This window comes from Microtus oregoni, unplaced genomic scaffold (genome assembly GCF_018167655.1).
Source record: "Microtus oregoni isolate MIOR12 unplaced genomic scaffold, Mior012 000025F_ref0000491, whole genome shotgun sequence".
Classification (NCBI taxonomy): Eukaryota; Metazoa; Chordata; class Mammalia; order Rodentia; family Cricetidae; genus Microtus; species Microtus oregoni.
Genome location: NW_024543084.1, coordinates 18,696,874 through 18,839,333, shown reverse-complemented (window position 1 = coordinate 18,839,333; position 142,460 = coordinate 18,696,874). Strand labels below are relative to the sequence as shown.

Below are 142,460 nucleotides of genomic sequence, written 5' to 3'. Positions count from 1 at the left end.
ATGTGTTCTACATTGTTCTGATTTGTATCCCCTGCCTTATTCCCATGCCTATTGTATCTTTTTTTTTAAGATTTATGTATTTATTATGCATACAACATTCCTTCCGTGTATGCTTGCATGCCAGAAGAGGGCACCAGATCTCATTACAGATGGTTGTGAGCCACCATGTGTTTGCTGGGAATTGAACTCAGGACCTCTGGAAGAGCAGTCAGTGCTCTTAACCTCTGAGCCATCTCTCTAGCCCTCACCTGTTGTATCTTTAATAAAGACCTCTGACATTTTGATATGGCTCCCTCCCTCATGAGACTGAGAGACAAGCTCAGAAACTTGAGAGATTATGTCATGTCAAGGGCTGTGGGCGGGTAGCCCGAACTAGACATGTAGCATGCATAAGGCCCTGGATCTGAACCCTATCACTGGGGGAAACTGGATATAGTAGCTGCAGTTGCGGTACTGAGAAGATTTAAGCAGGAGGATTGCCTAGAGCAGGACATCAGCCTGGGCTACTAGAGATCTTGTTTCTAAACAAGGATTATTATCCCATGTGTGGTGATTTTGATTCACATTCAGCCTCAAAGGCTTGGTGGGAGTTTGTTGTTGTCGTTGTTCCTTCCCAGTTTTGGGGATCCAAACCGGGGCCTGGGCAAGTGCTCTCCCATGAGCTCCTCCACAGTCGGAGAAGTATTTGTAAGGGCTACGGGACTTGTGTGTGGGGGAAGATGCCTGAACTCTGCCTTCTCTCTTCTGCGTAGGGCATCATGAAGCAGCTGCCCGTCTTGGAGCCTGGAGACAAGCCCAGGAAAGCCACATGGTCTGTAAGGAAAGTTCAGACATACACAAGAACTCGAGTTTTTGTTTCATTTATTACTAACATATTTGCACATCACCAAGGGGGTAGCAATGAAACTGGGGTAATTGGACTCAAACTGTCTGAGGTCTTCAGAGGAAAGACGGGGGGCAATCATTATCACAGAACAGCTGCTAATTTTATTAAAACCTGTTTACCAGGAGGAATAATGCTGTGGCCATCTGGCATTCTCAGCTGCAACTCCGAGGTCCTCCCCTGAGCTGTGACTCATTCTTAAGGTTGCAGGGAGTTGAATGTGGGTTAGACTGGCTCCCGTGTGCGTTGGCTGTTTGTTAAACCTTCATTCATCACCTCCTACTGGCTAATATTGACGGCTGCTGTATAGGCTCCAGAGTCCGAAGACAAACAGTCCCTCTGTAGTGAAGTTAGAGACAGAGCAGGTGATGGAGTCTGAGGGGCTCCCAGGAAGTTGCAGAGAGGTGCAGTGTTCCCACAGGGCTCCAGGTGAGCCTCCACGCCCACTTCCGTGACCCACCTTCCTCCAGAGCCATCATACATGTGCTGAAGATGTGCTTTAGGGTAAAGCCCTCTAGAGAACTGGGAATGTAGCTTGATGGTAGGCTCTGGCTAGCACATGTAATACCCCTAGTAAGATCCCAGCACTGAACGGTAGGAGGAAGCGGGTACCATAAGGGAGGCCCGCACAACCAGCCTGTTCCTGCCTGTCTGTTCAACCGCAAATATCTTTACTTATTCTTTCACTGTTTTATTTGCCTCATGTAGCCCAGGTTGGCTTGTAACTTTCAGCAATCCTTTCTCAGCCTCCCAAGTGCAGGATTGCAGACATAGTCACCAAGATTGACCTTGTTTTGTTCAAGGCTAGCCTGGGCTAGCCTCGGCAGTGAAGTAAAATAAAATGCTATCAAGAAAAAGAAGACAAAGAACTTTTATGTTAAAACTTTACCTTGCCTATGAAAACAATGGAAAAGATCTTCATGAAGCTTTTACCCTGTGGGCCTTCAGGGCTGAAAAGACAGCAATTCTCTGTCTCATTGGCATTTTTCTAGATGTTTCCTTATTTTTTGTTTTGTTTTGTTTTGTTTTTTATGGTTAGTTTTTCTTTTTTTTCTCTTTTTATTATTGATATTTATTGAGCTCTACATTTTTCTCTGCTCCCCTCTCTGCCTCTCCCCTCCCCACTTCAATCTTCCCCCAAGGCCCCCATGCTCCCAATTTACTCGGGAGATCTTGTCTTTTTCTACTTTCTACTTCCCATGTAGATTATATCTATGTAAGTTTCTCAGTGTCCGCATTGTTGTCTAAGTTCTCTGGGATTGTGGTTTGTAGGCTGGCTTTTTTTGCTTTATGTTAAAAAAAAAACACCTATGAGCCGGGCAATGGTGGTGCATGCCTTTAATCCCAGCACTCGGGAGGCAGAGGCAGGCGGATCTCTGTGAGTTCGAGACCAGCCTGGTCTACAGAGCTAGTTCCAGGACAGGCTCCAAAGCCACAGAGAAACCCTGTCTTGAAAAACCAAAAAAAAAAAAAAAAAAAAACCACCTATGAGTGAGTACATGTGATAATTGTCTTTCTGTGTCTGGGTTACCTCACTCAAAATGATGTTTTCTAGCTCCATCCATTTTCCCACAAAACTCAAGCTGTTGTTATAATACTCCAAATGGTACCACTCTTTCCTTATCCATTCTTCGGTCGAGGGGCATTTAGGTTGCTTCTAGGTTCTGGCTATGACAAACAAAGCTGCTATGAACATAGTTGAGCACATGTCCTTGTGGCACAATTGAGCATCCTTTGGATATATACCCAAAAGTGGTATTACTGGGTCTTGAGGAAGGTTGTTTCCTAATTTTCTGAGAAATCACCACACTAACATCCAAAGGGATTGTACCAACTTGCATTCCCATCAGCAATGCAGAAGTTGTCATCAGTGTTTTTGATCTTGGCCATTCTTACAGGTGTAAGATGGAATCTCAGAGTTGTTTTGATTTGCATTTCTCTGATGACTAAGGATGTTGAACATTTTCCTTAAGTGTCTTTCAGCCATTTTTAGATTCCTCTGTTGAGAGTTCTCTGCAACTGTTTAGGCCTGTACTCTATTTTTTTTTTTTTTTTTTTTTTTTTTTTTTTTTTTGGTTTTTCGAGACAGGGTTTCTCTGTGGTTTTGGAGCCTGTCCTGGAACTAGGTCTTGTAGACCAGGCTGGTCTGGAACTCACAGAGATCCACCTGCCTCTGCCTCCCAAGTGCTGGGATTAAAGGCGTGCGCCACCACCTCCCGGCTGTACTCCATTTTTTTTTATTGGACTTTGTGATCTTTTAGAGTCCAATTTCTTGAATTCTTTGTACATTTTAGAGCTCAGACCTCTGTCTGATGTGGGGTTAGTGAAGATCTTTTCCCATTCTGTAGGCTGTCGTTTTGTCTTATTGACCATGCCCTTTGCTTTACAGAAGCTTTTCAGTTTCAGGAGGTCCCATTTATTAATTTTTTCTCTCAGTGTCTGTGCTGCTGGGGTTATATTTAGGAAGTGGTCTCCTGTGCCAATGTGTTCAAGTGTATTTCCCACTTTCTCTTCTATAAGGTTCAGTGTGACTGGCTTTATGTTGAGGTCTGTGATCCATTTGGACTTGAGTTTTGTGCATGGTGATAGATATGGGTCTATTTTCATTCTTCTACATGTTGATATCCAGCTATGCCAGCACCACTTGTTAAATATGCTTTCTTTTTTCCATTTAATATTTTTTGCTTTTTTTGTCAAAAATCAGGTGTTCGAAGATGTGTGGATTAATATCCGGGTCTTCTATTCAGTTCCATTGGTCCTCCTGTCTGTTCTTATGCCAATACCAGGCTGTTTTCAGTGCTGTAGCTCTGTAGTAGAGTTTGAAGTCAAGGATTGTGATGCCTCCATAAGTTCTTTTATTGTACAGGATTGTTTCCTCTATCCTGGGTTTTTTGCTTTTCCATATGAAGTTGAGTACTGTTCTTTAGAGGTCTTTGAAGAATTTTGCTGGGATTTTAATGGGCATTGCGTTGAATCTGTGGTTTTTGTTTTTTGAGACAAGGTTTCTCTGGGTGGCTTTGGCTGTCCTGGAATGCACTCTGTAGACCAGGCTGCATTTGAACTCACTGAGATCCGCCTACTTCTACATCCCAAGTGCTGGGATTAAAGGTGTGCACTGCCACCACCTGACTAGTATTCTTGAATATAATGCTCATACGCTTAATTTTTTTACACCTCTGTTCCTCCATTGTTAAACTCAAACTACACTAATAGTACTTATGGTGAGGGAGCACCCATGCTCTGTGAGCCGAGTGAGAGCACTGTTAGCAATCCTGCCACTGATGGGATACACAAGTCTGAAAGTCAAGACAGATCTGAGCAAGGAGGAAAGACCCCAGAACCACTGATAATGACAGAGATGGACGTCCACAGAAACCACCAGGACTGATAAAATCAGTCAGAAGAGCAAGCACAGACTGAGGGGAAGGGACGCTAGGACACTGAGAGTTCCAAGGGGCTGCTGGGAGAGGGATCAGAGAGAAAGGGTTAGTGTCTGCCAGAAGGTGAGCAGACACCAAGAGGAAGAGCTGTGGAGAATCCAGGTTCTGGGAAAGCTGCCGGGGAAGTGGGAGGGGTTAGGAGTCCCAAAATCAAAGAGCTCAAATAAGCGGACTCGTAAATAGCCAGGAACTATTCTTATTTACTGTATGCCTCGGCACACACCTGTAATCCCACATCGGGAACGTAAGGTCATCCTGGGCTAGCTGGAGTCCTAAGGCCAGCCTAGACCACGTGAGACCCTGTCTCAAACTAAATTTTGGTTCATTTGTTTCCAACCTGGAAGCTTGAGTTATATTTTTTTTCTGTTAAAAATCAAAATAAATGTATCGGGGAATGCTTGATCCTATATTTCAGCTTGTGACTGCTAGGTTTAGGTTCCATTTGGTTGAGATTTTCAAGCCTGGAAAGTCTTTTAATAGGTTTCATATAATCCTTATGGAGTTTAACCCATGAGTTGTGGAGAATTTTCTCCACAGGGCTATATCATTGGCTGTTAGCCAGGGCTTTGGCATTGTAGGTATCCCTATGAAGATGATAATGCCCTGGCCATTGTTTACTGTGTCCTTGCAAGATGTTTGAGTCTTTTTTTTTGTTGTTGTTGTTGTTGTTTTTTGTTTTTCGAGACAGGGTTTCTCTGTGGCTTTGGAGCCTGTCCTGGAACTAGCTCTGTAGACCAGGCTGGTCTCGAACTCACAGAGATCCGCCTGCCTCTGCCTCCCGAGTGCTGAGATTAAAGGCATGCGCCACCATCACCTTGCAAGATGTTTGGGTCTTCATAACCCCCTTTGGAGGTAAAAACCATCACACTTCCTTGAGTTTTTTTGTTTTGATTGTTTGTATTTTGAGACAGGGTTTCTCTGTGTAGCCTTGGCTGTCCTGGAACTCTCTCTGTAGACCAGGCTGGCCTCAAACTCAGAGATCCACCTACCTCTTCCTCCCAAGTGCTAGGACTTAAAGGCTTGTGCTCCCTCACTTCCCACCACAGCAATCCTTGTTTTTTTTTTTTTTTTTTTTGGTTTTTTTTTTTTTTGGTTTTTCGAGACAGGGTTTCTCTGTGGTTTTGGAGCCTGTCCTGGAACTAGCTCTTGTAGACCAGGCTGGTCTCGAACTCACAGAGATCCGCCTGCCTCTGCCTCCCGAGTGCTGGGATTAAAGGCGTGCGCCACCATCGCCCGGCCAATCCTTGTTTTATAGTAGAGAAAACTGAGGTTTGGAAAGGTTAAGTGGCTCCCCAAATGCCACACATCTAAAAAGCACCGAAGCTTATACTTGAACCAGGTCTGCCTAAACCCACAGACCACGATAATACCATCCTGATGGTGCCAAGGCACACCGGTGGACATCTCTCATGTCAGTTCCCCTGTCCACCACAGAACCCATGGGAGTCAAACGTCCAGCCTAAGTTGAAAAGCCAGAGACTGAGCAAAGGGGAGGTACTGTAGTTGGTCAGATATGACTTTGCTGGATACATACAACTGAGAGATCAGTGTGAAGCCAGGGAGACAGCTCCCAGGTGAAAGCACTTGCCCAGCAAGTCTGGCAACTTGGGTTCAGTCTCAGGGACCCACATAAAGGTAGAAGGAGAGAACCTGCTCTATGGAGTTTGCGTGTTATCGCAACACCTGCACCATGGCACTTCCGCACACGGCACGTGCGTGCTCACCTACAATAGCAATAGTTAAGATCTAAGGCGTCAGCGTGTGTACCTTTCATCCTGGTGACCGTTTTGTGGGGCATGGAAGAGTATCCTCACACAGGCCTCCTGAATTTATCTTCCCTTCGGCAGGTACACCCTGACTCTCCCTGGAGACAAGCCCTGCCCTCGTGTTGGTCACAGCTGCTCATATTTACCCCCAGTTGGTGATGCCAAGAGAGGGAAGGTCTTCATTGTAGGGGGAGCAAATCCAAACCAAAGCTTCTCAGATGTGTACACCATGGATTTGGGTAAGATCAACGCTGCAGAGTATTCCTAGAAATACTGGTTCTGCTGGATGTGGTGGCACACGGCTTCAAAGCCAGAACCGGAGAGGCAGAGGCAAGACAACCCCGGGAGTTCGAAGCCAGCCTGGTCTGTGTAGCAAGTTCCAGGCCAGGAAAACATAGACTCTGTCTCAAAATAATAATGATAATTGTAATAATAATAATACCAACTCATACCAGACACAGGGTTTTCCTCTTAGAGAGAGAAATATCTTCCCTGGCCCCTAACTAAGGTCTCAGCTGACCTCTAACTCACACCAGACACAGGGTTTTCCTCTTAGAGAGAGAAATATCTCCCCTGGCCCCTAACTAAGGTCTCAGCTGACCTCTAACTCATACCCACCTGCTCAGTACATCCGTGTTTGGGAAGAGTCTGTTGAGCCCCAGCAATCTAGAAATTGGCTATTTATTAACTGTTCTAGGAGGCACCAATGACCCTCATTTCTCCTTCTGTCTCTTGTCCGCTCTCTGATTCGTCCTGACTTTCTCTGTCTTCCTCTGTGTTTGTCCCTTTCTGTAATCCACACCACTGCTGTCTCCTAGCTAGGCTGGGAATCGTTTTCACTCCGGTCTCCTTGCTTCCATGGTGACTCACTGTGCAGAGCATATTCCACACCTACCCAGAAAATGTTGTTCTTTGGTTTGGGGGAGTGTTACTTTGTTTTGAAGCAGTCTTGTATAGCTCAGGCTGGACTTGAACTTACTGTGTAGCTGAGAATGACCTTGAACTTCTGATTCTCTTCCTTCACCTCTCAAGTGGCTACTATCATATCTCTGCGCCACTTTACCAGGTCTGTGTAAGCTGATGCTCAAACCCTGGCCTCTGTGCACACGCTCCCATCTCCCCTTCACGGGTCTTAGCGCACAAGAGTTTAAGGTCCTTGGAGGCAGAGAGTGAGACTTTACTCATAAGTGTATCCCCAGCCAATTCTAAATTGCCATGGTTGGCCTTCTCATAGTAATTTTAGGAGGTCTGACACCTAGACTCCTGCATGGCTACGTGGCAAGAGTTGTTTAGACCTGGAATGTCACCTCTTGACAAGGCTGCCACCCATGGAGCCTCTGTTACTACTGTTCAGGCACTTGAGTCTCTACTCCCAGCACTAGGCACGGGTACCTTGAATCCCTTTCAGCCCTCAAGGAGCTTATCTTCTACCTCAGTTACTTTGTGACTGCCTGTCTGTTCATGACAGCATCTTCCTATGCAGTCCATTCTAGCCTAGGAGTCTCTGGGTAGCCCAGGAAGACCGCAAACTCACAACCCTTCTGCCTCCGCTTCCAAGTACTGGGGTCCTGAACCACCATACCAGCTTCAGTTATATCTTTATCACAAGTTGTCAGTGCCATGGTGACCTGTTACATAGAGATTACCCCCAGCTTCCTGTGCAGTTGTGGTTAACACTAACAACAGCATGGTACTTGTAAGGTCCTAGTTTAGTGTTTTGCTAGCTAAAAGAATGGGTTGATTTAAACGTCATTTCTCTGTTTGCCCAAAGACTACTTAGTCGGGCCACTTAAAATGGGGACTTTAGGAGATTGAGATCTATAGAGATATCAGGAGTGTTTCTCAGACTCTAAGGACGAAAACTAGCAGCCCAGGCTGCTGAGAGAGTGGAAACTGACTCTAAGTGGACCATTTGAGTCAGGCAGCTCCCTCTGGCCCCGTTAGTGACAACTAGAAAGTTGTGTTAAATGTATGTCGCCTGGACTCTGGGAGCAAGAGCGGAGACAGTTTCCATCACAGAGCGTTCATGGCCAGGCAGGCAGCCTGCCAGCGTGTACTGGAGAGCATTTTAGTTTGGTCAAGTTCCCTTTAAGGACTTGTCGACTGGTCACTTGTGATTTCACCTGCTTTCACTACCCTCCCGAAGTTTGTCAGCCAGCATTACCAGTTACAGCCCCAGCCTAAGAACCGGTCAACGTTTTCCAGAGACCCAGCAGTGGGACACGGCCACCAGGGAAGGTCTCTTGCCTCGGTATGAGCATGCCAGCTTCATTCCCTCCTGCACACCTCACAGCATCTGGGTGTTTGGGGGTGCGGACCAGTCAGGAAATCGAAATTGTCTGCAAGTCTTGAATCCTGGTGAGTAGGCAGAGGTTGTTTTCTTTTTTATCATGCACATGTAGGTGCATTTGAATTGTTCTAATTAACCGATTTTACTTTGCTGACCTTATAGAAACAGGAATTTATAGGTTTTTTGTTACATTTTAAAATTTGTATGTGTGTGTGCACATGCATGCATGAGAGAAAGATCATACACACTGAGTAGTGTACATGTGGACATCAGTGCCTCCTTTCACTGTGTTGATCCCAGGGAGCAAACCACCCTGTTAGCCCAGGACACGTGACCTGCTTTCAAGTGATGGAATTCTAGAGATGAGCCCTGACAGGACTGAGTTTTCTTTTGTGTCAAGTATTGAAATTTCTTTGTAGTATTTAAAAACCATCTTCTTAGATGTCTGTTTGATTGGTTTGAGTGTTTGTTATCCTTCCTGCCCTCCCTCTCTAGAATGTAAATGCTTTTTTTAAAAAATACATTTTATTTTGTTTTTCAGACAGAGTTTCTCTGTGTAGCCCTGTCTGGCTATCCTGGAACTACACTCTATAGACTAGGTTGGCCTTAAATTTAGAGATCCACCTGCCTCTGCCTCCTGACTGCTGAGATTAAAGATGTGTAACATCACCACTGGCTAAAATATTTTTTTTAATTTTATGTGTATGCAGAACTTCCTTCCTTCTTTCCTCCTTCCCTCTCTCCCTCCACCTTTCTTCCTTCTTCCTTCCTTCTCTTTCTTCCTTCTCTTTCTTCCTCTCTCTCTCTCTCTCTCTCTCTCTCTTTCTTTCTTTTTATGACATGGTCTCACTCTGTAGCCCTGGCTGATCTGGAACTCTTTATATAGACCACACTGGCTTGAATCAGAGATGCACCTGCCTCTGCCTTGCAAGTACCGGAATTAAAGGTGAGCATCACCACCATGGCTGAAATGTAGATGCTTTGAAAATAAGGGTTCGGTCATTGTTCCAGGGTCCAGAACACAGTCGGATATAGAGTAGACGGCCCCCCAGCCTCCTGGTCTGTCTGGAACACCACCATATAGTATAATGGGTAAGCTGGGTCTGGGAGAACAGTCCCGATAGCCCAGCTGCTTAGGAGGCTGAGGCAGAAGGATCATTAGTTCAGGGCATTCTGGGCTAGAGTCTGATGGTTGACGGTTCAGATCGCCAGAGTGTAGGCAGTAGTAGAGTGCTTTGCCTGGCGTGTATGGATTTCTTGGTTTGATTCTCAAAACTTGGGGAAGTAGTAGTCACGGTGTGTGTGCGCGTGTGTGCGTGTGTGCGCATGTGTGTGTGTGCTTATATATGCCTGCGTGCATATGTGCACGTGTGTGTGTGCATGTGCATGCATATGTGCGTGTGTGTGCGTGCATATGTGTGCATGCGTGCATGTGTGCGGTATGTGCACATGCATGTGTGAGTGTGTGGGTGTGTGCGCGCGTGCGTGTGTGTGCTTATATATGCCTATGTGCATATGTGTGCGTGCATATGTGCGTGTGTACGGTGTGTGCACATGCGTGTGTGCATGTGCTCTACAGCTTTATAGCCCAGGCCTTCCTCCTCAGCTTCACAAGTGCTGAGTTCACAAGTCATTTGCTAGGACCCTGTCTTTTTGACTCTAGGTAATAGCATTTATTTAAAAACAAAACAAAAACCCACAGTGGTAATGTAATCCCAGCATTCTGAAGGCAGAGGCAAGCAGATCTCTACAAACTTGAGGCCAACTAGGCCTATGTAGTAATTCCAGGCTGTCTCAATACAAAACAATAAAAACAAAACAGTAGAACTTTGGAAGCTTCTGTCGGAGAAATTGATTTTATTTTTTGTGAATAGTCCTTTACACTGTATGAATACATGTCATTGTGATTGGTTTAATAAAGAAGCTGCCCACAGCTAGGCAGGACAAGGTTAGGCAGGAGAGCCAGACTTAAGAGAACGCTGGGAAGAAGGAGGAGGAATCGAGGAGTTGCCAGCCAGACTTGGAAGAATCAACATGGACAGTGCACAGATGAGGGAGATGAGCCTCAGGGCAGCACACAGATGAATAGAAATGGGTGAATTCAATTTACAAGAGCTTGTTAAACACAAGTTTGAGCTATCAGCTGAGCATGTATAATTAATAATAAGTCTCTGTGTGGTTATTTGGAACTGACAGGACAGAAAAGTCCACCTACATTTTGTATTTGCTTTGTTTGTTTTTGCTGATAGAGTCTTGCTAAGGAGTGCAGGCTCTTAGTCCTCCTGCCTTGTTCTCCTGAGTGCTGCAGTTACAAGCTTGAGCCACCACACCCAAGAGTCAGTTTCTGTGATTCAAACCCTGCCCAAGATCTGCAGCTCTAGAGAGGGCTCACTTCGCTCTGATGTAGGCTATGCCTTCTAGTTTGGCTTCCACATGTATTGTATATGCCTGGTGTAGTTTTTGGTATGTTGAATGCAGATCTTTTGCAAGAGAGGCACTGAGGTTTTGTAACAGGAAATCCTGTGGGACTAGTGTAGGAGTCTGACAGACCGGGTTCAAGGCTGTTTCCTCTCTGGTCTTCTGGCGTCTCCTCGCACCCATCTCCTTCTTCCTGCCTAGCTACTGGCCTTTCAGCTCTTTACTAAACCAATCACAGTAATACATCTTCACACAGTGCACAAATACCCCACACCAGCTTGAGCCCACCACCTGCCTGAGGAGGTGCTGAATTAGTGCATCTGTTCCTATGACATCCATGGTTTCTTTTCTTCCTTTCTTTCTTCCTTTCTTTTTTAAATTTATTTATCATGTATACAATATTCTGCCTGCCTGTATGCCTGCAGCCAAGAAGAGGACACCAGATCTTTTTTTTTTATTTATTATTTATTATGTATACAATAGTCTATCTATGTGTATGCCGAAGGCCAGAAGAGGGCACCAGACCTTATTAGAGATGGTTGTGAGCCACCATGTGGTTGCTGGGAATTGAACTCAGGACCTTTGGAAGAGCAGGCAATGCTCTTAACCACTGAGCCATCTCTCCAGCCCCGGGACACCAGATCTTAATACAGACGGTTGTGAGCCACCATGTGGTTGCTGGGAATTGAACCTAGGGCCTCTGGAAGAGCAGCTTGTGCTTTTAACCTCTGAGCCATCTCTCCAGCCCCATTTACATTTTATTTTCAAAGGAAAGAAACTCTATGCATTCCCCATGTGGTGACATACATTTTTTGTTTTCAAGACAGAATGGTACAAAAAGCACAGACCATGGTGTTATTAAAACTGTTCATACAGGCCGGGCGGTGGTGGCGCATGCCTTTAATCCCAGCACTCGGGAGGCAGAGGCAGGCGGATCTCTGTGAGTTCGAGGCCAGCCTGGTCTACGAGAGCTAGTTCCAGGACAGGCACCAAAAACTACAGAGAAACCCTGTCTCGAAAATCAAAAAAAAAAAAAAAAAAAACAACTGTTAATACAGGGGCTGGAAAGATGGCTCAGTGGTTAAGAGCACTGGCTGTTCTTCCAGAAGACTTGGGCTCAATTCCCAGCAACCACATGGTGGTTCATAATTATCTGTGGTGGGATCTGATGCCCTCTCCTGGCATAAAGGTGTACATGCAGACAGAGCACTCATATACATGAAATAAATTTTTAAAAAACAAAACGGTTCAAACTGGGGCTGGAGAGATAACTCAGCAATTAAGCGCACTGGCTGTTCTGACAGGGGACCCGGGTTTGATTCTCAGCGCCCACATTGAGGCTCACAACTGCCTGTAACTTTAGTCCAGGAGATCTGATGCCCTCTGGCCTTCCTGAGCACTAGGCATGGTGTACACATGTAGATCCAGGGAAAACAGCCATGCACGTAAAAATAAAATAAATATAAAAAGTGTATCTAAAGCCTAACAGCCATTTGCTGGCCGGGCCACCTCAACAAGGAACAGTGTAGCTTGGCTTCAGCTTCCGTCTGAGAAGGGAGAAACTGACATTTATTTGCCATTTTTATTCAGTAGGATTATTGTTAGTGCCTCTGAAATTGCAGAGATATTGTCTACTTTCTTTAGTGTATTTTATGTAATGAGTACTCTGTACCTACCTGTGTGCTTGCCGCCAGAACGGGGCATGAAATTCATTGTAGGTGGCTGTGAGCTGCCATGTGAATGTCGGGAATTGAACTCAGGACCTCTGAGCCATCTCTCCAGCCAGTCTTTCTTAAGCCATATATTTTGGGAAACTTGGCATGTCTGTGCTGTCATAGTGGGGATGGGTTTTGGCAGACGCAGGGCTCCTGGAAGCGGAAGCAGAGCTGTCAGCAGAGCAGAAGGGCTCAGATATGGCACTGACCTCACTCCTCAGGTTTGGGGCATTTGGTCTGTCTGAACAACCTCTGATATCTTCCTGTTCTTCCTTAGCATTGGGGAGTATGAGCTCTCTGCCTAAAGTTGTGCTGTTCTGTGCTATGCTGTGCCATACTGTGTTCCTTAGAGACTAGGGTACCAAGGTGCCCCTGCTAGGCGCAACCAGAGTCGCAGTCAGGTCTGCAGATGTCCATCAGTGGTAGAAGGCAAACCCAGCGGGTCTTGGGTACAGATCCCTAGCACCTCAGAAAATTAACAGTAAATCAGAAGCCCCTCAGCCTAGATCTTGTTTCTTTTCTCTCTGGACTAGATACCAGGACTTGGACTACACCAGAAGTGAGCAGCCCCCCACCGTCCCCAAGAACATTCCACACATCAGCAGCAGCTATTGGAAACCAGCTGTATGTCTTTGGAGGAGGAGAGAGAGGTGCCCAGCCCGTGCAGGATGTGACGCTGCATGTATTTGACGCAAGTATGGACTGGGGATGTGGGGGTCGTGGGGCTGCTTAACTCCATTATCTCTCCTACAGGAAACAGGGTCTTGAGAAAAGATTTTGAGCTAAGTAGATTACTTGCCTAGCATGCACCAATCCCCACCCACATTTCATCCCTAGCACCAGACAAACCAAGCATGATGACAGATGTGTGTCTGTAATCCCAGTAGGTGAGATCAGGCCTAGCTGAGGATACAAGAAACCTGTCTCAAAATAAATAAATAAATCTTGGTGGATTGGTGCACACCTTTAATCCCAGCACTACCAGGCAGAAGCAGGCAGATCTGTGTGAGTTCGAGGTCAGCTTGATGTCCATGGTTCCAGGCCAGCCACAGCTACATAGTGAGAACCTGTCTCAGAAAACAAGCAATGGCTAAAAGATGCTGACTCTGGGCTGGATGCAGCTCAGTGTGTGCACGGCCCTGCACTTGATTTCCTGTACCTGTCAAAAACAAACAACGAGGGCTGGAGAGATGGCTAAGAGGTTAAGAGCATTGCCTGCTCTTCCAAAGGTCCTGAGTTCAATTCCCAGCAACCACATGGTGGCTCACAACCATCTGTAATGAGGTCTGGTGCCCTTTTCTAGCCAGCAGGCACACACACAGACAGAATATTGTATACATAATAAATAAATAAATAAATAAATAAATATTTAAAAAAAAAAACGAAAGAAAGAGAGCGAAAGAGAAAAACAAAACAACTCCAAAGACTTTTCTCAGAAGAAGCACACACCTTTATTTTAACTTTGAGGTAGTTCTGGGTTAAAGCTTAAGGGATATATTTTTTCTTTTTTGGTTTTTCGAGACAGGGTTTCTCTGTGGCTTTGGAGCCTGTCCTGGAACTCTCTCTGTAGACCAGGCTGGCCTCGAACTCACAGAGCTCCTCCTGCCTCCTGAGTGCTGGGATTAAAGACGTGCACCACCACTGCCCAGTTAAGGGACATATTTTTCTAATCCAAAGCAAAAAATGACTTCCTAATACCCAGACTGTAGACAGGCCTGCTAGATTATTGGCTTTGTAGCCTCCATCCCTGAAAGTGTTTAAGTACAGGTTGGATAGCAGGGTTGAGATCTACTTGGCTGATAAGTCAGAGGGAGGATTTCTTTTTCTTTCTTTCTTTTAACATTTTTTCTTTTTTGATTGTTTTTATTGTGCTATACATTTTCTCCACTCCTTTCCCTTCCTCCCATTTACCGTTCTACCCTCTGCTATGACCCCCATGCTCCCAATATACTCAGGAAATCTTGTCTTTTTTTCTTTCCTACCTATTTAGATCCAGTAAGTCTCTCTTAGGGTCAGATGAAGGATTTCAAGGTCACTTCCTTCCTGTAGCATCTTTGCACTGAGAGGTGCTGAAGAGGCTTGCCACATAGTATCAATGCATTTACTTTTGTAGGCACTTTGACCTGGTCTCAACCAGAGACACATGGAAGTCCTCCATCTCCCCGGCATGGCCATGTGATGGTTGCAGCAGGGACAAAACTCTTCATCCACGGAGGCTTGGCGGGGGACAAGTTCTTTGATGATCTCCATTGCATTGATACAAGTAAGTATGTTAGAGGACCAGGGAATTTATGTGTTCAAAATTCTTTAAAATGTGTTGGAAAGAATTCAGCTTTGCTCTGATAACTTGAGCAGCTGTTAGAGTCTTTCCTAGATCCCATGAAGCATAGCTTGGGTCATAAGGAATACAAAGCTGGAGAGCTAGCTCAGCCGGGAAACACTGGCTGCACTTTCCAGAGGACCTGAGCGGGGTTGCCACTACCCGCACAGCAGTATCTGCAGCTCCACAGTCTGTCACCCTTTCTGTCCTCCACAGGCAGAGAGAACACTGTCTACACTAAATAAATGAATCAGAAAGGCAGATAGATAGACCGATAGACAAACAGAGCTGAAGAAGAGGAGGAAAAAGGAAAACAATTTGGACTAGAGAAATGGCTCATCTGGGTGGTGGCACACGCCTTAAATCCTAGCATTTGGGCGGCAGAGGCAGGAGGATCTCTGTGAGTTTGAGGCCAGCCTGGTCTACAGAGCTAGTTCTAGGAGTGATGTGGGAAGTCCTTTTGTATATGTGTGACTTTTATTAGTTTAGTTAATGAATAAAGCTGTTTTGGCCTATAGCTTAGCAGAGTAAAGCCAGGTGGGGAAATCTGAACAGAGAGTAGGCAGAGTCAGTGTAGCTGCTGAAGGAGGCAAACGCCATGGAGCTGCCCAAGAAGCAAGAGGTAACAAACCATGAGCCTGTGGTAAAATATAAAATAATAAAAATGGGTTAATTTAAGATATAAAAGCTAGCTGAAAATATACATGAGCCGTTGGCCAAACGGTGTTGTAATTAATACAGTGATTATTTGGGTCAGGGTGGCCGGGAAATAAACGAATAGTCTCCGCTTACATAGGACAGCTAGGGCTGTTCCAGGGTTTCAAGAAACCCTGTCTCAAAACAAAAAAAAAAAAAAACAGAGAGAGATGGGGCTGGTGAGATGGCTCAGCGGTTAAGAGCACTGACTGCTCTTCCAGAGGACCCGGGTTCGATTCCCAGCACCCACATGGCAGCTCACAACTGTCTGAAAATGTAGTTCCACGAGATCTGACACCTTCACACCAATGAACATAATAAAGTTAAATAAATAAATAAAAAATAAAATGTTAAAAAAAAAAACAGAGAGAGAGAGGGAAATGGCTCAGTAGTTAAATACTGCTCTTACAGAATACCCAAATTCAATTCTCAGCACTCACTGGCAGCCCCAGATGATTCAGCTGGTCTCAGCTGACCTCTGCACATCTCCACACATACATACACATGTACATAATTAAAAATAAAAAATTTTAGCTGGGCGGTGGTGGTGCACACCTTTAATCAAAATACTTGGGAGGCTGAGGCAGGTAGATCTCTGCAAGTTAAACACAAGCCTGGACTACAGATTGAGTTCCAGGACAGCCAGGGCTACATAGAGGAACCCTGTTTTGTCAAAACCCAGAAAACAGGGCTGGAGAGATGACTCAGCTGTTAAGAGCACTGGCTGCTCTTCCAGAGGTCCTGAGTTCAAATCCCAGCAACCACATGGTGGCTCACAACCATCTGTAATGAGGTCTGGTGCCCTCTTCTGACGTGCAGGCATACATGCAGACAGAACACTATATATAATTTTTTTTAAAAAAAATCTTTAAAAGAAAAAACAAAACAACATATTCTATATATTTGGGTGTTTTTCTTGCCTGTATGTCTATGTACTTACCATTCGTATGTAATAGGGGCCAGAAGAGGGCATTGGATTCTCTGGAACTGGAGTTACAAGTGGTTGTGGGTGCTGGGAATTAAACCTAGAAAGAACTTCTAGAAGAGCCGATACATCTCTCTAGCCCCCAAATCTTCTTAAATTTTTTGTTTGCTTTTTTTTTTAATTTTTTTGAGACAGGGTCACAATTGGCTTGATTAAAGGTGTGTGCTGCCACACCCACCTGACTATGTCTCTTAAAAAAATAAAATAATGACACAGGGTGGTGTTGCGTGCCTTTAACCCTAGCACTCTGAGGCAGAGGCCAGATCTCTGTGAGTTCGAGGCCAGCCTGGTCTACAAAGTGAGCTCCTGAACAGCTAGAGCTGTTACACAGAGGAACCCTGTCCCAAAAAACAAACAAACAAAAACCACCTAAATGAAAACAAATGCAACCATTCCTAAACACTTAGTGTGTGTGTCGGCACCCAGCCCTCCCCATTGTCCCTTCCAACATTTCATGTTCCCAGCAGAGCTCTTTAGGCTTTGGCTCCTGCTCCGTTTCTGGTTTAGCTAGTGAAGGTGAATGACCAGAGTTGCCTGTTTGCTGGGCTGCCTGGTCAAAAGAGATAGAGAGAACCTAAAGACTGTCTCCACCTCTGAAGGTGGGACTCTCCTGTGCCTTTCTGGCTGTGAGCTCCGCAGGGTGGGGACTTCCTCTTTCCTTTGTGTTTTTCAAGCATCGCCTGGGGAGTGGGTGAGCACTTGTCTGCTTTTGAAAGGCTGGATGAATAAATGAGCAAGATCTGCCTGGCTCTAGACTACAGAACCAAGGGGTGATGGGCAGAAGGTACCAGAACTCCCATGCAGAGGATTTGAGTCCTTACAAAGTACTTTGACTCCCGGAAGCAGGCTCACTAGCTGGAATTCCTCTATTAGCTACAATCAGGGCTTTCTCTTCCTTTTTTTTTTTTTTTTTTTTTTTTTTAGAGAAAGTCAGGCTGTGCAGCCCAACATCTTTGGCCTGCTGAATTCAAGGACTAGAGACATTTGCTCCTGTGTAGTTTCAAATAGGACGGCATTTGTTCTTGTTTTGAGAAAAGGTTTTTCTGTGTAGTTCTGGCTGTCCTGGAACTCGCTCTGTAGACCAGGCTGGCCTCGAACTCACAGAGATCCACTTGCCTCTGAGTGCTGGGGTTAAAGGCGTGTGCCATCATGCTTGGCCTCATATATTTCTAAGACTGCCCATTTTCCTGTGCTGAGAAAGTACTTCCTTGCTATTGTTTTCTACCTTCCCAAATAGTCTTCTACTCTAAAATCCAGTGGTATGTATGTACTTCACTTAAGTGCTCCTTTGAAAACATGCGAACATCTTTGGAAAAGTAGTGTTGGGAGTAAGTGCTGAGTCAGCAACATGCATCGTAGCGGCCAAAGGCTTTGCAGCTGTAGTATGACCAACCGTCCCTTCCGAGCTACTCTGGTGGGTCCCCCTCTCACCTGCATGCTCATCCCTGTGGAGAAAGGATGTAGACAGAAGTGATAGCAACTCAAAGGGCTCAACAGAGTTGGTGTTGGAGCCGGGCCGTGGTGGCGCACGCCTTTAATCCCAGCACTTGGGAGGCAGAGGCAGGTGGATCTCTGTGAGTTCGAGACCAGCCTGGTCTACAAGAGCTAGTTCCAGGACAGGCTCCAAAACCACAGAGAAACCCTGTCTCGAAAAACCAAAAAAACCAAAAAAACAAATGACCCAACTGTAATACTTTCATGTGCATGGGAAGATCCATACACAAACCAGCATGGATCACATAATGAACTTCAGGCCACCAGCACTATATAGTGAGGCTGTCTACAAAAAACATTAGCCCGGCATGTGTGTATCACAAGGAGATACTGGGAGGAAGGAGGAGGCCTCCAGGGCAAGGACTGTGTTTTATTCCCCGCTCCATCCTGGGCATTCAGTTCCAGAAGTGTCCTGTAGGCCTGGCAGTGGTGGCAGCCACCTTTAATCCCAGTACTCGGGAGGCAGAGGCAGGTGGATCTCTGTGAGTTTGAGACCAGCCTGGTCTACAAGAGCTAGTTCCAGGACAGGCTCCAAAACCACAGAGAAACCCTGTCTCGAAAAAGCAAAAAAAACAACAACAACAACAACAAAAAAAAAAAAACCAGAGTTGGTGTTGGAGGGGCCAGAGAGATAGCTTGGTATCTTCCAGAGGACCTGCCTGAGTTTGATTCCTAGAACCCACATGGCAGCTCACAGCCAGTGTAATTTCAGTCCAAGGCATGAAAAACCCTCCTCTGACCTCCATGGGTACCATGCATGCATGTGGTACACAGACAAACATGCGAGCAAAAGATACATATGCTTTTATGGACATGTGTGCCTGAATATTTGTATACACGCACATGCACACATGACCTTACCTATCTGGACAGCAAACAGTGATATCTCGGCCGTGGATGACCCTCAGTAATCATATTGCAAATTGCAGCAGGTAATTTGAAATCCCATGTTAGCTCATGTGCAAACCCTTTCTTGTGACAGGTAATATGAAATGGCAGACGCTTAGTCCCACGGGGGCTGTTCCGTCAGGCTGTGCTGCCCACGCCGCTGTGGCTGTAGGAAAGCATGTCTATGTGTTTGGAGGGATGACGCCCACTGGAGCACTGAACACGATGTATAAGTATCACACAGGTGAGCAGGCGTCACGCCTGATCGTTAAACAAACACAAACGTTCTTTGAAAAGTGATGCAGAATTTTGTTGGGCCATGGTGACACACACCTTTAATCCCTACACTCTTGGAGGGATGACGCCCACTGGAGCACTGAACACGATGTATAAGTATCACACAGGTGAGCAGGCGTCACGCCTGATCGTTAAACAAACACAAATGTTCTTTGAAAAGTGATGCAGAATTTTGTTGGGCTGTAGTGACACACACCTTTAATCCTTACTCAGGAGACAGAGGTAGGCAGAACTCTGTGAGTTCGAGGCCAGCCTGGTCTACATAGCAAGTTCCAGGACAACCAGAGCTACACAAAGAAACCCTGCCACAACCAAAAAAAAAAAAAAAAAACCTTTAAAAAAACAAACACAAAACAAAACCCCACAGAAAAACAAGGTCTCTTTGTACACCCCAGCTAGTCTGAAAATGGCAGCATCCTCGTGCCACGCCTCCTGAGCATTGTTACTACAGATGCGCACTATCTGGCCCAGCCTGTTTCCCCCTTTATTTCCTCTTTGTGGGTTGACTAGTGCAGGAAATCATTGACTGTCTCTGTCCCCCTTCCTTAGAAAAGCAGCACTGGACCGCACTTCAGTTTGATACTTTCCTGCCCCCTGGACGCCTGGACCACTCCATGTGTGTCATCCCATGGCCAGTGATGTCCACCTCCGAGAATGAAGACTCAGATTCTCTCATCCTCAGCTGTGAAGCTGAGAAAGGGGATACTGATGACAAACAAGTGACTCAGGGTGGCGGGTCACCTGAGGAAAGTCAGACTCACACGCTGCTCTGTTTTGTCTTTGGTGGGATGAACACAGAAGGGGAGATCTATGACGACTGCATTGCCACTGTAGTTGACTAATAAAACCCACGTTTTTATTACTTGTTAGTTTTTTACAAAAGCAAAGGCTCTGAGTCATGCTGCCAAACACTCTACACAGTGTATTCTCTTAACCAAGAGGATGGGACGGGACGGTGTGCACCTCTAATTACACAAGGAGAGTAGAGGCAGAAAGGTCACCCTCAGCTACACAGTAGATTGGAGGCCAGACTGGGCCACACAACATGGATGCTGTCTCTAAAAAGAACGACTTTAAGATGGCTCAGCAGATAAAGGCACTTACCCCTAAACCTGATGACCTGAGTTCAATCCCAGGAAACCACATCATGGAGAACCAACTCCTAGTTGTCCTCCAACTTCTACATGCTGCTGTGACGGTGTTCACTCACATACTGGTGGGAGGGTGGATGGATGGATGGAAAAATGGGTGGAAGAATGGATGGGTGGATAGAAGGATGGATGGATGGAAGGGTGGATGGATGGATGGATGGATGGGTGGATGGATGGAAGGGTGGATGGATGGATGGAAGGGTGGATGGATGGATGGAAGGGTGGATGGATGGAAGGATGGGTGGATGAAGGGTGGGTGGATGTATGGGAGGAAAGGATGGTTGAATGGTTCATTTTTTAAAATAAATTTCCATCATGTATGGTGCACGCCTTTAATCCTAGCACCTGGGAGGCAGAGGCAAGTGATCTCTGAGTTCAAGGCCAGAGTGGACTACAGAATGAATTCCAGGACAGCCACATCTGTTATATAGAGAAAACAGTCTTGAAAAGCAAATATATAGATATATAGAGATTTGTGGTTCCTCAGAAACACCGACAGACAAATCTCTAGGCAGACCTGGGGTTTAAGTAAGTCTGTGAGCCAAAGCTCTGTCAAATGTTAACGTTGGCCTTGTTTGCTTCATGCTGGAATATGTGTAATCTCCATCTTGCACTTTTAACTGGATGGCCCAGTGCAACAATTCCATTATAAAGTTTTACCAGCAATGAAATCTGTAGATGCCCAAACTAGGTACTGGAGTAGATATTTATCAGTTGGAATATTTTTAATGTACATTAGTCATTAGAAGTGCAGACAGGCTGGAGACAGCTCAGTTTAGAGCACTGCTTTAACTGAGGACCCACACAGTAGCTGACGTCTCTAGTTCCAGCTCCAGGGGATCCTATGCCTGACATTACAGGCAAAACAGTCAACTAAGTACTGACAAAAGCTGTGTGAGGTCTTTTGGTTCATAAGCCTGATTGTGTGCCTCCCCTAAACCTTGTTCATCTTGGGCACATGACCCATCTAAAAACGGGAGAGAGCAGGAAGCAGAGCATGGTGATGGGTGTATGCCTTTCCTCAGAGCCTAGTCTGCATAGTGGGACCCTGATATGTTTTTAAGAGTGCTAGCACTGGAGGACTAGAGTGAAGACTGCCTCTTACTCCTGTTTACCCTTTGACCCAGCATGAAGCTAAGGCCAATTTTAACATTTGATGGGGGCTGGCCTCAAAGTTGTCATTCTCCTGCCTCAGCATCAGCGTGCCAGGATTATAGGTATGAAGTATCTATCATGCACCTGCCCATCACTTTTTTAGTACAGGGAATCCTGCCTCAGCCAGCTTCCTGAATATAGGAATTATTGGCATGAGACACCATGCTGGGTTCAAAATATATCGGATAGCACACAAATATGTAGCTCAGGTGTGTTCTCAGATCCCCACATCTATCACTCTGAGTAAATTAACGTTACAGCTGGCTGCTCAGCCGTAGAACACCATCTTTGGGCAGTACTGGATTTCATGTTAGCTCTGAACAAAATCCTGATTATACTAATTACCTAGCGCATCCCTTTCCCGAGGAAGCCAATCCAAACCATCCTCTACCAGTCCTCTATCAAGTAAAGTTTATAATTCACATTTCAGAAGTGGGGATTCTCACAAATGAGGCTTCAGAGCATGTTGTGGTTCATAAGCCCTCGTGAACTAGCTAACTGAAGCTGGTATTTCATTAATGTTCCTGCTTCCAGCCTGAGCCACTACATCCACTATGCAGTGCAGGGTGTCAGACATGCCAATTGAAGTAAATCCTTAGGCTGTTAGATTTGAGACAGGATCTGGAGCTCACTATGTAGACCATGATGGCCTCAGAGATCCTCCTGCCTCTGACTCCTTCCAAAGATGTTTACACTGCATTTTCAAACTATACGTCTTAAAATATAAATCACAAACTAAGTACCACCCAGTGACAGGCCGTGGGTTTGACACCACAAAGAAAAATAAAATTCAAGTGTATAAGTCACCAGGTTACTCAAAAAAATTTCTTCTCCAGCAGAGGATCAAACCAGGGCTTCTTTACACTTGCAAAGCAATGCCCTACTACTGAGTATCTATCCACTTTGCATCTTTTCAGACAGCCGCAGTTCCCTAGGCAGGTCTTGGAGTATTCTCTTGCCACAGCTGGAATTACAAGCCTGGCACATCACCAATTCATAAGAAAAATCCATAGCCCCACAGCATTACTTAACAATAAAAATCAGATAGGGTAGTAGCGGTGCACACTTTTAATCCCAGCACCCAGGAGGCTGAGACACACGGTTCCAGACCAGCCTGGCCTAAAATGTGAGTTCTAAGAGAGGCAAGGTTACACAGAGATCTTGTCTTGAAATACCAAAACCAAGGAACAAAAAAACACCCAGAAAGCAGTTTTACAAAGGGGAAGTAAGATTTCAATCATGTTGAAGAGAACTAGGAATGACAAGGGTCATTTCATACAGCAAAACCCTTTACCTTGCTATAAAGTTAGACAAATTTCCTAGGGAGTGGTACCACCCAAATAACAAGCCTCCACCCTCCCTTTCCTGCCCAACATACAGGCAGACCTGAGAATCCAGCCTTAAATTTTAGTTATCTAAAATAAAAGACAGATAATTACAAGGTTTTCACAAAAATTAGACCAGTGTAAATAACAAACATTTATTGGTGTCACTTATGGTAGAAAAAAGTTCCTACACCAGATGTGCATGACCCAACTGTTAAATAGAACATTTCCAAGGTGAAATATTGTAAATACTGGACTCAGGAACTTTCGGTAGGAGAAAATTGAGAGTACTTATAAGTCTCGAATGTAATTTTCTCCTAACGAAAGTTCCTGAGTCCAGTATTTACAATATTACAATATTTACAGTAAATTACAATTATTACAGCCCTTGCAGATCAGTGCGCCTACAACTCGTCTTTCTCTGATGTATCTTCCTCACCAGTTGGGGGAGGGCCTGCACTTCCATAGAGTTTGCTAATAATAGGCTGAACAATTTCTTCTAGCTCCTTCTTTTTAGCTTTAAAGTCTTCAATGTCGGCATCCTGGTGGCTTTCCAGCCACTCAATCTTTTCCTCTACAGCTTTTTCCATGGTTTCTTTGTCTTCAGAGGAAAGTTTACCTCCCAGCTTTTCTTTGTCTCCAATCTGGTTCTTGAGAGAGTAGGCATAGCTTTCTAGTTCGTTCCTGGTGTCAATGCGCTCTTTGAGCTTCTTGTCTTCCTCAGCAAACTTCTCAGCATCGTTAACCATTCTTTCGATTTCTTCAGGTGTCAGGCGATTTTGGTCATTGGTAATTGTGATTTTGTTTTTGTTTCCTGTACCTTTGTCTTCAGCTGTCACTCGAAGAATACCATTAACATCTATCTCAAAGGTGACTTCAATCTGCGGTACCCCACGGGGAGCTGGAGGAATTCCAGTCAGATCAAATGTACCCAGCAGATGGTTGTCTTTTGTTAGGGGTCGTTCACCTAGAGTAATAACAGGAAAAACTTGTTATTGACGAGCCTAGTGCACTGGTATCCTTATACTTCAACCTGTTAGAATGTAGGGGTATGGGGAGAGGAGCAAAGACTACTACTATTAACCAAATTCCATTTCAAAAGCCAGTGGACAAGAATGTTAGGTAGAGAATCTAAAATTCAGCACTAAGCAACCTCTTCACATTTGAATTACAGAAGATACTTCTTTCCCTGGGCATTTAACAATGTTTCATTAGATCCTAAGTCACACTCTTTCAAAGCTTACAGTATTTATGAATGTAAGTAATTACCTTCATAGACCTTGATTGTTACAGTTGGCTGGTTATCAGAAGCTGTGGAAAAGATCTGAGACTTCTTGGTGGGTACCACAGTGTTCCTTGGAATCAGTTTGGTCATGACGCCTCCCACAGTTTCAATACCAAGTGTAAGGGGACATACATCAAGCAGTACCAGATCACCTGGCAAAGGAAAATCAATCAGGTTAGGTTCTGATTAGAGTCCTAAGAGCACTGCCATTTGCCCAGGTTCTAACCATAAACACTTTAGGGCAAATGAATAGCTGCTAATGATTTTAACTAAACCTGATCCAAGTCTTATCATCACTGTACCTTGATCAGCTATGTGGCCCCACTGTTCCTACCCTACTGCTTTCTGTTTCAACAGCTGATCATAGTCTTCCCATCAAACTACTCAAACAAGTGAAAGATGCAGTGACCTACCTGTATCTTGATCACCAGAGAGGACACCAGCCTGGACAGCAGCACCATATGCTACAGCCTCATCAGGGTTTATACCACGGGATGGCTCCTTGCCGTTGAAGAACTCTTTCACCAGCTGCTGAATCTTTGGAATTCGAGTAGATCCACCAACAAGAACAATTTCATCAATATCAGATTTCTTCAAATCAGAGTCTTCCAACACTTTCTGGACTGGCTTCATGGTAGATCGGAACAGGTCCTGGCCAAAAAAAAAAAAAGGCATGATTACTATGGTGCCACTGTACACCTTGACGCTGTTTAGCTGCTCTGTGTTCAGGGATCTATATAGTCTACAGATCTATAGAGTCTACAACCTAAGCAGATCTCATTAACACCGACAAAGAGCATACCATGTTCAGCTCCTCAAATTTGGCCCGAGTCAGGGTTTCAGAGAAGTCTTCTCCTTCAAAGAAGGATTCAATTTCAATCCTTGCTTGATGCTGAGAAGACAGGGCTCGCTTAGCCTTTTCCACCTCACGCCGAAGTTTCTGCACAGCTCTGTTGTCTTTCCTAACATCTTTCCCAGTTTTCTTCTTGTACAGCTTGATGAAGTGCTCCATAACCCGCTGATCAAAGTCTTCCCCACCAAGATGAGTATCTCCATTAGTGGCCACCACTTCGAAGACACCATTGTCAATGGTCAGAAGAGACACATCGAAGGTTCCGCCACCCAGGTCAAACACAAGGATGTTCTTCTCTCCCTCCCTCTTGTCCAGGCCGTATGCAATAGCAGCTGCTGTGCTGTAAGAATGAAAAAAGAGGGGAAAATCTTAGTCAGGTGCACTTTCCCCCCACTTAGCAAAGAGCCTGGCCAGGAGTCCAACACTTACGGCTCATTGATGATCCTCATGACATTCAGTCCAGCAATGGTGCCAGCATCTTTGGTTGCTTGCCGCTGGGCATCATTGAAGTAGGCTGGTACAGTAACAACTGCATGGGTAACCTAGGAAGACAACAAAGATAATTTAAGTATACTCTGTTACTTCCCTGTCTTATCAACTACAGTCAGTTTCTAAGCCAGCTTACTGATAAGGGCACAAACCATACACATTTATAACAACAGAATTAAATGGTAACTGGTGAAAACTGACTAGCATTTATTTAGCTTGACCTCCCACAAAGCGCTACATCATTAACCCTGACAAAAGCTGTTACCAGTTGGATTTAAATTTTAAACCAGGAAGGCTTCCTAGGTAAGCCAACAGGAGGAGCAACTGCAATCTTCAACACTTAGCATCGTTCCACACATGTATTTACCTTCTTTCCCAAATATGCTTCAGCTGTTTCTTTCATCTTAGTAAGAACCATGGCAGAAATTTCCTCTGGGGCAAATGTCTTGGTTTGCCCACCTCCAATATCAACTTGAATGTATGGCTTGGTTTTCTTCTCAACCACCTGGAGTACGGAATGATTGAAAGGTAACTTCCCCAAAGCTCAAATAATGGCACTACAAAAAAACCACCATTTTCTCTCCCCCACAGCTTGATTCATTTTGCTCCCTTAGGAAGATCTTGACTAAACTAAGAACCGCTGTGCTGTGACAGAGCGCCAGATTTGGTCTGTCTTTCAACTTTTAGACACTGTAACACTGTGTTACGTTTTATGATACTAAAAACGACAACATCTAAAACCGTTACATAAACCCCTACCACATCCTTTTAGCCGTTTGAGTGTATTTTTTTCCGTCTAGTCGCAACCCTTTATTCCCACCACCCTAGCCGCCCCCTTCAACGTGGAAACAAAAAAACCAAACCCGTATCGGACCTTGAAAGGCAAGAACTTGATGTCCTGCTGCACCGAGGGGTCATTCCAAGTGCGTCCGATGAGGCGCTTGGCGTCGAAGACCGTGTTCTCGGGATTGGAGGTTAGCTGGTTCTTGGCCGCGTCGCCAATCAGACGCTCGCCTTCGGGAGTGAAGGCCACATACGACGGCGTGATGCGGTTGCCCTGATCGTTGGCTATGATCTCCACGCGGCCGTTCTTGAACACTCCGACGCTGACGGAAAAACCCCACAGAAAAGGAAATCGGCACCTCACTTTCTCACGCCAGGCCAAGGCCACGCCCCACTCTCCCGCACCTCAAAACGCCACTTACCAGGAGTAGGTGGTCCCCAAGTCGATGCCGACCACCGTGCCCACATCCTCTTTCTTATCCTCCTCCTCGGCCCGCACCGCGCAGAGCAGCAGCAGCGCCGCCGCCACCACAGTGAACTTCATCTTGCCGGCGCTGTGGACCAGTCGCTCAGCGGTCGCTCGGGAGTCGCGGACGTGCAGCAACAGGCTGTAGCCTCGCAGCGCGACGACGTTCCGATTCGGAGTCGGGAGGAGCCGCGAAGCAGGCTCAGCGAAGGCCTGGAAGAAGCAGGCCGCGGCGCTCAACTCTCACGCCCACGGACACCCGGAGCCGATCTCTGTGTTGTCTGGCCAGTGTGGAGCATGCTGTCGCCGACTCGGCTTATATACCCTGCCCCCAGCCCCGTCGTGGAGGCCTCCGATTGGTGAAGGCGCTTCTCGTTGGAGGCCGCTGATTGGTCCATGACACCAAGCTGGCCGCCGCCGATTCGAAGCGGCCTCCTCCGCAACTCACGTCACTGCTACGCCCCCCGGGCTGACTCATTGGCTATTGCTCGGTCTAAACAACCGCCAATGAGAGGCTGCATCCGCCCTGTGCGTTGGTCCTATTGGCTCAGCAGCTGCCTGTCCCTCGGGTGACCTCTCACCCCGAGACCGTTTCCGCCGGTAACCGTCCAGGTCCTCCCCTCACGCCGGGCCCCGGGGGACTGGTGCAGGTTCTGCGTGTCAGTTCCCCCGGGGCGGTGGGACTTAGTTCCTCCCCACTGTGTCCCTCGCTCCAAGGCACTGCGCAGCCTTTTCTCCTCCTGGCTTCCCTCTGGACCCGAGATGCCCCGGCTCCGCGAAGATGCTGTGGTCGCCTGGGAACAGTTTCTCTGCCCTTCCCAGCCTCCACACCTTCTCAGGTGTCCGAGCGTCCAGGCCCAAGTCTCGAGCTGTGCCTGGTCTGGGTCCCGCCTCGCAGCTCTGTTCAGCTAACTACTTTCCCTTCACCCCCAGGCCATCTGCATCTGTCTATCACGCCTTCCCAGTTTCCCTTTTCCCGGGGTTAAGTCCCAGGACCGGCTGGCCAATTGCTCCCTGGTCTTGAGTCCGCTTTAAGCTGAAGTTGTTCTATGAATAGTCGAGCGAGCACTTTCCACCCTAGGATGTATCTTTTCTCTCTCTCTCTCTCTCTCTCTCTCTCTCTCTCTCTGTCTCTCTCTCGCAGGTCCTTTCTTAACCCTTTTGACACCATCCTACCCTGACTGATATGCTAAAGGCATTTAGCATCCAAAAAAAAAAAAAAAAAAAGGCTTCCTGATGCTTTACTATTGTGTAATAATAGTATGTTGCAAAAAATAATAACAAAACTACTACTTAAGCTTATCATGTACTTATTGTTTATTTAGTTTTGAGACAGGGCATTGTACACAGGCTCAAACTAGTCTTGAACTATTATTGTTTTTCATGTGTCATTTAGTCCTTCGCTTAATTCTTGATAGGTTTTCCCCATTTTCCAGAAGAGAACATGAGGGGGAAAAGTGGTTAAATAGAATAGTCGTTTATCTGATGAGTGGTGGAGGTGGAATTGGTAACCTAGTTGATTTTACTCCGTAGCTTATGCTATTGACTTTTCTCTCTTTTTTTAATAAGAGAGAGATTCATATAGTCCAGGCTAGCCTCAAACATGTAACAAATGACTTTGAACTCCTGAACCTTCTGCCTATACCTCCTAGGTGCTGGGATTAATAGGCATAGGCATACATTATCACCCCTAGTTGAGTCATGAACCCAAGAATCTGTGCATGCTAGGCAACTGATGTACATCCGCTGGGCTGGAGCTCTTAGACCTACTGTCTCTGCCACCCTGTGCTTATTACATACATGATTAGAGAAGATGCTTAGGACATTGTCACGGGCAGGAAACAACTCCAGCATTCCTACTAAAGGTATTCTGAGCTTCATAGGTACACTGTTCAGATTCTACTGAGACATCACACACAGTTGACTAAAGTTGTCAAGCCTGTGTGTGAGTCAGTGTTCAGGAATTTTCTCCTTTCTTGTTCCTCAAAGTTATGTTGGTGACTCAGTCAGCTCCATCCTTTCTTTCCATAGAGGTTGGTTGCATCATATGCCTCTTCATCTAGGCTTGTAACACTGTCATGACACTGTTTTCCCCTGGGTTACATCAGTCCAGTATCAAGAGAGAATCACTCAGCCCGGTTTACTGCTGCCGTCTTTAATCCCAGGTCCTCTGAAAGAGCAGCTGGTGCTCTTAACCACCAAGCATCTTTGCGGACACACTTGTCTTGAATTTCAAAGAAGACTACCACTGGGGATGTGGTTCATCATTTTTTTTTTTTTTGGTTTTTCGAGACAGGGTTTCTCTGTGGTTTTGGAGCCTTGTGGTTCATCATTTTAATATCAGCACTGGGAAGGCAGAGGCAGGAGGATCTCTGTGAGTTCAAGGCCAGCCTGTTCTAAATAGTTCCAGGACAGCCAGAGATGCTTATTGAGACCCTATCTCAAATCAAACCCAAAACACCACCTATTATTTGGCCACATGACAGCCTCGACAGCTTTGTGAAGTTTCAAGCACATCTGTATCACAGTCTATTTCCACTAAAATACAAAACTCGATTTCATGTCGGGTGGCGGTGGCGCACGCCTTTAACCCCAGCACTTGGGAGGCAGAGGCTGACAGATCTCTGTGAGTTTGGGGCCAGCCTGGTCTACAAAGCAAGTTTCAGGACAGCCAGAACTGTTACACAGAGAAACACTGTCCTGAAAAAAACAAGAGAAAAAAAAACCCTCAATTTTAGCCTCTCTTTTGACTGATGGAGTAAATGTTCAACTAATTTTTCTATCATTTAGAAAGCGAAACCTGAGAAAGACCTAGTGGCACAGGCCTGTAACCCCACCTACTGAAGAGGCTGAGGCAGGAGAATCACAAGTTCTATGCGTTTTGGACTACAGAGTGAGTTTAAGGCCAGCCTAGGAACCTTAGTGAAAACCCTGCTCAAAAGAGGAAGCTGGAGTTGCAGCAGCTCTGTTTTAGAGTAATTGCTTAGCTTCCTCAAAGCTCTGGTCTCAATCCCCAGTCTCTTGTTCTTGTCTCTGTCTCTGTCTCTCTCTGACACGCACACACGCATGCACACACGTCTTGCTAACTTAATTTTGGGTTGGGTTGAATTAGGTTGAGATGAGCTCATGCAGGCCAGACTTGCCTCTAGTTACTCTGTAGTCAAGGCTAGCCTTGAACTTCATATTTCCTGCCCACCTCCCAAGTGCTGGGATTTGAAGTCTGTCACCAAGTTTGGCTATCTGACCAACTCTAAAACAGAGGTTCTCAACCTCCCTAATGCTACAACCCTTTAATACAGTTCCTCATGTTGTGGTGACCCCAACCATAAAATCACTTTCTTTGCAGCTTTGTAACAGTAATTTTGCTACTGTTGTGAATTATGATCTAAATATCTGTGTTTCCAATGGTTTTAGGTGACCCCTATGAAAGGGTCAGGGGTTGTGACGCACATGTTGAGAACCGCTATGCTAAAGAATTAAATATGTCAGTGGCTATAGTATCCTTTACTTTCTTCTCTTTTCTTAGTAAGGGGTGTTAGATCAAGACAGTGTTTGTAAACCAGGCTGCCTTTGAACTCTCAGAGTTCTGCCTGCCTCTACCTCAAGAGTGTTAGGATTACAGGCCTGCACCACTACTGCTTAGCTCTTCCTTTTGAGACTCAACGTTGCTAGCTAAGCATACGACAAATCCCTGGCTGGTCTGGAACTTGCTATATAGACTTAGCAGGCCTTACTCACAAAGACCCTTTACCTCTACCTACCCAGTGCTGAGATTAAAGTTATGAACCACCATGCCCAGCTGTAGTCTCCTTTAAAATGCAAGTTAAGGTCGGAGCACTGGCTCAATGGAATGGAGCGCCGCCTGTGGAGCCCGAGGTCGCCGGTTCGAGTCCCAGGTAAGTGAGTTTGTACTGTGTGTGATGTCATGTGTCTGAATGTCTCTGTGTTTGTACTGTCTATGTGCTATGTGAGTGACGTGTGTGTGCCTAATTAATGGGGAAAAATGCAAGCTAAATGGAGCTGGATAGATGCTCCGTGGTTAGGAGCACTGGCTGCTCTTTCAGAGGACCCAGGTTTGATTCCCAGCACTCACAACCAACTGTAACTTCAGTTCCTGGGGATCCAGTGTCTTCTGCAGGTACCAGGCATGCACATGATGCACAGACATACATGCAAGTAAAGACCCATACACATAAATTATTTTTTTTCTTTTGGTTTTTCGAGACAGGGTTTCTCTGTGGCTTTGGAGCCTGTCCTGGAACTAGCTCTGTAGACCAGGCTGGTCTCGAACTCACAGAGATCCACCTGCCTCTGCCTCCCGAGTGCTGGGATTAAAGGCGTGCGCCACCATCGCCCGGCCACATAAATTATTTTTAAAGACACACATGAAACTTATATACATAACAAAAGCACACACATATGTAATACATATAAGACACACACATATGTATGTAATTTAAGTCAGGTGTAGTGAGTGGTACAGGCCTTTAATCCCAAGATTCAAGAGGCAGAGGCTGGTAAGGCAGGTCTCTGTGAGTTCAAGGTCAGCCTGGTCTTCAGATCAACTTCAGGCCAGCCAGGCTTCATACTGAGATCTAGTTGCAAAATAAAGAAATAAAATTCAAGGACTTTATATATTATGGCATATCCCAAGGCACAATTCTGGTGCCAATAGGTAAGCACACAGACAAAAATATTTGCTGAATCTTAAGGACATTGTAAGAGCGAGTAGCCACTATGATCAAATGTACACAGTTTCTTGGTTGTTTAATTTTTTGAGACAGGGTCTCTCTGTGTAGCCCTAGCTGTTCTGGAGCTCCCTTTGTGCACCAGACTGACCTCAAAGTCACAAAATCCTCCTGCCTCTGCATCCTTCCTGAGTGCTGGGACTGAAGAGGTATCACCATGCTCAGATTTCTTCTCACTCTTTCATTTTGTTTGGTTTTTTGAGACAGGGTTTCTCTGTAGCTTTGGCGCCTGTCCTGGAACTAGCTCAGTAGACCAGGCTGGCCTCGAATTCACAGAGCTCCACCTGTCTCTGCCTCCCGAGTGCTGGGATTAAAGGCGTGCGCCACCATCCCTCCAGCTTCTTTTCACTCTTATGGAAGCATTTTTCCACCATGTGTTAGAATTTAGGAATCGAAGACCCAAGAAATACAGAAGTTTGTCCTAGGAATTACACACGTGAGAAGTTATGAACTCAGGATTTGAGTGTAGTACAAATTCTATTTGGTCTTAATAATAAAAACCCAGAGTCAGATATAGGGGATAATGCTGGAAGATCAATGAAGCAGAGCGCCCAGCCACTAGAGTCTTACCTCTACCGATGCTCAGATCAAAGGGGCGAGCCTGTCTCTAGGAATCCTCAGACTGCATCTGTATTCTTGGCTCCTCCCACTTCATATTCCCCTCTCCACCCAGTCATATCCCTTCCTGTCTCCATCTCTCTAGTGCTGGGATTAAAGGCGTGTGACTCCCAAGTACTGGGATGTACTTGGTGTGAACCACCACTACCTGGCTCTGTTTCTCTTTTAGACTGTATCATTCTCATGTAGCCTTCAACTCAGAGAGATCCGTCTGCCTCTGACTCCTGAGCGCTGGGATTAAATGTGTGTTCTACCATTGCCTGGCCTCTGTGACTCACTGCTGGCTTAGCTCTGCTCTCTAATCTCAGGCAAGCTTTATCTGGTAGATTACAAACAAAATATCACCACATTTGAGCCTTTGAACCATGGAGATTTGATTTTATTGTTGTCGGGTTTATTTTTATTAATTCTAAATTATGTGTCTGTGCGCATGAGTCCAGGCGCCTTGGAGGCCAAACGAGAACGTTAGGTCCCCTGGACCTGGACTACAGGCAGTTGTGAATCACCAATTGTGGGACTAGAGCTCAGGTTCTCTGGAAAAACAGTGTATACGCTTAGCCACTGAGACATCTCTCCAACCCATTCGCTTTCCGAGACAGAGTCTCTCACTCTGTGATCCCGGCTGGCAAAGGATGACTGTCTACACCTGATCTTCGTGCCTCCACCTCCTTCATTAGTGGTTTAGGAGGTGGGGAAAGTTTGATTTTTTTTAAGGTTTATTTTTATTTTGTGCATAAGATGTTTTGCCTGCATGTATGTCTGTGCACCACCTGCACCCTTGGAAGCCAGAAGAGGGCATCAGGACATGAACTGAAGTTACAGACTGTTAGCTGTTATGTGGTGCTTAGAATGGAACCTGGGTCCTTCCATAGTAGCGCATGCTCCTAACCACTGCGCAATCTAACCAACCCTGGGAAGTTTGGTTTTTAACCTCTACAGAGTAGGTTATTATCTTCTCCTTCCGGTTCAGAGGACAGAAATCAGCTGCTATTTTATAAATATTCTGATAAAGAAACAGAGACTTTTATGTAGTAATTTAAACCAGCCCATTTTGCTTGTGCTCCTAAGAGTAAAAAATAAAATACATATTAATCAGTGATAAAATTAAGCTAGGGGCCGGGCGATGGTGGCGCACGCCTTTAATCCCAGCACTCGGGAGGCAGAGGCAGGCGAATCTCTGTGAATTCGAGACCAGCCTGGTCTATAGAGCTAGTTCCAGGACAGGCTCCAAAACCACAGAGAAACCTTGTCTCGAAAAAAAAAAAATTAAGCTACAGTAGGACTCACCAGGCTTAGGTATCGTTTATATATTTGTGTGTTGAATGCTGATTGCTGTTGGGTACATCTGTCTAGTTGGCCTATGAACTTTTGGGAATTCTCATCTCCCTGCTGTCCGTCTTGTGGTAGGAAGACTGGAATTATAAAAGCACACTGCTGTCTTGCTTTTGATGTTTGTTTTGGGGGTTCAATCATACTGGTCCTCATTCTTGCCCAGCAAGTGCTTTATCCATGGAGCAATCTCCCCAGCCAATTGTGTATGCCTGTGTGCACGCACGCACGCCTGCGTCCTTGTGTGTGTGTGTGTGTGTGTGTGTGTGTGTGATCTTGTGCATGTCACAGTGTGATGAATGTGGCAGTCAGAGGACAATTTGTGGGAATGGACTTTCTCCTTCCACCACGCGTATGCCAAGGACAGAACTCGGGAGTTCGGGCTTTGAGATAAGCACCTTTACATGCCAAGCCATCTCATTGGCTGGCTGGTTTGTCCTCCCTCCCTCCCTCCCTCCCTTCGGAGACTGCTGAAATCTCTGCAGCAATAACTACCACTCCTGGTCTGTATATTCCACCACTATACAGAGATGAAAGTGGATTAAATGCAGCTGGAGAGATGGGTCAGCGATCGAGAGCACTGGCTGCTCTCCCAGAGGTCTCTGGTTTAATTCCTAGCACCCACATGGTAGCTCACAACTGTCTGTAAATCCAGTTCCAGAGGATCTGATACCTTCACATTTATGCATATGAAATAAACTTAATTATTAAAAAAGAAAGTGAGCCGGGCGGTGGTGGTGCACACCTTTAATCCCAGCGCTCGGGAGGCAGAGGCAGGCGGATCTCTGTGAGTTCGAGGCCAGCCTGGTCTACAAGCGCTAGTTCCAGGACAGGCTCCAAAACCACAGAGAAACCCTGTCTCGAAAAACCAAAATAAATAAATAAATAAATATAAAAATAAAAAAGAAAGTGAATTGGAACTACACATAACACCAAGGATAAGGAACATATAGTACATATATTCCTTATGTTAAAAGACAGGCAAGATGGGGCTGGAGAGACGGCTTAGTACTCTACAGCATTTGTTGCTCCTGCAGAGAGAATATCTGGGTTTGATTCCCAGCATCCACATGGTAGCTCACAACTGTCCATGACTCCATATCCAGGGAATCCAATAAACTCTCTGGCCTCTGCACACAGTAGGCACATACCTGGTGCTCATGCACACATTCAGGCAAAAACATTCATCATATACATAAAACAGAATATAAATAAATATAATAAATATAAAAATAGTCAGTCGGGGGTGACACACACCTTTAGTCCCAGCACTCAGAAGGCAGAGGCAGGTGGAGTTCGAGGCCAGCCTGGTCTTCAGAGCAAGTTCCAGGACAGCCAGGAATGTTACACAGCACTGTCTCAAGAAAAAAAAAAAAGAAGGAAGAAATCTAAAAAATAGGCAACTTGGGCCTGTAGTTCAGTGATAGAGTGGTAGAGTGCTTGTCTCCAATGTAACAGGCCCTTAGTTCAACTCCCTGAACTATCCAACACACACACATGCACACACGACACATGTGTGTGCGTGTGTGTGATTTTGTACATGTCACAATGTGGTGTGCATGTGTGTGTGTGTGCATGAAGACAAGCTGGATTTAGTGCACATTCTTGCAAACCTAGCATCTGGAGGCCAAGGCAGGAAGAAGGGAGATGATGAGTTCCAGGCCAGCCTGAACTACACAGGGAGTCCTGTCTCCAAAAAACAAAACAACACAAAATGAAAAATGAGAAAGTAAAAACTATTATGTTTGAGGAAATATACTGAAGGGTAAAGTCCACTTAATTTTGATTTTAATTGAAATACATGCATTTTAAGTTAAATATAAGATCAAATCTATGTGAGGTATTTTATTTTATTTATTTGTTGGTTGGTTGGTTTTGTATTTTGAAACAGAGTTCCTCTGTGTAACAGTCATGGCTGTCCTGGAACTCACTATGTAGACCAGTCTGGCCTCGAACTCATAGAGAACTGCCTGCCTCTGCCTCCCGAGTGCTGGGATTAAAGGTGTATGCCTCCATGCCTGTGGAGGTATTTTAATATAAGAGAAGCAACTAGACGTGCCTTTTGTTTTATGGCAGGATCTCACTATACAACCCTGGTTGACCTGGAACTCTCTGTGTAGCTCAGACTAGCTTCTAACTCATAGAGATCCACCTGCCTCTGCCTCTAGCGTACTGGATTTATAGAAGTGCACTAGTCGGCCCCCAATTAGGTGTGCCACTCAAAAGAATTTCCAACAGCTTTTGTCGAATTCAGAGAAAGCTTGACAACTGACTCTGGGGGCAGGTGAGATGTCTCAGTGTTTATTTATAGGCCTGACAGTTCTTGGGGGTGCTCACTAGAGACAACTGCTTGGACAAGGGTTTAAGCCAATAGAAAGTCTTTATTAGCTGACCAGTGTTTACACTGTGTTAGGGATCCCAGTGTAGCATCAAGCCTTTCTCAGGGGAGCTTTTAAGCACAAAAAACCTTGTTCTGGGTTGACACACCTCATTTGACAAGAACAGTTAGCCAGAAGCAGAGCTATGGAAACCAAAAGGCAAGGTTAGTACATTAGAGAGTTTCCCAGAACTGTGACTTGGATGGGTTAGGCCTGTGTTTTAGTGTCAGCAAGTGGTGCTATCTACATACTGAGTTTTACTGCCTGAATGGTGCTTCCACCATGGAGTCAGCCTTGCTAAGGTCTGAGGACCTGTTACATGATGACCTACAAGGTGGCAGAAAAGAACCAACTCCTGATAACTGTCTTCTGACCCCAAAGGCCTACACACACACACATACACACACACACACACACTAAACTGGGTCTCCTGCAGTGCTTTACTGGAAAAGTTGGATTAATATGCCTTCTCAGGGCCAGAACAAGGCTCAGACTGCTCCTGAAGAGGACTGAGGTTCAGTTCCTGGTACCCAAATGGTAGCTAATAGCCATCCTAACTGCTTGTTCCAGGTGATTCAATGCCCCCTTCCGACCTCTGTGTGCACCAGGCACACATATGGCACACATATATGCATGCAGGCAAAACACCCATGACACATAAAATAAACCTTTGAATATTTTTTTAAAATATTTATTTATTTATTATGTATCCAATATTCTGTCTGTCTGCCTGCAGCCAGAAGAGGGCATCAGATCTCATTTCAGATGGTTGTGAGATACCATGTGGTTGCTGGGAATTGAACTCAGGACCCTTGGAAGAGCAGGCAATGATCTTAACCACTGAGCCATCTCTCCAGCCCATCTTTGAATATTTTTAAATGTCTTCTCATAGTCTGTCTGTGGGGAGCATTAACACTACCGTCCACCTCCCAGACTATTCTCATGCTCATTAACTCACTTCATCCTAGCAGGACAGCAGAACAGAAATCCCTGACATTGCATAACGAAGAACCTAAGACTAGGGGGCTGGAAAGATGGCTCAGAGGTTAAGAGCACTGGCTATTCTTCCAGATTCTGAGTTCAACTCCCAGCAACTACAAGGTGACTCACAACCATTCATATGACATTTTTTATTTTTTTATTATTTATTTATTTATTTTATTTATTATGTATACAACATTCTGTCTGTGTATATGTCTGCAGGCCAGAAGAGGGCACCAGACCTCATTACAGATGGTTGTGAGCCACCATGTGGTTGCTGGGAATTGAACTCAGGACCTTTGGAAGAGCAGGCAATGTTCTTTACCACTGAGCCATCTCTCCAGTTCCCAACCATTCATAATGAGATCTGGCACACTTTTCTGGCCTACAGGCATACATGCAGACAGAACACTGTATAATAATAATAAATATATAATAAAATATATTTATATATAAATATATAATGAATATAATAATAATAATAAATAAACACATTTAAAAAATACCAAGACTAAGCCTCTTTCCAAAATCATGTACCCTTAATTTTTTATTTCATACTCTCTCCAAGAAATGCGAAGAAGCCTCAGTGTGGGTCTAAACATTCAATTTTTTTTTTTTTGAGACAAGGTTTCTTTGTAGCTTTAGAGCCTGTCCTGGAACTCACTCTGAGGACCAGGGTGAACTCAAACTCACAGAAATCCGCCTGCCTCTGCCTCCTGAGTGCTGAGATTTTAAAGGTGTGTGCTGCCACCTTTGCCACCACCACCCAGCAACATTCTAATTCTTATCTACCTAGGGCTTTCCCTCTTCTTCCCCGTCCTGTGCCTCTCAATTATTTTCCTTTAGAAAAATAATTTCCTGTAATTCCAACACTCAGGAGGTGTAGACAGAGACTACACTTGTGTCTCCTGCCTGCCCAGACCCGAATAATCACACAGAAACTATATTAATTACAACACCGTTTGGCTGATGGCTCATGCATATTTCTAGCTAGCACTTAAATTAACCCATTTCTATTGGTCTATGTATTGCCACGTGATCATGGTGTTACTTCATTTGCTACATGTCTTGTTCCCTCGGCGACTGGCTGGCTCTGCCTATTCTCTTTATATATTATCTCTGTTTAGATTTCCTGCCTGGCTTTACTCTGCTAAGCCACTGACTGAAACAGCTTTATTCATCAACCAATAAAAGTAACACATACACAGAAGGAATCCCACATCAAAGAGGTTGACAATGGAGGATAGTGAGTTCAGGGCCAGCCTGGATGGACCACACAGTGAAAGTACTGTAAATATAAAGTCATGCATGGAAGCTATAACTGCAATTGCAGGAACTTGAGGAAGAAAAATTGCCACAAGTTTAGGTCAGTGTAGGTTACATAGTGACATTAGTCATGGGATGATAGATGAGACCTTGCTGCTCTGAAAGAAACAAAGAAATGAAGCAGTAAGGACTGGAGAGATGGCTCAGCGGTTAAGAGCATTGCCTGCTCTTCCAAAGGTCCTGAGTTGTTCAGTTCCCAGCAACCACCTGGTGGCTCACAACCATCTGTAATGAGGTCTGGTACCCTTTTCTGGCCTTCAGGCATACACGCAGGAAGAATATTGTATACATAATAAACAAACAAACAAATAAATAAATAAATAATTTTAAAAAATCTTTAAAAAAAAAAAAGAAATGAAGCAGTAAGTTTCTCAGCATGAAAGGCACCTGCCACCAAACCTGACCGTCTGAGCTCTTTTGCCAGAACACACAAGGTGGAATCACCATGTGCTTTTGGAGGCAATGGAGAGCTGACTCTCTGCTTATACTTTTTTTTTTTTTTTTTGGTTTTTAGAGACAGGGTTTCTTTGTAGCTTTGGAGCCTGTCCTGGAACTAGCTCTTGTAGACCAGGTTGGTCTTGAACTCACATGGATCCACCTGCCTCTGCCTGGGATTAAAGGCGTGAGCCACCACAGCCTCACTCTCTTCCTGTACCTTGTTGAGGCAGGATGTCTCTGGTTTCTGCATCTGCATACTCAAGACTAGCTGGCCTACTAGCTTTCAGGTGGTGCTCCTGTATCCAAAACACATTTCTCAGTAGGAGTGCTAGGACTATAGATGCAAGGCATTGCACTTGCATGGGTTTGAGGGTTCAAATTCTGAGTCAAGCTTATACAATCAGTGGCTTGGGCTGTTGGGCTCTCTACCTGACTCCATTATGGTAGATTCTGACGCAAATGTTTCCTCCATGATGTGGGGCATGTGTACGAGCACCTAATGGTTTTCCTCATCACCTGTGAGATTATGTATTTTTTTATCTATTGACAGCCAGGGGTGAGGAGGCAGAGGCCAGCTTGGTCTACATAGTGAGTTTTAGGCCAGCTAGGGTTATACAGTGAGACACTATGTGTGTGTGTGCATATGTATATATATGTATGTATCCATTTGGTTTTAAATTACATTTATTTACAGTATTGAGGGTGGTGGTGATGGAAAGAGGTTGTATGTACAGTATGTGGGCATGTACATACACACACACACACATATATATAGTGCTCATCTAGAAGTCAGATGATTAAAGGTGTGTGCCACCACTACACGGCCTTTAGTTACGTTCCTAACCTCAAAAATCTATTTTTCTTTACTATGTGGATTTCTTTTCTTGGGAGGGGAGTTGCCCATTTTTCTATTGGTTTTCTTATTTATGTTGTAAATATTAATCATTTTTATTATATGTATTGTCAGTAACTCTGATATATGTTTTTATTCCCTTAACTTTTACTTTGAGATAGGGGCTCATATAGCTGAGGCTAGTCTTGAACTCACTGTGTATTTATATTGTAAATATTAGTCATTGTTATTATATGCATTGTCAGTAACTCTGATATATGCTTTATTCACTTAACTTTTACTTTGAGATAGGGGCTCATGTAGCCAGGCTAGTCTTGGACTCACTGTGTAATTGAGACTTACTTTGAACTTCTGATCCTCTTGTCTCTACCTTCCAAATGCTGGGGCTACATGTATGCCACCCCCAGTTTTATACCCCACTAGTGATGGAATGCAGGGTTTCTGTGTGCTAGACAAGCTCTGTTCCAACTAAGCTACATTCCTAGGCCTTCTTATTGATATTTTTCTAAAACCCTTAGATTTTGAAATCATTACAGACTTACAAAATTGAAAAAATTATAGAGCACCGTGTCTCTACTCAGAGGAGATCCCCACTGCCTGGCAGCTTCCTCCAATGTTCAACACTGGAAATTCATATTGGAATATTGTTTGTTTGTTTTAACTAATATCCATGTATTTTTAAACATTTATTTATTGTCTGTGTTCCTGTGTGCTGGTATGCATGTGGAGCTCAGAGGACAATTTCTGGGAGTCAGTTCTGTCCTTCCATCATGTAGGTTCCAGGAATCAAAAACGTAGGCCATCATGTTTATCAGCACTGCCTTTCCAGTGAACTATCTTGCTGGCTATCACTTCCTTCCTTCCTCTCCTTCCCTTCCTTCCTTCCTTCCTTCCTTCTTCCCTTCCTCCCTTCCTCCCTTCCTCCCTTCCTCCCTTCCTTCCTTCCTTCCTTCCTCTCCTTCCCTTCCTTTCTTTTTTGATACAGGGTCTCAACATGTAGCTCTGGCTGTCTTACAACTCAGTATGTAGACCAGGCTAGTCCCAAACTCACAGAGTTCTATCTGCCTCTGCTTTCCAAGTGCTAAGATTAGAGGTGTGTGTCACCAGTGTAGGGTAAAAGGACCAGTCAAAGAAACACACCCTGGCACTGAAACCAGAGGAAGTGAAAGAAACACACTTTGGCCCTGAAACCAGAGCCAAAGAAACCCACCCTGACCCTGAAACCAGAGCCAAAGAAACACACTCTGTCTCTGACCAGCTCAGCATGAAAACCAACCAATCCTTGAGCACAAAAACTAATTCCTGAGCATGAAACCAGCCAATACCAGCTGGGTGGTGGTGATGCATGCTTTTAATCCTAGCACTCATGAAGCAGAAGCAGAAGGATCTCTATGAGTTCAAGGCCAGCCTTGTCTACAGAGTGAGTTCCAGGGCTACAGAGAAACCCTAACTCAAAAAAACCAAAAAAAAACAAAACAAAAAAAACCAACAACAACAACAACAAAAAAACCACCACCACCACCACCAACAACAACAACAAAAAAAAAAAAAAAAGAAAGAAACCAGCCAATCCTAAAATCCAATCAAGCCCAGGGATTGAAATCCTACCAGTTCCCACCCTGAAAATCTTTAGCTTGGAAAACTCTGTCTCTAAGAAACCCTGGTGCGGGACAATTGTCTATATTTTGTCAATTATGTTTTAAATAAAAGTTGATTGGCCAGTAGCCAGGCAGGAAGTATAGGCAGGTCAATGAGAACAGGAAAATTCTGGGAAGGAGGAAGCCCATTCTTCCCCAGTCCTGTCTCAACCACAAAAGAAGAAAGATGTGATTGCTCCGCTAAAAAAGGTACTGAGCCATGTGGCTAACATAGATAAAAATAATGGATTATTGGGCTGGAGAGATGGCTCAGTGGTTAAGAGCATTGCCTGCTCTTCCAAAGGTCCTGAGTTCAATTCCCGGCAACCACATGGTGGCTCACAACCATCTGTAATGAGGTCTGGTGCCCTCTTCTGGCCTGGAGACATACACGCAAACAGAATATTGTATACATAATAAATAAATAAAATAAAAAAAATAAAAAATAATGGATTATTATAAATTATAAGAGCTAATATGAAGCCTGAGCTAATGGGCCAATCAGTTTATAACTTATGTAGACCTCTGTGTGATTTTTCTTTGGGCTAAAGAGCTGTGGGACCTGGTGGGAGGACAGAAACAAGGCAGGACAAAAACCCAATCAACAAAGCCCTATATAAGCCCTGTGCCTGTTCAGTTGGGACATACTTTTTCCACCATGGCAGAGGGAGCACCCTCCTGGATGCTTTGCTTCTTGCTTTCTCTCTCTCTCTCTCTCTCTCTCTCTCTCTCTCTCTCTCTCTCTCTCTCTCTCTCGTTTTTCTAGACAGAGTTTCCCTGTAGTTGCTGAGCCAGTCCTAGAACTTGCTCTGTAGACCACACTGGCCTCGAACTCACAGAGATCCACTTGCCTCTGCCTCCCAAGTGCTAGGATTAAAGGTGTGCACCACCACCTCTTGGCTCAATAAATCACTCAAATGAGGTTTGGGTGAGTCCTTTCACTTGAGTAGAGTGGAGCAGAGAAGTAACATCTTTTCACTGGAGCAGGAATGGACAAGAGTAGAGGAAAACTGTAACTCTTTCCATCCGGAAAGCCTCCCCTGAAGGGGCAAAGCTGTTACATTGGGGAAAGCTTTCTCTGGAGCAGGGCTGCAGGCAGCTGTGTTTACAGGGAGTCTGTGGTATTCCTTGGCTACTGACTGCCAGAATCCCTTTCTGTCCAAGTTGCAATGCTTACAAACATGCCTGGCCTACATTTTCTTCATTCACCCATTTGTTGGTGGGCATATAGGCTGTGTCCATAGCTTGGCTGCTTTAAATAGTGCTACAATAAATACAGTTGTGTGGGAGTCTCTGCAGGACACTTGGATTCCTTCAGGTACATGGTCAGAAGTCTCCCGTCTGGATCATATGGAGGTTCTGTTTGTAGAATTCTGAGGAATTTCCACACTGATCTTTTTAGTGACTGACCAGTTAGCATTGCCATTATTTGCTGTCACAGCACTGGGGACTGAATTTATGGCCTCCAGTATACCACTGCTTTATTTTTTTTTTTTTTTTTTTAGAACATCTGAATTTTTTAATCCTTCTTTACAGGTTACCTAGACCACTTTTGATTAAGAAAACTGTAGAAAGTTAGTAACTGCCACAAGCGGACGCCAGGTGGTGGCACGTGTCAATTTTCCACAGAGTCCTGCTTTGCGGGGTATCTGAATGCACTGCTCGGGGGCTCTGCTCAAACTTGCTGGAATCACTCATGGCAGATTTTAGTCCACAGGTCGCTTTTCCCCATATTTCTTTGTAAACTCTTCAGCATTCTTACAGAATTTTTTACGGTCCTTAGAGTATTCTTCAGCTAGGTCAGCCCGGAGTGGGTGCTCAGGCTGGGGGTCGTTCACCAGTGCTATGAGGGACTGGATTACTTGGTCGGTTTTGGTGGCTGGCTTCCAGTTTTCAGCACTAATTACCGGCAGACAGACCTGCCCCTTCTCATCAATGTTAGGGTGGTAGATCTTGGTTTTAAATGTGATCTTGGGTGGTTTGAATGGGTACTCTGCTGGAAAGTTGATTTCAATTCTGAAGGCCCCCTTGTCATATGGAGGGTTGTCAGGAACAATAAGCCCTTGCCAAGTCAATAAATTAGCTTCATCAACCTGGATGTTACGGAAGTTTTTCATTCCACATTTGCGGATCTCTTCAAGCTCCTTCATCAGCCTCCTGCTGGCCGCCATCTTGGATCTGGTGCTGCTGCTTTCCCCTGCTTTATTTTTTTTTAAATATTTATTTATTTATTATTTATACAGTATTCTGTCTGCTTGTATGCCTGATGGCCAGAAGAGGGCACCAGACCTCATTACAGATGGTTGTGAGCCACCATGTGGTTGCTGGGAATTGAACTCAGGACCTTTGGAAGAGCAGGCAGTGCTCTTAACCACTGAGCCATCTCTCCAGCCCATACCACTGCTTTATATCTCTAGTCATCTTACTTCAAGTCTCACTATGTAGCCCAGGCTGGCCTCAAACTCACAGATGTCTGCCTACCTCTGCTCCCCAGTGCTGGAATTAAAGGAATGAGCCATGATATCCTGCAAATGAGGTCATTCTTTATGTACTGATAAGGAAAGAGGACTGAGATACAGTGTCCAATAAAAAGAAAATTGTAGAACATATGTAGGATGTAAAAAGTGATCTTATATTTCCTAAACACACACACAAATTGACAAAAATGGCTTTCTCTGTGTAGCATTAGGAAGAAATTAAGGGAATTTTTTTCTGTTTTGCTTTATCTTTTTGTCCCCCTGGTTTTTTGAGAAAGGGTTTCTCTGTGTAGGCCAGGCTGCCCTTGAACTAACAGAAACCTGCCAGCCTCTGCCTGTCAGTGCTGGGATTAAAGGCGTGCACCACCACTGCCCAGCTGGTTTTGTCTTAATAACTATTGGATGAAATAGAGTTGTTGCCTTCTCTGTTTTATGGCTAAAAATAGGTAAAATAATGTCTCAGGAAACTCTCTTTTTTTTTCCCTTTCATTCTTTCTTTTCTTTCTTTTGCATCTTTCACTTCCTTTTTCTTTTTTTCTAGACAGGGCCTCATGTTTCTTTCTGGGATGGTTTGTAGTAGGAACTAGGTGATCTTTGTTATACAAATTCTAATCACATATCAATAAAAACAAGTCTATAGGCCCAGTGAGATGGCTCAGAAGGTCAAGGTTCTTGTCTCCAAGCATCATGGCCTGATTTTGGTCTCCAGAACCCATACGGTAGAAGGAAAGGATTCACTCATGAGAGTTGTCTCCTGACCTGCAAACACACACACACACGTATAAACAAATACAGAGACACTGACACACAGACACACTAGCACTCACAGGCACACTCACGCAGACACACACACATACAGAGACACAGGCACTCATACACACAGACACACACAGAGCACACACATATGCATAAACATATATACAGAGACATTCATATATACATACAGACACACTCATATGCACAGAAGAACATACATGCATAAACAAATAGACATACACACTCAGACACACATATACACTCAACACAGACACACATATACACTCACACAAAGTCATTCTCCCACCACCTCCATCAATTGCATAAATAAAGCAAGAAAGAGAAAAAAAGCTGAACCCATGAGATTGGAGAGATGGCTCAGTAGTGAAGAGGGAATATTGTTCTTCCGTAGCACCCAACTTTGGTTTCCAGCATCCACGTCAGTTGGCTCTTTACTTCAGTTCCAGCAGATCCAATCAATACCTCTGGCCTCCTGATCACCTGTACTCAGGTGCACAGATGCACATGCACACACATAATTTAAAAAATAATAAAATAAATTTTTGTAAAAAGCCAAATGCATATTTATTTCTAGCTAGTAAATCAAGTTTCAGGTTAACAATGGTTAATGATATGGGGACTTTACGGACCAATTATTGATTTTAATCGAGTCGGGCTGGGCGTGTGTGTGGCTTTCACAGTAGATAGAGCACTAGTACAATGTTCCCTGGGTACCATCGCCAGAACTGCAAACAAATAAGTAAATCAACAATAAAAAGACAACTATGGGGTGGTGTCAGGGAGAGAACTCAGAAAGCTAAGGTGTTTGCTGACAAGTCTGATGACCCGAGTTCTAATCCCAAGCCTTACCTTGTAGAGGGGAAAACAAATTCCTACACATTGTCCTCTGACCTCCCTATGTGCACCCACATACATGTACACAACAAACAAATAATGAATAAAAACAACTTTTTGTGGCTTTTTGAGACAAAAATCTATTATGCAACTCTGGCTATTCTGGAACTTGTTCTGTAGACCAGGCCTCAAACTCACAGAGATCCGCCTGCCTCTGTCACCCCAAGTGCTGGGATTAAAGAAGTGAACTACCAGGTCCTGCTTCTCCTTCTTTCCTTCTCCTCTTCTTCCTCCTCCTCTTTCTTTTTCTTTTTTTGAGAACAAAATCTCACTGTGTATCCCTATCTGCACTAGAGTTAATTATGTAGATCAGGCTAGCATTGAGTTTACTTCTTGCTTTTGCCTCCAGAATGCTGGAATTAAAGACATGAGATGACATGCCCAGCCCCAAAAGACCTTTAAAACAAATTCTATGTCTTTACATTTTTTGTTTTGTTTTTCAAGACAGGTTTTGTTTGTTGTTGTTGTTTATCCTTGGTTGTCCTGGAACTTGCTTTGTAGACTAGGTTGGCCTTAAACTCACAGAGATCTGCCTGTTTCTGCCTCCCGAGTGCTGGGACTAAAGTCTCACTTAGTTTTTTTTTTTTTAATTCAACACATCTAATTAATAATGAAGTTGACAGATCACCCAGTTTTTTGGTTTTTTTCTAAATATTTATTTATTATGTATATAATATTCTGTCTGTGTGTATGCTTGCAGGCACTAGACCCCACTATAGATGGTTGTGGTTGCTGGGAATTGAACTCAGGACCTTTGGAAGAGCAGGCAATGCTCTTAACCTCTGAGCCATCTCTCCAGCCCCTGATCACCCAGTTTTTGTTTGCTGGTTTTGTTTTGTCTTACTTCTCTAAGACTGGCTAGGCACACAAGGACAGAATGCAATGATTGCTCAGTTTAATTTCTGAGTTTGTTGCTGCTATGTGATTCTGAGGCACAGTGCTTTAATGGGCAGCATGGAATCGGGAGTCTGAATATCTGAACTCTGATGAAGAGCCAGTATGAATTGTCACCGCTGTGGTCAATTGAGACAAGGTCTTGCCCTGTAGCCTAGGCTGGAGTCACACTTGGGATTCTCCTGCCTCAGCCTCCTGAGCACTGACATTACATGTATATGCCACCATGCCCAGAAAGATTCAGTGAGAATTTGAGACCGTGGACAAATAATTTTACATCTCTGGATATCATGGTTGGCTGAATTGTGTATCAGGAAGAAAAATGTCTTTGGATAGAATTCATTGTTCATTTTCTATTTGTTCTTCAAACAGAGTTTCAAATATCCCATGCTGGCTTTGATCTCTCCATTCTCCTGTCTCCATGTCTCAAATACTGGGATTACAGGTGTGAACCATACCCAAAGAACAGTAAGAAGAAAAATTATCACATGACAAATTCTAGAAAGAGAACAGGTGATCTGCCCGGCAGAGCAGTACTAGCTCTAGTTACTAAATTCTGACCATTTCCCTCCAAATTTATTAATTTTGATCATATTTTTCTTTCCCACACATAAACACTCACAGCCTGTAAGAATCATTGTTGTAGTGACCCAGGGTTCTGGTAAGAATGTTATATTCCTTGGGAATGCTCAGTGGAAAGATTAAAAGCTGCCCATCTCGTTTAGCTCCATTTGTAGCTGACAGAACAGGTCTCTACCAATGAACTGAACATTCCTGTTCTCTTTTCACTAACCAAGCACAATCTGCTTTCTTCAGGACTCTTCAGATCCTTTAGCACTTTTGTCTTCCTGTTATTTGCATGTTTACATATTCATTTACAATCTATCTACATATTCACACGTTCTATTTATTTGTTTATTCATTTGTATGGGGGACTTGCCACAGTGAAGGTCAGAGGACACTGCGTTGTTTCTTCTCCAGCCTTCTAGGGTGCTTGGGACCAAACTCTTGTGGTCAGGTTTGGTGGCAAATGCCTTTTCCTGGAGCCTTTCCTTTACCTCCGTGCTCCGTAGCCTTTGAACACAGAGAACCCACAAGCTGGGTTCGGCTTTATGCAATCTACAAATTCCATCTTCTATCTTAAAATCCAGCCATAGTCAAGTTTCTCTCTCCTCTCCTCTCCTCTCCTCTCCTCTCCTCTCCTCTCCTCTCCTCTCCTCTCTCTTTCTTTCTTTCTTTCTTTCTTTCTTTCTTTCTTTCTTCTTCCCTTCCTCCATTCTCTTCTTCCTCCTACTCCTTTTTTTCTTCTCTATATAACCCTGGCTGTCCTGGAACTCACAGAATGCTGGGATTAAAGTCGTGAGCCACCAATTCCAGTCTGGGTCCTGGTTTCTTAATTTAATAGCTCTCTTTCTCTGGACTCTTACAGCACTTTGTAATTTGGTTTATTCTTACATTTCCTAATCTATGGGAGTTCCTCTCCACTTTAGATTGTAAATTGTATCCACTTGCTCTTTCATCTTCTTGGTGCTTTGTACAATGTAACAGGCTGACCATCTTTAATTGAACCACTTCTGGACTCTGTTGAATGGCAACATAGTAGCAATAACATCTGACCCGCTACTCACGATGCTGTTGTAATGAAGTAGCAAATAGGAAGTAAATTCAGTCAAAAAATTTCTTTTGTGAGTCACAGGATTTCTTTTGTATCTCACAGGGTAGCTCCGCCTGGCCTGGACTTGCTGTAGCTCGGCCTGGTCTGAACTCTTGCCTCAGCTCCTACAGGTGTGAGCTACCATGCCATTTAAATTCTGATGAGTTTTAAGGAGGTGCACAGAAAAGTAGTGGAAAGCAGGCTGGGATCTGATTTACATTTGAAATAGTTGGGAAGATGAGTTTTCATTCTTTTTTAATTTTTTTTTTTTGTGGTCTCCTGGTGTTGTTGGATATATTCCTCGTCTTCAATGTTTTGAAGGGCTGTTAAGTGAGAACCAAACCTTGCTACAGGCAGCCTAACTACTAGCAAAGGGAGGAAAGAAAAGGGAAGCCGGTTTCAGCTCAGCAGAGGCAGAACTTTTTAACCTTTAGAGCTGTCCAACAGTGGCGCACTTCTTAGAGGTTGTGATCTGCCTAATATCGGAACCTCCGAAACAGAAGTGACACAGGGAGGCCGTCTGGCTGAACTTGCAGGGTATCCTTGCACGGGCGTGAGCTGCACCGATGACCTTTAATGTATGTTCTAATGCTAAGGTTTCTATGACTGTTCGTTTCTGCTAACTGACGTGTTATGTGTCATTTTTGTTTAAAAACCACACAAAATTTAAACCTATGTAATGTTACTGTATGGTTTACAATAAAATTCGACCAAATGAGAAGGGGGAAATTAGATTCAATACTAAAAATCAAGATACCGCCCAACTGACATAGCTTTTGAGAGTGCGTGCGTGCCTGAGTGTGTGTGGGGGGGGGCGGGGGGAGGGAAGAGAATTATCGAATGATGTCCTGGGCAAGCGAGGAGTGTCTTTTTTTTTTTTTTGCACATGTCATCTCCAGCACCAGGTACACTGAGAGGTGAGAGCGGGGTTCAGCAGACAGGTCCGGGCGAGGCGGCTCTACCGGGAGCGGAAGGGCGGCCGCCGGCCGGACCACCGATCCCAGGGGGCCCCGCGGCGCCGCGCACGCGCACTGGCGAGGGGGCAGCGCCGCCGCAGGAGGCAGGGAAACCGACTGGCGATCTGTGGCGGCGGCTGGGCGGCGGTGGCAGTTCGCAGCGAGGGCGACGGCGACGGCTCGGAGGCCGAGCGGCCGTCCGGCGGGGACCTGTGCGCCGTCCTCCGCATGACCTCCTCGGTGAGTGCGCGTCCTCGGACGGCCCGCGCCGCGTGCGCCGCTCCAGGCTCGGCAGCCCCGCCGTCCGGCCTAGCACCGCAGCCCGCGCCTGACGGCCGCCCCTCCCGGATCCCCGGGCCCCGGGCCTGCCCCGTGCCCTGCGGGCGGCGCTCGGGTAGGAAGCCGCGCGGCCCCCCGCGGGAGAGGTGGCGGCGTGCGGGCCCCGGGCCGGCCTGAGGCGGCGGGGACACAGGGCCGTGGGGGATGGGGCGGGAGCGCGACGCGGCGGGAAGGGGCGCAGTAGCACGGGTCGCCTCCGTGGGCGTCCGGGGCAGGTGGGCAGCCGAGCCGCGGAGGCCAGGAGCGGACCGAATGGCTTCGGAGCGCCGCCCGTGACGCTCCGGACGCTCGGTGCTGGGCTCGCCGCGCACTCGCAAACGCGCGCCGGGCTTGGCGTCTGCACTTGCTGGTGGTGGTCCGCAAGTGTCCCTTCTTTCCACCCGCCCCTCTTCCTTCAATGTCGCCTTTATGGACCGGCAGAATTGTCACGGCTGCTGGCTGGGCAGACCGCAGAAACGAACGGGATTCAATGCATTATCCTGCATAAAGTGAGATACGGTGATGTGTGAGATGAGAGGTAGGTACAAGGAGGACTCTGTTCTTTAATGTTAATATTGAGTGAAATCAAGCTTAATAAGATGAAACTTTTGAGTTTGAGCAAAATAGACTTGCCTCGGAAACTCTGGCCTTGGCACTAAAGTTTCCAGCACGCGGTTCTTCAGTGGATTGAATGTAGATGGAGTGTATTGGTTCTTCTGCGAGAATGAGGCTAAAATTACACCTTTATTTACAAACCAATAATTGAAACCGACTGTTGCCTTCAGTTCTGAAAGCAGGCAACAAATCACAATAATACTAGCAACCCCTGTGAACTTGCCACCAATAGAAATTACAGATATTTTTCTGTCACGTTTACAGCTGGAGCTATCTCAATATACCATATCTGTTTATCGATGAATGTCTTTGAGTTTGGGAGTTTCGGTTATACCCTATGTAATATGCTGTAGTTGTACACGTCCGTTTTTCATTTCATAATGTCAGTATAATAGGTTTCCTTTATACTCGTATAAATTTATTTATTTATTTTCAAGACAGGGTTTCTCTGTGTTGCTTTGAAGTCTGTCCTGGAACTAGCTGTTGTAGACCAGGCTGGCCTCGAACTCACAGAGATCCGACTGTACTTGTATGAATTTTGTGTTTATAAGCAATCTGAGGAGTCCTTAAGGTTCAACAGATTATCAAAGAGGTAAATACATGGCACAAAGTGATGGAGAATTCCTGAAATAAAAATAAACTTTAGGTCAGGTGGTGGTGGCGCACACCTTTAATCCCAGCACTCAGGAGGCAGAGGCAGGAGACTCTCTGTGGAGGCCAGCCTGGTCTTCAAATTGAGTTCAAACCCTGTCTCAATAACAAAAAACAAAGTAAGAAAACTTTGGAGAGGATTTTGTCTTGGGGTGGGGGGTGGGGGAGGGAGGAGAAGCAGACAGGGTGAGACAATATACATACAAAAGAATTTTATAACAAAGGATGTAATTGCCCTGTTGATCTAAAACTAGGTTATGTATACCAGGCTGGCCTCAAACTTGCTGTAGCTCTTCCTCTGTCTTCCAGTGCTGGGGATGTAGGTATATGCCACCACTCCTGACTTTTTTTTTTAAGCACCAGAGTAGTAGTTTTGAAAGCTAGACCAGACTGTAGAAAGTTTGTCTAGTTTACTGGGGAATCAGCAAAGTACTGTGCTGAAGAAAGGGAAGTGAATACTTCGGTCTTTTGATTTTGTGCTGAGGCATCTGCACACTTTCAAGTGGTTGAGGCCCTTAAACTTGTGAAAGGGAATTTTAGTATCTGCTGATTTTCTTTCTTCATGTGTGTGTGTTTGTGTGTTGTGGGTATGTACATGTTCATGTGTTTACATGTGTATGTATGTATTTTTGGAAGCCAGAGTTTCATGTTGAATGTCTTCCTGTCTCTACCTTATTTTTTTTGTTTTTTGAGACAGGGTTTCTCTGTATAGCCCTTGCTGCCTGGAACTCACTCTACAGGCCAGGCTGACCTCGAACTAAGAGATCCATCTGCCTCTGCATCTCCAGTGCTAGGATTAAAGGCGTGCCCTACCACCACCTAGCAGTTTCACCTTAGTTTTTGAGACAAGATTTCTTACTGGCTTGCCAGCAAGCCCCAGGGTCCTCCTGTCTTTGCTGCCCCAGTGTAACAATTATAGGCGCTGGCCACTGTGCTGGCTTTTTGCATAGGTGCTGGGAATCTGAACTCAGATCCTCAGGCTTGTGTGGGAAGCACTCTACTAACTGAGCCATCTCCCCAGATGTCTTCCTCTTCTTAAAATAAATGGACTTTATTTATTGTTTTTGCATCACTGTGGATGGAACCTAGGGCTTTGCACATGCTAAGCAAGCATTCCGCTGCTGAGCTGTGCAACCAGCACCCCTTTTATGGTTTTCTTAAAATCATGAAGATGGTGTGAACTTTACATAGGAAGAGATCCTTATTTTTCTTTCTTTAAGTGAAAAATAGCAGCCTTAACTATAATATGTCTTTGGTTGTCCCTCCCTCCCCCAAGTCAGGGTTTCTCTGTAGCTTTCTTTCTCTGTAGCCTGCCCTGGAACTAGCTCTTGTAGACCAGGATGGCCTCAAACTCACAGAAATCCACCTGCCTCTGCCTCCTGAGTGCTGCGGTTAAAGGCGTGTGCCACCACCTGGTCGGTTGTTATTTTTTGATATATGAGAAAAAATAAAAAATAGATTATGAAAAGCCGGGCGGTGGTGGTGCTCGCCTTTAATCCCAGCACTTGGGAGGCAGAGGCAGGCGGATCTCTGTGAGTTCGAGGCCAGCCTGGTCTACAAGAGCTAGTGCCAGGACAGGCTCCAAAGCTACAGAGAAACTCTGTCTCAAAAAACTAAAAAAAAAAAAAAAAAAAAAACATAAAAAAATAGATTATGGAGAGTTAGTAAGTCATTTTTTAAAAAAATTCCCCTTTGATGATGGGTTGTGGTGGTGGATGCCTTTGATTCCAGCACTCAGAAAATGGTGGTGGTCAGATCTCCCTGAGTTCAAGGCCAGTCTGATCTACTGATGGAGTTCTAGGACAGCCAGGGCTATGCAGAGAAACTCTTGTCTTGAAAAACCAAAAACCAAACAGACAAATAAAAACTTTTTCAAGCCGGGCAGTGGTGGCGCACGCCTTTAATCCCAGCACTCGGGAGGCAGAGGCAGGCGGATCTCTGTGAGTTCGAGGCCAGCCTGGTCTACAAGAGCTAGTTCCAGGACAGGAACCAAAAGCTACGGAGAAACCCTGTCTCGAAAAATCAAAAAAAAAAAAAAAACAAAACAAAAAAACTTTTTCAAGTTCTTCATGTTCTGGCACTCTGGTAGTCCTAAGAGTGGACTTAGAGCCCAGGCACTCTGGACGTGTGCTCTCCTACTGAGCTGTCTTTCTACACAGCTCTGTAGTTTCTCATTTTGAGGCAGGGTCTCACAAATTTGCCCAGGTTGGTTTGGAACTTGCTGTGTACCCCAAGCAGGCCACAAAGTGGCAAATCTTTGTCCCATGCTCCTTTTTTTCTTTATGACATATAGCCATCTGTTGTTATGATCTCCATCTATCTATCTCTCTATATCTATCTATATCTATCTATGTATATATATTTTTCTTTTTTTCCCCTGGTTTTTTGAGACAGGATTTCTCTGAGGAACAGTCCTGGCTGTCCTGGAACTCACTTTGTAGACCAGGCTGGCCTCAAACTCACAGAGGTCCACCTGCCTCTGCCTCCTGAGTGCTGGGATTAAAGGCGTGTGCCACCACCCGGAAGATATTTTTTCTTTTTCTTCCGTGCTTACATGCCATCTTTATTACAACACGAACATTCTCTTCACTGCTGTGCTAGAATAAGGGCTGTTGCCTAGTAGGTTCTCAGTAAACAGTCCATGGACAAATGAGTTAATCTTCCTCTTTTATTTCCTAGCCTCCAACTTCATATGTAGCTGAGGATGATGTTTTTGGTTGTTTTGTTTTGAGACAGGGTTTTTCTGTGAAACATTTTTGGATGTCCTGGAATAGACTGGGTCTCAAAATCACAGAGATCCATCCACCTGTCTCTGCCTCCAGAGTGCTGGGATTAAAGGGGTGCACCACCATTTTCTGTTCGTGGTATACACTTGTAATCTGAGCCATTCATTACTGGAGGCAAGAGCAACAAGAGTTCAAAGCCAGCCTTGACTACTGAGTGAGTTTGAGGGCTACATGAGACCCTGTTTCAAAAACAGACACAGAAAACCTTATCCAAACAGCAACAACAAAACTGAATGTGTGTGTGTGTGTGTGTGTGTGTGTGTATGCGTGCGCGCTACTGTGCACACATGCGCACACAATGGGTCAAACCCAAGGTCTCCTGTGTGCAAGTCAAGCCTAGGCCACAGTTCTGCTTAAGCCCATGTATGTGTTTCTATACTTTTTAGTAAGCTATTTTCTTGAGAAAAGGCTGTGCTTAGACTCTTGTAACTATAAAGCAGACATGATGTCTCCTCATTATCTGTCTTTCCAGAACGGTGCTTGCTTGGTCCTGCTCCCATATGATGCTGGTACATCCGCACAGACGAGTAGAAAACATGTCATCAAACATATTCAGTTCTTCTCCTCTTTCTTCCTTTGTTTACTAATGTATATTTTATCAAATTTTTGTGACTCTATTTTTTAAAAGATTTATTCATTTATTATATATAGTGTTCTGCCTACATGTGTTCCTGCAGGCTAGAAGAGGGCACCAGATCTCATTACAGATGGTTGTGAACCACCATGTGGTTGCTGGGAATTGAACTTAGGACCTTTGGAAGAGCAGGAAGTGCTCTTAACTTCTGAGCCATCTCTCTAGTCCCATTTTTGTGACTCTTGAAGGATTAAGTAGACCAAAAAAGTCAAAATATTAATAAAGGATCAAGGGCTAGAAGCCCTTTTGCTTTACTTCAGGATAAGAGCCAAATAATACCCTCCCAAGCAATTATTTGTACTAAATACTTGCTTTTTTTCTCTTTTTCTGTTTCCTTTGTGGTACTTTAGCTCAAATCCAGGGCCCTGCACATGTTAGGCAAGCTACATTCCCATTATAAGTGCTTTTGGTTTTGAAATTTTAGAAGTTTGTGGGCTACTCAAAGTCCAGTCCCAGCACCCATTTGGCAGTTCACAGCTGTCTGTAATCCAGTTCCAGGGGTTCCGGTCCCCCCACCCCTTTTTTTTTTTTGAGACAGGGTTTCTCTATGTAATAGTCCTGGCTGTCCTGGAACTTGCTGTGTAGACCAGGCTGGCCTGAAACTCACAGTGATACAATTGCTTCTGCCTCCTAAGTGCTGGGATTAAAGGTGTGCACCACCATGCTTAGCTTGGTGTCTTCTTTCTTTACCTTCATGGGTACCAGACACCCATGGGGTACACATACACCCAGGCAAGGAACTCATAAATATATTTAAGAAAATTCAGAACTTAGACTATACTCACCTATTTTAACTCACTCTGAACCACCTTAGAAAATATGTTTTATGTATAAAGGCTGTAGTACCTTGGACAGAAAGAACTTAAGAATGCTTACAAAAGTAAATATCAATTTTGTGGATTTGGAGAGATGGCTCACAACCGTCTCTAATAGGATCAGATTCCTTCTTCTGGTGTGAATGAAGAGCACTCATACACATAAATATATGAAAATATATGTATTTTAGGGGAGAGGGTTTGAAGCAGTTTTACTGTGTAGTCAGCTCTGGCTTTCCTGGAACTCACATTGTAGACCAGGCTGCCCTCAAATTCACAGAGATCCGCCTGCCTCAGCCTTCTGAGTGCTGGGATTAAAGGCATGTGCTGCCTGGCTAATGACTAAATGAATGTTTTTTTTTTTTTTTAGTTTTTCGAGACAGTGTTTCTCTGTAGCTTTGGAGCGTGTCCTGGCACTAGCTCTTGTAGACCAGGCTGGCCTCGAACTCACAGAGATCCGCCTGCCTCTGCCTCCCAAGTGCTGGGATTAAAGGCGTGCGCCACCACCGCCCGGCTGACTAAATAAATTTTTTAAAAAAGATTTATTTATTATGTATGCAGTGTTCTGCTTACGTGTATGCCTGCGGGCCAGAAGAGGGCACCAGATCTCATTATATGTGAGCCACCATGTGGTTGCTGGGAATTGAATTCAGGACTTCTGGAGGAGCAGCCTGTGCTCTTAACCTCTGAGCTATCTCTTGAGCCCCTAAGTACCCTCCCCCCCCACTTTTTTTTTTTTTTAAGAATATTGCTTTTTTTCCCTCTGGGGATAGGGTATCACCGTGTAGCCCAGGCTAGCCTTGAACTTGTAGTACTTGTGTTTTAGCCTTTCACATGCTGGGATTACAGTCGTGAACGATTCACAGGTGAGCAACAGATTTCTATACCAGAAAAGCTAAAGGAAAAGCAAACAGGTTTTTGGTGGTGGTGGCGGCTTTTTTTTTTTTTTCTGTTTGTTTGTTTCTTTTTTTTTTTTTTTTTTTGGTTTTTCAAGACAGGGTTTCTCTGTGGTTTTGGAGCCTGTCCTGGAACTAGCTCTTGTAGACCAGGCTGGTCTCAAACTCACAGAGATCCGCCTGCCTCTGCCTCCCAAGTTGTTTGTTTCTTTTTTAAGAAAGTATTTCAACTCAGGCCGCACGGTGGTGGCGCACGCCTTTAATCCCAGCACTCGGAAGGCAGAGGCAGGCGGATCTCTGTGAGTTCAAGGCCAGCCTGGTCTACAAGGGCTAGTTCCAGGCCAGGTTCCAAAACTACAAGGAAATCCTGCCTCAAAAAAACCTAAAAAAAAAAAAAAAAAAGAAAGTATTTCATCTCAGAGGCTGACATGTTGCCTACTCACAAATCCTAGTGTTTAGAGGGTGAGGCAGGAGTGTCATGAAGGTTGGAGGCCATCTTAGAAGGAAAACAACCTAGTTCATCTTTCCTTCCTTCTTTAGAACCCGAAGGATCTAACCTTTCATTTCATTTATTTTTTTATTTAAATTTTTGATACAAGGTGTTTTAGTTAGGCCTTTTTATTGCCGTGAAGAGACACCATGACAACTCTTATAAAGAAATCATTTAATTGAGGTGGCGCACTTGTTACACAGGTTCAGTCCATTATGATAATGACGTGGAGTATGGCAGTGTGCAGGCAGATGTGGTGCTGGAGCTGAGAGTGCTGCATCTGTAGACAACAGAAGATCCACTGACGCTTGATAAAGAGACCCCAAAGCCCATTGCCCACAGTGACACACTTCCTCCGGCAAGGCCACTCCCGTTGGTGGTCATTTTCCTCAAACCATCACACAAGGTCTTGCTATGTATCTCTGACTGGCCTGGAGTGTGCTATGTATACCATATGAGCCTTGAATTCACTCACAGAGATCTGCCTACCCTGCCTTTTGAGTGCTGGTATTAAAGGTGTACACCGGCTAGGAATCTAACTTTGACTTTCTACTAAAATAAAGTACCTATTAACTAGCCGTTTAAGGGTATAATACTCCAACTTAGATTCCAACAGAAATAACTTTAAGGCTCTCTCTGAGTGTTTTTTATTTATATTTTGGTTTTTGAGACTGGGTTTCTCTGTAGCCCTGGCTGTCCTGGAACTTGATCTGTAGATCAGCTGGCCTTGATCTCAGAGATCCACCTGTCTGCCTCTCTAGTGCTGGGATTAAAGGCATGCACCATCATTGCCTGGCTTAAAAGTTTTTTTTTAAAAAATTAAATTAACTTTTCATTTTATGTATACAAGTGTTTTGCTTGCCTACTTGTCTGTGTGTGCACCATATGTGTCCCTGGAGCCCTTGGGGGCCAGAAGAGGGTATTGAATCCTCTGAAACTGAAGTTATGGACAGTTGTGAGCTGCTTTATGGATACTGGGAACTGAGCCTGGATCCTTTGTAAGAGCAGCAACTGCTGAGACACCTCTCTAGCCTGTGAGTTTTTTGTTCCATCATTTTAAAACATAAAATAATTAGCAGTGATAGTAAGAACTAAAAACTTGGGGCTGGAGAGATGGCTCAGAGGTTAAGAGCACTGGCTGCTCTCCCAGAGGTCCTGAGTTCAATTCCCAGCAACCACATGGTGGCTCACAACCATCTGTAATGAGATCTGGCGCTCTCTTCTGGTGTGCGGGCATACATGGAGACAGAATGTTGTATGCATAATAAATAAATAAATCTTAAAAAAAAAAAGAAAAAGAAAAAAAAGAAAAAGAAAGAACTAAAAACTTATCGAGATATTTTTTCTTGGGTATTATATAAAATATTGCAGAAGTATGAATTTCATTTTTATGGAATTTTAATTTTGTTTTTAAAGGTCTATTTATTTTTATTTTATATATATGAGTTGTTTGCCCGTGTGTATGTTTATGCCCTGCATAAGTGCCTGGTACCCAAGGAGATCAGAGGAGGGCATCTGAGATCCTGGAACTGGAGTTACAGTTTTGAGCCACCATGTAGGTGCTGGGAACTTATCCCAGGTCTTTGCAAAAGCAGCAAGTACTTTTACTTCCTGAGCCATTTCTCCAGATCCAATGAGAATTTTTTCTTTTTAAGTGAGGGCATTTCACTGGTTGGGTTCTTTTGAAGAGGTGTTTTAGAGCCAAGGCACTGACTGTAGAAAAGAGTGCCTGCTGTGAAAGCCGGTTGACCAGAGTTCAGTTCCTGGAGCCGATGTGAAAGTGGAAAGAAAGAACCGGCTCAAGAAAGCTGCCCTCTGTATTGAGCATGCTGTGCCAGCACCCACTCAATAGCTGGAAGTCTTTTCTCTGTCCCATTCAGTCCCACTGGACCAGTTTCTCTCCCTCCGTCAGTCCCCACAGCTGCTTAATGCAGTGATCTTTGGAGGCTTAATATTAATTATAATTGTTTGATTGGTGGCTCAGGCTTCTTACTGGTGAGCTCTACATATGAATTAACCTATTTCTAATAAACTGTATACCACCATGTGCCCTGTGGCTTGCCTGTAATGCTCTGCCATCTTCTCCAGTGACTGTTGGCACCTCCCCTCAACTCTGCCTCCTTTCTCCCTGTATCTCTGCTTGGATTTCCTGCCTAGCTATATTCTGCCCTGCCATAGGCCAAAGCAGCTTTATTCATCAACCAATAAAAGCAACACATATTCACAGCATACAGAAGGACATCCCACATCACTACACTCCTATAACTGATTTTTTTTTTTTTTCCTGAGACAAGCTTTCTCTGTGTAACAGCCTTAGCTGTCCTGGAACTTGCTTTGTAAACCACGCTGGCTTTGAACTCTCAGAGATCCTCCTGCTTCTGCCTCTTGAGAACTGGGATTAAAGCCATGTGCCTTCTCTACCTGGTGACAACTGACTTTTAGGCCAAGACATTTCTTTTGGGTAGAAACATAGTCGTGATTGTTAAGAAGAGCCCCTCCACTGACGCAAATGATTTAAATCAAACCAGATTAGACCAAATCAAAGATGCCCATGTTTAATCAATGCAGTGCCTCCGAGTGGCACAGGAGCATGTGGGGGGGGAGACAGAGGGAGGGAGAGTCCACACAAACCTCGAGACCACGTGTTCCTTTTTCAGGAGTAAGCCTAAATAGTCTGTGGGAGTAGTCCGGACCCTCCATGGGGAGGGGTCAGCATTAGCGGGCTTTCCTGGAGTGGAGTCGCACCAAGGCAACTCCCAGGGGGAGGGGCTTCCAAAGATGGATGCTGGGTATTATAGTGATAGTAGTGCTGATTGATGTTTGTGGTGAGTACTTGTGATTATTATAATATCAACATTCCAGCTTGGAGCTGTGCCTCAGTAGTTAGAGTGCTTGTGTAAGATCTATGATGTTGACTTTAACCCCACCATTTTATAAATTGTCCAGGTGCTGTAGTATACACTGGAATCCCAGTACTTGGGAAGTAGAGACAGAAGTTCAGGTCATCCTTGACTGCATAGTGAATTTAAGATTGCCTTAAAAACAATAATAAAGAAATGAAAAATGTGGTAAATTATAGCTTGTAGGCTACTGCTTTTTCTTTTGAAAATAATCTATTTAACTTTATGTGCACTGGTGTAAAGGTGTCAGATGCCTTGAAACTGGAGTTACAGACAGTGTGACTTGCCATATGGCTGCTGGGAACTGAACCCTGGTCCTCTGGAAGAGTAGTCAGTGATTTTAACCTCTGAGACATCTTGTTAGCCCTCTTTTTTTTAAAAAAAAATTATTTTTATTTTATGTGTATGGGTGATTTGCTTGCAGGTATGTCTGTGTGACAGTGTGTATGTGTCATGGAAGACCAGAAGAAGGTGTCAGGTTCCCTGGGACTTGGGTTACAGACAGCAGTGAGCTTCCGTTTGGAACTGAACCTGGGTCCTCTGAATGAGCAGCCAATGCTCTTAACCAGTGAGCCATCTCTTCAGCTCCTTATTTACTTTATTTTTTATTTTTATATGCATTTGTGTTTGAGGGAGCCAGTTGGTTCCACTGGAACTTGAGTTATAGATGGTTGTGAGCTGACATGTGGGTGCTGGGAATTGAACCCAGGTCCTCTAGAAGAATAGCCAGTGCTCTTAACCTCTGAGCCATCTCTCCAGCTGCCCCCTTATTTAATTTTTAAGTGTGTTTGTGTGCATGCATATGTGTGTGTGCATGTGTGATCTTGGCGTACAAGCCTGAGGAGGCTGGCAGAGGGCACCAGTCTTCCTGGGGTTGGAGTACAAGGCAGTTGTGAGCTAGTGAATGTTCTTCCAAGAGAATAACAAGCCCCGTACTGGGATTAAAAGCATTCATGACCTGGCTTTTTGGTAATATTCTGGGTTAATTCCTAGCAATTTTTTTCTAATTAAAAAATTATTTATTGCATTTTATGTGCATTGGTGTTTTTACCTGTATGTGCGCTTGTCATGAGTGTCAGGTTCCCTGGAACTGATGTCACAGACAATTGTGAATAGCATATGGATGCCAAGAATTGGACCCAGGTCCTCTGGAAGAGCAGTCAGTGCTATCAATTGCTGATCTAATTCTCTATCACTTCCTCCTTAGAATTTGAAGGAGTTGAGATTCTTTATATAGTCCTGAAGTCCAACTAAAACTTACCTTGCCAGATAGTGGGAAGCTTCCCAAGAAAACTTGACAATGTCTGCACTCTGATTTACATGTAAGTACTTGTTCAAGAGTGTGGCCGTAATTTACATTTAATTAATTCATTCTTTGGCAGTTTCTTACATGCTTTTAATGTATGATGGTCACACTCAATCCCTTTGCTCTCTCTTAGCCTCTTCTCTTCCATCCTCTACGAGTGGGGCAACTGTAAGTGATAACCTTGACCATAAATTAAAGCACTCGTAGTTGGGAGACAGTGAATGGCTTAGTGGTTAAAAACAGAGAGAGAGAGAGAGATTGATTTTGATTATATATGTATTACTGTGGAAACACGAATTATAAAACTGGATTTTAGTCTCAACTTTACATGTTAACTAGTTTAACCTTGGGCAATTAAATTGTTTATAACTCTGTGTTGTAATTAAGAATATATAACAGGCAGGAAAGATGGTTCAGAGGTTGAGAGCACTGGCTGCTCTTCCAGTGGTCCTGAGTTCAATTCCCAGCTACTACATGGTTACTCACAACCATTTGTAATGAGATATGGTGCCCTCTTCTGGGCTGCAGGCAGAACACTATATACATAATAAATAAATCTTTAAAAAAAAAAACAAAACTTCCACATCATTAGGTATGGTAGTGCTCACTGTTAATTCCAGAATTTAAGCAGAGGCAATGGATCTCTTGAGTTCAAGGTCAGCCTGGTCTACATAGTGAATTCCAGACCAGTCTGGGTTACATAATGACAAAAAAAAAAAGAATAAGGAAACTTATAGATGTCTCTGAGGGTAAAGGTGCTTGCCACCAATACTGAGGACTCGAGTTCTCCATCCCAAAACCTACATGGTATAGGGAGAGCACAGACTCCCAAGGCTGTCCTCTGGCTTCTGATTTCCACATGTGTGACATTCTCCACCCAAGTAAATAAATGTTTTTTTTTTTTTTGGTTTTTTCGAGACAGGGTTTCTCTGTGGTTTTGGAGCCTGTCCTGGAACTAGCTCTTGTAGACCAGGCTGGTCTGGAACTCACAGAGATCCGCCTGCCTCTGCCTCCCGAGTGCTGGGATTAAAGGCGTGCGCCACCACCGCCCAGCTCCAAGTAAATAAATGTTAACCAATGAAGGAAAAAAAACTTACCTTCTGGATTAGAAGTGTTGGTAGAGAACATACTTAGCATGTGTTCGGCTTCAGGTTTAGCTTCCAGTGCCAAAACTAAAACAAACAAGAAGTCATAGTGTTTCATGTATTGCAAGCTTGAGATGTGATCATTATGTATTCCTAACCACCTGTGTGCTTGCTATCACTAGTCAGTTGAAACTGTTCTCCTTCATGTCTCTGTCACTCTCCAGGTAGACACATTGTCCTGCTGTAGCCCAGCTGGCTAACTCACTGCCTAACCCAGGCTGGCCTTGAGCGCTCATCTCTCTCTCAGCTTCCCAAGTCCTGGCAGGAATTACAGGTGTAAGCCATTGACTGCTGTCCTTTTTTGTTTTTTATGTGTGGATGTTTTGCTGCATGTGTGTATGAGTATCATGTGCCTGTCTTGGTGCCTGTGGAGGTCAGAAAAGGGGGTTGGATTCCCTGGAATTGGAGTTATATGGTTGTATACTACCCTGTGGGTGCTAGGACTCAAACCAGGATCCTCTGCAAGATTAACAAGTTCTCTTAAATGCTGGCTACTACTTTTTAATATGTTCAATCCAGACAAGCATTCTGCTCCTAAGGTGCATCCCTTGCCAAGACCCTGGTTATTTCAATAGGTTTTTTTTTTTTTTAAAGATTTATTTATTATGTACACAACATTCTGCCTCCATGTATGCCCGCACACCAGAGGAGGGCGCCAGACCTCATTACAGATGGTTGTGAGCCACCATGTGGTTGCTGGGAATTGAGCTCAGGATCTCTGGAAGAGCAGCCAGTGCTCTTAATCTCTGAGCCATCTCTCCAGCCCCCTTCATTCGGGTTTTTATCTCTCAGTCTGGTTTCAAACCATTCTGCTTCAGTGTCCTGAATGCTGGAATTGCTGACTTGTACCACCGTGCTCTGACTCAACCAATATTTCTGGTAGCTTAAGTAAGGTTTGCTCTTGGGTGAAAGTTAACATAAAAGTTGGTTTTTCCCAGTACTTGGAGGAGAGGCAGGAGGATCTCTGAGTTTGAGGCTAGCTACAGAGCCAGTACCAGGACAGTCAAGTCTGTTACACAAATAAAACCCTGACTCAGAAAAGCTAAAAACCAACCAACCAAACAAACAAACAAAAAGCCGGCGGCTTTTCAGGGAGTGTATTCCCCAGTGGTAGTGCTTGCTTGTCATGTGGGAGACCATAGATTCAGTCAACCCCGAAAACCTAGTTTTCTTAAATAGTTTTACCTAGGAAATATTTACCTCACTCCACATATGAAATTAGTGCAAAATGTAAGATCTCTGGAAATTTGTGTAATGAAATTCTGTATTTTATTTTATCTTTTAAAGACTTATTTATTGTGTATATATACAGTGTTCTGTGTGCACGTATACCTGCACACCAGAAGAAGGTGCCAGATCTCATTACAGATGGTTGTGAGCCATCATGTGGTTGCTGGGACTTGAACTCAGGACTCCTGGAAGAGCAACCAATGCTCTTAACTGCTGAGCCATTTCTTCAGCCCTGTAATTATTTTTTTAATCACAGCAAACTAAAAGAAAAACCTAGTATAATACTGTATGTCACAGAATGTTGGTCTGGTCTAGAACATCATAGGTTGTTGGTGCCTTTTTCTGAGCAGTAGTTGATAGAGACTGGGATACATTGCTGTGTTAATACGTTTTTCAAGTTTATATGATTTTATTGACCTGAATATTTGAATTTAGAAGCATATTACTATGTAATTAAAAAAGTCTGCCATATGTGCATATGACATATGCACTTGGGAGGCATAGGCAGGTGGATTTCTGAGAGTTCGAGGCCAGCCTGATCTATAGAGTGAGTTCCAGGATATCCAGGGCTATACAGAGAAACTCTGTCTCAAGAAACAAACAATACCCCCCCCAAAAAAAAAAGATAATGCAGAGCTCTCATATATAGACCCTGTTCCTACCATTTTACACTAGTCTGCAACACTTAATACAAGTAGTGAACAGTGTTGATAGACTGTTATAACCAAGTTCATAGTTTATTCAGTTTTTCTCATTTTTTTCTAACACACTATGTCCTCATTCTCTTCTAGCATACTCATATTGCATTCAATTATCAGTGTGTAATTTTTAGTTGAAACATCTTTTTTTTAAAATTTTTTTTTTAAGAGACAGAATTTCCTGGAACTAGCTGTTGTAGATCAGGCTGGCCTCGACTACACAGAGATCTGCCTGCCTCTGCCTCCTGAGTGCTAGGATTAAAGGCGTGCACCACCACCGCCTGGTTTTCAGTTTTAGGACTTACAGTTCTCTTAAATTGTTTTCTGTGTGGAAAAACAAGGATATCATTCCTAAATTTAGTGATCAGTCACTGGTCACATGACATCACTTGTCAGAGGCCACATGTCACAAGACAATAGGTGTCAGAGCATCATGGATTTTGTTTGCTTTTGTGACAGGGTTCTGGCTGGCCTTGCACTCACTTTGTAGTCCAGGCTGGCTGCAAACTCAGGTTGACCTGCTTCTGTCTCCTGAGTGCAGGGCTTAAAAGTTATATGGGTAAGGCCAGTCTTAAGTTCCTCAGATCTACTCCAGTTTTAGTTTCCCTTCTGCGTTATTGACTAAAGCATCCTCTAAATTAGGTAATAAGTTGGATGTGGTTTCATGTTCACTCTCTCAGTGTTAATAAAGGGTAATTATTTGGGCCAAGGTTGCAGTTTAGTGGTGAAGTGCCTAGCGAGTGCAAGGTAATTTGTGTCCTCTAGTACAATAGAAGTTACAAGGAGGCTTCTGTATTACAGATGTCAACAACAGGGTTGCATGTGCAGACCCAGTCCCTCAGAAAGAGGGAGAGAGGGAGAGGGAACCTAAGATTAAGCTGGATGTTAAGCTGTTTACTTGAACTCTAAATGCTATGTTGAAATTTAAAAGTAGTTACATCATTATTAAATTGGGATGATTTTAAGTAGAGATTCTCATAAGGTGTGAAATGTTATTTCTATCTCATATACATTTTGGAATATTTTTTCTTTTTGAGAAGCAGCCTTATATAGCTCACATTGTTCTCAAACTTGTATTATTTGAGGATGGCCTTGAATTTTTGATCTTCCTACCTTCATCTCCCAAAGTGCTGGGATTGCAATTGTCTGTTGCTATGTCCTATTAGCTGTTGAAACTTGTACAAATGTATTCTTCTTGAAACTTCCGATATATTTTTAGCTCAAAAATTGACCCTCATTAGGTTGTTCCATACTCTTCCTTAGAGGAAATAAACCTGCTTGTTAGAGGTTGGCAATCTTTATGTAGAGGCCAAATGAGCTATAGAAGACTGGCTACTATTCCCCCTGCCATTTCACCATGAAAACAGTTACAGACAGCATGACTAGATGGACATAGCTGTGTTCCATAAAACCTTATTAAGGGGCTAGGAGTGGATCAATGGGCTCAATGGCATGTGCTGCTCTTGCAGAAGGCCTGAGTTTGATTCCCCGAACCCGTGTCAGGTGACTAACAACCACTTGTGATTCCAGCTTCAGGAGACCCACTGCCCTCTCCTGGCCTCTGTGGGCACCTGCACTCACATGCACACACTCACACAAAGTTAAAATAAATCTTTAAAAGTTTTAGAAGTCTGAGGTAGGTAAAGTTGCTTGCCTTGCAAATCTGCCAACCCAAGTTTGGTCTTTGAAATTTCCATAAAGGTGAAAGGAAAAAACTGACTGCACAGAATTGCTCTCTGATCCTCTGTGGACACTGTGGCATGTGCCAGACTGCCAATACATTGATGATGATGGTGATGCTGCTGCTGCTGCTGATAAATTTGAGATATGTTTCCCTAATTGGCTGACCTGGAATGTTCTGTGTACACCAAACTGGTCTTGAACTTACCTGCCTCTACCTCCTGAGTGCTAGAAATAAAGGTATATGCTAACATACCAGGCATAAATAAATTTTTAAAATCTTTATTAAGTTAAATTAAATGGGTCATAAAATCAAAAGTCATTAATCTGACAGAGGAACTAATGGGGGAGGGAGAGGTAGTTAATGGGGATGAGAGGGTAATAGTGGCAGGGAAGAGTGATTATTGCATTATATACATGTATGAAATTGTCAAAAACAAATTTGACTTTGTAAAAAAAAATCTCAGAAACAAAATCTCCAGACCAACCTTTATGAATACAAACAAACAACAGGCTAACTTTGATTTGCAAGCCATAGTTGGCCTGTCACTTCCGCATACCATTGTGGAATGATGCTGTATCAGCCTGTGTCATTCCTAGCCGGCCTAAGTGATGTTTTAACTGTATGAGTTGAGAAGCTTAAATTATTCCTCAAAGTCTGATTTAATTATGAATGGGTAGCATATAGTATGTGTGTGTGTATTGTGTATATATAATTTTTGTAGAAAAGTGGTAAGTAGTGAACTTAAGTGGTTAGAGTTAGTTTTTGAATCTTTCAAAATGAAATTAACTAATATTGAAAATGCATGCAAATTTTAGGAGCAATATATATTTGTGATAGTTTTTCTTGGCTAAACCCTCATTCTTACAACATTGTTAAGTATATTATACTACTGTTATTTGAGACAAGGTCTTTTTGTAGCTTTTGCTGGCCTGAAACTCACAGTAGTCCCGGCTGTCCTAGAATGTGCAGTGATCCTGCTTATGACTGTATGCTAGACTTTCAGGTGTACACCACCGTGCCGAATGGTACCGGTTCTTTGATGTCACCTGAGCTCTTTTCTTTCTTCTTTTCCCTTTTTTGTTTTGTTTTTTTGATACAAGGTTTCTCTCTGTAGCCCTGGCTATCCTGGAACTAGCTCTGTGGATCAGAGATCCACCTGCCTCTCTGCCCATGACCTCAGTTTCGTCTCTGGATACTACAGTGGGAAGAGAACCAGGTCCTGAAAGTTGTCCTCTTCCTTCCACACGTACACCATGGTGTATGCATGTACTATGAATACACACTTGTATAAGCACTATACATAAAAAAAATTAATGTAACAGTATAAAATAGGCTTGGATGGGTAGGCTGAGGTAGACTGATTTTGAATTTTAAGTTAAGGGGTTTGGAAATATGCTCTAAGAAATCAAGACCAATTAACAAATATGAACATCTTTATATACTGTATGTGTATTGTGTCAGTGTGGTGGTGATTTTCACCTACATCGTGAGGCTACATTGAGGCAGCCTGGTCTGTAGGAAAGCCTATCCCAGAGGGTAGTATGAAGGATGAGGAATACAATCAATACATTCAACATATTGTCATTAACTATAGTTACTATGCTTATAGAATAGATCTTTTATTTTTTTCTTCTAACTGTAATATTTCCTAATTCCTCCTGTCCTTACTACCTCAGACTCTGCTTCTGTGAGGTCAGCCTTTCTGCACCAGCATGTGAGTGAGTTCACGCAGTAGTTGGTTTTCCTGGGGCTGGGTTGTTCATTTAACATAATGTCTTTAGTTCCATCCGTGTAGCACGTGTAAGAATTTTCCTTTTCTCCCTTCTTTTTTTGGCCAAATAATATTCCATTTATATTATATATGCCAAATAATATTCCAACACACACACACAAAACCTATATTCCTTAGTCCCAATAATAGTTCTTAAAATTTTGTTTTGCAGGATAAGCTGTGGTCAGATTTTGTTTTTAATGACATTCTGACCAGTTTATTATTGAAAGGAAAGCTTATAATTCTGTTTAAAGTAAAATGCTTAGCAAGCTTGCCTGTGGCCTAAGATTGCTTATTTATTTATTTAATTTATTTATTTTCGAGGCAGGGTTTCTCAGTTGCTATGAAGCCAGTCCTGGAACTAGCTCTATAGACCAGTCTGGCCTCAAACTCACAGAGATTTGCCTGCCTCTGCTTCCTGAGTGCAGGGATTATAGGCATGCCCCACCACACCCAGCTTGGCCTAAATTTATTAAAATGATCACTAAAGATGGGCAGTGGTGGTTCATGCTTTTAATCCCAGCATTTGGGAGGCAGAGGCAGGTCTCTGTGAGTTCAAGGCCAGCTTGTTCTATAGAGTGAGTTCCAGGACAGTCTGCAAAGCTACAGAAAAACCCTATTTCAAAAACAAAACAAAATAAAGTCTCTAAAGCCATGTCGTTAGGACTAACAAGATGGCTCAGAGGGTCAAGCTGCCTGCTGCCAGGCCTGGTGACTTGAGTTGGAGACCTGTAGTCCACAGAGAACCAGCTCGCTATTCTCTGTCTGTTGATGGGCACTTGGAGTGGATCCAGACAGTGGCTGGTACAGTGAACAGTGCAGCTGCTTTTTCACAGACTGACTCGTGTCCTTTGTAGATAACCAGTAGTGGGGCCACTAGCTCATGAGGTAATTCTTTTTTAAAATTTTGGAGAATAATATTGTTGTTTTCCATAGTGATGACACAAAATTAAATTTCCACCAACAGTATGCAAATACTTTATTTTACCTATAGCCTTCCCAGTTTATGTAGTATTTCTGTTTGACTTTAAACTAAGTAGATACTGCTAGAAGTCAAATAATATTCTATAAAACCAGCAGATTAAAAAAAATCCTTAGCACAAAGCACAACTAAGAAATCAAAGTAGACATGACTAACAAATGTTGAGATTAGATGACTGAGAACCGTGCTTCTTCGGAGTCAGACAGACCTGAATCATACAGTGGAGTCCAACACTTCTGGAACTGTCAGCTGAGGCTGTCAGAACACACCTGCCACCCGCTTGGGGGTGCAGTGCAGTGAGGAAAAACTAAGATTATTCTTGGCATTGAAAGTCTAAGTAACAACAAAAAACAAGAAACAAAAACAAAAAAACAAAGCTGGGAGATGGTGGCACACACCTTTAATTCCAGTACTCAGGAGACAGAGACAGGATCTCTGTGGTCAAGGACAGCCTGGTCTACAGAGTGAGTTCCAGGACAGCCAGGGCTACAACAAAAAACCTCATTCATTTCCTTAATTGTCATTTTTTGGGTTTTAGTGCTGAGGTTTGAAGCCAGTGCCTCTAGCAGGTTAGACAGTTAGTTCTCTACCCCTGAGCTGTAGTCCTTACCTCACAATAATTGCTCTTAAAATTTTGGTTGGTTGTGTTTTTGGTTTTTTTTTTTGTTGTTGTTTATTTTTTTCAAGACAGGGTTTCTGTGTTTAACCCTAGCTGTCCTGGAACTCACTCTGTAAACCAGGCTGGTTTTTTCACGCAGAGATCCATATGCTTCTGCTTCCTGAATGCTGGGATTAAAGGTGTGTGCCACCACTGCCCAGCTTGTTTTGTTATCTTAAATATAGGTATTTCTATTATTAATATAAAAAATTTGTGGTTTGGCAGTTCAAGGATATAGCTTAAATAATGATTTAAAATATGTATGCTATTTGTAACTGTTTAGTTATTAGATAAATAAGAATAGTTTGATTTCATTCACACCTTTGGCAAATATATATTCAGTTGCTACTGTGAACTAGGCCCTCACCCAGGCCTGAGATTAGAGTAGTGAACAACACAGAAAAGTTCTGGCATAGAGAGGTGGAAGCCCCCAGTAAAGATGGCTAATAAGCAAGTAGGTATCTGTGGTAAATGCTGTGGTAGGGCCTGGAAGGTCAAAGTTGTAGGTAGGGAAGACTGCGTAGGACTTTAGATTTCATTCTGAGTATAAGGTAAAGCCTTGGGATAGTTTCTAGTCAAAGAATAAAATGATGTGACTTTAAGGTACACTTAGTGTTACTAGGAGAACAGACTTTGGGGAGCAAGGAAATCAGCTTGTTATAGGCTTTCTTTCAGGTGAGGTGCTGACAGATTCCCCGGGGAAGGAGGAAAAGTAATGAGATTATTCAGAGACAGAATCAACAGGCGTATTGCTCTGTGGAAGTAGTCAAGGGTGACTCCACTGCTAGTGAGCAGAGGTTCCTCCCTAAACAGATTCAGAGTGTATTTGATTTTGTTAATTCTAATTCAGAAATAACCCACTAGGTGTGCAGGTGCATACCTTAATTTCAGGTCTTAGGAGACTAAGACAGGAGGATCAGGAGGTCCAGGTCATTCTCAGTTACAAGGTGAATTTAAGGCTTGCCTGGACTAAAGGAGACTGTCTCAGAAAACCAGCAAAAGGGCTGAGAATGTACAACAGATGGTAGAGTACTTGCCTAGCATGCACAGACCCTGGGTTCAACCCCCACTACACGTAAATGGGGCATGTTGGCTCATCCCTGTAACCCCAGCTTGGGAGGTAGAGTAAGGATAAACAGGAGCTCAAAAGCATCTTTAGGTACAAAAAGAATTCAAAGCTAGTGTGGCCTATGTGAGACAGTATTTCCAAAAAAATATATATATATGTAAGCTGGACAGATGGCTCAGTAGTTAAGAATGTTTGTTGAGTAATATCAGAACAGGAATTCAGATCCCAGCATCTAGTTAACAAGTCCAGTATCTGGTGCATGCCTGTGACCCCTGCTCTGGGTGTTGAGACTACTTGATCTCTAGGTTCTGGTAAAGACCCTGCCTTAAAGAAATAGGTAGAGAGCCAGGCAGTGGCTGCACATACCTTTAATCCCAGCACTCAGGAGGCAGAAACAGGCAGATCTCTGAGTTTGAGTCCAACCTGGTCTACAGAGTGAGTTCCAGGACAGGTTCCAAAGAAACCCAGTTTGAAAAATAAAAAAACAAACAAACAAAAAAATAGAAAAAAAAAAAGAAAAAAAAAGGCAGTGAATTGTGAAGAACACCTAATGCCCTTGTCTGGCATATGTGTATGTACATGTGCAGGCTCACACACATGGGCATACACACACTTTTTTCGTAGTCCAGTGTGGTAAAGGCTACCAAGCCTGAGGACCAGAGTTCAATCCCTGAGACTCACATGCTGAATCAGACACTTAGAGTTTGTCTTCTGACTTCTGCACATGTGCTATGACATGTCCCCAAGGGGCAGCAGTGGGCAGCGGGCCATGAGACCATGCTGCAGGTCTCTGAGCAGTGGCAGACAGCAGGTCCCGAGAGCAGCCAGTCCCAAGGAGGGAAGGTGCAGTTCCCCATTTGGCTGCAGTGGGCCACGAGGGGGCAGTGAGTCCCAGGCAGGGAGTAGCGATGGGTGAGAGACCTTGATGGGGCAGCCAGTCCCACGAGGGGAGACAGACAGATGGGCACACCATGATGCAAGAGACAGAGACATGGACATGGATGGGTGAGGCATGCAGAGTGAGGTTGGATATTTATTTACTGGGTTATGGAGGGGGGAGGGGAGGAGAGAGAGAGACAGACAGAGAGAGAGAGAAACAGAAGGGGGAAGGGGAGAAGTGGCGAGAAGGGAGAGGGCAGAAGCTGCCTCTTTGAGAGAAAAGAAGGGACTCAGGCTGGAAGCTGAAGATCAGCTTGCCTCAGTGGAGGAGGGCAGGGAGTGGGCGTGACTTGTCTCTTAAAAGGACAGAGCAGATCATTACAATATGTAAATGCAAAAATAAATTACAATATTTTAAAATACTGTGTTTCTTAAATGACAGAAGTAGTATAGGCTCAGTATAGAAAATTTGGAAAATATAAGTTATTTTTTTTTTTTTTTCGAGACAGGGTTTCTCTGTGGCTTTGGAGCCTGTCCTGGAACTAGCTCTTGTAGACCAGGCTGGTCTCGAACTCACAGAGATCCGCCTGCCTCTGCCTCCCGAGTGCTGGGATTAAAGGCGTGCGCCACCATCGCCCGGCTTATAAGTTATTTTTTAAGCTCCTAATAAGGCCTTATTCAGAAATAGTCTTTTAACTACTTTAAGCCTGTGTCTGTCCATCAGCCTAGAATCATCCTTGGCTGTTCTTCCCATTACAATCACAATCTGTTGGTGTTTTGAAATGGGGTCTTATGTAGCCTTAGAGCCACTAGGTAGCCAAGGATGACTTTGACCTCCTGACATTCCTGTCTCAACCTCTCAAATGCTGGGATTAATTTTAAATTAGAGTCAATGGTTGTACTAAATTAACATCTTATTTAAAGACTTTTTTAACATTTAATTTTATGTGCATTGGTATTTTGTTTACATGTATGTTTGTATGAAGGTGCAAGGTCCCCTGGAATTCGAGTTACAGACAGGTGTGAGCTGCCAGGTGGGTGCTGGAAATTGAACCCTGGTCCTTTGGAAGAGCAGTCAGTGCTCTTAACCACTTAGCCATCTTTCCAGCCTCCTACCTCCATAATCAAAGTTGTAATGTATTCTGCTCCTTTTGGTTTTAGAAAACTAACTTAAAATGACAAAAATTTTTGAATTTTGTCTTTTTTATTAGTGATCAGCCTTTGTACCTTTTCCGAATTCAAAGATGGTGAAGCTAGATATCCACACTCTGGCCCACCACCTCAAACAGGAGCGCTTGTACGTGAGCTCTGAGAGACAGCTCATTCAGAGGCTGAACGCAGATGTGCTGAAGACAGCTGAAAAGCTGTATCGAACGGCGTGGATTGCAAAGCAACAGAGGATTAATTTGGATCGGCTTATTATAACCAGGTATAGTAAAAATTTTTAGGTCATGCATTTTGTGAACAATCTGTACTACTGATTATTACTAAATCAATCTCTTAAGTGCATGGTTTTAAAGCAATATTAGGTAAGTCTTTGGTCATAAAATACATGGAGTTTATTTTGTTTATTAATTACCTTAAACAGTGATACAGAAAATTATAATGTAAGGGTTAACATTTTATACCACACTAATTTTGTGATTTTTGTGATAAATTTTTATATACATTTTCATGGTTTAGAATTGCATATCTTTTTTTTTGAGACAGAGTTTCTCTGTAGCTTTGGAGCCTGTCCTGGAACTCGCTCTTGTAGACCAGGGTGGCCTCAAACTCACAGAGATCTGCCTGCCTCTGCCTCCTGAGTGCTGAGATTGAAGGCGTGCACTACCACTGCCCAGTTTAGAATTGTGTATCTTTTCTAAAGAAATTTTTTTTTATATTTTTAACTTTTATTTTACGTGTATGAGTTGTTTTGCCCACATATGTATCTATGTACCACTAGTGTGCCTGGTGCTTTCTATATTGTTCCAGGAAGCAGTTTTTAACTGTAGCAATTTTAGTATAATGTTAGAAGTAGTCAGATAGAAAAAGAATATAGCCGGGTGGTGGTGGCGCACACCTTTAATCCCAGCACTCGGGAGGCAGAGGCAGGCGGATCTCTGTGAGTTCGAGACCAGCCTGGTCTACAAGAGCTAGTTCCAGGACAGGCTCCAAAGCTACAGAGAAACCCTGTCTCGAGAAACCAAAAAAAAAAAAAAAAAAAAAGAAAGAAAAAGAATATATACTGTATGATTGTATTTATAAAAATCTTTGGGCTGGAGAGATGGCTCAGTGGTTAAGAGCAATGCCTGCTCTTCCAAAGGTCCCGAGTTCAATTCCCAGCAACCACATGGTGGCTCACAACCATCTGTAATGACGTCTGGTGCGCTCTTCTGGCCTGCAGACATACGCACAGACAGAATATTGTATACATAACAAATAAATAAATACTTTAAAAAAAATAAAAAAAAATAAAAATCTTTAAAGGCAGAACTGATCTTTGGAATCATAGCCCTTTGTTAGCTTTGCTGGGAGTTACTGACTGGAGGCCATGCAAAAGTATTCCATGTTGTAAATCAAGCCCAGGGCTTAGTGCATGCCAGGCAAGCGCTCTTCCAGCTGAGCTACCTCTCCAGCTCCTGTTTTGATGGCTTTTAGTACTCAAATTTTTAGGAATGTTCTTGTCTCAGTAAATAAACTGTTTTTAAGCTATAGCAAAATCCATAGAGGCTCACTCTGGACAATTTCATCAGTACTTTTAAATAGACGCTGCACCTAATCTGTTAAGAAGATATTGGCTTCCTCTTTACTTTTAGGTGTGTCTTACTCATTTCCATGTTCTCAAAGAGTTCAGCAACTCAGAGAGAGTTCATTGTTGGCACAAAAATGAACTCAGACTTAGTCATTCCGATTGAGTGCCTGTGTTGTATTACTGTTGTTATTAATATTGCCTTGCCTGTGTGCTAATGTTTCTAGTGCTGAAGCGTCCCCTGCTGAGTGTTGCCAGCATGCCAAGATTTTGGAAGATACACAGTTTGTTGATGGATATAAGCAATTGGGATTTCAGGAAACAGCTTACGGAGAATTCTTGAGTCGGTTAAGAGAAAATCCTCGTCTTATTGCCTCCTCTTTGGTTGCTGGAGAAAAACTCAATCAAGAGAACACACAAAGCGTTATCTACACAGTTTTTACCTCCTTGTATGGCAACTGTATTATGCAAGAAGATGAAAACTACCTCCTTCAGGTTTTACGATACTTGATTGAATTTGAACTGAAAGAAAGTGACAACCCCAGGCGGCTTTTGAGGAGAGGAACTTGTGCCTTCAGCATCTTATTTAAACTGTTTTCTGAAGGACTATTTTCTGCCAAACTTTTTCTTACAGCTACTTTACATGAGCCCATCATGCAGCTCCTTGTGGAAGACGAAGACCATCTGGAAACAGACCCTAACAAGCTAACCGAAAGGTTCTCCCCAGCGCAGCAGGAAAAGCTCTTTGGAGAGAAAGGCTCAGACAGATTCAGGCAAAAGGTTCAAGAGATGGTGGATTCCAATGAGGCCAAACTGGTGGCTTTGGTGAACAAATTTATTGGTTATCTCAAACAGAACACTTACTGCTTTCCACATAGTCTGAGGTGGATTGTGTCACAGATGTACAAAACTCTCTCTTGTGTAGACAGACTGGAGGTCGGGGAAGTCAGAGCCATGTGCACCGATCTTCTGTTGGCTTGCTTCATTTGTCCCGCAGTTGTCAATCCAGAGCAGTATGGAATAATATCTGATGCTCCTATCAATGAGGTGGCGAGATTTAACCTGATGCAGGTGTGCTTTTGTGATTATTAATGCAATATTTGATTTAAGATCAGCTGATATAATAGAGTGGGAATTTCTTTTGTTTTTTTGAGACATGGTTTCTCTGTGTAGTCGTTGCTGTTCAGGAACTCTTTCTTAAATTGTTCTAAGTATTTGATTCTCATGAGATAGAAAAACAATTATATTAGGATTTTGAGGTATTATAGTATTGCCTTGGTTTTCAGTGAAATCCTTTAACTCTTGGCCATTGAGTTGACTGGGTTTTCTAGAACAAGCCCATCATCCCTCTCCTGGCAATTTCAGAGTCCAGATTGATTGGAAACTGAGACTGTGCCTTACAACTGGAGCTGAACAGGAGGCTACTAGTTAGTATTCCTTGGAATATTAGGCCTTTCTCCAGAAGTGTTCATGTGTGAAAGTAGACACCACTCCATGAAGATGGTACATATGTGTAGTAAGATACCCCTACAGATCTGAGTTCTGGGCTAAGGAGATGACTCAGCAAGTAAAAGGCCTTGTGAAGGACTGATAACTTAAGTTCCGTCCCTGGAACACATGTTAGTAGACGAGAACCAGCTACTGAAAGTTGCACTGTGACCTCTCACATGTGCTAAGCACATGTTCGGCTATTAAAGTTACACCTGAAGTCTTATTAATTTATTTTACATGTGAGGTGTTTTACATGAAGTCTTACTATTGATTTAATTTATTTTATGTGGGGGGATTTATCCAAAGCCTTACTATTTAATTAATTAATTAATTAATTTTGTGTGTATAGGAGGGATTTTTGCCTGCATGTATATCTGCACATGTCTGCAGAAGAGAACATTGGATCCCCTGGAACTAGAATTATACAAGGACTAGTAATTGAACTTAGGTCCTCTGGAAGAGTAGCCACTGGTCTTAACTCCAAAGCCAAAGCTATCTCACCTGCCAGTCTATTTTTTTTTTTTTTTTTGGAAACAGGGTTGTTCTGTGTGTTGCCCTGGCTATCCTGGAACTCGCTCTGTAGATCAGGCTGGCCTTGAACTCACAAAGATCCGTCTGCCTCTGCCTCCTGAATGCTGAGTGAGATTAAAGGTGCACATCATCCTACCCAACTTGATAAACCTTTAAAAAAAAAAAAACATTGGTTGGGGTTGGAGAGGGGCTCTTTAGGTAAAAGTGTTTGTTCATTTTCAGAAGAGCTAAGTTCACGTCCCAGTGCCCACATCAGGCAGCCCACCAACTCCAGTTCCAGGGGATCCAACACCTTCTCTGGCTTTCATGGACAGGCACACACATGTTAAAATAAGTTGATTCTTGCCTGCAAGATGGCGCATACCTTTAATCCCAACACTTGGGAGGCAGAGGCAGGCAGATCCTTGTGAGTTGGAGGCCAGCCTGATCTGCAAAGAGGGTTCCAGGACAGCCAGAGCTACATAGATCCTGTCTCAAAAACCGACAGAAAACTATAAAGAGAATGCTTGAGTTCTTTTTTTTAAAATTTGTTTTTAATGATTTAGTTAACTTTATTTTATGTGCATTGGTGTGAAGGTGTCAGATCTCGTGGAACTGCATTTTCAGACAGTTGTGAGCTGTCATGTGGGTGCTGGGAATTGAACCCGGGTCCTCTGGAAGAGCAGTCAGTGCTCTTAACCACTGAGCCATCTCTCCATCCCCAATACTTGAGTTCTTCATGAACTTGTAAGGGGAAAGTCCTGTGTGTTAGCCTTGAAGTCATTTATTGCATGGCTAAGCGTTTGCAGATTATTTAAAAATTTTCTCATGTCCACAAGATGTTTCTGAGGGTAGAAAGTGCTGTGTGAGTATAACAACTTGAATTCCATCTCTGAAACCTATGCTAGAAGGAGAGCGCCAGCTCACAACCTCCACACGCACTGTTGCATACATGTGCTCCCCTGTCCTCAATAATGCTCACAGATACAGTAATAATAAGGTTTAATTTTGTTCTCTGTGTACCCCTGGCTGTCCTGGAACTTACTCTGTAGACCAGGATGACTTTAAACTCAGAGATCTGTCTGCTGCCTTTGTGTGCGCTGTTGCCTGGCTAGTTTAAAATGTTTTTTAAGCACAGAAAAAGTATATTATCAGTAGATATACTGTACTTTCAATTTCCTAATGTTCCTGTCATGTGTAACAAGAAATTACAGCAAAGTTTTCTACTTCCTCTATGTCTTCATCTGAAAATGGTAAAAGCTGACATAGACAAAATACACATTTTATTGGGATCATTGTTTTGTTTGCCTGATGAGATGAATGTGAATATTACTATGAAACCGGACACTTGGACTGGAATGTAAGTGCTTCATAGACAGTGCTGCTATGGGCACCCACACATGCTCACCACTGCTTCTGTTTGCAGGTCGGCCGCCTTCTGCAGCAGTTAGCAATGACTGGCACCGAAGAAGGAGATCCTCGGACCAAAAATAGCCTTGGAAAATTTGACAAAGTAGGAATGAATGTTGTGTTGTGTGAATTACTGTTTTGTAGACTGCTAGGTATCCAGGTATGCTAGCCCACACCTGTAATCTCAGCTGAGGCAGGAGGATTGCCTTGAGTTCAAGATTAGCTTAGACAATAGTGTGAGTCCTCATCACAAGCAGAGAACCTCACTTTGTGCACAGCTTTAATCCCTGCACTTAGGAAGCAGGGCAGCTGATGGCTGTGATTTCTTAGGCCAGCTTGGTCCACACAGACGCGCTATTTAGAAAGACCCTGTGTGCAAGAATAAATGGTATAAAATAAAATTTGTAAAAAATTCTGGCCAAGTGTTTAGTGAACTTAACTATTCTCTTTATTAAATCTAGTCTTTAGGTGATAGGAAGGTTAAATAATTCAGTCATTAATTTGCTTTTAAATTAGTTAACAATATTGTATCAGCAACCGTTAAATTTAGGAAGATTTTTCTTTTTTTCTTTTTCTTTTTATGTATTTATTTATTATGTATACAATATTCTGTCTGTATCTATGCCTGCAGGCCAGAAGAGGGCACCAGACCTCATTACAGATGGTTGTGAGCCACCATGTGGTTGCTGGGAATTGAACTCAGGACCTTTGGAAGAGCAGGCAATGCTCTTAACCTCTGAGTCATCTCTCCAGCCCCTAGGAAGATTTTTCTAATGATTAAACTGTCTTACAAATATTGAAGGGGTATCATTGTAATAAGAATCAAGACCTATTAGATTATTTTTTAAAAATTTGTTTTTAACTAATTTGTTACTAATTTAACAATCAGCAGTAATTAAATTATTTTAAATGTTCTTCATTTATGGCACTGTTCAGTTAATTGAGTAAAAAAGGTATTTCATTAGACTTTGAGTAGGCTAGCAGTTCAAGTGGCCTAAATCTCAAATATTGGAGCTGGAGAAATTATTCAGAAGTTATGATTTAGGAGTGCTTGCTATTTCAGAGGACAGGAGTTTAGTTCTCAGCATCCACCTTGTGTGGCTCATAACCACCTGTAATTTCAGCTCCCAGGGGATCTTGCATTCTCATCTTACCTTTGCAGTCCCCAGCACATATATGCTCATATATGTATAAACACACATGAACATAAATAAAAACCAAAAAAGTCTTAACAAATTAATAAAAAAATATAAAAACTGATATTGTACTGAGTATAGTAGTATATACTATAATCCCCGTACCTGAGTGATAGAGGCAGGAAAATCACTGTGGTTTGAGGCGAGCCGGGACACCATGGTGAATAGATTTTTTTTCCTCAAAAATCAAGAATAGCAACACCAAAAAAATCCAAGAAACAGTCAGGTGGTGGCGGTGCACAGCTGTAATTCCAGCACTCAGTCAGGAGAGAGGGGCAGGTAGATCCCTGAGTTTGAGCTTAGCCTGGTCTATGGATATGGATAAGGATATGGATAAGGTCTAGGATAGCCAGGGTTTCCCAACCCTGTCTGGAAAAAAAACAAAGCAACAACAAAAACCCAAGAAACAGTTAGAGAAAGATGGCTTAGTGGGTACAGACTCTTGACACCAAGCCTTGATGACCTGAGTATGATCCTCAGAGCCCACAAGAGGAGAGACTCCCTCAGGTTGTCTTCTGATCTCCACATGTGCACCCCAGATAAATACATAAAAACATTTAAAGGAAAAACCAAATAAAATAAAACCTGTTCTATGCCATTTCCCCCATACTTCTCATTTCTCCTTCACTTCCTCTCCAGAAAGTTCTCAGTGTTTCTTCTGTGTGTTCTTCTAGAGGCCTATGTGTGTCAGCAGATTCTTAGTATGTCTCCCATTCCACACCCCATCTGCCTTTTCAGAATTTTAGGTTGTAAATTACATGTACTTTATTTTTATTTTTTTGAGCGTATTCTGTATCATTACATACGGAATGTTGGGTTTAAAATAATTTTCATGAAGTTAAATTTTTTTCATGCTTATCCACCTTGGTCAGAATTTTTCTCATCTTTTGAGGGAGACTTTGGCTTTGATCTCTTCCTGTTTTGACAGAGCTGTGTCGCTGCTTTCCTTGATGTCGTGATTGGGGGCCGCGCAGTGGAGACTCCACCAATGAACTCCGTTAATCTTTTGGAAGGCTTGAGCAGAACTGTGGTTTATATAAGTTACAGTCAGCTTATTACTCTGGTAATGGCATCATTCTCTAGTTGACTTCTTTTTGAAATTCTTTTAGCCACCCATTGGCAAGTCACAGAAGAATATATCCTGTAAGAAGCGTGTATTATGTTTGACAGTTCATTTCACTAGATAATGTCCTTTCCTTTTACAGGTGAACTTTATGAAGAGTGTGATGTCTGGAGACGAGCTGAAGGAAGATAGAATGGCTCTTGACAGCTTGTTGGCAAGCCTGCCCCAGGCTAAGCCAGGGAAGAGCAGCAGTCTAGACGTCACCCCCTACAGCACTCCTCAGATGTCTCCAGCAGCCACCCCAGCCAACAAAAAGAACCGGTTACCTATAGGTAAGGAGAGTTTTCTGTATTGGAGCTTTTCTTTAAGTTTACTGTGTCTTCAAAGGTGGGGTATAGCCACGAGGTAGAGTATTTACCTAGTTCTTTTGACATCCTGGGCTTAGCCTCCAGCACTGCATAGCCTGGGTATGATGGCGCAGGACCTTAATACCAGCACAGGAGGTGGAGGCAGGGGAATCAGAAGCTTAAAGTTATCCTTGGGTAGTATTTGATCAGCTTGAGTTATAGTAAACCCTGCTTTAAAAGTTTTTTTTTTTTTTAATATATATTTAACTGGGCTTTACTCACTTAGTATGTGTTATCTGTCTACACACATGCAAAAGTTGAGCACGTATGCTGAACAGGCACTGAGTAAGCCTTTTACGTATGTTTCATTTAATCCACACAAACATCCAGTCATGGAGTGGTCACTGTGTCAAACACTGGGTGAACACAGCATTTATCTCTGCCCTGATATGATACTCTCAGCTTAGGTCCTCCTAGGCAGTCGGGAGGACAAGAGAGCAGTGCTCTGCCTACTGAGTGTCCATGGAGAGACTCATGGGGCCACAACTCAGCCAGATGTAGAAGGAAGAGTGAAGCCTGCACTCTTTCTTAAGGAGTGGATGGATGGGAATTAGGCCAAAGAAGAGTATTAGGTTCAGGGAGCAGGAGTGTTCCAGCGTCTGTTAAGATGAGGAACTCACCAAGACCTTGTCAACTTAGACAAGCTTTATATTTCATACATTTCTTTTTTTGGCTGTGTCAGGATTGAACCTAGGGTTTTGCACATGCCAGGCAAGTACTTGGTCACTGAGTCATATCCCCAGTTCAACTTTACACATTTTAAAGAAGAGTTTAACTTCTGTTAACTGATTTTTTTTTATGAACACAATTTCTTAAAATCAATGTTTTCTCATTTAACATAATATCTATTTATATCAGCAGGAATATGGTATCATCGAGTCTTTGGCTTTCTTTACTATAACTGTAGTTCCAGGGGATCTGGTGCTACTTTTTGACCTCCATGGGTACTTGGCATGCATTCATGCAGACAAAACACTCATACGCATAGAGTTTAAAAAAAAAACAAAACTTTTTTATTAAAGTGGGTTTTTTTTGTTTGTTTGTTTTTGTTTTGTTTTGTTGATTTTTGAGACAGGGTTTCTCTGTGTAGCCCTAGCTGTCCTGGAACTCACTTTGTAGACCAGGCTGGTCTTGAACTCACAGAAATTCACCTGTCTCTGTCTCTGCCTTCTAAATGTTAGGATTAAAGGCATATGGCACCATGCTAGGCAGGAAAAAAATTTTAAAAATCATTCTTGAAACCTGGCCTAATTGGGTATGCTTTTAATCCTAGCATTCAGGAGGCAGAAAAAGGCTGATCTCTGTGTGTTCAAGACCAACCTAGTATATCTAGTGACTTCCAGGGCAGCCAGTGCTGCATAGTGAGACACTGTCTTAAAAATAAAATAAATATTATTTGAGTTGTGGTTGGTGGTTCATACCTGAAATATCAAGACCCTAGAGGATCACTTTATGCCCCAGGCTAGTCTAGTTCACAAGAGAAGCTCCAGGCCAATGATGGAATAAAACAACTTAAGCTGAAAATGAAATCTATTTAGGAAGAAGATAGAGTTCATTCCTATGTAGCTAAATGAATACCCAGCTCATGACAGCACAGACTTTTTAAAACAAATTTCTAGCTGGTGGTGGTTTTGCATACCTGTATTCCCAGCACTTGGGAGGCAGAGGCAGGTGGATCTCTGAATTCCAGGCCAGCCTGGTCTACAGAGCCAGTGCCAGGACAATCAGGGCTGTTACAACACAGAAACATCCTGTTTCCAAAAAAAATTCTTTTGATTGAAATTAAAATTAAGTTTTATGTTTAGTGACTCTTTTTAATATTATGGATTATTTATTTATACTTTAGTCACATGAAAAACACTATTTTTTGGTAGAAATTTTCTCCCCATTGTTCACTGTTGTACATTAGTTTTTTTTCATTTTCTGTCACTTGAAAATGTTATTAGAGATGGGTTTAGCGGGGAGCAGATTTCAAATGCTTGCCTAGTGTTTTGTATGGTCACGTGACCTTATCGTTGCATTTAATTTCATGTTCTAAACAATGTTTCCAATGTTCAGAGGGTTGATTTTCTTCCATTTAATGTTTTTGCAACCCAGGACAACAGTTAGCGGCCATCACTGCCTGGGATTCCTCAGCCACCAATCTTACTGCTCATATTCCTCTAGTAACCCCGTTTGGTGGGTAATAGGCTGTTCTCCTTTTCTTCCGTAATTGTACTTTAGAAATATTCACAGGTGTATTCTGTGTGCATGCTGCTTTTGCTTTCTATAAGTTGCTACATGAAATTTGATCATTTGCATTTTTATAAGCTATAATTTTCACCTTTGCTAATAAGAGCTGCTCATGAGGTTACCTGTAAGCTCACAGTTCATGTGGAGGGTGGGTCGTAGAAAGACATGGTGGGCCTGTCTTAGGGTTTTAGAGTCAGTGTGAAATGACTTCAAAACGAGGGTGATGATGAGGGCAGCTACAGCTTTGTGAAATGCGATTGTCTTGACCTGTCCTTCGTCACTGTAGTGCACCAGCAGAGCTCTTCACCGCGCAGTGTGTTGAGTTTGATCACTGTGAGAGAATCATGGAAGGCTAGGTCACTTTGTCATAAAAATTAGATGTTTCAGTGCTCAAAATTTCTTAAAAGATGTATAGGATGTGAAGCCCGGTATAGCTCAGTGGTAGAATGCTTCTTTGGCATGGGCATCATAGTTAGGTAGATAAGTTTTTAAATATAATATATACATCAAAATAGCTGGAAATAATAAGTCTTACTTGTAAGGCTGGAAAGATGGCTCAGATGGTAGAGAACTTGATGCTAAACTTGGCAATTTGAGTTTGATCCCTGGGATCCACATAATGGAAGAAGAGAACTGACTCCCACAAACTGTCCTTTATCTCTGCAGGAGCGTTGTGGTATACCCCCACGCTAAAGAAATAGAAAAAGGAAAAAAGGAAAGAAAAAAAGTATATTACTGGTAGGAGAAAAACAAAATAAAAAACTTTTTTGGGGGGCGGGGAGACAGAAGCAGGTGGATTCTGAGTTTGAGGCCAGCCTGGTCTATGGAGTGAGTTCCAGGACAGCCAGGACTGTTACACAGAAATCATCTTGTGTGTGCATTTGCGAGCGTGTGTGTACGGGTGCCCCAACATGCACAGGTGGAGGTCAGAGGTCAACTTTCTTGGAGTTAGTTTTCTTTTTCTACCAAGGAGATTCTGAGAATTGAACTCAGTGACTTTACTGCTTATCCATCATGTAGAATCTAGCAGTATCCCTGAGTCTCTGGAAAGGTCTGGTGTTGATATATTTCATAAGGAAGAAATGTGCTTTCAGAAACTGGCCCTGGTTTCCCAGTAGTTGTATATTCCTTTGCTGGGTGTGGCGTGGGTGCCTGTCAGTCATCTCAGCATCCAGAAGGTTTCCACCTCCTGGAGCAGTGCTGATAGTGGAGTCCTGGCTTCTCTGAGTTACATAGTACAGCCTTATCTTACAGAAATAGGACCAAGCATGTTACTTCATTGTGTGCCAGGTTTTCACCTGACATTTTTAAACACTTATAAATTTATTTATTAGTATGGAAGGCTGCTGGCAGTTAAAAATAGCTCAAGTGTCTTAAAAACATGAGAAACAAAGTAATGCTTTTTTTTTTTTTTAAAGATGGGTTTTCTGTAACTTTGGAGCCTGTCCTGGAACTTGCTCTTGTGTAGACCAGGCTGGCCTCTAACTCAGAGATAAATCTGCCTCTGCCTTCCGAGTGCTGGGATTAAAGGTGTATGCCACTACTGCCCAGCGGTTAGTGCTTTTTTTTGGCTAGGATGTGTTTCCTGCACCACAACTATGACCAGGTGCAGCCTTTCTGTCCAGTGGAGGTGGAACACTATTTCTGATGATCCGTTGCTAAAAACATTTTTTTTTAATTACATGTATAAGTGTTTTGCCTGGATGCATGTTTGTCTATGCATCAAGTGCATGTATGGTACCTGCGATAACCAGAAGAGGATGTCAGATTCCCTGGGTCTGGAGCTTAAAACAGTTTTAAGCTGGTATGTGGGTGCTGGGAATTGAACCCAGGTCCTCTGCAAGAGCAGCCAGTTCCCTTAACCGCTGAGCCATCTCTCCAGCCCTCTACTGTGTTAGTCTCAGGAGATTGACTAGAAGGACCCAGTGCTTGTTTTTTCCTGTCCATGTTTTAAACATCATCCTTTATGCATGCATGAATGTTCAACACTAAGAGAAAATATATTTTTGTATTCATGTGCCATATTCTTTATTTTGACCTTTTCTTTTAAATTATTTTATTTAGCAACTCGGAGCAGAAGCCGAAGTAATATGCTAATGGACTTACATATGGACCATGAAGGGTCATCTCAAGAAACCATCCAGGAGGTACAACCAGAAGAGGTGCTGGTCATTTCCTTAGGGACAGGTCCCCAACTTACTCCAGGGATGATGTCAGAAAATGAGGTACGAACAGGTTATTTTTTTTAAAAAAAAAAGGTCTATTTATTTATTATGTATACAGCATTCCTTCCATGTATGCCTGCATGCCAGAAGAGGGAACCAGATCTCATTACAGATGGCTGTGAGCCACCATGTGGTTGCTGGGAATTGAACTCAGGACCTCTAGAAGAGTAATGCTTAAGACCTCTGAGCCATTTCTCCAGCCCCTGAATGGGTTATTTTTTTGTTTTGTTTTTCAGGATAAGGTTTCTCAGAGATTCACCATCCTTTGCCTCTGCCTCCCTAGTGCTGGGATTAAAGGTGTGCGTCACCACTGCTTGGCACTTTGTTTTATTTGGGTTTTGATAATGAGTCTCACGTAATCCTAACTGGCTTGAACTCTGGTCTTCTGCCTCTAACTCTCAAGTGCTGGGGTTGTAGGTATATGCCACTGCATGCAACATAGAGGTTTTTAATACATAAAAAATATATAAAATAAAATTTAAAAGTGCTAGTGGTTTGCAAATAACAGATTTTTTTTTTTTTATGATTGTTCTGGGGCCGAGAAGTCCAAGATCCAGACATGTTTGGTGTCCTCTTAGGATCTGATTCCTGTAGCCCCCTCTCCTGGCCTCATGTGGGGAAAAGGTGCATGTGCTGAGTGTGGAAAACACTAGCCTCATGTGCAGCCCCTGTCCAAACTGTCATTCTGGGCTAGGATTTCACCACATCAATCTTCAGGTTATACCAATTCTTCTTTTCTTTCTTTTCCTCCCTGTTTCCTTTTCTTTCAAAAAATCTTTCTCTCCCTTCCTTCCCTTTCCTTTGAGACTAGAATTCGATGTACATATCTCCAGTATGTGAACTTGTTTTTTTTTTTTTTTACACACACATTACTTTATAAATAATACTAATCAAAATTTCCACTTCCTCCACCCCCACTCCCCCAGTATGTGAATTTGTGATCCTTCTGTCTACCTGAGTGCTGAGAATGTACGTGCCTGATACATTGGGGCTGGAGATTAAAGTCAGGATTTCACACGCGGGCAAACACTCTACTACTGAGTTGTATCTCCATTCCTGACAATGCATTATTTTCTAAAGTTTACTGTCCACACATGCTAAGCCCCTGTGAACAGTGGAGTAGGGCGACCATGACACTGAAGTTGGTGAGCACACCAAAACCAAAAGGGCTTGTTCTAGTGGCACAGGAGGGAAAGCCATGGCATTGTGGTGCAGAAGTTTGGTAAGACTTCTAGGGATTTGTAGGGAACGCTTTGTTTATTTTCTTAGGCTGGTAGAGAGGTAGGGTTTGTGTTCAGAGTTCAAAATTCCTAACATGCTTTCCATTGTGTGGTTAGGGGAAAAATGGAAGCAATAAATAAAAAATTAGGGAAATAAAAATTTTTTAAAGATTACTTTTTTTATGTATGTGAGTGTTTTGCCTTCCTACATTTGTGACTACATGCATTCCCAGTGACCAGGGGGGCCCATTATATCCCCTGAATCTGGAATTACAGATGGTTGTGCGCCATCATGTAGGTGTTAGGACTCAAACGCAGGTCCTCTGAAAGAACAAGTGCTCTTAACTACTGAGCCCAAAGTGGAAAAAAAAATGAGATTAGGGGGCTATGATGGCATAGTGTTTCTTATAGAGGACCAAGCATCCACATAAGGTAGCTTACTGTAACTGTAGCTCCAGGGAATCTATAGGTTCTTCAGAACCTTCCAGGCACCCACAGTCACACATGTACCCTCTGCAGCATACACAGGATTTAATTTTTTTAAAAAAACTTAAAAAAAAAAGAGAGAGAGAGACTGTGGAGTTGGGCATAGTGACCCTCACCTATAAATTATAGTCCTTGGGAGGAAGAGGCAGGAAGAATGCATGCTTAGGGTAAGCCTAGTCTGTCAGCATAGGCTTCCAAGGCACTGTAAGTAATAAGACCGTGTCTCATCAAATTAAAAAAGAGAGAGAGCAAGAGAAAGAAAGAGAAGGAAGGAATGGGGAGGGAGAGTAAGCATTGGCGACAATGAGTTTTAAGAATTTGTTAAGAGTTTAGAGTTAGAGGCAAACTGCTATTGTAGGCATGTGTGTATGCGTGTGCTTGTGTGTGTACACATACTCTATATATTTTGGCTCTTGGAGATTGATCTCAGGTCATCTGGCTTAAAGGGAAGTATCTTTCTTACCTGTTGATCTTACTGGCTTAGAAGCAACAACCTACATTCAATAAATGATGGCTTGTTTTTCAAGAAAGTTCATTGCTAGCTTGGAAAGTCACAGCTCATACATCCAGATGTTCCAGATGTGGTGGCTTACATGTGTAATTCCAGCACTCAAGAGACAGAGGCAGGGGCAAGGGCTAGCCTGGGGCACACAAAACACAATGAGACCCGCCAGATCCTTGGCTGAACACTAAGCTCAAGCTGACAGAACAGAACCCTGAAGTCTTCTGATGCCTGTGCCTCCCTACTGCTTCCCTGTTTGACTGTCAGTTGCTGACCCTGATGAAGAGTGGAAGACATAGCTGGAGTTGCCTTCAAATATGGACTTTGTTCTGAGTTAGCTGGGTGGGCCTCGCAGACAGGCTTTTAGTTAGAAATAGTTAAGAAGAATGGAAATATACACTTGTGGTTTATTTATTTTATTGTCAGTAGTCTTTCATTTATGATAAACCAAAAATTATATTCTATTTTTATTCTTTGTTTTTTTCAGGTCCTAAACATGCAGCTCTCGGATGGAGGACAAGGAGATGTCCCTGTTGATGAAAACAAACTCCACGGTAAACCTGACAAAACCTTGCGCTTTTCCCTCTGCAGTGATAATCTGGAAGGCATATCTGAAGGTGAAGGGCTACTGCATTCAGGGAGTGTGTGATCCCAGTTGTTCTGTGTTCTTTAAAGGAGCCTTATAATTTACAATTAAGCCATCATGCCTCTCACTAAGGAGGATAATGAAATTTTCTTCTAACGAGCTTTAACATGGCTGGAAGACTTTTTTCTAAATATAATTAAGATTGCAAGAGGCTGTTGGTCGTATATAATGGGAACATGTGTCCTCATTCAGTATTAAATGAATAACAGCAAGTTGTGTTTCTCAACTTGCTGTCTGTCAAAGCTTATAGAGCTCCTTTAGAAGGCTGTGGTGCATGTGCAGATGGGGAGAGTGGACTGACGAGCATTTCAGGATGTTGTGCATCCTCTTTCCTGTTGTGTTCCTGTATCCACACACTCACACCTGCCGTCAGGGCGAAGATAGACCTCAGCTGGTAGAATGTTTGCCTGGCATGCCTAGATCTAATCTTCAGTAACAAAGGAAGCTTTAAGCCAGAATGTGAAGTAAGAGTTTGTCATTCCATAATTTAGCGCCTTTTGTTTATGTATAGAGTCCAGTTTATTAATGTTTAAAGGAAGATATACATGAGTAACATATGTTCACTCTACAAAATGTGAAAAAGAAATAAACTCACCTGTAATTTCACTATTGACAGTTGATATTTGAATTATTTATAGCAAAATTAAGTTAATGACATTTTGTAACATTTTTACTTTTGTGTGCCAATAACATTCCCTTTGTAATTTGTGATCTTAAATAACATGTTTGTATTTTTATAATTTTCTTTTCTATCTTTCTGAGACAAGAGTCACAATGTATCCTTGGCTGACCCAGAATTTGCTAAGTAGAACAGTCTGGCCTTGCACTTACAAAGGTTCTTCTTCCTCTGTCTCCCAAGTGCAGAGATTAAAGGCATGACCACCACCCCTGGCAATAATATGTTTTAAAGGAATTTTTTAGCTTCAACTATGCCTGTAAATTTATTTTAGCATTCTATTGTGTGTAGAAATGTCGAATACTTCTACTTTTTATTTTATTTATTTACTTTTATTTATGACATATATTCCCGATTTTCCCAGTCAAGAGTTCTTTGAAACAATTCCATCAGCCTTAGGCAATCAGAAAATAGAAATGTCTGATTTGCTCATCTTGCAAATGGCCCTGCAGGTAATAGTTTTTTTTTTTTTTAATGATTTTAAAAATTTATTATATATAAAGTATTCTCTCTGTGTGTATGCCTGCAGGCCAGAAGAGGGCACCAACCCCCATTACAGATGGTTGTGAGCCACCATGTGGTTGCTGGGAATTGAACTCAGGACCTTTGGAAGAACAGGCAATGCTCTTTACCGCTGAGCCATCTCTCTAGCCCGTGACATAGGTTTTAAACTGACCATTAAGCCTGCTTGTGACCTTGTCAACTTCAGCCATTTTCATCTGGATGGATGAGTGGTCCTTGACACTAATGATGCAGCAGTTACGGAGCATACAGGTTCACAAACTTGCTGGCGTTATTCTGATGTCCAGGCGTCACCTGCCTCCTCTAGGTCCTGTGTGAGAGTGCAGAAAGTACGTCTACTTCTTAAATATTGCAGTCGTTCTACAAGAACCTTAGTCATTTTTTTCTTTTTCTTTTTTTTATTTTTTGAGACAAAGTTTCTCTGTAGCTTTGGTGCCTATCCTGGAACTAGCTCTTGTAGACCAGGTTGGCCTGGAACTCACAGAGATTCTCCTGCCTGTGCCTCCTGTGTGCTGGGATTAAAGGTGTGCACCACCACAGCCTGGCTATTATTATTATTATTATTGTTATGGTTTTTTTTTTTTGAAGATACGTTTTTAGAATGAGAGCTGTTGGCTCAAAGACATCTATGTTTTTAAGGAAATAAATACAATATTAAAAGTATTTTAAATCAGGCATGATGACACACATCTATTTTCGCAGGGTTCAGAAGGCTGAGGCAGAAGACTTGAGAGTGTAAGACTAGTCTGGGCCATGTAGTAAAATCTTTCAAAACAAAGCAGAACAAAAACTATAATCATTTTTTAGGCTGTTTTCATTGCATGAAATGTTCCATGATGACTTATGAATGTTTTAGAAAGATGCTGACAGAATGACCATTTCTTTAGGCCCTTCTAATCGCTCCAATTCAGTATCTTCTCTTGACCTGGAAGGAGAGTCTGTGTCTGAACTTGGGGCTGGACCTTCTGGGAGTAATGGAGTAGAAGCCCTGCAGCTGCTAGAACACGAGCAAGGTAAAGTGGTGGTGAGTGCAGCTGTACAGAAGAGTCTGTGGTTTCAAGAGAAGCATGTACGTTGGCTGTGTTTGGGAAGAGTCATTTAAGTGTAATTAAGAGTAATTTAATTTAAGCAAGTTCCAGGACAGCCAGGACTAATTTTGGTTTTTCAAGACATTTCTTGTAGCTTTGGAGCCTGTCCTGGAACTCTCTCTCTCTAGACCAGACTGGCCTTGAACTCACAGAGATACACCTGCCTCTGCCTCCTGAGTGCTGGGATTAAAGGCATGTGCCACCACTGCCTGGCCGCCAGAACTTTTATACAGAGAGGCCCTGTCTTGAAAAACCAAACAGAAAAAAGAAAAATAAAATCACATATTTGACAGGCCTTCTGAGTGCTTCCAGTGTAGGAGGTGACAGTCTTAACATGTGAGGTGTTAAGAAGTGAGTCAAGGGCTGGAGAGTTGGCTCAGCCATCTGTTGTGTCACACACTGTTCCTGGAACACTACACACGTCTTCTCACTGCAGATAGGGAGCCCACAACAGACCAAAGTCCTTTGATGAGCCATGACTTTTATCGGGGTTACTTATAGCAGAAATGACTCATAGACAACTGTTTAATCCCACCCCAGAAGGAGTAACAGCTCACAAGAGTTGAGAACCTAGAGTACACTGCCTCGTCCGCAGGCAGCTCATCAGGTTGAAGAGTGTCCTTTCCAAGTGACGCGGTTGGTCTAAACCTCTTGCAGGCAGATTAGCTGGCTTCTGCTTCTTCCAGACATCTTGTCTGGTCTCAGATTCTTCTTTGCAGTTTGGCTTTTCTTGACTCTACATGTCTGAGAGGGAATCTCAGCTTTTATTGTTTATTTGAATTGGAATATTTCAATTTCAGAGAACACTGTTAAACAATACTCTTAAGAAGACTTGCTGCTCTTGCACAGTACCCTGGTTTTGTTTTCAGCACCTATACGACAGCCTGTGTGGGCTCTGCAGACACCAGGCATGCCTATGGTGCACATACATATACATGCAGGCAAAAATTCATCTACATAAAATAATAAAATAAATTAATCTAAAAAGAAGGTGAATTGAGGCATGGGTATGCTGATGCAAGTCTTTAAACCTAGCACTCAGGACAGAGAGGATTTCTAGCTAGCTTGCTCTACACAGAGAGACCCTACCTTAGAAAAAAGAAAGAAAGTGAATTGAGAGCTAGATGTGGTGACCTATGCCTGTAATCCCATCATTACAGAGAGGGTGAGGTGGGAGGAAAATAAATTTATGCCTTTTTGAGGCCTTGTTTTAAAACAAAACAAAAAACATCAACACCAAAAACCAAAACAAAATTTTCTAAAAAGCAAATTGACCAGAGTGTGTTGTAGGGCTGGTCAGATGGCTCATAGATAAGAGTGCTTGCTGTGCAAGGTTGAATACCCTCAGCATTGGGCCACAGAGACACTGTCCTTGAAGCTTGCTTAGATAGAATGCTGAGTTTTCAGTGCAGTGTAAAGTGAAAAGCAATAGTGAGGACACTTTGCACTTCTAAATGTGCATATCACATACACAAAACGAGTTGTAGAAAATTGGTCTAGAAAAGAATGAAAACTGTAGAATGCACACTTGAGAGCTATTGCCAAGTGAAATAGTTTGCATATGCGTTTATCACCTAATTATTAACAATAATTGGATCCAGTAAACCACCCTGAAGTGTTTACCTTTGCTTTCCTGTTTGGCTTAGTTTTTCTCATTTAGACTGGGCTCCTCTATCTCCTGTCAGCAGTGGTTAGGTGGAGATCTCTGCTAATCTTTATTGGGGTGAATTGATCAGTGGGGAGCAGGCTGGAATGTGTGCTTATTAATGATAAAATGAATAACTTAAAGTTTAAAGATAGAATCCCGTTAGGTCAACCAAAAAGTCGTAGCTTTGCCACCATTTTTAAAGTGCTTAAATTTGTTTTTGATAGCTACAACTCAAGATAATCTTGATGATAAACTGAGGAAGTTTGAGATTCGTGACATGATGGGACTAACAGATGATAGGGACATATCAGAGACAGTGAGTGAGACCTGGAGCACCGATGTCCTGGGAAGTGACTTTGACCCAAACGTGGATGAAGATCGTTTGCAAGAGATTGCAGGTAACTGGTGTTCAGGGCCTGCAGGAATGAATAACTATCTAGTTGTCAGGTTTGTTTGTCCATCACGGGAGGGCTAGAGGTAGGGCTCTCAGCATTGCCTAGGTTGATGGCTTCCATGTGCAACAAGGCATTTCAGTGTCCAACCTAAACAGGCATGTGTTAACTACTGTTTATGTTAACCCTGCCACGCTGGTAAAATGGCTGATCTGGGAAAGGCATTTGCTGCTAAGCCTCATGAGCTGACTCAGACCCCTAGGAGCCATAGAGGAAAGAAGAGAACTGTCTCCCACAAGTTGTCCTCTGACCTCCGTGTGTGTCATGTTTCAGCACAGTTCTACTACATACTTTTTTAAAAAAAGAAGAAAGGTTAATCCCAGTTCTTATGAGGCAGAAGCAGGTGGATCACTGTGAATTCAGGCCAGCCTGGTCTACATAGGTAGTTCTAGGACAGCCAGGGACTACACAGAGAAACCCTGTCTTGAAAAAAAGGAAAGACCTACACAAGAGTCTTTTTGGTTTTTCCGAGACAGGGTTTCTCTGTGGCTTTGGAGCCTGTCCTGGAACTAGCTCTGTAGACCAGGCTGGTCTCAAACTCACAGAGATCCGCCTGCCTCTGCCTCCCGAGTGCTGGGATTAAAGGTGTGCGCCACCATCGCCCGGCCACAAGAGTCTTTTGAGTTAATTTCATGTCAAGTTTTATCTCTGGGGCATAGTATATTTACTCAGTTTATGATTAGCTTATTGTCTTTTTGAGGCTAAAAACCCTACCTTAAAACGAAGGTTCCGTAGACTGTATTCATAACATATGGGCTCAGAGAATGCTGAAGTTCTCTAAAAGGAGGGCTGGAGGTGTAGCTATTGTTGGGACACGAGCCTACCCTGTGTGATGGTCTAGGAACTGTTCCCAAGCACCACAAAACCATAGAAAACAGTGAAATGAACTCATTTCCAGAAGGACTAACTCTCTTCTAAAGTGTAACTAACCAGTTTTTCCTTTTTTAAAATGTCAGTTTATTTATTGTGTTAGGACATTCAAAACCTGCCCTTTTTAGAATGCTCTTTTGTGACTTTTGAAAGATTCATACAGCCTTTTAATTACTATCTTCCTTTTCTTTTTAAATCATGAAAAATATCAACCGCAGACAACAGAGAATGGTAGAAACTCACTGTACCTGGCCCTGAGCTAAATTAATTAGACACACATGGCCATGTTTTCCCATTCTTCCCCATCAGGCTTAGGCAAATTCCAGATATTTGTATTTCATGTGTATGAGTGTCTGATATATATATATATATATATATATATATATATATATATATATATATATATAGTGTGTGTGTGTGTGTGTGTGTACTGCATGTGTACCTGATATCCGCAGAGGCCAAAAGTGGTCATTGGATCCCCTGGAACTGGAGTTACAAACATTTGTGATCCACTTTGTGGGAGTTCTGGAACTGAGCCTGGGTCATCTACAAGTGCAACCAATGCTCTCAGCTGCGGAGCTGTCTCCCATGCCCTTATTCGCAGTTCTCTTATAATTTTAGATCTGTAAAAGGTAGCTTTTACTTGTAACTAATTTCAAAGCTTTCTCATAACCCAAATAGAATGTTTCTTTTTTTACATAAATGATTTTATTTTTATTTTATGTGCATTAGTGTTTTGCCTGCATGTGTGTCTGTGTGAGGGTGTCAGGTTCCCTGGAACTGACAGTTGTGAGCTGCCATGTGGGTTTGGGAATTGAACCTGGGTCCTCTAGATGAGCAGCCAGTGCTCTTAACTACTGAGCCATCTCTCCAGCCCCAGAGTTATTCTTTTATTAGCTTGAATCAAATGTAGTGTAGAGTTTCCATCTTCAATTTGTCTGTGTACCACATGTATACGACAGCTGAAGAGGCCAGAAGAGAGTGTTGTATCCTCTGGCACTGGAGTTACAGCTGTCTGTGAGCTGCCATGTAGATGCTAGGAATCAAACCTAACTCTTTTGGAAAAACAGCCAGTATTTTTTTTTTAAATATTTATTTATTTATTATGTATACAATATTCTGTCTGTGTGTGTGTCTGCAGACCAGAAGAGGGCACCAGACCTAATTACAGATGGTTGTGAGCCACCATGTGGTTGCTGGGTATTGAACTCAGGACCTTTGGAAGAGTAGGCGATGCTCTTAACCACTGAGCCATCTCTCCAGCCCAAGCAGCCAGTATTTTAACTGCTGAACCATCTCTCCTCATCTTGAGTATATTAAATGCAAGCGTATGGTAATGTTTCATTCCCTCCAGTTGTGTTTTTTAGTATTGTATAGAGATTTCCCAATTGGTTTTGTATTATTTTATTCCAGATGCCAATGTAGTATTGTTCTTGGCCACAAGCAGTATTTGCAGTTGGCTGAGTGCTGTGAAGGAGCTGTGTAGTCTTGCAAATGTACTGCTCTGAATTTATTGCTGATATGCTGGAAGAAAACGTATTTGGCTAATATAACTTTCTGTGGTTAAATTCTCTGGCATCCCTGTGGGACTATAAAGGTAAAAAAGATATCAAGGACATAGATAAGATTTGCTGAAAAGCCACGGTGAAAGTAAGTTGCCATGACTCTAAAGATATGTTTTCCCTGTGGAGAGTCAAAGTTAAGCAGGAGGAAAAGAAGATTGTGGTCCTGGAGGGATGGCTCAGCAGTTAGGGCAATACATTTACTGCTTTTCCAGAGGAGAGGGCCTGAAGTCAGTTCTCAGCACCACGTAACTCTGGTTCCAGGTATTTGATGTCTCTTCTGATCTGCTTTGGCTCTTCCATGTGTGTGGTACACATAATTCAGGCACATATATGCACATGAAGTAAAGAAAAGGAGGTTGTGCCAGTGTGTTCAACTGGGAACTTTGTGTTTTTAGTATCAGACTTAAATGAAATTCCTTCCTTGGCCACTTTCTTGTTGGTAAGATTTTGTTTACCACTGTTCTCAGAACCTTCTAACATTTTGTTCCCACTGGTTTGTGCAGGTGCAGCAGCAGAGAATGTGTTAGGCAGTTTGCTGTGCCTCCCAGGTTCAGGGTCAGTTCTCCTTGACCCTTGCACTGGCTCTACCATATCAGAGACCACAAGTGAAGCTTGGAGCGTAGAGGTATTGCCAAGTGACTCAGGTTAGTATGCTGTCATTATTTGCATATTTTATTGTGTAAGGGGTCCTAATTTCTATATTAGATATATTTTTCCAACTGATATACTTTTTGTTTTGTTTTGTTTTGTTTTTTGAGACAGGGTCTGGTCCAGGCTGACTTTGTATTCAAAATCCTCTGCCTCAGTCTATAAAAGTACTAGAATTTTAGGCATTTAACATAATACCTGATGACTCATACACACATACACATAAGACAAATGCCAGAAAATCAATTGTTGAATTTCAAGTAGAAGATTTTCTTTTCATCAAGGAAAAGTTTATTGTTAGTTAGCATTGATTAACATAGTAAATGCTACTAGACGTGGTGGCGCATGCCTATAACCCCAGCCTTTGAAGGCCAAGGCAGACAGATCTCTGAGTTCAAGGCCAGCCTGGTCTACAGAGTTCATGGACAACCAGGAATACACAGAGAGACCCTATCTCGAAAAACCAAACCAAACCACAACAAAATAATAATAATAATAATAATAATAATAATAATAAATAATAGTATAGCAAATGCTTTCTGAGTCTGTATTAAACTATATTTGAAGCAATTGTTTGAAACTCAGCAGAGTTTTATGTGTATGTTGTGTTCAGTATCTTTCACCAGTTCATCCCAGGATGAGAGTAATAGCTCTGCTCAGACTGCACATTTGCGTTTCTAGTCAACGTCCTTACATTTAGCCCTGGTGGCCACTGAGATAGCTTAATGAGTCCAAGGCCTGAGTTCAGTATTCAGAAGGAGAGAACCATTTCCTAAAAGAGAAGCACAAGCACACATGCACACATGTAAATTTAACCTTGGGGGGCTGGAAAGATGGCTTAGTGGTTAAGAGCATTGCCCGCTCTTCCAAAGGTCCTGAGTTCAATTTCCGGCAACCATATGGTGGCTCACAACCATCTGTAATGAGGTTCCCTCTTCTGGCCTGCAGACACACACATAGACAGAATATTGTATACATAATAAATAAATAAATATTAACAAAAAAATTTTACTTTGGGAATAACTTGTCCCTTTTAAGGGATGTCTAAAAGTTTATTAATCTTTTTTAAATAAAAAACAATTTTTAAAATTATATGTTCATATTGGTGTCTGTATGTGGGTATGTGCACATGTAAATGCAGGTGCCCACAGGTTATTGGGTCTCCTGGAGCTGGAGTCTGGTTTTCATGAATGGTCTGTTGTGGGTGCTGGGAATTGAACTCCATCCTCTGAAGAGCAGAAGACATTGTTCATTGAAACATCTCTCTAGCCCTAATTTATTTATGTTTAGTTTTTATGTCTGAGTGTTTGTGTGCATGTATGGCATGTGTGTGTACAAAGGCCTGTGGAAGTCAGAAGAGGACGTCCAACTCCCTGGGACTGGAGTTACAGCCATTTCTGAGCTGCCGTGTGGGGGCTGGGAACTGAACCCAGGTCCTCTGTAAAAGCAGCAAGTACTCTGAGCCATCTCTTCAGTCTCTTAAAGGGTACTTAATTTAGTGGCACATACCTGTTATTTCCGCTTGTGCTATACAGCAAGACCCCTTTTCAAAAAGCCAGTGGATAAATAATTAAGTAAAGAAGTTTTTTGGGTTTGTTTGTTTTCTTTTCTTTCTTTTTGGGGATGGTTTAAGGCAGGATCTCTCCATATATCTTGGACTTTTCCTGGAACTCGCTCTGTATATCAGGCTGGCCTCAAACTCCCAGAAATCCACTTGCCTCCGTTCTCAGTGCTAAGATCAGTGGTGTCTGCCATCATGCCCATCTTAAAGTACTCTTTAAAAGTATTTATTTATTTACTGTTTATTCATCCATCCATCCATTTATTTATTTACTTACTTACTATACAGTGTTCTGTCTGCACAGCAGGAAAGGGTGCCAGATCTCATTACAGATGGTTGTGAACTACCATGTGGTTGCTAGGAATTGAACTCAGGACCTCTGGAAGAGGGAGCTAGTGCTCTTAATCTCTGAGCCATTTCTCCAGCTCAAATGTAGTTTTGGGCTTTGTGATGAGCTCAATTTTTTTTCTTAGATTTATCTACTTATGTATTTTACATATGTAAATGCTTTGTCTTCATGCACACCAGAAGAGGGCATTGATCCCATTGCAGATGGTTGTGAGCCACCGTGTAAGTGCTGGGAATTGAACTCCAGAACCTCTGGAAGAGGAGCTCGTGCCTTTAACTGCTGAGCCATCTCTCCAGCCCTTTTAAAAGCGCTTTTGAAACATTAAAATTTAGACAGATCAGTGCAACGCTAAGCTATTCTGTACCTTCTAATACTGTTTTCATGTTAACCAAGAATGTATTTTGGTTACTGTGTGGTGGTGTGTGTGTGCTTTTAATCCCAGCACTCAGGAGGCAGAGAGGCAGGCAGATTTCTGTGAGTCGAGGCCGGCCCGGTCTACAGAGTGAGTTCTAGCACAGGCTTCAAAGCTAAAAGCTACACTGAGAAACCCTGTCTTTAAAAACTTATATATGTTTTGTTTTTCTTTCTTTCTTTTTTTTTATAGAGGTTAACATCTGGACAAAACAAACTGATTTATATCAGAAGAAAGTCATAACCTTGCCTTTTTGCAACCCTGATCTAACTAGCTCTGCTAAGTAGCTTAGACTTAACCTTGAGAGCTTGTTTGTCCGAGTCACAAAAGCTGAACTTTCCATGCTCACTGAATTACTAGGTGACTCTTCCTGTCTTCTGTTCAGAGGCTCCAGACTTAAAGCAGGAGGAGCGGCTCCAAGAGCTTGAGAGCTGTTCTGGACTGGGCAGCACGTCTGATGATACGGATGTCAGGGAGGTCAGTTCCCGTCCCAGCACACCAGGCCTCAGTGTTGTGTCCGGTATGTCTGTCTTGTTTTAAGGACTAGGAATTTGAAGGCATCCTCTATTTCCTATTTATAAAGTGTTACCAAAGAGATAGTGGGTTTCATCATTGTTGTTTCATGGTATGGTACTAGCTGTGGATCCCAGGCTGGGCATGAAGGTCATGCTCCCTCACTGCATCTCCATCCCCAAGAGAGATGTTTGACTTGAGAGTTTAGTCATCTCCATCATCATCCTTCATGATCTTTGAGAACTTAATGTGTGGCTTTTACAGCCTGTGGAAACTATTGATGATCTTCTACAATTCTTGATATTGTTGGTAGCTTCTGCTACAATATTTAGGTATAACACGGTAATTCTGATAATGTATAAAGTAAGATGAGTGTATTTGAATGACAGTATGATAAATTCACAGTACTCAGCAACACACATGTATAGAACTGGCATATATAAAGTTTGAGAAAGAATTTCTCCAAACTTCATAGAAATTTGTGTAACTACTCTATTCTTGTAGTTTATTTACTTACTTAATTTTGCTATATTTTCAAAGGTATAAGTGCTACATCAGAGGATATTCCCAATAAGATTGAAGACCTGAGGTCTGAGTGCAGCTCTGATTTTGGGGGTAAAGATTCTGTAACTAGTCCAGACATGGATGACATAGCCCATGGTAAGTAGTGGAAGACAAATGGCATTTTAAAATGATTATATCATAACCTTCCGTGGTGATAATCCTAGCACTCAGGAGGTGGAAGCAGGTGGATCTCTATGAGTTTGAGACTTGCCTGCTCTACATAATGAGAATCTGTCTCAAAAACACCAAAGTGGGCCTGGGGAGATGTCTCTGCAGTTAAGAGCACTGACTGCCTTTTCAGAGGTGTTAGGGGGTCAGTGTTAACAAAAATACTTTCTCCAGAGTAGAGGCATGGGAATTTAGAAATATAGTGAAGAATATGAAGATCTGAATGAAAATGGAGAAACAGAAACATATAGGATAGTATCAGGAAGGAAGTTTTCAGTGGGTATTGAAAATTCAACAGCGTTTAATTTCCAACTGTTTAAAATATCCCTGACTTCAAAAGTTAGGAGTAAGACAAAAGACTGCATTAACATGATACAAGGAAATGAACTGACCAGTTGAAGGTCTCAGGCTATATCCATAAATATTCTGTTACTAGAACAAAACAAGTCACCAGGTCACGCTTGCACCCTAGACCAAAACACTCTGTACGCAAACCATTCCCTGGGTGGAATCCCAAGTATCTCCATAAAGGAAACTGGAACTTAGTTGGACCCTTAGGCTCTTGTTTGAGGTGGGAACAGGTCTACTTCTTTATTCCTGGAGCCCAAGAACTGGCCAGTAGCCACAGCTGTTGACTATAACCTTGAGAAAGCAGAACTCTCTGCCCAACACCTGGGTGGGGCCTTTTTGAGGTAAATGCAAGACAACTATGCAAGAAACTAGAGGCAAAAGGAACTCTCTGACTTTGGCCAACTTGGAAACTCACAGAGGAGCTAGACCCTTAGTACCCACATGGTGGCTCACAACTGTGTCTAGCTCCAGGGCCAAGATGGTCCAATGTCCTCTTCTGGCCTCCGTGGATACTGCATGCACACACAGGCATACACACAAGATAAAACTAAATATAAAAAAAGCCAACAAACAGTAACAACAAAGGCCATATACTGTTAATATTTCATCGATTAGTATAACTCTCAGGCATAACTCATCAATGTGTACTTTAAATGTTCATATTCTAAATCTGAAATAAGGAAATCTATGAATGAAGAAAGTTTTATTCTCTGTATATTAATCTATTTTAATATTTAACACTTCTAGTTGTGTTAAGATGTGCATAGGGGTTTCTTTTTAGCAGTGGGGGCTCTGTAACCTAAAATAGTACATTTAGAGGTTAGAGTTTTTAAAATCAAGTCATCTGCTGAAAGCCATGTTTATACTTTCAAAATTCACAGTTCTTTTTTTTTTTTTTTTTTTTTTTTTGGTTTTTTGAGACAGGGTTTCTCTGTGGTTTTGGAGCCTGTCCTGGAACTAGCTCTGTAGACCAGGCTGGTCTCGAACTCACAGAGATCCGCCTGCCTCTGCCTCCCAAGTGCTGGGATTAAAGGCGTGCGCCACCACCGCCCGGCAATTCACAGTTCTTTAATCACCTCCTTTTTGGATAGTATTGCTTGATTGTATAGGTCGGGGGAAGTTAGTCTCTGAGGGCGTGAGCCATTAGGAAATATGGTTGCCGTCTCATGATTGTGCTCTTCACACTAGCTGTGGCAACACCCACATTTGTCTACCCTCTAAATGTAGTGAGAATCCTTACATGCAGATTAAAATGTAGGGTGATCAGAATTTTTTGCTTCTTGTTTTTCTTTTTTTTTTTTAAAAAAAAAAAATTTATTTATTTATTATGTATACAGCATTCTGTCTGCATGGATGTCTGCACACCAGAAGAGGGCACCAGATTTCATTACAGATGGTTGTGAGCCACCATATGGTTGCTGGGAATTGAACTCAGGACCTTTGGCAAAACAGCCAGTGATCTTAACCGCTGAGCCATCTCTCCAGACCCCCTTGTTTTTCTTTCTTTTTTTTTGTGTGTGTGTTTTTGTTTTTTGTTTTTGAGACAGGGTTTCTTTGTGTTGCCCTGGCTGTCCTGGAACTCACTCTGTAGACCAGGCTGGCCTTGAATTCAGAGGCTGCCTGCCTCTCCCTCCCTGTCAGGCACCACCACTATCTTGTGGGGTAATCAGAAATTGATATTTATATGTTTTACTTATTTCTGGTAAGCTTCTGAGGTTCTAATTAATCAAGAGAGAGAAATTGTGGAAGAGTACCAGTGCCTTCTTCAGTGTGGGATGTGCTGTCTACATCTGGCTTCATCTCATGGTTGGTCTTGTTGTAGGTGCCCACCAGCTGACCTCGCCTCCCTCGCAGTCAGAGTCTCTGCTTGCCATGTTTGATCCACTGTCTTCACACGATGGTAAGCTTGTGGCAAGAACTTTTGGACTCTTGTCATAAACAGAAGCAAGATATTGCCAGCCTCTGGTTGATGCCTTTGTTGAATAGTTCCATGCTGTCTGTAATACTTCTTTGCTGTGTTACAGGGGCCTCTGCTGTGGTAAGGCCGAAGGTTCACTATGCCCGACCCTCGCACCCACCCCCGGATCCTCCAATCCTGGAAGGTGCAGTGGGAGGGAATGAGGCCAGGCTGCCCACCTTTGGTTCTCACGTTCTAACCGCAGCTGAAATGGAGGCGTTCAAGCAGAGGCATTCTTACCCTGAGAGACTGGTTCGCAGCAGGAGCTCTGACGTAGTGTCTTCTGTGCGGCGGCCCATGAGTGACCCCAGTTGCAACCGCCGTTCTGGGAACGACGAGCTCCCTCCAGCTGCAGCCACGGGTGCTACTTCTTTGGTGGCTGCACCTCATTCGTCATCTTCTTCTCCGAGTAAGGACTCTTCAAGAGGAGAGGTATGGGACACTAGCCATGTAGAGCTTTCGCTTTATGGTCAGCCAGTGTTCTATGTTACGGGTTCCTATGATGTCTGAAATGAACATGGAATATGAATTGAAGATTGAGGATGACTGTGGTTGTAATTAAAGATGATCTGTCATGCTGGGCGGTAGTGGTGCACACTTTAATCTCGGCACTTGGGAAGCAGAGGCAGGTGGATCTCCATGAGTTTGAGGCCAGCCTGGTCTACAGAGTGAATTCCAGGACAGCCAGGGCTACACAGAGAAAAACCTGTCTCAAACAAAGAAAAAAAAACCCTCTTAGTCTAGTCATCTATTGAATAGATACAACACAGCTTGGTTCTGTGGTCTTGTTAGATCTTTTCTCCGAGCAGAACACCTAGGACTGACTCCTAGTACTCTCTTGATGATTAAATGAGGAATGCCATTTTATTTGAAAGTCATGAAGTTGGGAAGACAAAATACTTCTTTCTCAGCCCAGTTCAATTCTTTGTTGAGTTCATTGTACATTTCCAACAGGTGACACATTTGTTGTGATGCTGTCCTGCATGTGATCCCACTCGTCAGCACTCTGAAATGTCACCCCAGCCGTGTCTCCCCATGTCTCTTTTCATTTGTTTTATTGGTTTGTTATTGTTGTTATTGTTGCTGTTTTTGAAAAAGGTTCTCATTATCTATTCCAAGGTGACCAGAAACTTACTATGTTGACATGGCTGGTCTTGAACTTGTGATAATTGTTATGCCTCTGCCTGCACTCCCCTGAGCCCTGGTTAGAGCAGCAGGACTCCACAGTCACTGTCACCAGGCCTTGTACACTTTCACTCTGCTGCTTGTTCACTTTCGTCTCGGCCAATTTTTTACCCTTTATTTTAAGATCGTTTTTATTTTATGTGTGAGTGTGTTTGCCCAGGTGTCTGTCTGTGTACCATACACATAAAGCACCTGCAGAGGCCAAATTAGGGCATCAGGTCCCTTAGGACCAGAGTTACAAATGATTGTGAGCCAGCATGCGAGTTTGGGAATGGGAGCTGGTGCACTAGAAGAGCACGCAGTACCCCAACTGCTGAGCTCCTACGCTGTATTCTCTGTCTCTTCCTAGAGTTTAATTTTTCTCTAAGGATCTTAGGTCCTTTGGTCAAAACTAGTTTTTAGAAACTGAGATGAGTCAAAACTCATTTCTGTGGCATGTTGCTGCTCAGAGCTCTCAATGGCTAGAGCTAGGTGATATTTGTGTGTGAGCCTCTGTGTACACAGTCACCTCCGTGTTCACTTCATCTCTGTCTTTCTCAGCACAGAGGAAGCAGTGAGCGCACACTGAGCACTTGGTTTCAGTCTGGAGAAAAGTTTATTCTGTTTCACTCCCTCTCCCCTGCTTTCACTCTTCAATAGTGAGAAACTGCTTTCGTTATTCCTCGTGTGAAAACGTGTAGACAGACATCCCAGCACCACCTCTAGCTCATGCGTGTAAACGTGTACATAAACATTCCAGTGTCACCTCTAACTCATGTGTGTAAATGTGTACATAAACATTCCAGTGTCACCTCTAACTCATGTGTGTAAACGTGTACATTAACATTCCAGTGTCACCTCTAACTCGTGTGTAAACGTGTACATTAACATTCCAGTGTCACCTCTAACTCATGTGTGTAAACGTGTACATAAACATTCCAGTGTCACCTCTAACTCGTGTGTAAACGTGTACATAAACATTCCAGTGTCACCTCTAACTCATGTGTGTAAACGTACATAAACATTCCAGTGTCACCTCTAACTTTCCTGCCACATGAGCTCCGGTCTCTCTGATTGCAGGAATCACCTGTTAAGTGTTTTTAGGTAATTTTATTCTCTCTATTCACATGAAGTCTTCTGTGTAGAAAGAGACTGTTGGTTACAAAGTAGAAAGCACTCAGAATGAGATCGGACTAATGGGCAAGAAAAGGCACTGCTCTAACAGCCAAGAATGTACTTTAGTCACAATTCTGTAAATAAAAGAAATGGAAATTAAGAGATTTTTTGAGGTCACATAGGTTAGTAATGGATTACTGGCCCTGTCCTTGAATGTGAACAGAGTTGATGATGACTGTATGATTGGTGACCAAAGGCAGGTCTAGGTTTGATGGGCAGCTGTGCCACATGCAGGCTGTGTAACTTGAGGAAGGTTACCTCATTTAGCTTCATGTTACTCATATATAGAAAGGATTTTAGGACAGGGCATGGTGGTACACACTTTTAATCCCAACACTGTTTAAACTCACAGGAGACAGAGTTTAGATCTCTGAGTTTTAGGACAGCCAGGGGTTACACAGTGAGACCCAGCAATGGGGCAGGGGGAAGGACTTAAGAACTGAGCATGGTAGCTCATGCCTATAATTCCAGTAATTGGGAGGCTGAGATAGGAGTATTGCTAAGGAAGAGGTCAGCCTGGGCTACAGATTAAGACTCTGTCTCAAAACAACAACAACAAAGCCCCTAATAACAGGAGCTATTTTCTCAGGCAGCTGAAGGGCTGAGAGATCTGTTCTCATGCTGGGTTCTGACACACCAGGTTACTATTGCTACATCACACAGTCCCTGCCCTCATTAGTATTCACTGCACTGCTTTTACTTAGGGTTTCCTGTTTTGTTTTGTCTTGCTTTTGTGCTGAGGATTGACCCCAGAGTTGGTACCTGCTGAGCACTTGTTCTTTCTACTGAACTCTACCCAGAAGGAAGCTCTAACACTTCCTTTATAAGTGAGCTTTGGGTACCCGTGATACCATGTTCTGTTAGCTCTTTGGTTTTCTAGCAGTTATGGATAGTACCTACCCTCACACACACCACCCTGACCTGAAGGGTGTTCTTCCTCACAGCAGAGGGCGGTGCAGGCATTAGTAGTTTTCTGTGCTGGGAATGTGACTTAGAGGCCATGGGCCCTGAGTTCTCCCCTGCTAACACCCCAAAAAGAACAGTTTTAAGGCAAATAGGACTGGCATACAGCCTTACTGAAATTCTTTTCATAACAACTTATCCTATTGCTCAACTCACAATAAAGCATCAGACTCTCTCTGCAGGCTGAAGAGCGCAAGGATAGTGATGATGAGAGATCAGACAGGAGCAGGCCTTGGTGGAGAAAACGCTTCGTGTCAGCTATGCCTAAAGGTAATTTCATAAAACTTTAGAGCTTCAAGTCTCACCACGCCTCTATGACGTTGCTGGGCCTGTCTCTAGCTGTGTGGAAGTGTAGAAATGCTTTCACTGAGAGAATGCTCTGGCAGAGCTTTAAAATGTCCTGTTCTTTGTGGGAAGTGGCAGTGGTGTCCTAAATGGAAATATGCCAATCACTGTTGTTAAACATGGAGGACTCTTGGCATGCTATTGTTGCTGTTAATTTAATGTATTTAAGCCACTTTGATGTTCCTGGAACAGATCTAAGTTTCACATGTCTATGTGCATTGAAAACGTGTGTGCCCTACAGAAGTAGCTAGTGTCTATTTTGGAAGGTACTTGTATACATTTATTTTTAGTGAATAGCTTGACATTGATTGAGTCAGCAGAAATTCCTCTTCCTGAAGGAAGAGATCACTCAAACGTTGGGGACCTGTCCCATAGGCCTTTCCCCAGGCTGTGCACTTACAGGAGGCTGAGACCTGCTTCTGCCCATGCTCAAGTCCACTTAATGGGGCGGAGTGAGTGAGGCAGGAACTCTGAATGTGTTCTGTTGGCGAGGTTAAGAGGCAATGGTTTTGATTTACTCCCAGTGGATCCTCATTAAACCATTCTTTCTATGGCAGAAGACTCCACAGTAGCTTCTGAAAGCTCCTTTAAGAACCATTGATGCTATCTTAATGATTATCAGTTGACATTTGGGATTTCTAAACTTTTAAACTTTCAGCCTCCCTCACTTAGAAATGTTGGCACAGCAGTTAACTTCCAAGGAGTGCAGTATGTTGTATGTCACACTACTGACTTTATTTAATTTCCAGCTCCTATACCATTTAGAAAGAAAGAAAAACAAGAAAAAGACAAAGATGATCTGGGGCCTGACAGATTCTCAACACTCACAGGTTTGTAGACCCATGGGCTTCCTGGCTCCTTCATTCCCAGAGCACATATTTCATAACATTTTTTTCTTGGATGCCATAAGCGTTGCCTTTTTAGAAGAGTGTGTCTGTGTGTGTTCGGTGGGGAGTATGTTCTTCATGGCTCTGTGGTCCACCTAGGGGCCACGGTGGGTCTTGGTGTGCTCTTCCTACAGACCACCACTACCATCACCATCCTCATTACCATAACCTGTTTCTGACAAGGCCTGCCTGAGAACTCACCGCCAGGGGACAATGCCACTGCCACGGGCTGTTGGAGCGTGTGGCGCTGCCTCTAGTGCTGTGCATGCCATATCTCTGGACGATTGGCTGGCTAGTTTTCTCTAACACTGGCTGTAGGATACTAAATTTATTTTCATCTGTAGTTCTAGTTTATTTAGGATCACAGTGAAATACTATGATATCATTTTATTTTTTTCATGATTAAAGTATTTGTTCAAACACAAATGCCAACCATTGTACTAAAAGTTAAAGATCTCACTAGGTTTTCTTTTTTGTTTTTTATAGCTTGACCCACTATTACTGCTGTCCAACCCATGGCAGAGCTTTAGGGATCTTCCCTGTCCCACACCTGCATTCTGTAGCTCCCTTGGTGCCCATAAGCCGAGCATGAGAGCTGGTGTAAATGGCCAGTGCCGTAGTGCATCTGGAGGGAAGTTTACTTCTCTTTTTGTTTTTTCTTATCTTAATTTTAAGGTGTGCTGTCTTCCCATTCTAAGTCATAATAAAGCTTTTTAAGTTAAAAGTGGAATAGGTCAGCTGGATGGTGGTGGCGCACGCCTTTAATCCCAACATTTGGGAGGCAGAGGCAGGCGGATCTCTGTGAGTTTAAGGCCAGCCTGGTCTACAGAGTAAGTGGGTTCCAGGACAGCCAGGGTTACACAGAGAAACCCTGTCTTGGGAAAAGAAAAAGAAAAAAAAAGATGCTCTCAAAAGTGACCAACCAGCACAATACGTGCAGCATCCCATTTTGATGCTTGTTCTAATGTCTGATTGTACGTGTTAAGTGCACCCATATATCAGTCTATATAACCCTGCTTTATTTGATACAGTAACTTTCCTATAATAAAGGGTCTGAGCAGCAGGAGACAGGTGGATAGGCCACAGTTCCCTGGTGAGCACAGCCCGTCTGTCCTATTCAGTCAGCAAATACTGGTTGATCATCTGAGTCTTGCCAGACACTGTACTAGGTACTGTGGGTGTTAAATCAAATCACACATGGGCTGTGTGTGCTGGAGCATTTCAGTGTGGTTAGAAAGAGTTGAAAAGATGCTGTTTTGGAGCAGTGTGTCTGTCTATTTTCCTGTGTCCCAGGTCTTGCTGTTAGGACACCAGTGTCATTGAGTATACTGGTGCACGCCTTTTAATCCCAGCACTCAGGAGGCAGAGTTGAAGGCCAGCTCGGTCTACAGAATGAGTTCCTGGCCAGTGCCTTTAAAAGAAAGGACAGAGGGGGGTACAAGCAGTGCATACAAGCTGAATTACATTGTTGATTAAGGACTTTGAAGAAGTTGTAAGTTGTTAGGTCTTTGAGCAATTTTTTTTTTTCTCGAAGAGATTGGAAGCTGAATAAAGCTTTTTTCTTTTCACAAAGTGGTTCATTTTCTTTGGGTCTGATCGAAGAATCTTAGCATTCTTATTGGAGAAATTCTATCCAGTCCTAGCTAATGGAGGTTTCAGTGTTATAAACAGGTGTTCCATGTGAGCCTGACTATATTCCTGCTGCTCTAAGAGCTGACTTTGTGGTCTGTCTCAGTCTTCCTCAGTATTTGTGCATGGTGACTTTTCTGTGACTGAATCAGACCTCTATGACTTCGTATTTATCTTTACTATGTTTCATACACTTTCCAGTTTCTGCTGGGTACAGTTGGTTTTTTAATCATTTTTACCGGCTGTAAATGATTTGATTCTATTACACTGTAGTGTAACTATTCTTTTGCTATTGAAGCACTTAAACTGCTTCCTCCCATTTTTCTCTGGGAATACCTTTGTGCCTATGGTGTTGTCATTATGTTATGTAACAGTGCTGGGGACTGAACCCAGGCTTACACCTGCCATCAGGCAGTCTCCTACTAACTGTACCCCAGCCCTACATAGCAGCTTATCAAAGGAAAATGCAGTAAGCAACATTATAGTTTAATTGACTCATTTTAGCCAATTTATATGTGTCCCTTTTACAGTCCTTGTGAGCTCTCAAAAGATAGCAGTGGAGCTGGAGGGATGCTCAACACTTTGGAGCACTTGCTGCCCTTGTAGAAAACCTGGGTTCAGTTCCCGTCACTTGTATGTTGGCTTACAGCCAGCTGTAACTCCAGTTCCAAGGGCTCTGAAACCCTCTTCAGGCACCAAGTGTGCACATAGTACATGTGCATGCATGAGCAAAACACTCCAAATAGTAAATGAATAAATAATGAGTCTTTTTAAAGCTATATCCAAAAATATTGTTCCTTTAAAGGATTCTGCAATGGTTGCACTTATATTTTGAAAAAGTTCACAAGAGTTTCTGAGTCTCTTGTCATGACTACACTACTTACAGCAGACAATCTTAAATGACTTTGGGAGTCAGGTATGCTTGCATCTATAATCCCGGCACTAAGAAGGCTGGGGCAGGAGAATTGCCACAAGTTCAAGGCCAGTGTAGGCTACAGAGTGAGACCTGTCCCCCAAAAAAAATAAAAACTAGAAAACACAGCTTTGTGAATCACTGTATAGCTTGAGGTATGTTATAGAAATGTGAATAGCAGATACTTGTTTGTGGAGGTGAAATGTCCTTGAGCATGCTGCTCAGCCTCCATGCTTCTCTGTGCAATTGTCTGATGAGCAAGTGCCTACACAGGTGCTTGGCACAGTTCACTGCTATGTGGTACACATGTAATGAGTACCAGCTGCTGTTGCCATACATACAAACCATGCATAGTGGTTTTAATGAGATTTTTCGAAATTTTTCCAAATGGAATTCTACCAGAATGTAGCTTGGTTACCTATTGACCTAGCTCAGTCTTAGGAGTTTCACTATGGAACTTTATTTTGTATTGAAGATTCATAGTAGTTAATGAATGAGTACTGTTTGAGAATGTAGGCTGACTTGTGTGTGCGGTGCTGGGAATCAAAACTCAACCACTGAACTATGTCCCTAGCTTGTCTTTTTTATTTTATTTTTTTAAAATATTTATTTATTATGTATACAACATTCCTTCCATGTATGTTTGTATGCCAGAAAAGGACACCAGATCTCATTATAGATGGTTGTGAGCCACCATGTGGTTGCTGGGAATTGAACTCAGGACCTCTGGAAGAGCAGTCAGTACTCTTAATCTCTGAGCCATCTCTCCAGCCCCTATTTTTTAATTATTTATTTATTTATTTATTTATTTTTGAGACAGAGTCTCACTATAAACTAGGCTGGCCTTGAATTCACAATTCTCTTGCTTCTACTTCCCAAGCACTGGAGTTACAAGCATGTATCATGACAGCAAGCTAGCTCAACAGTTTTGATAGCTGATTTGGTTGTCAGGGTAACAGACGCTTGGGTTCTCTAGCAATGCCAGTGACTGTTGTACGGAATGAAGAGCTGTGCCCTGACAGCTGCCCTGTCATGAACAGGTGGGGTATGAGAGAAACGTTCAGATGTGATATAAAGAGAGAAAGGAGAAAACCGTTTTAATTTTATCAAAATTAATAAAAGATTAAGTCTAATTTTAAATAGTTAATTTTTTTCCTTCAGCACGGAGATATCTGATTGTGTATATAAAAATTTATTGTTGGGATTGGTGCGGTGGTGTGTCTCAAGTCTTAGCACTTGGCAGGCTTAGATATAGACCCACAAACTCAAAGCCTGATCTTGGGCTACACAATGAGTTAAAGGTCAGCCCGGGTTATATAGCAAGACTATTCTTTTGTTTGTCCCCCGATCCTAAAAAAGGAACCTTTGGTAGAAGTTTTGTTGACATGAATTGACCGTTACTGTGACTTGAACAGTGCTGAGGTGGAGGGATGCTTCCTGTGTCCTGCTTTGGGAAGGCGCTCAGACCTAGCAGTGGGGTTGAGTAGGCAGCTGCATGGCGCCTCATAACACTGAGATATGTGCCCTTTTTAGTCTGACCTCCTAATCTGCCTTTGGGATCACACTACTGGTGTCATACTAACAGCAGGGTTGGTATAAACCCTGGGGAATAATGTGCTCTCTTTCTTTTCCCCTGCAGATGAGCCCAGCCCTAGGCTCAGTGCACAGACTCAGGTTGCTGAAGATATTCTGGACAAATATCGGAACGCCATTAAACGGACCAGCCCCAGTGAAGGAGCAATGGCCAATGACGAGAGTGCAGGTGATAACTATCATAGATCTAACAGTATCAGTTTACTATGGTGATAACAAAAGTCCTGACTGCAATAGCCTTTAAAATAGGCCATCTAGAGGTCAGGTCAGATTAACATGTCCCTCTCTATACTTTTCCACTAAACCTGGGCACCCCAGATGTTCAGATGGTTTAGGGTTAACTGAAACTTGGTGCATGTTTTAGTGAGAGAGAATTCTTTTTTACTGTCTAGAGAAGTATGATTTGATGTAGTTACAAACTTTAGTGGAGCTGTGGTAACTGACATGAGCCACGGCACCTTTGTTGCTTGGTACCTCTTTTCTACAGGGTTCTCTCTTTTCATGGAGGAATACTCGTAAAAATATGGAATCCTCAAGATAAAGGGAAAGCAAAAGCATATAAAACCATAAGCAGTTTGCTAAATCTGTCTATGCCTGCATATGCTGAGAGCATTTTCTGGAAGATTCATCAGCAAGCAGTAGCATGAGCTGCTCTGAGGCGGATACCTAAGGCTGAAGAGGAAATGTTGGCAAGGAGGAATTCCATCTTTTTGTTTTTCCTTTTCAGGGTAGTAGGGTGGGAAGACAGGGTCTCTTACTCTGTAGGTCAGGCTGACCTTGAACTCAGAATCCTCCTGCCCCCCAAGTGCTAAAATTATAGGCATATGCCAATCTGCCATCATTTCTAACCTTTTTTTTTTTAGGTGGGGGGAAGCTTTTTAAATAGCAGTAAGTGAAGGTTAATAAACCTTATATTTAGACTTACCAGCTACTAACGTTTTGTCATAGTTTCCTATACAGTGTCTTTATTATATTCAGGATCAGTTTATTCCTTTTGACTTGGAAGACTTTTTTTCTTTTTTCAAGAGAGTCTCATGTAACAAAGACTTGCATCAAACTAACTGTAACAGTGGATAACCTTGATCTCTTTTTTTTTAAGATTAATTTTTTTTATATGTATGGGTATTTTTACCTGCATGTATGTGTCTATGCAGCACATGTGCAGTACCCATGGAGGCCAGAAAAGGGTGAGGGTATTCTATCCTCTGGAATTGCAGCCAGTGTTCTTTTCTTCTGGGCCATCTTTCCAGCCCTGACCTTGAACTCTTGATCTTCCTGCCTCCACTTCAAGTTCTGTAATTACTGGCATGCATCACACTCATTTTATGTTGTGCTGGGGATGTAATCTATGGCTTGCATGCTAAACAAACTCTACTGACTGAACCCCATGCCCCTTGACTGTATGTTTGTATGTATGATCTTGTATTACTTGACTTAGTAAATACATAACACACAGATCTGGCCTTGCTGTGTTTGTGTTAGTCCCTGACTAAGCTTTAGGTGTGGTGGAAAGGCTGTGTTGAGGAAAATCAGGAGACAAGAGTGAGGGTCTATCTGTTCCAGCATTTGGCCAACCAAGGGATCTTCTGCCAGGACTGGAGTCCGTGTCTCTAAAGTGAGAGTATTTTTTAAAATGCTTTTGAGGCTCTTAGTGACTCCGATTTTGGAATATGAGCTTTATGAAGTTATCTCAAGTATTGACTATTTTGGACTGGGATAGGAAGAGCAACCATTCTCTGCTTTCATATCTGCTCTCTTGATACTTTGTTGTTGATAACCTGGTTATGTATCTGAAATTTGTTTTTTTTTTTTCTCTAAGAACTCTTATTTTGAGATAAGCTAACTCATGATTAAGTTGCTCTGAACACCTACTAGTACCAGAAATTTCCACATTGACATGGGTTCTCCTTTTCTTGGGTTCGGGTTTTGTTTAGAGGTCATGGGTGATGGTGAAAGTGCTCAGGACTCTCCGCGGGATGAAGCGCTGCAGAACATCTCTGCTGACGACCTCCCAGACTCTGCCAGCCAAGCGGCCCACCCCCAGGATGCTGCTTTCTCTTACAGGTATTTCGTTCCAGAGTTGGAAGCTTGGGGTTTGGACTTTTTATCCCCGTTTTAATCATTTTGAGTCAACCAGTTGTTAAGTATAAAGAGCGGCTGGACTGTAGTAATATGAGCGGCGGGACGATGAAGTGCTTGTTGCACACGCGGTATGCAGACCTAAGGTGAACACCCTTTGCCTCCCTGGAAGAGCTGAGCGTGATGGTGTTCACTTGTAATCTTAGCACTGGAGCCCAGGGCTCACTGGCCAGTTGTCCTAGTCTGACTCTAAGCCAGTGAGAGACCCTATCTCAGAAAACAAGGTTGATGGCATCTCTTCAGGAATGACATTGAGGTTGTCCTGTGTCGTCTATGTACTTACACATGTGCATACACGCACACGTGCGCTAAAGAGAAAAATGAAATGCTGTTTAGTAAGAAAACTCACTTAATGCTAGGTGTGGTAATGCATGCCTTTAGTCCCAGCATTCAGGAAGTAGGCAGGCAGATCCCTGTGAATTTGAGTCTACAGAGAGAGTTTCAGACAAGCTAGTACTATACAGTGAAATACTTTTTCTTTTTTTAAAGAAAATACTTCAATTGTGGATATCAGATATCAAAAACATTAATTCAGGGATTAAAAATTACTCCTATGTAGCGGGCTTTCTTTCTGGCCACCAACTAGCTCCTAAATAAAGACACGGAGACTTATTAGTTATGAATGTTCAGCCTTATCTTATGATTGTTCCACTAGCCCTTATAACTTATTTTAACCTTTTTTTCTTCATTCACATTTTGCCTTGGGGCTTTTTACCTTTCTTTCGTTCTATATGTTCTTCTACTCTGTGTCAACTCCATGTCTGGTTGGCTGGCAGCTGCCTGGCTGGCTGGTATTGGGTGTCTTTCTCTCTTTCTTCTTCATTCTCTCTCAGCCTGCATTCCTCTTCCTACTTATTCCCTCTGTCCACTAGCCCTGCCTACCCCCACTGCCTAGCTATTGGCCATTTAGCCTTTTATTAGACTAATCAGGTACCTTAGGCAGACAAAGCAAAACATCTATACGTTGTTAAACAAATGTAACTCATCTTTGTGTAGTTAAAGTAACCTTCCATGGGGCTGGAGAGATGGCTCAGGTTAAGAGCATTGCCTGCTCTTCCAAAGGTCCTGAGTTCAATTCCCAGCAACCACATGGTGGCTCACAACCATCTGTAGTGGGGTTGGTGCCCTCTTCTGGCCTGCAGTCAGACACACAAACAGAGTATTGTATACATAATAAATAAATATATTTAAAAAAATAAAATAACTTTCCACAACAAGTAGCTTAAACAAATTGCAGTACCACCATTTGCACAAAACAGCAGCCTGTGTGGGGTATGGTGGGGGGTCCAGATAATCAGGAATAGTTGTAGGATCATCCCACTGAGCACTGAAGCTCAGTCCTGGCCTCCTCTCTGTTCCCTGCAGCCTCCTCCCACAGGGCTTGAGAAAGTAGGTTTGGGAACATGGCATTTGCACTTGCTTGGTAAGGAGATGCTGCTTCCTTGGACAAGGAGGAGTACAGCACCCTTGCCTAGCTCATTTTTTTTTATTTTAATAATTTATTTATTTTTAAACTATAAACATTATTTTAGAGCTGGACATATGGCTCTGAGGTTAAGAGCACTGACTGCTCTTCCAGAGGTCCTGAGTTCAGTTCCCAGCAACCACATGGTGGCTCACAACCATCTGTAATGAGATCTGGTGCCCTCTTCTTGTGTGCAGGCAGAACACTGTACACGCAACAAATAAATAAGTAAATAAATCTTTTTTTTAAAAAAACTGTAAATCAGGTGACTTTAATATATTTTATGATATTCTTGGCAAAATGGATATACTGATTAATTTTTGTCAACTTGTTACAAACTAGAATCACCTGGGAAAACAGAACCCCAAATGAGGAATTGCCTCCATTGGCTTGGGCAGTAGGTGTGTCTTTGAGGCATTTTCATGATTGATGGTTGAAGTGGGATGTTGTTGGTTGTTTTACTATTTTGACTTTGGAGGGGCATCACCTAGCTTCTAAATATATCACACACCATACACAGAGTCTTATTATTCCTTATCAGTGCCTGGCCTTTGTTTGACTTATTTCTAGACAGCTTTTTCTTAAATTATGCCATCTATTTTTTTGTCTCTTGGCTTTTACCTTTCTCTACTTTATGTATTACTTTCACTCTTACTCCATGGCTATCTGTAGGGTTGGGTGACTGGCCCTGCAGTCCTCCTTTCCTTGTTCTTGCTCCTCCTCCTTCTTGACCAGATTTCTCCTATTTTTCTCTCTGCCTACCAGCCCTGCCTTGCTATTGGTCGTTCAGCTCTTTATTAGACGAATCAGGTGTTTTAGACAGGCAAAGAATCACAGAGTTAAACAAATAAGAGCATAAAAAAAATGCAACACATCTTTGCATTGTTAAAACAAATGTTCCACAACATAAACAAATCTAACACGTCTTAATATTCTACAACTGTGGGAGGGCCCAGCCGGTCCTCTGTGGGCAGTTCTGCGTGTGAGCAGGTGATTCTGGACTGTATTAGAAAGCAAGCTGAGAGCTAGAGAGGTGGCTCCGTGGCTGAGCTTGCACTGCTCTCCCAGAGGACCCTCATCAGGTGATTGATGGCCATGTGCGACTTCAGCTCCAGGGGGTCCGGCACTTCTGGCCACAATAGGAAGCCACACTCAGATGCACAAATATACACACATACGCATAATTTAAAATGGTAAAAAAAATACATTAAGAGCCGGTCGGTGGTGCACGCCTTTAATCCCAGCACTCGGGAGACAGAGTCAGGCGGATCTCTGTGAGTTCGAGACCAGCCTGGTCTACAAGAGCTAGTTCCAGGACAGGCTCCAAAAAACCACAGAGAAACCCTGTCTCGAAAAACCAAAAAAAAAAAAATACATTAAGGTAGGGGGCTGAGCAAGCCAGCAAGCAACTTTCCTCCGTGACCTGCTTCTGTTCCTGCTTGAGTTCCTGCCCTGACTCCCCTCAATGATTGACTACACATAGGAGCCCAATAAACTGTTTTCTTCCCAAGTTGCTTTTGGCCATGGTATTTATCACAACAATAGAAAGCAAACTAGGACCATGGTAAATATTATGTTTGATGAGTTTGATTTCTAAATTAGTTGTTTAGTAGGGACAAATCTGCTAAGGCAAGGCCCAAGTCATGAAGTGGGTATGTGATGACCCATGGAAGAAGAAACAATTGTTTTTTTGTTTTTTTTTTCCAAGGCATCAAATTCCCTTCTTTAAACACCACCACAGGACCGGGAAGGGCCATAAGTTATAGTAAGGGAAAGAAATACCGTGTTGCTGTGGAAGGCTAGAAGGCAGCCTCTACTGAAGAGGCTGTGCCACCACATGCAGTAGGTGGGAAGTTGGAGCACAAACCTCCAAGCAGTAGAACACAGCAAGTGTGACTCTTCCGTTTGTTTTGTTTTGTTTTTGCAGTGGATGGGCTTGTCTGTGCAGGACTGACGTGTGACTGGTAGACAGCATGCAGGTTGGCTGTAGGTGTCTGTGTTGTGACATGCCCTCTGTCCACTCTCAGCACTTCCTGTGACCTCAGTGTGCTTAGATCATAGGAATTCTTGACTGGACTTGTGCAGAGCACACTTCCAAACCTCTCATTTAGGAACTAGAGGTATCAGTCAGCTGAAACTGATCTTTTCTTAAAGAATCATTTGAGTTCTGAGCTAACATAATTGTGTATGTGTAAAAATCAGTAAAACGTGCCATTTCTGGCTGAGGGTATGCTTAGCTGGAAGTCCTAGGTCCCAGCTCCATCCACACAAAAAGAGGATGTGATCATTTCTGTGTAAGTAAATTAATGTGCCCTATACCTACTCTTCAGAGACGTAAAAAAGAAGCTGAGGCTTGCTCTCTGCTCTGCGGACTCGGTGGCCTTTCCAGTGCTAACCCACTCAACAAGGAACGGACTGCCTGACCACACAGACCCAGAAGGCAAGTCAACCCCACGACTCTCTCTCCCACACGCACAGCTGCCTCCTTTAGCTGCCACTGACAGAAATTCATTTAAGTCATTTAAGGGTACTTTGATCCCCCTTTTTTAAGGTTTATATAAGTATCTGTGTGTTCGCCGTGTGTGGAGCTGGAGTTCAGACAGTTGTGAGCTGCCTTGGGTGGGTGCTGGGATCTGAGCTCCAGTCCTCTGGAAGAGCAACATGGGCTCTTAATCACTGAGCCTTCTCCCCAGCTCCTGGTACTTTGATTTCTGATTATTTATTTTCTTAACAAGAGTGGCAGTACTGTTTGGCTCTAATGGTTTGCTGTGTAACAGGATTGATAGCCCAGGGTGTGGATACCCTAACAGAACTCTTGTTTTTGTTTCTTTTTAGACAATGAAATTGTATGCTTCTTAAAAGTTCAAATAGCTGAAGCAATTAATTTACAAGATAAGAACTTAATGGCTCAACTTCAAGAAACAATGCGTTGTGTGTGCCGCTTTGACAATAGGACTTGTAGGAAGCTGCTGGCATCCATTGCTGAAGACTACAGGTACTGTTCCAACCCGGCCAGTTTATGGATCTGACTGCAAGCTGGCACTGGTTTGTGGTGTTTCTTTGTTTTGAGGGAAGCTTCTTGTTTTAGTTGGTCTTTATTGAACAAATGAAGCTATATGACTATCTTTACTTAGATAGAGCTTTTTAAACAACACAATTTAGAAATGTTATTACCAACAGTTCTTGCTAATAAAGAAGTGTAACTTACTTCAACTTTGCATAAAAGGAGGTAAAAAAGGGTTGGGGAAGCAGCTCAGTAAAGTACAACCATGAGGACCTGAGTTTGGTTCTCCAGCACCAGGCAAAACCGGGCATGGTGGGATGTACCTGCAATTCCTTCTCAAGGGAAATGGATTCATATGAATCCTGGGGGCTTGCTGACTAGACAAGGTTGCAGACTCCGGGTAAGTAAGGGATCCTGTATGCAAAGAAAGGGCAGGTGGGGCCACAGGATAAAGGTACATGCCATGGAAGCTTGACAGCCTAAATGAGATCTCCAGAACTCACACAAAGGTGGAGGAGAGAACTGACTTCACAAAAGCTGTCTGTGGGCTCTACATGCATGCTTGGCACAGTTTTACTCACACGTGTTTATAGTAATAATCTTTTAAAAGCAGGTAAATAGGTTTTCTGCCACTGTGAGGCCAGGATAACTAGGTTATGACATATATATATATATATATATATATATATATATATTTTATTTTATTTTTTTACATGTATTAGGAAAGACTCTAAAGGGCCAGAGAAGCAGATATAATCTTAGGAATTTTGCTGCCAAGGCCTAGCCAGTATGGGGGAATGTGAGTGCTGCACATAGGCAGAATGGAAGCTCCTAGTCTTAGGGGATCTCATTACATTAACACTAAGCAAATAAGTGGTAGTGGTACTTAGTGATCTGGTGTATATAATTTGTATTTTGCTCAGCAGCCAATTTTCTGTTAACTTGTGTCCTACAAGGATGGAGACTATGTTTCCATAATAAATGAGTTTGCAGAGGACCTTGGAGACATGGGAAGTTAGGTGCCAATGATAAGTACCACAGAACCATGTATAAGTGTTTTATTTCTTGAGCTGGCAGTGCAGATAGTTCCCAAGATACTTGTCTACAGCCTCTTGTGCCAACTTATAAAAATCACAGTCTATAAAGTAATTGTTTTAAAAAAGTAACGCTCCTAGTTGCTGAAGAAAATATGTAAGTACATGCTGTATACATCTGATGATCGGTAGTACTTTTTCCCTTCAGGAAAAGAGCCCCATATATTGCTTATCTCACCCGCTGTCGACAAGGACTGCAGACCACACAGGCTCACTTGGAAAGGCTCTTGCAAAGAGTTTTGCGGGACAAAGAGGTGGCCAATCGGTATTTTACCACTGTGTGTGTACGGTTACTGCTTGAGAGCAAAGAAAAGAAGATCAGGGAGTTCATTCAAGGTAACTACTAAATGCATTCAGACAAACATCTCCTCAGCCATGTGAGATGGAAGAATTGTTTTGCTTTGCTGATTTAGAGTCTTAACTTACTTAACTACCCATTTCCTCCCTCCCTCCCTCCCTCCCTCCCTCCCTCCCTCCCTCCCTCCCTTCCTTCCAGATTTTGAAGACTGGTGAGATGGCTCAGCAGTTATGAGTACTGGCTGCTCTTCCTGAGGACCAGGGTTCAATTCCCAATCCCCACATAGCAGCAGCTTATAATCATCTTCAGTGCTAGTTCAGGGATCCGCTCTCTTCTAGCGTATGCAGGGACCAGGCACATACACGATGCACAGACATGTGACACAGTAAAAATAATAATAATAATTAGAAAGGAGATTTTTAGTGTGTGTGTGTGTGTGTGTGTGTGTGTGTGTGTGTGTGTGTGTAAAAGCCAGAAGAGGGATCCGATCTCCTGGTACTCAAGTTACAGGCAGTTGTAAGATGCACCTGGATGCTGGTAACCAAACTCCCATCCTCCGGAAGAGTAGCAAGCTGCTTTTAACTGCTGAGCCATCTATAGATAAGATTTATTTTTATGACTTTTATTTATAAATTTATGGAAGGATAAGATATCTTGACGGAGTTGGTTCTCTCCTTCCACTGTGTGGCTCCATGGGATCTGGAGGGTTCTCTAGAGGAACATAACTGATAGAACTATATATTTATGTGTGGGATTTATAAGAATGACTTACAGTTTGTTGTTTAGCTAGTCCAACAATAGCTGCCCATAAATGGAAGGTCCAAGAATCTGGTAGTTATTTAGTCTCAGCTAGTCTTTATTATACACCAGAATTCTGAAGAAATAGGCTGTAATTCTGGTGAAGGAATCACTTGCCAGCAAGAGTAGGGCAAGCAGGCAGAGAGCAAATGTTCCCTTCTCTTCCATGTTCTTTATATAGACTGCCAGCAGAATGTGTGGCCCAGATTAAAGGTGTACAATCACACCTCAAAAGATCCAGATTAAGCCAGGCGATGGTGGCGCACGCCTTTAATCCCAGCACTCGGGAGGCAGAGGCAGGCGGATCTCTGTGAGTTCGAGACCAGCCTGGTCTACAGACCTAGTTCCAGGACAGGCTTCAAAGCCACAGAGAAACCCTGTCTCGAAAAACAAAAACAAAAAAAACCAAAAACAAACAAACAAAAAGATCCAGATTAAGCCAGGCGGTGGTGGCGCACACCTTTAATCCCAGCACTCGGGAGGCAGAGGCAGGCGGATCTCTGTGAGTTTGAGGCCAGCCTGGTCTACAAGAGTTCCGGGACAGGAACCAAAAGCTACGGAGAAACCCTGTCTCGGGAAAAAAAAAAAAAAGATCCAGATTAGAAGTGATCTTTTTCTACTTCAAATGATTTAATTAATAATAATTTTCTCACTTGGGTGTTAGTTGACTGCAGTCTGCAGTTGTGGTCGGGTTGATGGTCAACAATCACCATCACAGGATCTGACCTGGGTCTTCTGGCTGGCAGCAATTGTCGTTATCCACTGAGCCCAGGCCCAAGGTTTTGTGTTCTTGGGATGACTTTGGGATTGATTCTCTGAAAAGACAGGGAGAAGTTTTGGGTGAACACAGTCCAGATTTTTGGCTGAAACCCTAAATAGGCTGGAGAGTTAGCTCAACACTTTGTAAGAACCCAATGTTTTTGCAGGGGACCGAGGTTTGATTCCTAGTACCCACATGGCAGCTCACAAATGTCCATAACTCCATTTCCCTCTTTTATCCTCAGAGGATACATGTGGACACACAGACACACAGACAAAGCAATCGTCTACATAGAAAAAAATAAATCTTTAAAAAATAAATAATAAAAGATTTATACAATAAAAAAGAAAGAAAAGAAAAAGAGTAAGAATGATGGAGGGAAACCTAAAAGACTCCCAGAGCTGTGTTGAAGGAACTTTATACCACAGATGGGCTGCCTGAAACTGCTGTCAGTATCAGCGTAGTCCAGATGGGGTCACCATCTAAATTCAGAGCTGTCACTTGAAGAGACTCATTCAGTGGTGGGCTGCTGCTGTTCCAGCACGCTGGAGGGAGGACCAGATCATTATCCTGCAGATGCTGGCCAGCTCTCACTGTTCACTTCACACTGCCGTCTGCTCTGTGGACATGGTACCTAACTCAGGATGGGTAGGGAAGCCACCCCTGTGTCCGCTGCTTAGCTACTGGAGTGAAAACTGAAGGTTTGGAAGACCTCTGCTCAGAATGGGTGGGTGGCCACAGATCTTGACAACCCTGCCTGCAGGATGTGCTTCCTGCCTAGGTGCACATTATCACATGTGTTAATTCAGTACATCCAGATGCCAAAAATGCAGGCCACTCACAAAGCAGAAATCTGCAATAATGTAGAGATCAAATGGCAGCTTCACTTTTGTGTGTGGTGTGTGTGTGTGTGTGTGTGTGTGTTTGTGTTTTGTTGGGCTTTTTCTTTGTTTGATTGCTTTCTTTTTTTGGGAGATGGGATGATACAGTCTTGCTCTGTATCCCTGGCTGGCCTTGAAACCACAGAGATCATTGTGTCTCTACTGCGTATCCCGAGTCCTGGGATTTGAGTTGCGTGCTATCTGCCCGGCTTTAACCTTTGAAACCCAATACCTATAACCTAGCACTTGGGGGCTGGAAGAGGACGATAAATTTAAGTCAGCCTTGGTTACAAGGTAAGACATTGTCTCAAAGAAGAAAAGAAAACTATGGGCTGGTGTTAAGATCTGTAAGCTGCTCAGGGGCCTGAGGCCGGAAGATCCCACATTCAAGGGTTTCCGAGAATATTGAGTGAATATAAGACCAGGAAGGAGAATTAGGAATTCAAAGCTAACCTGTCTCAAGATTAAAAGTGAAGGCATAGTGAGAACCTAAGTTTAGTGGTAGCAGTGACCCGGCTGTCCCCAGTGCTTCAAACACAAGCATCTAAAAGTAGTCAGCATTGATATCACATATCTAAGTTGCATTATTTTTCTCTCAGTTGAGTATCTGTATATTAAGAATTGAAGCCAGGCGGTAGTGGTGCACGCCTTTATTCCCAGCACTCGGGAGGCAGAGGCTGTGAGTTTGAGGCCAGCCTGGTCTAACAAGAGCTAGTTCTAGGACAGGTCCCAAAGCCACAGAGAAACCCTGTCTTGAAAAACCAAAAGAAAAGAAAATAAAAAAGGAATTGAACCAGGCAGGGAGTTGGGGGAAAGATGGCTCAGTAGTAAAGAGCACTGACTGCTCTTCCAGACAACTTGGGTTCTTTGCCAGGACCCACCTGGCAGCGTACAGCTGTGTATAACTCTAGTTCTAGGGAACATGAAGCCCTTTCTGGCCTCTGCAGGCATCAGGCATACATGCAGGCAGAACACCCATATACATTTAAAAGAGAATTGAAGATGTTAAATTTGGATCTACGCTTTCTTTCTTTTTTCAAATTTTAACCTTTAAAAAAAATTATTTTTTTAACCAGGTGGTAGTGGTGCGCCTTTAATCTCAGCACTCAAGAGCTAGTTCCAGGACAGGCTCCAAAGATACACAGAGAAACCCTGTCTTGGGGGGGGGGGGGGGCGACCAAGAAAATATTTATTTTTTACATGCGTGCTCTGTCTTCATGTATACCTGCATGCCAGAATAGGACATCAGAGCCCATTACAGATGGTTGTGAGCCACCATATGGTTGCTGGGAATTGAACTCAGGACCTCTGGGAGAGCATCCAGTGTGCTTAAATTGCTAAGCCCCGGATTTACTTTTTCAATATTATTTTTGATTCAAAATCACATGTAGCCCAGGCTACATTCAAACTCACTGTGTAGTCATGGCTATCCATGAACTATACTGATCTTTTCCCCCAACTCCAATTAAGGCAAGTGTGGACATGTCAGCTCCCTCCCTCCCCTGACAGTTTCTTGTGAAACAGTCCTAGCTGTCCTGGAACTTGCTTTGTAGACCAGACTGGCCTCGAACTGGCAGAGATCTACCTGCCTCTGTATCCTGGGTCCTGGCATTAAAAGCATGTACCACTACCCCCTGGCCAACATTTGTTTTATTTGGGTTTTTTTTTTGTGTTTTTTGAGACAAGAGTCACAGTGTATCCCAGTATAATCCTCCTAACCCAGCCTTCCAGATGATGAGAATATAGCCATCTGTCACCATGACCAAATTGTATCCACACAGCTTTTTTGGTTTTTTGAGATAAGGTTTCTCTGTAGCTTTGGTGCCTGTCCTGGAACTAGCTCTTGTAGACCAGACTGGCCTGGAACTCACAGAGATCCACCTGCCTCTGCCTCCCAAGTGCTGGGAATAAAGGCATGTGCCACCACTGCCCGGCCTCACAACTTTTAAAAAATGGTATATATTTAAAATAAAAAACTATATTTTGTAAGAAACAAATATTTGCATATTTCTTACTTTTTCCTGCTTTTAGTATTTTGTCTATAATTTCTAAAATCTCATCCACACACTTTTGACTTTAGGGTATTAGCATAATTAGTTAATTAGGATGATTTCTACAGATCACTCTCCCTTTCCATAGAGCCGTGTCTTAAGGTCACCCGTATGCCCAGTGGAGTCTTTCTGCTATGTATAGACCGAATGCTGCAGACGTACGGCTGATGGCCGTAATGAAGTGACCGTATCACACCCGGCTGGATAGAATGGGAGTTTCTAGAATCCTTCATCTATCCAGAGCAGTGTGTGCTTTAAAACTTATGACCAGGGCAGGGAAGATGGCTCGGTGAATAAAGGCGTTTGTCACCAAGCCTGATGACCTGAGTGTGGTTCTTGGGACTCATATGGTGGAAAAAACCAACTCTTACAAGTGGCTTCAGACCTCCACATGTGTGCTATGCCAGCTGCATGCTCTCCCCAGAAATAAGTAAATATTAAAAAAAGAGATAAAAATAAAGCCAGTGTTTATTTCTAACTTTTCCATGTAGCACTGGAGATAAGGGTGATGGGAACAGAGTAGATATGTGGGGTCCACTGTGAGTCTTTGTAGAGTTACTTCGTGGCATGTTTTAAAGACGACTGTTTCCCTTGGAGACTTTCAGAAACTTACTGCCGCTGATGATAAAACTGCTCAAGTGGAGGACTTTCTGCAGTTTCTGTATGGTGCAATGGCTCAGGATGTCATATGGCAGAACGCCAGTGAAGAGCAGCTGCAGGATGCCCAGCTGGCCATCGAGCGCAGTGTGATGAATCGGATCTTCAAGCTCGCTTTCTACCCTAACCAGGACGGGGACATTCTCCGTGACCAGTGAGTGCGTCTGTGTGGAATTGTAAAGGGAGATGTATCAGTTACCATTTCCACTCATCAGCTGTGCAGTCAGCGTGCACGAGAACACCCTGTTGGCAGGGTTATGCACAGTAGGAAGAGAGTAGTATGACCTTGTGTGGTTTCTGAAAGGCTCTGCTGTGTACCTGCCTCAGATGGTGTTCTGAGTCTGCTCTGAGGGGTAAATTCTTGCTAGTTGTTTCACTTGGCCCCAGCATCCTTCTTAGGAAACCATTTCCTTCCCAGCAGAAACTGCTGGTGTTCACACCTTTAATAGTCTGTGGTTGTTGTTTGCTATTTGTTTGAGTCATGGTTTCTTTTCTTTTTCAAAGATTTTTATTTTACATGTAGTTTGTTTGGTCTGTATGTGCACCATGTGCGTGTCTGGTGCCCTCACAGTCCAGAACGGGGCTTCAGACCCTCTAGAACTAGAGTTACAGATGGCTGTGACCTGCGTATTTTCAGTTCCTCATTCACACCCCTCACTGCTAGTCTGTACTTAGGGCCTTGTGCATGCTACACAAGCACTCTTCTCTGTGTGGGGAGGCTGGAAGGTCAACTTGTGTCTTTTTCAGTTGCTCTTGGTTTATTTCTAAGGTGTCTGCTGAACATAGGGCTCAACAGTTCAGCTAACCTGGCTGGCCACCAATCTCCTGGAATCTTCCCGTCTCCACCATTGTAACTCTGAGGCTAGAGGGATGCACGGGGAGGTCAGGGGTCTGAACCTAGGCCTTCAGTTTCCTTTTCATTTCTCCCACTCGTCCCCCGTTCATTACCACATGCTCTCTTCCCTGCAGGGCTGTCCATCATAAGAGTGGGAAATAAACTGTTAAGTCAAGTGTGGTCTCTTATGCCGTAAGCCCAGCACTGGACAGCTTAGGCAAGAGGTTTATCTCAAGGCCAGCACAGCATCAAGAACATATAAATGTGTCTCAATATATATTTATTGAGAATTAATATTAATATTTGAATATCAAGACACATCCACAATTGTATGGTATATGACTTATACCTCAATAAAGCTGTTTTTATTTTATTTTATTTTTCTTTTTTGGATTTTTGAGACAGAGTTTCTCCGAAGCACCCGATTCTTGTCTACTTGAATCTTAAGTAGAAATAGTCTTGCTCTGTAGTCCAAGCTGGTTGTGTCTTCCTAATCCCTCCCTTAACCTATGGCTGCAATTACAGGTTTCCGTTGCCTTGCTTGGTGTATATAATCTGACCTTGTTGTTCTTGTTTTTGGGGATAGTTTTCTACATAGACTAGCCTCTAACTTACCTTGTAGCATATGCCGAGCTAGGAGGAGCCTTTTTAAGTATACTTAGGACTAAGAGAGCCTCAGCCATAATGTAACTGTATCTAGAAGTGAGTAAGATACTTTGTTTTGATAAATACAAGTGTGACTGTTTGCATGCTCTGTTTCCAGAAATGTGCATTTACGTGTGAATTCTGGGTACTTTTCAGGGTTCTGCATGAACACATCCAGAGACTGTCTAAAGTGGTGACTGCCAACCACAGAGCCCTGCAGATTCCAGAGGTAACAGGGGCTTGTGTACAGTGCAGGTGGGCAGAGGGCCTCCACTGGAGCAAGGCGCCTAAGCACCCCACAGTAGAGAACACCACTTCCCAGTGCTCTTCCAGTTGACTGTCACTGTTCTGAGGGTCCTTCCGGGACTTAGTGGAAGAGCAGGAAGAACCCACAGGAGGGTTCCCTTCAGTGGCTCTCTTCCTTGGCAGGCATGTGCTGTCCCTGCACACCTTCTGCCAGATAAGAACTGTTCCTGAAAAAATGCTCAGGTCTGCATGGCCTCAGGACAGCTGCTCAGATGAGCTCTCCTGCGCTTTCTCCTGAGGAGGTTGCAGGGTATCAACTGCTTGAGGCTTCTGGTTGTGAAAACTTCCTTACAGTGAAGCCGGGCATGGTGGTTCACACTTTTAATCCCAGCACTCAGGAGGCAGAGACAGGAGGATCTCTATGAGTTTAAAGCCAGCCTGGTCTACAGAGCAAGTTCCAGGACAGCCAGGGCCACACAGAAAAACCCTGTCTTGAAAAACAAAACAAAAACAGAAATTCCTTATAATGAAACACAAAGTCTATGAAGTTTTACATTATCTTTGGTGTGGGTTTTTTGTTGTCTTGCTTATTTATTTGTTTGTTTGTTTGTTTGTTTATATTATTTATTTGAGATAGATTCTTTTTATTGTGGTTGTTTTTCGAGACAGGGTCTCATTATGTTGACCAGGCTGTCCTTGAACTCACAGAGATCCACTTGCTTCTGCCTCCCAAGTAGTAATAGGTTCTTATGTAGTCCAATCTGGCTTCAAGCCTGCTGTGTTGCTGAGGCTGGCTTTAGACTCCTGATCCTCCTGCCTTGATCCCCCAAGTGCTGGCTTCACAAGCTTCTGCCACCATCCTGGGCTTCGAGTTAGTTTTTTTCCTAGAACCGCTGCAGCAAATATTCTTAATGATGTTTACATTGCCTTCTGCTGACTTGTCTGTGCTTCTGGAAAGTCTCATCCTAGTTTTGTCAGAAACCCGGGACAGTTCTGAGCTCCAGGCTCTGTGGTATACCGTCTCTGTCCCCATGTCCAGGCTCTGTGTATACCGTCTCTGTCCCAATGTCCAGGCTATGTGTATGCCGTCTCTGTCCCAATATCCAGGCTATGTGTATGCCGTCTCTGTCCCAATGTCCAGGCTCTGTGTATGTCGTCTCTGTCCCAAAGTCCAGGCTCTGTATGCCATCTCTGTCCCAATATCCAGGCTCTGTGTATGCCGTCTCTGTCCCAATGTCCAGGCTCTGTGTATACCGTCTCTGTCCCAATGTCCAGGCTCTATGTATGCCATCTCTGTCCCAATGTCCAGGCTCTGTGTATGCCGTCTCTGTCCCAATGTCCAGGCTCTATGTATGCCATCTCTGTCCCAATATCCAGGCTCTGTGTATGCCGTCTCTGTCCCCATGTCCAGGCTCTGTGTATACCGTCTCTGTCCCCATGTCCAGGCTCTGTATACTATCTTTGTCCCGATGTCCAGGCTCTGTGTATACCGTCTCAGTCCCGATGTCCAGGCTCTGTGTATACCATCTCAGTCACGATGTCCAGGCTCTGTGGTATACCATCTCTGTCCCGATGTCCTGGGTGGGAGAGAAGAACAGTCCCTTGTCCTCAGCTTGATGGGTCAGGCACCGTGGCTGCAGTGCAGGTTGCTGTTGGATTTGTGATCTGTATGTTGTCTACCATCTGGCTTAGGTTTATCTTCGTGAGGCCCCGTGGCCGTCTGCACAGTCAGAGATCAGGACGATAAGTGCTTACAAGACTCCGCGGGACAAAGTGCAGTGCATCCTGAGGATGTGCTCCACCATCATGAACCTCCTTAGTCTGGCCAACGAGGACTCTGTCCCTGGGGCAGATGACTTTGTCCCTGTGCTGGTGTTCGTGCTGATAAAGGTGGGTCTCTTGATAGTGTCTGATAGTTCATGTGGCCTCCTGAGCAGGGTCATAGATAGGTTCAAATCCCTTGAAGGTGCTTATTTCCAAACAGTGTAGGGATCATTGTCCAGATGGTGGCGTGGCATCCTGTCACAGGTGCTGAGATGGCTCTGACTGTAGCCCACGAGTAATGGGCTCTTTCTTATTTTCCACCTGTCTAGGCCAACCCGCCCTGCCTGCTGTCCACTGTGCAGTACATCAGCAGCTTCTACGCCAGCTGTCTGTCTGGAGAGGAGTCCTACTGGTGGATGCAGTTCACAGCCGCCGTGGAGTTTATTAAAACCATCGACGACAGGAAGTGACCGAGACCAGGTCCACCAAGGCATCGGACTGTTGCCAGGAAACAGATCTCTAAGACAGTGTGAAGATTGTTTTGTCTAATATGTACAGCTTCCAGACGTTTCCAGTGGCTCTTCCCAAGCAGATTAACAAGCTAACACGCTGGTTCTCTCTCCTTTCAACCTTCCTGAGTTGCGTATTTTATTTCTTGTCCCCAAGTAGAGAGTAGTACTGCAAAAGGGACCATGTTTTTTCCAGGTGTTTTAAAATATTTAAAAAAAAAAAAAAAGAAAAAAGAAAGAAAGAACAGAATCTTTTAGGAAACGTCCAGATCTCCTTTCTTGGGTCCCTATTTGTCCCTTTCATTTTAGAAAGAACAGTGTGCATCTTGTAAGACCCTGTCTCACAGCATTGGAGCAGAAGGCCAGCTGCACTGAGGGTTTCAGGAGTGTATGCTACAGCCCTTCCCATAGATACACTCTCCTGAGTCGAAAGTGAAGAAGGAAATGTAAATATAATATATATTTATATTTGATGTAATATGGGCATCTTCAGACTAATAAACAAGGACAGTTGCTGAGAGTAGGCTGTGACGTTCCCTCTTGTGAAATGGTTTCCTTGACAAAATTTAAGCTGAGCTTAAAAGCAAAACCAGATATATTTATTAGTGTGTAATAGTTCATTACTCTCCATGTGTGGAGTTTGCTGGGGAAGTCATGTAGGCATGTGCCACCATGGACATGTGTTGAGCCTGCACACCAGGACAGACTCTGTCCTGCATTACATAGGACGAGCAGTTCATGGCCAGGTGTGCCATGCCCTTTGCCCCTACACACTTGAGTAGAAGCCACAGACAGGGTCCCTTTCAGACCCTTAATTGTCATCTGTTTTTGATGATTATTCACATTGAATGCACAGACCAGGAATTCAGTGAATGTCATTTTTTAAAACTAATTTGTATCGTCTGCTCTACTGATCCAGGTTTTACTAGTGTTAAACTATTTTGATCAGCCACACTATTCTTATGTGAAAAAAAAATCTATTTTGGCAGGTTTCTGTGCCTTTATTGCCCTCTTCTGGAAAAAAAAAAAAGTGTTTCCGTAGTTTGGTTTGCATTGTACATCAGCAGTTAATCAGAATGGGCTTTGGTGCCGGAGAAGCTGGCCGAGGACCCATACCAAAGCCTCAAGCACAAGTCTTGTACGTAGGCCGTCACTGGCTGGTTCCACCTTGTGTGTTCCTGACCGTGGTCAGCTGTTCTGAAAAATGCCGCGATCCCACACTGTCATGTCCCTTGTTGCTGGCAGCAATGCAGGCATCTTGTAAGGGACCTGTGACACAGACACGAGCAGATGGGTAGAGAACTCGGCCACACTGTGCCAAAAGAAGCTGGGCTTTCTTCATGCTTTCACCTCTTCCGGTCCCTGAAAACCCCCAATAGGAATTTACACAGGAATGTGGGTGTGGTGTCTGCCTTTAGGGAAGGATCAAAACTAGAGCCACAAAATATACTTTGAAATGTTGGGTCAGGAAAGCCATGTTCTTCATGGGCTGTCATTGTCAACCTCGCCTTGGTGTCAGACGATCCATCCCATCATACGTACATTGCAAGCCAAGCTATGGCATGGTTCCGTGATGAGGTGGGGTCTGACATCTGCTTCAGCATTGGTTCAGTGGATGTTAAGTCAACAGAAGATTTTTGAATAGTTAAAATTCATTGTTAATGGGACTTAACTTGTAAATCAACGAGAGATTTCTCTCTCTCTCTCTGTAATGGTAGCTAAACATATTCCATGTTATCACTGTGGAAATAAACATGAAGATGTGGATGTTGCAGCAGGGCTCTTTTCTCTGGAGCGAAGGTGGCGGGTTTGAGGTCTAGAGCCACACTACTACCCAGGCAAGTGGTGAGGTAGAATTTGGTATTAGTAATGCCTCTGGACTTGGGGGTTAAAGGCAGCACTGCCCTGGGGGCACACAACCCCCCTAAAACCCAGCAGGAGCCAGTAGGACTCTAGCATCCACCATCACTGCTTTCAGTCAGGCTGGAATTCTTTTCTTCCTCCCAGATTTATTGATTTTATTTTATGTGTCTAGGTGTTTGCCTGTCTGTCTGTGTACCATGTTTATGCAGTGCCCGTGGAGTCCAGAGGAGGGCACCAGGTGCCCTGGAACTGGAGTTGCAGATGGTGGCAAACTGCCTTGTGGGTGCTGGGACTGCTGTCTGCGTCCTCTGGAAGAGCAGCCAGTGTTCTTAGCTGCTGAGCTGTGGCTTCAGCCCCCATGAGAGAGTTCTTGAAGTATTGATTTCTCAATTTAGCCAGTATTTACTCTGGCAATGGTAGCATGTGAGACTGAAGGGCACTCCGTTTGTGTTCTCCTGGTCCTCAGGATTCCTGCTGTGCTCCTAGCGCTTTTCCACATGAAGGCTCAAGTGTGCAAGGCACCTTGGGAAATGTTTGGGCACCCGAGATTATTATATAGAATTTACAAAATTGATGACTATTAAATGTGGAGGCAGTGGCTCAGCTCCTGACAGTTCTGTAGATTAAGGGAAAGAAAAACCCATTTATGTTTTCAGTTAACATTCTGTTTTTAGTGTAATAGAAATAGATTATAGACCATCTTTCCTTAGAACCTTAAGTTTTTTTTTAATTTGACTATTTTATGTGCTTTGATGTTTGGCCTGCGTGTGTATCTGTGTGTGGATGTCGGATCCCCTGGAACAAGAGTCACAGACAGTTGTGAGCTGCCATATGGGTGCTGGGGATTGAACCCAAGTCCTCTGAAGAGCAGCCAAGGCTTTTAACTGCTGAGCTCACACTCCAGCCCCTAAACTTTTTTTAAACTAGGGAACATCTTGGCTTTTTCTTTCTACCTTAGGTAAAATTTGAGCACAGTAATTAATTGCTGGTCTTGGGCATTTGGGGTTGGAAGTAGATGTGCTGCATGGTCGTCCCCTCCTGTTGTGTCCTAAGCATCTTCATTGAAATTGGACTTTGTGAACTCTCATTCCTGTAGTGTTTAAGCAAAGACACAAGTACCAGTCCAACAGGAGGGTGTGTTCCAGCCTAAGAACGGCGTTCCCCGCACGCTGAGCCAGGCACCAGCTGCAGGTACTTCTGTGGAGTTGCCTCTGCACTAAATAAAGGCCAACTAGGAGTCTCAGGTGTGAAGAGGGAAGGAAGGCACGCACCCCTCAGACGAGTTAGAGGACTGCATAGGCAGATGTATCGGAGGGGCAGAGCTGTGCTGCAGGAGATCTGCTGCTTATTCTGTGTTTGCTGTGACTGGGGAGGCAGATCGGGAACCTTTTTTGGTTGTTTGTTTGATTTGCTTTTTCAAAACAGGGTTTTATCTCTGTTCCTTTGGAGCCTGTCCTGGAACTGCTTTGTAGACCAGACTGGCCTTGAACTCACAGAGATCCGCCACCTCTGCCTCCCTAGTGCTGGGGTTAAAGGAATGCACCACCAGCACCTGGCAGGAACCGTTTTCTTGAAGTGGACTGTTGGAAATCTGAATGCCAAGTGCCTGAGAGGTGTGGCTCACACCTGTGATCCTGGCCATGGAGACTGAGCAAGTCAATAAAAACCAAAAATACTTGAGCTTTGCCAGGTTGATGTTGGTGAGTGCTCCAAGAGCAGGTGGCTGGGAGTAGCTTTTTTCTGGGGAGAACGCTTGGACAAATAGAGGTACGGCCTGCTATGGTGGGAAGAGCAGAGCTGAACAGGATGGGCTTAGGGGAGGAAGGATTGCCATCTGAGCTGTGGACATGTCTGCAGACTGACGCCTGCCTCAGCCTCTCTGGTTCTGTGCATCACTGCTCATGAAGCTCCGCTAGCTTTCCTCCAGCGAGCATCTCTGGGAGCCTGTATTCATGGGCCTGCAGTCATCCTGCCTCCCAGTCCGACAGTGAACCCAGTGGTGTGAGCAGAGATGGTGTTCTCCTCCACTGCTGTGTGCTCTGTGTTCTGTGTTCTTTACTGCGTGTGCTGTGTTCCGTGTTCTTCACTGCATGTGCTGTGTTCCGTGTTCTTCACTGCTTGTGCTCTGTGTTCTTCACTGCGTGTGCTCTGTGTTCTTCACTGCGTGTGCTCTGTGTTCTTCACTGCGTGTATTCTGTGTTCCGTGTTCTTCACCGCTGTGTTCTGTGTTCACTGCGTGTGCTCTGTGTTCCATGTTCAGAAGCATTGTGAAAATGTGATTTACCTCTTGAATGTCACTGGTGTTCTCCATGAATTTATACTTAAGAAATTAGTCACAGATACTTGTCCATATGGAAGACTGCAAATTCGAGGCCAGCGTGGGCTAGATAAAAAAGACTCTAAACAAAAACCTTATTTATATGGTGCTAGAAAAAACTAGAATGACTCCAGCAGTCCTTGAGCTGACTGGCCACTGTCTTAACACGTGTCCTACCCCGATTGATGCTCTGTATTCATTGGCTTTTGTTGTGTCCTCCAGCTGCAGTGATAACCTCAGTGGAGGCAGGCCTTGGAAAGGTGGGCCTGTCTGCAAGGCAGCAAAGCTGCCCTGTGAAGGCTCTCCTTCTGATGGAAGGTGCTTCCAGCAAGACATGCTTCTGCCTGGGCAGGAGGCGTCTGAAAGTTGGCTGAGGGCTGTTTTCCTTCACTGTGCTCAGAGTTAACACGTGCTCTGACTAAAATTGGGAGACTCAGTCAGCTCTTGCTAAATTGGAGGTGCCTGTGTCTGTAAATGAGGGCTGCTGGGCTTGTTGGGGTTTCTGTCCTGTCCAGTTCTCATAGCAGGTAAGTCCCCCAAAAAATCACACAGAGGTCTCTATAAGATTATAAACTGATTGGCCCCTTAGCTCAGGCTTCTTGTTAACTCTTATAGCTTATATTAACCCATTGTTCTAATATATATATATACTAGCCACATGGCTCAGTACCTTTCTCAGTGGTGCAGGTCACATCCAGCTTCTGTGGTCTGGGGAGGACTCTGGAGGAATGGGCTTCCTCCTTCCTAGCATTCTCCTGTTCTCATCACACTGCCTCTACTTCCTGTCTGGTTGACTCATGTATACTTCCTGCCTGGCCAGTCAGCATTTATTTAAAACATGATTGACAGAATACAGACAATTCTCCCACACCATTTGTCTCTTATACTGTTTGTGTCCACTTAGCCCCTCTAACTCAGGTAGTGGAGTCTCTGACATTCAGCACTGCCGAGGTGTCCTGGAACATGGAACCTGGCCTGCCTCTTCCCACATAAACATGGCAGGTTGAGTGCTCTGGGCACCAGGTCCCTTCTGCTTAAGTTAGTCCACAGACTAGAGTCATTTATCACATGGTTATACTGGGCAATCTCTGCCTAAGGAGATAAAAAAAAAAAAAAAAACAGAATCCATCTTGCCTGCAAGATGCTTTTTGGCAATGAACAAACTTGAAATGCGGTGATTTTACTTCTGTCTGGGAAGCCACGTTCTGACTCATGCATGGAGTTTTATGCCACGCTCATGAATGGCCAAAGTGAGTTTTCACTTGAGCTTCTCTAGGTCTCCTGATTCATAGTTGTGACAAAATTGTTGTGACTTGGGTCTGTTGACGACTAACCCAGCCAGGGGAGCTGATATCACCCATCATGATCGAATTATCATTTTTGCTGGTGGACTCATGGAATTGGCTTTTTGGTTTTTCTTGTTTTTGTTTGTTTTGTTTTGTTGAGACAGGATTTCTCTATGTATCCTTTACTGGCTTGGAACCCACTATGTAGACCAGGCTGGTAAAACTCACAAGAGACCTGCTGCCTCTGCTCCCAGGTGCTGGGGTTCAAAGCCTAGAATATTGTGCTTTATCAGGAACTGCACTCTATAACAGTTCCAGTGTCCTTACCATTCTGTAGCCACAGCTCTGAGAGGGATGAAAGACAGAGGAGTCCTGGTTCTGAGGGAGGACTACTCGGTGCCTGAGGCTTCTGGCCTAGATTCAGGGAGAGACCCTAAACCCTGCCTCTAAAGGAGCATCGGAGAGTGATGGAGGACACCTGACCTTCTCTTGGCTTCGTGCACACACATACACACAAACAAGGCAATACTAAAAGCAATTGCCAAATCTACAGCTGCCCCAATGATGAGGGAGTGTCATATATCAATCTGTTGATTTCAGTGGTTAAGTAATAAACAAACTGCTTGGCCCTCATAGGTTAAAACATAGGTGGGTGTAGTAAACAGAACAGAATGCTGGGAGGAAGAGGAAGTGAGCTCAGACTAGACAGCTCTGCTCTCTGGAGGAGACGCCATGCTCCCCTCTCCTGGGCAGACGCGATAGCTCTGCTCTCTGAGGCACACGCGATGAAGCTCTGACCCAGGATGGACATAGGCTAGAATTTTCCCGGTAAGCGCACCTTGGGATGCTACACACATTATTAGAAATGGGCTAGTCCAGGTATGAGAGTTAGCCAAGAAGAGGCTAGATATAATGGGCCAAGCAGTGTATAAAAGAATACAGTGTCAATGTAATTATTTCGGTGCATAAGCTAGCAAGCGGCCAGGGTGCTGGGGACGCAGCCCCGCCGCTCCTATTACTACACTCCAAGCTGCTTTTCTCTTTGGTTCTGTCCACCTTTGCCAGTGAGGTCCATCTTCCTACAGCTCCACTCCAGCCTCTCAAAATTGTCTCTTCCACTTTGTTACTTCTGTCTCTTGCAAACACCGTTTTTGAGGATCCAGTGACTCCTCCTTCCCTCTCCAATAAGGCCTCACCCACTCAGTCCCTCAGGGCAGCAGTGACTTCCTATGCCCCTCCCTGCTCCCTGCACAATCACAGGCAAGTATCTCTAGACGTTTGCTGATGGGAGGGGATAGCAGGAACCACCTCTTCTTCCCAAATTCAGGCCTCCTCCCCAAACTAGTCTGTGGCTCTGCACTTCCCACTTCCTGTGAAGATCAAGCCCATGCCCTCTCCTGGTGGGCTGCAGGTGTGTACAAGTGGGCTGTAGTCAGTCTGCAGGTGTACAGGTGGACTCTAGTCAGTCTGCAGGAGTACAGGTGGTCTGTAGTCAGTCTGCAGGTGTGTACAGGTGGTCTGTAGTCAGTCTGCAGGTGTGTACAGGTGGTCTGTAGTCAGTCTGCAGGTGTGTACAGGTGGGCTATAGTCAATCTGCAGGAGTACAGGTGGGCTGTAGTCAGTCTGCAGGAGTACAGGTGGGCTGTAGTCAGTCTGCAGGTGCGTACAGGTGGGCTGTAGTCGGGCTGCAGGAGTGTACAGGTGGGTTATAGCTGGACTGCAGGTGTGTACTGATGGGTTGTAGCTGGACTGCAGGTAGGTTGTAGGTATGTTTGCATCCCGGCAGTTTCCCTTCACGGTGAAGTTCACATGGCCTGAACTGCCGGGCCTTGTCAGAGCTCGGGGTCTGGTCGGGAACATCAGCAACTGGTGAAGGTTGTGGTCTGCGCATGCACTGGCTGACCCTCCTTCTGTTCCCCTACCGGGTCGCAAAGCCAGTGCCACACGAAGAAACATTGTTTACCTACTGGGAATGACTAGGTTTAGGGAAGCCGCGGGGCAGGGGCCGAGGCCGTGCTTGATGCCCTCTGTGTCCACGCGCAGCCCACGCGGGACCTGCTGAAAGCCCATGGGGCCTTCGTGTCCCCCGCGCGTGAGCGCGTGAGCTCGCAGTCGTGCCCAGCGCATTGACGCGTCTGCCCGAGAAGAACACAGTCATAGCTCCAGCTGGTCAGGTTAGGTGGCGTCTGCTGTGAGCTGGTTGATTCCGGTCAGGCAGCTTCCTCCCAGGTCCCCGCTTTGCCGCTCCTTGGGTGACATCTTGTGGCCAAGGACAGGCACAAAGCACTAGCTATGAGGCGGCCCTGTGGGCTCTGGGCTGAAAACAGTTGCTCTTGGCTTTTACTGCCTTGCAGGAGCCCGGCAAGAACAGCTCTTGACAGACCCAGAATGTGTGCAGGTCCCCACGTTACACACTTGAACACACCAGACTCCTCGGCGTCGTGTGAGGCGGTCATCATTCCCAGTGTCAAAGTTTCTGTAGTGCCTTGAGTCCTTCGCCCGAAGGCTCCCATATGAACGACCTAGCAGTACTGTCCCGACACTGGGAGCCTTCACGCCCCATTCTGCTGGGGTTCTACTGGGGATGCTGTGTCCATTGTCACAGAGGTGCCGCCCCCTCTAAGACCGTTTTTTTTTTTTAAAGATTTATTTATTTATTATGTACACAGTGTTCAGCCTCCATGTATGCCTGCAGGCCAGAAGAGGGAGCCAGATCTCATTATAGATGGCTGTGGACCACCATGTGGGTTGCTGGGAATTGAACTCAGGACCTCTGGAAGAGCAGTCAGTGCTCTTAACCTCTGAGCCATCTCTCCAGCCCCTCTAAGACCGTTTTCATCTGGCAAGAGTGGTGCCCAGTGCTTTACAGATATATGTCCCTCCCACAGCATGGCCATCCTTGTGGGCCCAGTTGTCCTTGTTTTCCTTTCATTACTGTGATAAAACACCCTGACAAAGAACACGTTTAAAAGAGAAGGGTCTGGAGAGATGGCTCAGAGGTTAAGAGCATTGGTTGCTCTTCCAAGAGGTCTGAGTTCAATTCCCAGCAACCACATGGTTACTCATAACCATTTATGATGAGATATAGTGCCCTCTTCTGGCATGCAGGTATACATGCAGGCAGATACCGAATACATAATGAGAGAGAGAGAGAGAGAGAGAGACTTACAATTCCAGGTTATAGTCTATCGTTCTATCATGATGGTGTATCAAGACAGGATCTTGAAACAGCAGAGAAAATGAACACTTCAAGTCTCTTAATGTTCCCCCTCTCGGCTTTTGTACAGTTCAGGGTCTCGCCCTGGAAGTGTTGCCACCCACGGTTGAGGCGGCAATCGCAGTTAACCCAGCTAAGAACACCCGACACACACACAGGCAAGCCCACTGCCAACCTGCTCTAGACCTTCCCTCCCCGAGGTCGCCCCAGGTGATGGCACATTGTGTCAATCTGACAATTAAACCATCACACCCCAATCGCTCAGAAAAGCGAGGTGGCTTATCAAAGCTGTATAGAAAGTAAAGGGCAGATTCCGCAGCCCACCAGACGTTATAATTCTCAGAACAGAATCTGTCTGAGAGGCGTCTTCAAGCGAATACTTTCACCATGAAATAATCCTAGCACAGCTCTAACCTCAATTTTAAACGGGTGCAAACAACGTAATATGGATATGTTGTCTACTTCCTTACTGAGGATTACTTAAAATACTTGTTTTTTAAATTTTACTCATATGTGTTCATGGAGTAAAGAAGAGGGTGTTAGAGCCCCTGGAAATAGAGTTACAGGTGGTGGTGAGGCACTATGTGGGTGCTGGGAATTGAACCCAGGTCCTCTGGAAGAGCACCAAGTGTTCTTATCTACTAAGCCACCTCTCCAGCCCCACTGACAACCTTGTTGTTGTTTGAGACAGGGTCTCATTATATAGCTCTGGCTGTCCTAGACCAGACCGGCGTCCTACTCACAGAGATCCACCTGCTACTGCTTCCTGAGTGCTGGGCTTAAAGATGTGTGCCACCATGCCCAGCTCTGACTATTTTCAGAACAGAGAGGAGCGGGAGGGAGAGAGCCCGTGTGTGGTAGTGCGTGTCTCTAATCCCCACACGTGGTAATGGCGGCAAGAAGGTCAGAAATTCAAGGTCATTCTCAGCTACCCAGTGAGTTCTTGGATAGTACGGGTTACTTGAGACTCTCAGCTTGGTAACAGATGCTTTTTGGTCCCAGCACTCTGGGGCAGAGGCAGGTAGATCTGTGAGTTTGAGGCTAGCCTGGTCTACAGAGTGATTTGTAGGTTTTAAAACAGCAAAACAACTAAAGAAATAGGCAGAAGCAGGATTTGACAACAGATCTCCAGAATTTCCAAGTCTATATTTTAGCTTCTTAGGGATCTGATTCTTTCCGCCTTCTACAAAGCCAGCATCACAGGACCGTGGAGGATCACAGGAACCAGCCTCAGAGGACCGTGGTGGATCATGGGAGCCAGAGAGCCGAGGAGGCAATGCCAACTGTAGAGGGTGGTTCCCATGGCAGCATCTCATGATCTCCGTCATTGTGATCTCTTTCTGTAAGTGTCCCTTGGCACGGGGATGGACATGCTCTGTGTCCCATTGTTAGGGTGTGACATCTAGCAGGAATCTGAAAGTCAGATTGGATTTTAGTCCCCAGGGGAGGGAAGACCAACGTTCCTGCTCGTGGCCCTCAGACACCAGCAGTGTCAATGACAAAAGGGAGCTAGCAGGTGACCTTCATCTCCTCTCTACGGGAGTCAGCTGGCACTGAGCTTCCCACAGGTTCTGGGGAGAGGGCCTGCTTTCCGAGTGGGGTCCCTTCACTTGCAGATCCTGAGAAAAGCAGATCCTGATGGAATACAGACGAGGAAGCCTCCAGGTGGCGGGGTGGAGCAGCCCCTCCTGGAGGCAGCCTCTTCCCTACACAGATTGAGTCCATGATGAAGATGGATGGAACCCTTTGGGTTAGAAAACGTGGCAGCAATCAAGCCGGCTACCTGTGCCTGGTGTCCCTCCCACCAGCCCCGAGCAGAAAAACATTAGGATTTGAAATTGCAGCCCCCGCCACATGGTTAGCACAGAACTAGGCAAAGACAGACCAGCAGCCTTGATTACAGGATGAATGATACAGGACGCCGGAGAGCTTGGCAAGAGCAAGTCGGCAGATGACAGCTTGCTCAAGATCGAGGTGGCCCAGATGGGTGAAGACCCCCTGGCTCCGCCTGGATCCCTGACCAGAACCTTTCCCTCGGCAGGGGGATGAGGAGGAGGATGGGGTACGCTCTGTGTGTTGGCTGAGGAAAATAAACAGGCCTTGCAGAGTCCAGCTCCCACACTGGGAGTCACCATGATGAGGACGCTGTGTCTTCATCTTTCCAGCCCCCCAAACCCAATTTTTCTCAATATGTCCACTGCAGAGGGATTGCTGATTATTCTGGTCACACGCACCGTGGACCAGGACAGGGAAAGCCTGCTAGCCACACCGACTAATACTGTTGGTGAGATTGCAGGGGGCATGCTTAACTCGCTTCAGGTGCTCCGGAAGCCTCGCACAATGGGGAAGCTAATTACAAATCATGCCTATTTATTCATTAAACAGGGCCTGGGGGAAATTCAAAGAGGCAGCGCTGTCTTCACTTCATTCAATTTGCAGCCTGTGATTAAACAGAACACAGCTGCAGGACTCGGGGTCTGCTCAGTTCCCGCCTTTTCTCAGGATCAGGCCGACCCTTTCCCTAGGGGTCATGTCTGGCCTCAAACAGGGTGTTTTCGTCCTTCTTCAGTGCCTCAGCTGCTTGTGGGCTCCTGAGTGACTTTGGGCACGTCCCTTCGGAAGTCATCTGTGAAGTGGGTGCATTTAGGTCCAAAGGGAAGGAGGCCTGTCCTGTGGCTGTCCCCTTCGCTGGTGACTTTGGTATCCTCTGACCTTTTACAGGAGGGCCCAGGGTCTGTCTCCTTTCTTCTCAGACTCAGCTCCGACCCTGACATGGTGCAATGCTTGCTGTGTGCTGGCTGCACAGCTAGGCCTCCAGCTCAAAACAGAGTCCAGGCCTCGCTCCCTGGCAGGGTGACCCAGGACTGAGGATCTCTCTACAGGTGACCTTGTTCAGGGTCAGTCGCGTCGAAGTCAGAACAGGTGACCTCTGCAGTGTCCCAGGACACTCTCCTTACTGCGACTCACCGCCTAGGGAAGGCGGCCAAGTGTGGCATGTCTGTCATCAGTATCTGTGTTGTTTACAAGGAGTCTCACGGGCTTTTGCCGTTTCCCTGCAGCCCCTGACTGAACCCCCTGTGCCAGGGTGGGAAGCGTGAGGTCAGGGGCTACCGCGGGGCACAGATCCCTTTTCCTCCGTGATTCTGAGGACTGGCAGCTTTTGGATTCTATGGCACTCTTTCTCTTCCTTATATTATTGTATTATTATTATTATTATTGCTTATTACATGTGTGTGGGGGAGGCACATGCGTGTTCAGAGAATAACTCACTCTCTCCTTCCACCATGTGGGTCCCAGAGATGGAACCCACCTTGGCAGCCAGCTCCGCTACTTTCCCAGTTAGCTCTCCAGCCCGTTGTTGATTTGGTCATCCTAATACAAGGCCTCATGTAGCCCAGGCTAGCCTAAAATTTGTTATTTTAGAGGCTAGCCTTGGACTTATGATCCCCTTGCCTCTGCTTCCCAGCTCCTGGGACTGCACACCTGTGGTAGGTGGTGCTAGTGATAGGTTCGGTCTCCACGCCAGGCTAGCATTCTCTCTGCTGAGCTGTAACCCTGGGTTCTGTCTTCACTCTGCCGCTGTGATAGACACTCTGACCAAAGCCACTTAGGGCAGGAGAGGGCTCGCTTTAGCTTCCGGGTCACAGCCCATCACAGAGAGAAGCCAGGGCGGGGACTTGAAGCAGAACCCTGGAGGAGCACAACTTGCTGGCTTAGCAAACTTTTTTGCCTGGCTCAGGTTCAGGACCACCTGCCAAGGGATGGTGCCTCCCACAGTGGGTGGGCGCCCCTCCCCCCAGTCAATTGGTAATTAAGACAGTCCCCCGCCAGACGCAGACACGCCAATGGGCCATTCTGCCTGGGCGATCCTTCAAAGGAGACTCTCTTTCTCAGGGACTTGAGGTGGTGTAAACTTCACAATTAAAACTACCTAGGACTCCAGAGAACACAAACTCCCTCCCCCCCAGATGCACCCCCCCCCCTTTTCTTTCTTTTTGTGTCTTCCTCTGTAGTCCAGGTTGACCTTGAATTTACTATGTTGCCCAGGCTGGCCCTGAATTTGCTACATAGTCAAAGCTAGCTTTAAATTCCTGACCCTCCTGTCTGTATCTCCCAGGAGCTGGGATTTCAGGTAAGCACCGACTTACAGATCTGGAGATCTTCTTTGCTCTGTTCCCCAGGGTGGAATCACCCAACTGGAGGTTGCTCCAGGGCCTGCCTCCCAGCAGGTATCTCTCTGTGAGAGTCTCCACTGGCATTTCTCCCTCCCCAGCCCAGGGGCAGGGTCCCCTCTCTTTGCTAGTGTTTCCCAAATGACCTTGACCCTGGATCGACTTTCCCTCTCTACCCCCAACTAGGGGACTCCCCGCCCCTTGAAGCCCTGTCTGTGAGACACCCCATTTCCCAGGGCTCCCTGTGGGGGGCCTGATGGGTTTCTAGACATGTTGCTCCCCCCCATGGCTTCTCAAACATACAAATCACTCTCTCTGCACTCTGGCTTTCATTACCAGGAATGCACATTTGAAAACAACAGAGGGTGAGGTCTAAAAGCAACATGCAATTTTTATTACATATATCTCCAAATCTGCCATTAGGGCCGTCCCCACGGTCTTATTGACCTTGGCTCTTTCTCATTTACAGCCTGCATTTTTCATCCTTTGGAATATGGTGTTTGGGGACTTCTCCATCATTAAGAGGGCTTACAGCAATTTCCCTGTGTGTTTTCTCCAAGGGATTCTGTTATGAGATGCACATTAAGTCTCCATTAATACCTCATTATCCAACTGATAAGATTACCATGATAATGAGGCAGAAATTCTAATTGTTTCACTCTTAGTATGCCTTCCATTTAATCCTTTCTCTCTACCTGGAAGTTGTTCACAAGCCAGGGCCGGGCTGGAGAAGTCCTTCCCACTGGAGGGGCAGAGGCTGGGATCCCCATCATTGGTGATTGGGCCCAGAAGGGATGCTAGTGAACTTCTGGGCCAGGCACTTTGGCTGAGCGGGCTCCCGTGTGAAGCCCAGGGGCACACTCACTCCCATGTGAAGCCCAGGGGCACACTCACTCCCCTGTGAAGCCCAGAACACGCTCCCGTGTGAAGCCCAGGGCACGTTCCCGTGTGATGCTCAGGGCACGCTCCCTTGTGAAGCCCAGGGCACACTCCCGTGTGAAGCCCGGGCACACTGGCTCACACTGTGCACAAAGGACCTGAACTTCAAGGGAGATCCGCCCTTTGATTTTCTGCTCTATTTTCCCTCTGGCCTGATTGCCCTTCTAGAACATTCCTAGTTCGGGAGCAACCCCTGAACCTGCCTCCCAGGCTGGTGAATCTTTTAGACAGAGTTCGAGGCTCTAGGGTCACGAGTGGAGTGGGGAAAAGAGAAAATACAAAAAGAGGCCCCTTTCGTGGGGGCCTGTGCCAGGACCCTGTGCCGCGATGGTTCTCAGTGAGCATTTCTAGACCTAGACATGTTTGCCCGCCACATGTGGAGCTTCCATTGAAGTGATGCTGTGGCCAAGAGCACCACCTCCATCAAGTTCAGGGTACAAGACTTTGAAGGAACCTGTGGCCAGGACAATCTTGGGATGGGGTCACTTAGCCTGGGAGACCTAGCACCTCCGGCCCTCATCATGCCTCTCCTGGCTCCCAAGTTCACAGGGGCTACTTAGGCTCATAGCATTTTCAAAGCCTGCAAAGGTTTGGAAGCATCCAGAAGGATGCTTGATGGTTGTCACAGTAGGTCTGTGTGGCTGGGAGAGACAGTGGAGGGTGAAAGACCCCCCCCCCCCCCCCGCCCAGCTTGTTAAACAACTTAGCACCGGTAACGCCATTTTACAAGGCTTGTACTGAATATTCAGGGTTTGAACAAAGGGCAGTCTAGAAGCTGCCAAAACGAGATAGAGACACTTGTGGCTGGGCCAGGGGAGGAACGGGGAATACCGACACCCTGTCTGCCCTAGATAGGAGCCAAGGCAGCCCATATCTGAATTCTCGGGAACTAGGGACCTTGTCCCGACCTGAACTCAGCCACATTCAAACTAACCAATGAAAACCCTGTAACTAGGCTTCTCGCTTCTGTACCGCGCTTTTTGCTCCCCAAAACATATATAAACCCATTACCCAGACCTGGAGGCGCACAAGTCCTCCGAGAGACTTTGTCGCCCCAGGTACCTGTGTATCTGAATAAACCTCTTGCTGTTTGCATCCGTACAAGTGGTCTCGCTGTTCCTTGGGAAGGGTCTCCCCAGAGGAAAGACACTCTTGGAGGGTCTTTCAGAGGGTAGAGAGGCTCTTTGTTGTCACCTGGAAGGCTAGAAGCTGACTCTCCTTCTGTGGGACAGGATGATGTCACTCAGAGCGGGGATGGGGGGATGGGGGGTGGGGGAATGGGGGGGGCGGGGGGGCGGGGCGGCAGCGATGGTAGGAGGTGCCCAGTGCAGTGGAGGTTCCAGAAACCTCTAGAACAATGTGGTCCTTCTCAAGGACTTTGGCTGTAGCTGCAGCTTCTCCAGCCACCTCTGTGACAAAGTTATGAATGACTTTTACAGCTGTGGAGGCCAAGCCACAAAGAAGGTGCCAATAGTATCACCCTCGTCTCCATTGGGCAGAATTTCCCCTCGTCTTAGATCCTGGTGGAGTCTGTCATTCTGTGACCCTTGGCTGACACCACTCCTGTCTCTGCCTCCACATCAAATTAACATGAGCCCCCTCTTCTAAAAGCCCTAATCAAATTGGGCTCATCTTAATTTGATGTCATCTGCCAATGAAGCCACACACAGGCGTTAGAGAGAGGCTTTCAACACATCTTTGGGGATGAAAACAGAAGTTAACCCTTAAAATCTTCCAAAATACATTCGTGCAATTAAAGCACAAGACAAGGCTGGGCATGGTGGCACAAAGCTTAATCGCAGCTCTCAGGAGGCAGAGGCAGAGGCATCTCTGTGAGTTTGAGGCTGGCCCGGGCTATATTGTGAGTTCTAGGCCAGCTAGGGCTACATAGTACAACCCTGCCTCAAACAAAACAAAACAAACAAACATCCTGAGGGAGGAGGGTCATCTGTCTATCTGTTGTTTCATTGGTTAATTAATAAAGAAAACTACTTGGCCTGATAGGGCAAAATTTAGATAGGCAGAGTAGACCAAACAGAATGCTGGGAAGAAGAGAAGTGAGCAGATGCTATAGCTCTCCTCTCCAAGATGGACACAGGTTAAGACCCTTCCCGATAAGACACCACCTCATGGTGCTACACTCATTAATAGAAATGGGTTAATCAAGATGTGAGAGTTAGCCAAGAAGAGGCTAGAGCTAATGGGCCAAGCAGTGTTTAAAAGAATACAGTTTCTATATAATTATTTTGGGTAAAGCTAGCCATGCGGGAGCCAGGCGGGCAAAAGCAGGCCTGCTCGCCTCATCACTACAACATCCCACAACAACCAAAAATCCAAAACCACAACAGAAAGCTAAAACAAATTTCCCCAAATAAATACAACATCAGAAAGACAGTGTTAGATGGTGACCACGACAGCTGTCACAGCTTGTCAATAGGAATCGCAGGTGCTGACACCCGGGGCTAACTCTAGAAAGTGTGTGGACATGATGCCTATACCCCCAGCCCATTCCGAGGTAACTCAGGATGGCCGCAAACTCATGGCAGTCTCCTGCCTCAGCCTCCCTAGTGGCAGGATTACAGGTATGAACCATCATGCCCAAGTGGTATTTTTTAAAAATTTTGCTTTTAGCCAGGCAGTGGTGGCGCCTGCCTTTATTCTATTGGAGCCCACAGGACTCTACAGCTGTGTACAGCTGTGTACAGCTGTGTACAGCTGCCAGATTCATAAAGCAGACCACAGTGGACAACCTACGGGGCCCCTGTCTTGCAGAGCTGTGGGAACACTTGTCTTCTGAGAAAGTCACTGTCATCTGTAGAAACCTTGTGAGGCCATGATTCTTCTCTTTGAAATAGGATTCATTCCCAGAACACCTCAGCAGTATGACTTCTGCACAGGCAGTGGAATGACCTTTCCATTTCCCCACACCATGAGGCCTTAGAGCGATAACAGTCAAATTTACATAGAGTCAATCCCACAGAATTCCTTGCTCACAGACCACACAGAAATTTCTATAGAAGACAGGCACTGAGCAGGAAGGTAGCATGCCCCACCTTTGCTAACAAACAAATCTGGGTGTCCCTAGAGCTGATTATCACCAAAGAGACTGGATGAGGAGAATGGGGGAATCCAGGGTTCAGGGATGTTTAGTAACTTTATCTAATGGTTTGGGATGTCAGGTACTTCCCCTTGAATGCTGGC

At 44.0% G+C, this 142,460-nt stretch overlaps 4 protein-coding genes across 13 annotated transcripts in view; 2 read left to right on the top strand and 2 right to left on the bottom strand.

Annotated features, from left to right (window-relative positions):
* The window catches only part of Rabepk (Rab9 effector protein with kelch motifs), a 21,769-nt gene extending 1,715 nt beyond the window's left edge, over positions 1 to 20,054 (top strand). Inside the window, exons 2-8 of one of the 3 annotated variants that reach the window (XM_041674072.1) lie at positions 753 to 811; positions 6,171 to 6,328; positions 8,295 to 8,447; positions 13,046 to 13,207; positions 14,626 to 14,775; positions 18,990 to 19,139; positions 19,742 to 20,054. In XM_041674072.1, the coding sequence (XP_041530006.1) occupies positions 759 to 811; positions 6,171 to 6,328; positions 8,295 to 8,447; positions 13,046 to 13,207; positions 14,626 to 14,775; positions 18,990 to 19,139; positions 19,742 to 20,034 (1,119 nt within the window). In that variant the 5' untranslated portion in view covers positions 753 to 758 and the 3' untranslated portion in view covers positions 20,035 to 20,054. Of the gene's footprint in view, positions 1 to 752; positions 812 to 6,170; positions 6,329 to 8,294; positions 8,448 to 13,045; positions 13,208 to 14,625; positions 14,776 to 18,989; positions 19,140 to 19,741 lie in introns of those variants that run through there. The other 2 variants (XM_041674073.1, XM_041674074.1) reach the window with 2 other exon arrangements.
* Positions 20,055 to 22,964: 2,910 nt separating this feature from the next.
* Positions 22,965 to 27,009, bottom strand: Hspa5 (heat shock protein family A (Hsp70) member 5). Of its 2 annotated transcripts, none has more exons than XM_041674071.1 (9): positions 26,656 to 27,009; positions 26,325 to 26,556; positions 25,818 to 25,955; positions 25,391 to 25,503; positions 24,911 to 25,301; positions 24,522 to 24,759; positions 24,093 to 24,260; positions 23,185 to 23,790; positions 22,965 to 23,067 (listed from the first exon to the last, which is right to left on the bottom strand). In XM_041674071.1, the coding sequence occupies exons 1-8, from the start codon at positions 26,775 to 26,777 to the stop codon at positions 23,228 to 23,230; spliced, it is 1,965 nt and encodes a 654-aa protein (XP_041530005.1). In that variant the 5' UTR covers positions 26,778 to 27,009; the 3' UTR covers positions 22,965 to 23,067; positions 23,185 to 23,227. The 2 variants fall into 2 exon arrangements, with proteins under 2 accessions (XP_041530005.1, XP_041530004.1); XM_041674070.1 differs by having other exon boundaries at positions 22,965 to 23,073; positions 23,195 to 23,790.
* A 15,483-nt stretch (positions 27,010 to 42,492) lies between these two features.
* On the bottom strand, positions 42,493 to 43,194 carry LOC121462984 (ubiquitin-conjugating enzyme E2 L3). The gene has a single exon (XM_041674975.1). It carries the CDS (start codon positions 43,176 to 43,178, stop codon positions 42,714 to 42,716), a length of 465 nt encoding a protein of 154 aa, XP_041530909.1. The 5' UTR covers positions 43,179 to 43,194; the 3' UTR covers positions 42,493 to 42,713.
* Positions 43,195 to 48,755: 5,561 nt separating this feature from the next.
* Positions 48,756 to 127,239, top strand: Gapvd1 (GTPase activating protein and VPS9 domains 1). Of its 7 annotated transcripts, none has more exons than XM_041674362.1 (27): positions 48,756 to 48,899; positions 71,398 to 71,615; positions 73,145 to 73,988; positions 76,345 to 76,431; positions 78,453 to 78,587; positions 78,730 to 78,919; positions 81,092 to 81,172; positions 83,291 to 83,451; positions 86,147 to 86,213; positions 88,391 to 88,516; positions 90,464 to 90,637; positions 93,630 to 93,770; positions 96,482 to 96,616; positions 97,150 to 97,269; positions 99,515 to 99,592; positions 99,717 to 100,081; positions 103,135 to 103,222; positions 104,047 to 104,127; positions 108,366 to 108,488; positions 110,254 to 110,383; positions 114,254 to 114,363; positions 114,759 to 114,918; positions 116,170 to 116,357; positions 121,407 to 121,620; positions 123,103 to 123,175; positions 124,885 to 125,082; positions 125,286 to 127,239. In XM_041674362.1, the coding sequence occupies exons 2-27, from the start codon at positions 71,431 to 71,433 to the stop codon at positions 125,424 to 125,426; spliced, it is 4,395 nt and encodes a 1,464-aa protein (XP_041530296.1). In that variant the 5' UTR covers positions 48,756 to 48,899; positions 71,398 to 71,430; the 3' UTR covers positions 125,427 to 127,239. The 7 variants fall into 7 exon arrangements, with proteins under 7 accessions (XP_041530296.1, XP_041530295.1, XP_041530300.1 ...); XM_041674361.1 differs by having other exon boundaries at positions 86,147 to 86,276; XM_041674366.1 differs by lacking the exon at positions 81,092 to 81,172.
* The last annotated feature ends 15,221 nt before the right edge of the window (positions 127,240 to 142,460 follow it).

Bases quoted from the DNA above. Each gene is read 5' to 3' on its own strand.
- Gapvd1 (XM_041674361.1), top strand. From the start codon at position 71,431: ATGGTGAAGCTAGATATCCACACTCTGGCCCACCACCTCAAACAGGAG. The intron at 90,638-93,629 runs GTAACTGGTGTT...TGGTTTGTGCAG, and splicing joins TCGTTTGCAAGAGATTGCAG to GTGCAGCAGCAGAGAATGTG. The intron at 96,617-97,149 runs GTATGTCTGTCT...ATATTTTCAAAG, and splicing joins AGGCCTCAGTGTTGTGTCCG to GTATAAGTGCTACATCAGAG.
- Hspa5 (XM_041674071.1), bottom strand. From the start codon at position 26,777: ATGAAGTTCACTGTGGTGGCGGCGGCGCTGCTGCTGCTCTGCGCGGTG. The intron at 24,261-24,521 runs GTAGGTCACTGC...TTCCTTTGCCAG, and splicing joins CTCTGGTGATCAAGATACAG to GTGATCTGGTACTGCTTGAT. The intron at 23,791-24,092 runs GTAATTACTTAC...TTATTACTCTAG, and splicing joins AACAATCAAGGTCTATGAAG to GTGAACGACCCCTAACAAAA.
- LOC121462984 (XM_041674975.1), bottom strand. From the start codon at position 43,178: ATGGCGGCCAGCAGGAGGCTGATGAAGGAGCTTGAAGAGATCCGCAAA.